Genomic DNA, 142,502 nt, shown 5'->3' on the forward strand with positions numbered 1-142,502 from the left:
AAAACATTTGTTGTTAATATTTATAACGATTTGTACAAAATTGTAAACTATTTTCAAGTTTGTTTTTACTTTTGTTCATCATTGCCTTTCAAAAACTGTCATTGCAGGAACAGGAATAACCCAGACTAAACCCCAAAATAAAAGCAAGGCAACTCTCCTTGCCCCTGCCTATCCTTCTCCCTGCCCTCCTGCCCACTTTCTCTGCAAGAAGATGGAAGGAGACAGTTTTTGAAAGCACCCGGCAGTAATTGGTGAGCACGCCCATCCTGGGAGCCCTCCCATGGCACGGTGTGGGCTCCAGCTCCCCTCCGACTGACACAGGACAGCAGAGTGCCACCCACCAATCACACCTTCCCACCTCTAGAGTAGACAAAGATGGCTCTTTAGGTCATTTTATTTTATTTCTTTGTTGTTTTTCCCTTTTTTTTCTTTTTCCCCCTTTTTTTTTACAAAAATTTCTACATCTAAATCACTTTGCTAGAAACATTATTTTCTTTCCTTTTTTACATTACTTAAAGCAGAATCTGCTTTTGTGAAAAAAGACAAGGATCAAGGTCTTATTTCATGCAGAAAATGCAAATTAAAGATCATAAAAATGGGTGTTGTTTTTTTTTTCATTGTTGCTTTTTTTTTCTTTTTTTTTTTTTTTTGTAACGCTGTACAGGATGCAACGCAGCCACTCAGAGTATGTCAAGATGGTTCACAGCAGTCCCTTTAATAATATATCGACATTGCCATTGATCTCCCTTTCTGTTGTCATTGTTGTTCAGTTAGGTTTTGTTTGAAATTCTGGCCACATAAGATGTCCCCAGTTAGAGAAGACATTGCCGCTTCTTCATCTTTGAAGGGAAGATGGATGAGTGGAGTTTGAGAGGATGATACATTGGCATTAATGGTCTACATTTTCCTGGGAAGGATGCCCCAGACTTAGAGGTCTAATCTTGTTTGCTTTCATACCTCTTGGCATAACAATCCTTTGGGTGAGCACATTGCAAGTGGGCATTTGTCCTTCAGAAACAAGTTTCACTTCTGGAAGGGGATGTGATTTCACACAAGGACACAATATTATGACATGCCAGGCAATGGAAAGAAAAAATACTGTAGACCAGACAATGGTCATGCCACCAAGGTCAAATATACTTGCCAAACGGTGATACTTTTCTGGTAATTCTCAAGGCTCTCCTTTACATTTTTTTTCCATTTTCTTCTCCAGCATCTAGATATTCATCTTCCCAGGTGTTCAAAACTCTTCTCTGTGACGTCTGCTGAACCTTTCTAGGGGGTTTTTCACTAAAGATCATCTCTTTTGGTCTGTCAAGCACATAGGCCCCAGCCCTGTGAATATGTTGGATCCATGCATGGTTTTAAGCGGATGAGCAGTCATCAGAACTGCTCCTCTGCTCAGAAGTGAGCACAGGATTGGGCTTTGCTGGACTGGGGCACGGTGTGGGTTGAGTCCTACCCTGTTCCTCTGCTTTGCCCATTTCTTTTTTGCCTCAGTGCAATTGAAATGGGAGAGGGAAAAGACTGGGGCAACCTCACCCCGCATTCCCAAACATTTTCTTCAACATCACCTAGTCTTGACCTGAAACTCTTTCTGCCCAGTCTCCCCCTTTAAGAGGCCCTGGGACATGTCTCCCCTCTCTCTGCTTCCAAATTTGTAGGGCACGAGGCTGGTGAGATCTTTAATGACCTGGAAGCTGCATTAGCAAAGGACAAATTTCTGTTTAAAGCATCCATAATGGGTCCCCAGGTGTCCATGAGGCAGGTGGTACAATGATCCCCAGAACTTTGGGTCCTCTAGGCCACCACCTTTGGAGAAATAAAGTTAACCATTGCCGCCTACACCAGCACAATCTCTCTCACAAGGTGTGCCTCCTCTTTGGACTCCTGCCTGACATGTCATGATATTGTGTGACAGTTACCGTTGCAGCGAGGAGTCACCGCTGAGCCCCTCCAGTCTCGCTGGGAACGGCCATTTTGCCTCAGCAAGGCTTGGTGCTGCAGCGCCACAGGCCTCACAGCCCTTGGCACAGCCAGGGGGTGGTGGTGTGAAAGGAGAAATCAACCAAATCCACCATCCCCTGTCAGCAAACATAAAAACAACAATTTAAGGACTGAGTGGGGTCAAGTGAGTCCCTCCCAGTGTGGGGCAGGGCATGTGTCAGGGCAGTTCCTTCCTCTGCAGAGACAAGTGGAGGTTAGCCATGGAGAGAAATGCCTCTGCCAGCCTGAGCCAGTGCCTTCCTCATGCTGAAAAGCAGGACAATGACCATCTCAATCCCCACAAGCTATCTGCATGACACCAAAGGCAACCACATTTTCCTTCCTTGCTGGCCTGGCATCTCCCAGACTGTTTGCCCCCAAGTCCTCCCCTCTGGGCTTAGCAGTACCTGGGCTTTCTGTGCAGCTGGGCAGCATGAGCCATATGACAGCCTGCCCAGAGAAGCACACTGAGTCAAAAGACACATTCGGAGGGGTGAGAAAGTCAGGGAAAAGATCTCCACACTCCTGCCTGGATACTCTATTCACAGGATGACCATTGAGGTCCCCAAATAAAACCTGGACCCAGCATTTGAATATGGCAATCAGCCTTTACAGAAGGCAAAACAATACCATCTTCTGTTTAAGACACATTGGAGGAGAAATCATCACCCTCTTCATAAAATACTACTTTCCACTCTGCTATCTCATCCTTTCTAGGGGAAAAGTCTGCTGGTATGAATGCCAGGCTCAGCATGTGCAAATGATAAAATGTGCACCCCTGCATCATAAATGGGGCTACCATCTCTCATCTCTCCATTTTGTCAGACATATTCAGTAATAGTAAGTTCATTCTACCTCTGGCATTGACAAGTTTTGGGTATTTTAGATGGGAGTGGGCAGCCCACAGCCCAGAGCTGAGAACGGATGTGGAATGGCAGGTTCAGTGTCTCTAGATGGGATGATGACAGCATAATCTTCTTGGCTGGAGCAAATTTTTTTTTTTTTTTTTTTCCCCAGGGCTTTCTAGTCTAGAGCACAATGGGGTGCAGAAACTCATGCTCACACATCTCCTTCCTATTTTGTCCTTGTGTACCCACCAGTCCTGCCTGGGCTGCTCAAGGCTGAGTCTGGGTTGTGTGGCCTGCCCCGTACCGATGCACTCTAGCTGGAGTGGCAGCTACAGTGGAGAGAAGCCTTACTGCTGAAGAACGGCCGTTCCTAAGAGGACTGAGACTTCCCTCTGGTCTGACTTCCGTGCAAAGATTTTTCTTTTATCCTCGCTGCAATAATACAAACAATACAACATTTATGGGCTGCAGAAACCACACTTCTGCCCCATGGAGGCAAGACTGTTCTCTGCTTTTCCAAAGCACTAAGCTTCAGATAAAACAGATAAGCAGTTTGTCATTTTTTTTCTTTTTTTTTCACCTTTGACACTCCTCCCAGTCCAGGCAAAGATGGACTATAATACAGAGGTTTACCAATAGGTCTCAGACCCACCACCATTATCATCCATTGCATTTCCCTATCACTCATTTATGCTAACCTGAAACTGCACGGAAACCAGGTGTACCTCAGTCCAAATTCAATCAATGCCCTACACAAATGCCCACTCATTTGTACTTCTGACCTTCTGTACTTCTTCTGCTGAGAAATTTGTCTCTGCAAGGCCAATGGCCACTAAAACAGATAGCTATGCTTAATGCAAGGTCCCTGCTTTGTATTATCTCTTCCAAACCCATCCTTCACCATCTCTTCCCAAACAGCTGGGAACCCACAGGCAAAGGTCTATTGAATTGCAAAGGGTCTTAAGATAAATCTTTCAACTTCAAGGGCTTCCTTGGTAACTCTTCTGAGCAGCTGGGCTTTTCCCAGCTCTTGTCACCCTACACTAAGTCACAAGGCAGAAAGCAGCAGCAGCAACATTTTCTCCAAGACTGTTCAGGCTCATACTGCCTTCACTCCACCTGCATTACTTCATTATGCAAGTGATACCTGATATCATCCTCACCCCTTCGCTACTACATCCCAGGATACAGTAAGGCATAGTGCAGTTTGGCTCTCCAGGAAGAGACCATATGTGCAAGAGATTAGGGTCTAATACACAGCCTCCTCCCATTGGCCTCAGGGATGGTGAGATCAAACACTGAAAAGTTACTTACATACCATCACTTCCACCTCTACTGCCCACCTCTTCTTTACTACACTCGGAGGTGGATCAGGGCACCAGCCGTAAGGTCACCATCCCAGCAGGCTGCACCTCTGTGCAGGCACAGGCACAGGTTTGCCCTCCAACCCCTGTGGGAAAAGTCTGGGGAAATGCGTTATCATACCAGCCTGGAGGACAGTGCTTCTTTATTACACTTGTCACCTTTCAGCTGTTCTTTACTTCTGAATGTACAGAACCATTTTTATTTGGTTTACATCAAGACATTAGAAATAAAACATATATTTTCTTTAAAATAAAAAAGACACCCCGAAACAAAAAAAAGCAAAAAAAAAGAGCAAAAAACAAAAAAAAACAAACAAAATAAAAACCAAGCCCCAACACTATATACATCTTCTCCTTCCCAGTCTCTGCTCCTCTCCCTCCCTCCCTCCCTTCCTCCCTCACTCCCACCCTTCCTCCCTCCCTCCCAGCATCTGCGTTAGGTCCTGCTTCCAACACATAGATTTCACATCTCTTGCCTGACCCATACCCCGACCCAATTTCCATGCCTATTGTAAAGACATCCCACCCTGCTTGGTAAGCCCAGTCTCATTTCCAGCAAAGCATTTGGTAACCTGCATGGCATTTCTTGCCCGGTTCTCCCTTATCTCTGACACCAGGGCAGAGCTTGGCCGCTGTCCCAGCTTGGGATGGCGGTAGCTCTCCTGCATCTCCCAGCCCAGCTCCTGCAACATTGTCCAGATGCAAATGATTGTCCCTGCCTAAAGGGACTGAGCTCTTTCTGACAGCAGAGCACCATGAGTCTCTGGCTCCTTTCCCAGTTCCTGCCCTCACCATCTCCCAGAGTCTGCGGTCCGTGCCCACCAGGGACTGCTGCCATGGCTGGGTTTCCTTGAGTGCTGCCTGCAGCTGCACCCAGCCTGTCTGGCTCACTACACGTCCCCGGTTTCCAGTGCTCTAATCCTTTCAAACCTTTTGTATTGCACATGTATTTTCACTACCTCTCTCCTATTCAGCTCTGCTTCTGCGGTTACAGCTCTCTCTCACCAGCCACCTCTTCCTCATCCCATCCATTCCTTCAGGATTTCAGCAAACACCTTTCCTAAAGCCACTGTCCTTTGGTCTGCAGCTCCAGAGGTTTCGCTTCTGCCTGATACAGCTCAGAGATTTAAAACCCCTTCCCCCTCTCCACAAAAAGGCAAACAAAACCAACTCCCTCCCCCACCCCTTATCTCCTCATACCAGGGCCTCTGGAGCAGATCTGGTCAAACAGACTGGCCCAATCAGTTCCCCGTATGGCTCTGTTTCTGGGAAGTGGATGTGCTGTCCATTGGACAGAGGAAGTGCCAAGCCTTGGCAGGTTCCCTACTTATTTGCAAGACATAAGCTGCTGGCATGGTGTCAGATGTGCATGCAAGAAAGCTGGATGCCAGTTAAGACCTATAGTCCTGTTTGTTTCATGCACTGTGAACTTATCCTATATACACTACGGGCTGGTTTATGCTTGAAGACATGAATATAAAGGTATACATTTTCCTTTTACCTTAGTAACCAAAGCTTTACTTTCACCCATGGAATAGCAGGGGTTTGCTACCAGGGCTCTTATTTTCCTCTTCTGCTCTTTCTCTCTTTCTCTCTTCAGTTCTTAATTCTCAAGGTGAAGGGGGGATAGGAGAGGGACAGGTAGGATTACAGTCCCAAGGTCCTAGTTCCTAAAGGTCCCTGAGTGACAGCACTATACAGTATCAGAAAATGAAGCGATAGAGTTATGTTGGCCATGTATATCCTGAGAGAGATTTCATTTCTGTTTCTCCCCTTCTTTCTCCTCCTCCACATGCCTACCTTAGGCTGCTATGCATGGGAAAGGTGCAGAACGTTCTCCAGACCAGCTCCCTCAGGCAGCCTGGTGCTTCCATCATGCTCATGTTAAAGTCTTTGCCCAAACACCAAGACCCTGCAAGCAGCAGCCCTGTCCCAAGCTGCAAACAAACCGAGCTCCACTCAGAATTGCCTCTTGCACCACTCCAGCAAAAGCCAGAAGCAGCTCCTCTACAGAACAGCGCTCACACTCTTTCCTCCCCACTGCTCTCCCTTCATGAAGCAAAGGTGGACAGCAGCAGGCACATGAGTGCAGAGTGGAAATCTCCTCCAACTTTCCAATAACAAGAGCTTTGTACCCACTGCATTAGAGGCTCCTGCCTTTCCTTTCCTCATGCTTGTGGTGGCTTGAAACCTCTCAGCCTTGTTTGATCAAATCTCATTTTTTTTTATCCACTGTCTCCTTTCTGGATCACTGGACCTTAAAGCAACACACGGGTTTGTTGCCTATCTTAGGGGTGGACACATAGCTATGGAGGGGGAAAATGGAGGTGCCACCTAGGTCCTGGAGGAGGGCATGTCTAAAGGCCTTCAGCATTCTTCCCTCATCCAGGACCACATTTTCTATTACTCATCTGACTTACAGGACTCAGTTGTTCTCCAAGCATCCTGCTCTGTCACCAGAAATTATAAGGCAGTTCCTGAACTGTGAAAAGTCCTGACCGCACACTCTTTGGCAAAGATTATTGTGTAGGACCAAATAGTCCAGATGTCTGGATATACTAAGACTGACTCTATGAAGTAAAACTGGCCTGGCAATGACAGGTCAGAAACATTCAAAGAGAGAAACTAGGATGACTCCTGATAAGAAAGAGAACCCAGCCAACAGAGAACCGAGGCAATAGCAAAGGAGCCTGGCTTCGAATCCCAGCAGGTGAAGAAATCAGCTGAGCAGTGCTTTTTCCCTGGAAAGCTTTTGGATTGTCACTATGAAATTCTGGGCTCAATCTCTGATTGAAGCCTCAAAGAGTAAACACGGACACCCCTGTGCCTGATCTCCAGCTGCTGGAGGCCTTGGGCTATACCTGCATGGCTGGATGGGTCTGTAAGTGGCTGGCAGGAGCCCCCTTCCCTGTAGGGCTCTGCGCCCAAGCAGCAAAGAGCATAGGTGGGCTTTGCTTCACATCTGTGTGCCACTGCTGGCCTTTGGGACCAGCTGAGAGAGCTCTCAGGTGCCTAACTCCTGCCACAGATTTGTCAGGTTTCTACTACAGCTGTCATATTACTGGAGTTCCTGAGTCATCTCCCTCAGCTTCATCATTTCTTACCATGTGGCCATTTGTTCTCCCTCCAGTCTTAACAGGCTTCTTACAACTGCCTCTTTTTTTTTTTTTTCCTTCTGTCGTTCTGACCACCCTTTACACTGCAACCACATATATAAAGGATAAGTGTTTAGATATTTTATTTAATGACCAATCAGCTGGTTAGATTCCCCTTAAAAATGAAACCTGCTGCTAGACAGCCTCCATCTGGCATGCGTATATCCACCTACGTTATACTGTTGATGTCATAAAATACAACTTTATGACTTCCATTAAAAGTTTTAAAAGCCATTTTCAAATTAAACCCCACTTGAAAGTGTAACTTTCTTCTCTGGCCAACCTTTAAATTCCTACATATCAGGCAGACAAAACTACCTGATTCGGCACTAGTTCTATGATCTAGCTCTGTTCACTTTTCACTCTTATTCCTATACAGACCCATGTCAACAATAAACTGCAACCACATTGGGAAAACCCAATTTCAACAGTATCAGTCAAATGTGGAAACCAGCAAGAGACTGTTCTGCAGGCAGCTAGGAATCTAAGCCTGATTTAAGAGTTGTGCTAAAACCTTGGTGAGTCCAGGGAGGCCTGGACTAAATGTGTGCATGCATGAACATGACAAAAGGAGACAGAGATTGGGGATGACTGAGAAGAATGGATGCTCTACACTTATGTTTAGGATTCTACCAGTAGAAAATGCATAAAACACATTACTGATATAAAAATAACAATACTTATTACTCTGATGAGCCCTGATCCTACTTCATCCAAGTCAAGACAAAACTTTCCATGACTTCAGTGTTACTAGGTCAGGTCTATAGTGATTCACATTTTCATGGCACTGTACAGACATAAATTAGTAAATGAGAAACTGTGCATGAGATGCATCTGTCATCTCAAAAACAGGAGTTTCCCTGGTCTCAGAGGATCACTCTGCTCTCCCAAACAGTGGGATCTAAGAAAAAAGGAAGAGAATGCTTGCAGGAAAATAAAGGGATGTTTGGATTCAAGGCCATGTGTTTGTGTCTGTGTGTCTGGCATGTAAAAACCTCTATCAGGTAAGAAAAAGGTTCTCATCATTACTCCAGGAATGGCAGAATGACCCTAAGGTTAAAGTTTTGCACTTGTGAATTTATTATATTCATGGCTTTTATTAACATTATAAGGGAGATTATCAATCATCAGTGATTGCCAAAGTGGCCAATAATTCAGTGATTTTCTGAAAGTCACTGGCTCCTTTGGAAAAAAGTTGACCTTGCCATCCAAGGCCAAGTTACCCTTCTGTACCTTAATAACGTGCGTGTGGATGTAAGCTGCTACAGACTTAGGGGCTTCCACAAGCACTGACAAGCTCAGCATTTTCATTGCAACCTTCAGCCTGCCCAGTTTTTGAAGACCATTGTCTTCCAGAGGGATGATGCTCCACAGAACTCTACTGCATCCTCAGTTGCATCTTTTGCAGGAAGGAACACAGGGTCCTCTTCTCTACACTCCGCATGTTTTAACAGACACAAAGCAAGGCCAGATAGAAGCAGTACACATCAGAGGGTGCCAGCCCACTATTTGCTTCTGAAGTTCTTAGGAAAGGGAATAGTTATCATTTCTGGATTTTTTTCATCCTGAAGCACAACGAGTTAAACAATGTACACCCCTTCCTGCACCTTGCTGTAGGCTATGGTTACTTGGTGGACTGGAGTGTGAAGTCCCTTGTCTGGCAAAAAGAGCAGGTAGAGGGGGGAAATGGCTGAGTTTTCAGAGTCCTGTAACTGCTTTTCTCCCAAAATTCAGTAAGAAAGATGCAGGGTGGAAATGATTAGGAACAAGCCCTCATTTCAGGACTAAATCAGTTTAGATCAGATGCCAGCAGTGGACAATGGCGCCATCCCATTGCTGATCCACAAAGCCCTCTCTCTCCTCAGCAAGTATATTTGCACAATCTACTGTCCCCAGCCCTATTTCTCTAGTACAAGCTGGGATTCCAACCTCCAACCTCACAAAGTTGCAATGAGCAAACAAAACCCTGCTATTCCCCCCAAAACACTGCCAGTTAAATGTCATCTGAGTTCTCTTTCTACAAAAGACATTACAAAACCCCCCTCCCCAGCTCCCCACCCCAGAAAACATGCTTGCACACACACATCCATATCTACATTCACACGCGCACACACACACACAGATGCGCCACACACACCCCCACACCCATTCACACAGGAAAAACATCTTGCAGACTCCTGAAGGTGGAAAAAGGCAACTTGCAAATGTGCCTTTGCTTTTGATAAGCTCCCTCCTCCCACCCCCCTATGCCCCCACATTGCCCCTTCCCTCCCAAATAATTGCCCTGTCCTCCCCCCTTCCCAGCTCTTCCAAAATAAATATTCTTTTTATTTGTTGGTTTAAAAGATTCTTTTAGGCTTGTAAGCAAGAGAGAGGGAGAGAGAAAAAGAAAAGAGAAATCTCATAGCATGAGAATGAAACACCACTATCTCATGAATCCATGAAGGAATAAACATGAAGGGGTTAAGAACAGCGACAGAAGAAAGATTAAAAAAATATAATAATACTGAGAAGAGAAAGATGAAATTCAGTAGTGAAATGGAAGTGAGGATAGCGCATTAGTGAGCACAGCCGAAGATAACCTATCCCCCCCACCAGTTTTTGACTCAATTTCTTTAAATCTCCCTCCCCCCCTATTTAAAACTTTTCTTTTTTTTGTTGTTGTTGTTTTTTCTTTTTTTTTCTTTTTATGTCTTTTTTTCTTTTTTTTCCTTTTTTTTTTCTTTTCATTTTTTTCTTTTTTTTCTTTTTTCTTTTTTACAATGATTTAAGTCCTTCAGCAGGAAACCAAAATCAAGACAAACGCATCCCTCCCTGAAACCAAATCCCCTCCCATATACTCTTCTCTCCCTTATCCCCCCCAACACTCCGTGGTTCTACATGTGCTGAAAAGAGAAGAGTAAGCTTAGAATAAATCTAATGAATCAAAGGAATAAATGATAATGATAGTAAAGAGTAAAACCCAAACCCAAAAGACCACAACACTCCTGTGTTGTCATTGTCTGAGTGTCTGTCCCTATCTCTCTTGGAGGCTGCAGGCATCAATTTACATAGTACAACCAGTAAACAAGGTTGAAGAATCCAAAGGTGATTGGAAAAATGATTCGTGACCACTTGTCAATGGTGCTGACATCTGTCAGGTCTGGGATTTTGAGCTTCAGCTTAGATGACCGCCGGCGGAGACGGCAGTTGGCACGGTTGCGGGCTGCGGCATGGTGGGTCAGCGGGACGTGGCGGTCCAGGGTTGGGTGGTGACCAAATCCATCCCGAGAGGCCAGCTGCTTGCGGAACTGGATTCCTGAGCCTTCAAAGGACATGACAGAGTTTCGAGAGTCGCCGACACTGCTCATCATGTCCGTGGCCAGCAGCTCGTTGTTCATCTCCAGAGTGCTGAGGAGGATGTTACCGTAAGGGTCAACCTAGAACAGGGAAGACAAAGAGAAAGGTAGCAAGGTTGTCCCGTGCACAGTGTGCACATGACTATGCCACCGGGGATGATTTTGAACAGTTTTCTGGGTACCAGCACTGCTGGTTGGATTAACAGTGGGCTCTGAACCTGGACTTCTGCATTTGCAAAGGTTTTCCATCGATGCTGGTTGCCCACAGGCTGGAGCCTGTGCTTGCAGCAAACTTGTGAGTGGGGCAATGTGATTTTGCCAGCAGATTAGGACCAAAAGCCACAGGGGTACTCTGGGCTAGACCTGTCCTTGTAAGAGGATGGTCTTGATGAGATTGGCTTGAGGATGATGACCAAATGATCAAGGAGAAAAAAGTCCCAGTAATCACTGGGAAGATGTCTTTCTATGCATCTGTCTGCAGACTTCAGTGGATCTGTGTTAACAAGACAAGGGAACTGAAGTTTTTCTCTCATGATGAGGAGAAAGGCTGCACCACAGCTCACCCAGGACTGAATGAGCAGTGGAGAGACTGAATTCTCCTGCCACAATGAAAGAAGGGGACAAACCTGCTCTCTCACCCTCTTCTCTTCATAACGGTGGCGCTCATTGTTAGCCTTGCTGATCCGTTCACTCTGTTTCTTCTGCTGCCGGGGGCCTCGCCCAAAGAATATGTAGTTGACAAAAGCATACTCCAGGAGTGCCAGGAACACGAAGACAAAGCAACCCATGAGATAAACATCGATAGCCTTGACATAAGGAATCTTGGGGAGAGTCTCTCGCAGGTGGGTGTTGATGGTAGTCATTGTAAGTACCGTGGTGACCCCTGTAAGGAGAGGGTAGGTGTTCTGTTACCAAGGTGGGGTGGTTTCCTTAAATGCCCATCTCAGTTTCCCCATCCCTCCTCCCAGCTGGACGGAACCTCAGAAAGGTTGGAAGCAGCACAATTGGGAAGAAAATTGCCATTATTCTAAGCCCAGCTGCCTAATGCAGAAAATAAAAATAAAAAACACAACATCAATAGTGGGAGAAAATGTTGAAGCTGAGTATCATCAGAACAATGTGGATCAACATTCTCTGGACCTCAGCTTTCCAAGTGCTCCCTGATTGTCCTTCTTTTACTCACTGTGATAGGAAATACACAGTTTTTCTCTTAGTCTCTCACTCTTCTCCCTGTTTTCTACTTCATGAACTCATTAGGCTTCCCTGGGCACTACTGAATGCCTCAGTATCCTTGACATGAATTTTTAATCTGCTTTGTCTTTCCAGTGCCATGAATATGACAAAGAGAGAAAGGATTCCTACTACATGGCTCTCCTTTTACCTGCCTGATGGGCTTCTGTCCACATCCTTGGCCCTATAAATTCGCACCTTCCTTTCACCAGCTTTACCTCTCACTACTTCAGTTATCTGTACAAACTCCTCTCATGTTTTCCTTTTTAGGCCTAGTTATATTTCCTGCATCTTAAACAAACATAGTCTTCAGTCCACAGAAGACTAAACAGAAGGGATATATGACAACAGTCTTTCAATATCCAGAAGCTTTGCGCAAAAAAAAAAAAAAAAAAAAAAAAAGGGAGGGGGGTGGAATAGAATGTTCTCTGTGTCTACCAAAACTAGACAAATTGTATTGGAGACCTAGGATAGAGGCAAAGAAGAGATTTTTGACTGTATGAAGAGGCAAATCTGGAGGTAAAGTACCCAGAGGTGACTGCAGATTCTCCTTTTTTGGAGCTTTTTTAGGACAAGTTAGATAGAGAGCTGTCAGGAATGTCTTAGTGAGAGCTGTTCCAGTTCTGATCTATGATGTTTTTCTTCTGTCTTCTCCTTTGAATCCAGATGTCAGCAGAAATTCAACAGCTGTGCATCTCGTGTCCACCCTTCTGCTTATACTCTCACTGTGCCAGCAGTCTGGCGTGATCTCTTTTTCTTCTCTCACTGATTATACTCTTGTCATTGCAACTTACCTTTTTAATTTACCATGTTCTTCCTGTCCCCTTCCTGCTCCAGACTTTCCAAACACGTACGGCCAAATCATCTCTTTATGTGTCTTTGTACAAACCACGCTTCCTCTGAGTCTTCACAAACTCTCTCTTCTTCTAGAGCTAATTTAAACCCTCAAATTTCTCTGTAAGACCCAGCCTCTATCTGTGCTTCATTGCTTCTCTGAGTCCTAACCCCCCCCCCCCAGCTGAAATTCTTCTCCCTCCTTGGCTCTCTTATTTCCTCTGAACTTTCTATCGTGTTGCACAGCCCCATTCTCATATGCCAGCCAACCCCCTTTTCTCCTGTTCCTTCTTCAAAATCCTCATCTGCAATCCACCCCCACTTCCCTTCTGTTGCTTAAAAGATCTCTTTTTTTCTTCCTCTCATAGGAAAACATCTCTATTTAGGGGAACATATGCTTAAGAAAAACTTGGACTTTACTGTCCCACATTTGACTTGGTTAAGAAGGTCTTCAGCTACAAGAAAGTGTCTGTATGGGGCCTAAAATATCACAAAAATGTGTAATGCTACTTTATTTTCTTAAACGTTTAGCCATTCACTCACTATACTTACTGCTTTTTGGCCATCCACTCTCAGCAAGTACCATCTAACTAAACTGCTCCCAGCACACCTGTTGGCCAAGAGGTGCCCAGACTTCGCTACTTCAGAAAACAAGTACAAACTAGAGTGAGGGAACTGGTGGGTTCATAGCATGTCACAATCTCACATGTCTGAGAAGCTGTGACCATTTATGCCTTTGTTAGAGTCTGAACTTGCACCTACAGAAATCTATAATGTAAGTTTTACTGACTCAAACTTAGGAGATAATATTTCTGAACAAAAGAAGTCACACTTCAGGATGAAAACTTCCAGTTTGTTCTCAGAAGAAATGTTCTTCGTTTGGGATGACAGCTTGTTTCACTGCTACCTCATCAAGAAAAAAGTATTTTCTTTCTTAGAGCTGCCCTGTCTGATTTCCCTCAAAAAAACACCTTCTTCAATGTAAAATAAAAAGGTACCTACCCAGCGCCACTCGTGCAGCAGAAGCATCATAATTGATCCAGAAGGAGACCCAGGACAGGATAGTGATGAGGATAGATGGCATGTAGGTCTGCAGAATGAAGTAACCAATGTTTCTCTTGATCCGGAAACTCAAGGATAAGCGCAGATATGAACCTGTCAATGAGATATTACAGAGGTGGGCGAGGCTGTATTTATGGTAGGAGCTTGGGTTAGGAATTGAAATTTTATTTGGAAAATGTTCTCAAGAGCCAGTGATAATGAGGAATCTCTCTTTCATTAGGTTTTGCGGACTCATCAGCTTTAGGGAGGGACTCTTCAGAGTCTGCTCAGTTGGCTCAGAATATTAAGAAGAAAGGCAACTCTACGTAAGTTACATTATTGTATCAGACATCATGGGATAATGTCTGTTCAGTACTCAGCAGAAACTGCCATTATGGTACGTTCCAATAAGACATAGGCATACACAGGAGATTTTAACCCTATATCTGGATTCAGTGAGATGATTTTCCTTTGTTTCATGTGCTAGCTTTTCCTCCAAACAACAATGAAGATCTGAATTGTATTTTTCCCATGCTGTTCTAAAAATGGGTTATGGTCAGACTGGGCAAATTCATATGCAAATAGAGTACTGTTAGTTAATCTGTAGGTCTTTTTCTTTTTTTAAGTTCTTGCAACTTCCTCCTAATCTTTTAGTGAACCTAATGGGGACAGTGACAACAATAAGGACTTTTACTGTCCTTCCACTGGAACATGGTCATTTTTACAGGGACAAAGCAGTGCCTCTCATTGAAACAACATCCAGGCCATTCTTCCTTCTCACCTCCTTCCCTAGGCAACACAGCAGCCTGAAATATGAGTATAATTTTGGGTTGGCAGCTAAGCTAACAGGAGAACAACATTCTTTAATGATCAAGGAGGTAGACTGGGAAAAAGGAGGTTATGTTCTCTCACCACTGTGCGCCATTTGCGTAGCTTGAATACGGTACTTCACCAGTCCTTTTTCTGAAGGTCTTATCTGTTTAGACTGCAAACTTCTTTTGGAGAAACACTGCCTCTTGTAGATCTCTAGATTACCACTGCAATGGGACACTGCCCCTGGCATGCCTCTTGAGGTACCATTACAAAATCACCATCTGCCACCACCACAGATGGACTTTGGCTCTGATTTCGTGGCTTTCCAAAAACCATGTAACAGGTGTGTGGCTCGCTGCTTTGGCAGTGAACTCCATGCCAGATCAAAGTGAGGAGAGCAACCAAAATCCAACCCCCTCCGACTTTCCAACTGGCAGTATTTGAATTGTCCCAAGCGTTCCTTCCAGATCTTTTTATTGCAGTGTGCAGATGGGTTTCTTTCATTCCATAGACCACCTGCTTTTCAAGTGAAATATTCTTCTGTTTTCTGCTACACCTACATTGCCTTTGGGAGACAGTTGAAAACCATGTAAAAATAAGGTAAAGGCTGAGAACCTTCTAAGGAGGTTCTGTTTTGAGCTCAGCTGGAGTTTTGATTAAGAAATGAAAACAACTGCATCCAAAAAAATCAAATTTGGTCGGTGTAGGAGATGCTTCTTTTTCAAAGGAACAGGACCCTAAACTAAAGCCTAGATCCTAAGTTAATGCCTCAGCATCTAGATCAGAGGAGCAACCACACTGACCTAGATCAGCAGAGGGTTTATGTGTTTCATCACACCCCTGGGGCAGAAACTTACCGGTGGTGAAGACCACTTCCCTGCTGACCAGCCTCTGCTCGATAATGGTGAACTGGGGCAGTTCTAGCACCTCCATCCCCGTGACAGCAGAATCATTTCCTTGCCAGAAGAAGACAATGTCATCAACCGTGTAACCATCTGCAGAGGTGGAGAAGCACAGAGAGAAAACTAAGCTGACAAGCTGCAGCAGATGACACCCCCATTTTCTCTAAGGTGATCTGGAAGAGGATCCAAAAGAAAGCCCACACCATCAGACAGCAAGCAGAGCTCCTCCCTGCTGACGTACTTTTCTTCAGCTGAGCTTGGCAGTACAGTCCCCCAAAGAAGAGGGAAAAAAAAATTGGTCAGAACTCCCCCTTCTGGCTAGGATTCAGGAAAAAAAACCCGCGGGAAATGGTCCATCGAATCTTGACTTGTGCTACATAATCTCCATGGCTAACACAACAGGCACTTGAGCATCCGAAGCCTCTATCACATGCACCAAACACTGCAATTTGCTTTTTTAAAACTGCCTCCTTTTACCAGAAGGGGGAGATCACACAATACATTCTGATGTGGACTAGGTAAACAGAGCCTCCAAGTATCAAAAATTCCAAGAGATTAAAAAAAATAAAAATTTACAACAGTGATTGAAAAGAAATTTGAGCATCAGAGTACCTCCCTATTTTAAATACTCTCAGTCAAAATTTGGAGTTGGGAAGTGGACAGAGTCTCTGAGATTGGAAACTGCTTCTGCCAGGTGCTGGCTGAAAAGAGCACTAACGAGAGAAGAAAGGAAGGGAAGGCATGAATGCTCATCCCTTATGTTTCAGGGTAATGGATTTGTTCAGAGGTTAACTCAGCTGAGGGTACAGCCTCGTGCTTTGACCCTGAACTATAGATAGCAGGGCTGCATGGGCTGGAAGTGCTGAGGAGCCCACAGGCACAGTCCCAGGAGAAAGACTGCCCAGGTGCTTTGGCCTCACTGGGAGCAAGGCCCAGGGGACAAAATCATGCAGCTCTGCTCCCGTTAGTGCGATGGTCACAGCCCTGCCTATTGCCCTTGTGGGCAAGGAGTCATCTCCACTTGACAATTAACATTGCTTTTGGCAAGCTAGGCTTTGCAGCACCGTGGCTGTTTCTGGACAAGGGGTGGCCTCTTATTCTAAGCAAAGGGTAGAGCTGCACGGGAGCACCTCTGTGCTCAGAGAAGCACCAGCGTATACACAGGCTGTAGTACAGCACTGTGGAAGGCTTTGTCCAGAGCAGAAACTTCACCTGTGCCCACAGACAGCTTTTATTCACCACCTGAGCTGCAGCACGACAGCCAGCCTCAGCCACAAGCCCTGGCAGCAGAGGCAGGTGGCTTGCAGAACCCAGCGAGGCCAACATCCGCTACAGAGAGTGGCCACCAGGGCCAGCACCAGGTTATCAGTGACAGCAGGCGAATGAAGAGCTGCTGAATGCGCCATGGAGGAGGAGGAATTATTCTACCTAACCTCAAGGGCCAAGGGTTCCCCTGGCTCAGATCTGAACCTCTGAGGATGGTGTCACGCTGCAGCTCCTGAGTGGACAAAGCCCTGAGTAACCTGCTCTGATCTCATGGCTGACCCTGCTTCGAGCTGGGGGCTGGACTGGAGATACCCTGAGGTCCCTTCTAAACTGAATTATTTGATGACTCTGTAGTGTCCAAGCCCACGTCCTGTGCTCACTGCGCTTATTCACAGGTGCTAAAAAAGTAATAACAATTTTCCAAACGCTGTGCCAGATCTGCTCCTGGTGAAAATCAGTCAAGCCAGGCCTCCACCTCCTCCCTGACGGCTGCTTCTGCTTCACAGCCATAAAATGTAAAGCACCCAGACTCACAGGCCCACAGGAATTCAGAGGGACCCTTATGTCATCTCCTCTGCTGCAGACATGGGTATCACAGCTTGCTGCCCTGCCTCAGTTACCCCGGCTTTGTGCACAGGACCTGGTGTTTGCATCTGGCTGCAGTGTGTCTCCCAGAGCAAGGCACTAAGTGTGGAAAGCATCACGAAAAAGCAAAGTCCTCACTGCTCCCGGTGCTTGATTCCGGTGGCTCAAACATGCTCGCAGCTAAAAACATTGTGTGTGAGTTTCCACCTGAATTCAGACTCTCCGATGCTGGTGGTCACTCTGTGTTTTTCTGAGGTTACCAAGCTCTTTCCACCCAGCGCTCGCCCTCTGCAGAGGTGCACCCGGCCTGTAAACAAGTCACCTCTCCACCTCCTTTGCAGTAAACAAGCCAGGCTGAGCTATTTAAGTTTCTTACTGCAAAACATCTGCTCCAGCTTGCGAACGGTTTTTAGCATCTTTTCTCAACCTCTTCTGATTTCTCAACTTCCTTTCTAAATTATGGAAACCAAAATTAGACAGAGCCCCTTTCCCAGGCTCACCAGCAACATATTCAGAGGCCAATCGATTCCCTGCTCTGACTCACTGCTCCCCTGGTTTATATAACTGAGGCTCACTCCAGCCTTTTCTGTCAGGGCCCTGCCACGAAGCCTCCAGCAGTGATGCTCAGGGCTGCGAGCCCTCCGTCATTTTCCCCGGCCGATGCTCGGGCAGGTACCGTCCCTCAGTCCCATGCCCAAACCTCCGCATTTAGCTGTGTTCAGATATATGCGGGATGTATTCAGATCGGGATGTATTCAAATGTGCAGCAAGCAAGCCACGCAGACTGCTATCTTCATCATCCACAAATTTAACAGCAGTGACTTCAAATTTACTTCCTGATCAGCAATGAAAATGTCAAATTACAGTAACTAATTTTAGGATATCTCACAGTTAACTAGCTCTATTCCATTTATTCTACGACCTGCTGATATTGGGTACCAATCTTTTCTGTTTTTTTTTTTTTCATGTTATTATGCAATGTGAAATCAAACACGTTTTTTTCCGAGAAGCCATTTTTTAAAGTGATTCTAAAGGGAAGGATTGTTCAGTCTAAAAATAAACGTTCCACTTTGATTTGCAGCTTTAGAAAGGAAAACGAAGTTTCCATTTTAATGTTAAAAAGCAAAAGAACTTTCACAAAGATAAGTCATTTCAACCTGAAATATCATAAAGTATTGATACAATGTCTTCAAATGTCAGATTAATGGCCTGTTTGTTGCCTGCCTCATCGCTTTTTTGCCGAGTCCTGGCACACAGTTAGGAGACGGTTTATGGGGTGAGGGCTGTTTTTGGGACAGGGATTAGTTCAACAGGCAGTGCCAGCCTGGGCTTACCTCCTGCAGGCAAGCGCCACAGGCTGCTGTGGGGAAGGAGACCCCAGCTGCATGCTGCTGCTTTACAAACTCAACACTCCCACACCACAAAAGGGTTATTTTGGTGTTTGTTTTTCTTGTTTGTTTTCAGTGTGTTTTTTAAAGCCAGGCATGAAAGGAGTGTTGTTCCAAAGTTGTGTGGATGTGGAAGCAAACAAAATGGAGCCCTGTGGATTTGCAACGCGCGAGAGTGTGAGAGACAAAGGCTCTTAGGAAGGAAACCATGAGTCTCTTCATCTCTGCGTAGATCTTAGAAATATTGTAAGGAAGCGTAACTTCAACTAACAAATTGGCTTGACATGTCCCATTAAGAACAAAATCGCAACATGGGGAACTGTGGGTAATTCTCTGCCTTCTGTTTTCTTGGTTGTACCGTAAACTATTCTCAAAATACGAAGGAGTGCCAGAAATGACATGCCATTAGTGCCTCCAGGAGGACCTCATTTACATCCCATTACCCACCACGCCAAGCACTGCTATTGCTGCGCATCCCGAGCGGGAGCAGGGCTGCCAGGCGCGGGCAGGGCTGGGGAGGCAGCACTGTGCCTGCCGGCTACCGATGCCGTGGGACCTCTTTTATGAAAAAGGCAATTCTCTGATAATCACCACTGAAGCTGCATCATCATTACTGTGAGATCTGCTGCTCTGGACCGCTCCTGCGGGGATACTGCAGTGCATTTTTATGAGGGAGAGACCAACCTCCCTTCGCCAGCGCGGTCAGGGGAGGCTTTTCATGGGAGTCCAAGGAAAATCCAAGCAGGGAGGGGCTGTGGGGAGCTCTGGTCCCACCTCCCATGAAGAGCAGGCTCAGCCACCAGTGAGGACAGGTTTCCAGGGCTTGCTTAGGTCTAAGGGAGGCTTCCCTACCCTCTCGAAAGTGAGGGTGATTTTAGTGCCCAGTCAGCTGCTAGATCTCTATTTCCCCAGGCATTCACCCACAAGGTCCCCAGGGAATGGAGTTTGGATGAGGGAGCCTGGTCCTGCCCAGGGCACACCCTTGGATGCGGGTTAACACCCGTGGGAGGCAGCCCAGGGGTGGGAAGACTTGGCTGGGGCAGGTTGGCGCGTGGCATCGCGTGGCATACGCACAGCTCTCGATCTCCAGCGTGCAGTTCTGCTGGTCCAGGGGGTACCTCCGCAGGTCCATCATGCAAGCAGCCGTGGTAGTGATCCTGAAAGAAGGGGAAAAAAAATCAGGATATATATATATATATTTTTTTTTTGTTTTACAAAAAAAAGGAGAAGTGAAAGGCAGACGTGAAAGTCAGGCAGCATTTGGGGCCGCTGTTTCCCTGGAAACCAGGGAGAGCCACGGTGGGAGGGCGGGAGGGAGGTGTGCGGGGGGCTGGATGCGGCTCACCCTCAACTGCATGGCTTAAACCCTTCGTGACTCACGTCAGCAAGGCAGTGTCTCTATTAGCGAGGTGGGGAGGGATTTGTGTTCCTCCTCTGTCCCTCCAGGAGAGAGACAAAGAAACTGGGAGTAGGCAGAGCTATGGACAGAGGGGGAGAGATATGTCAGGTTAATAGAGAGAGGCAGAGGACACATGTCCGTAAACTGAAAATGCGTCAATTAAATTGCCCTGCCATGACCTAGGGGGAAGAATGACCATGTTTTTCCCTCGTCCTTCTTCCCAAATTGCCTCAAGGACCCCACTGCAGTCACAGTCCTTCCATTGTACCTACTGCCCTCCCGCTCCTGCACTATGGGCTGGCGGCTCTGCTCACAGATTCACTCTTGTGCGAGTGATTTCGTGATCAAGATTTGCCTGACACATGAATGCATGTGTGCACATCCCCTATAAAAATAAATACGGGGAGAGGAAGAGGGTCGGTGTTGTTTTGGGCGTGTCAGAGCCACTCAGTGCCCACGAAGTGCTCACACGTGTGTGCAAGGAGGGTGTTTGTGTGTTGCAGAGAAGCGTCGCTCTCTGGGATGGGGCATTTTGCAGTTGGGTAGATGAGGGAATGGGTAGGAAGCAGGCACAGAGCAGAACAGCTGCTAATTTACCAGCCCTACAGTTAGCAGGCTGCCCCCATTTCTCAAATATATTGCTCCCCTCACCCTTCAATGCAGTTTTCTTCCTATGCAGCGTGTGTGTGCAGAGTACTGAAGAGAGGGGAGAGATTGGTGCATTCCCCCCCCCCTTTTTTTCAATTAACCATCTGGAAGGCATTAATCAAGCTACACATTTTTTACTATGTAGGCATAACCAGTGAACTGTTAACAAGAAAGCTTTATCTTCTGAGCCCTGTGGCCAGGGAGACAGAGAAAAAGGGAAAAAAAAAAGACAAGAAAGCAGAGAGGATGAGATGGCGAACCAGCAAAAGAGAAAAAGCATCAATGAAAGAAAAAAAGAGAGCAGAAAGGGGAAGGAGGGGCAGGATGGGTGAAGCTGGACAGAAAATTGGAGGGGGTGGTGGCAGAATGGGGGTGCAAGCACCCGTGGGAGAGCACAGCCCGGGGGGTGCCAGGATGGGGGCCAGAGCAGGGCGGGCGAGCGGCCCCGTGGAGCTGCTGGCTCTTTAAGAAATCTCGTGTGCTAAATTTATCTCTCTGCTGTCTGTGAAGACTGTTTGTAGGAGATGAAGCCTTGAGGAGAGCCTTTGCCACTGCCTGCCGTGCTATAAATAGATCCGAAGAGACGGAGGGAATTTATATATATCCTCGCTGGGTCTAGATACAACACTGCAACTGCCCTCTCTCCGAGCAGGGGGCCCAGGCGAGCTCTTAACCCTTTTATCCGTAATGCAGTCGGGGTGGAGGAGAGAGCACGGGGTGGGGGGGGGGGGGGAGAAGGATGACAGGGCAGGAGCCACGTACAAATTATCACCGCGGCGTTGGGACTGCACGCATTGCTTCCACAGCCGCCAGGTTCGGCACCTCGGGGAGGACTGCGGGCAAGCCAACGCCTCTCCCACCCCAGTGCACCTGGGCACGGGGGACAGCCCCAAGCACACCTGGGGGAGCTGAACTTTGCCTGGAGAGCCCGCGGTGGCAGGTGCACGGCCCGTCCCGGCCAGGCGCAGAGGCCAAGGAGTCACGGCCGGGTATGAGTCATCCCCCTGTGCCGCACACGGCCATACTGTGTGCATTATACCGCACCCCTGGGAAACAGCGGCGACAAACGCGCTCTCCGATTTTCCCTAAAGTGTGAGATGCAAAAACGGATTAAATGAAAATTTTCCACCCCATTTGTGGGACCCTGCGGGCTAAAACCTTTCCGCGGTGTCCGTCCCCGAGTTGCAGCCTGGCTGGCTAACGTGGCTGCGCTAAGGACATCCAGGGGAAGCCTGTTCTGGATGGAGAGGGACCCTCCCGCCTCTCGGCAGGATTTGTTCGTCACCTGCAGTGCTGGTTGGAAATGCAGAGCACGACACAGTGAGCTATGGCTACCACACTCCATGCGCCAAATCCCGCTCACGCTAACAGCCAACATAAATCCAGAGCCACTCCAATGATTTTTGCAAGATCACACCAATTTACATCAGCAGAGATTTACATCAGAGCAGGATTTATCCCCGTTGATTCAAAAAGAAGAGAACTTCAGGACAGATAGGACGGAAAGGAGAAAAACGAGATAAAGAGGGCATCAGTCCTTAAAAATCAGATAAGAATTTCTCTTTCCTTCAAATTAAAGGGTGGGCACATCTGCGCTGCACAGCTCAGCATCCAACAGAGATACCCCGGCTGGCTCGAGGCCCTGGGCTCCTGCTGACCTGCCCACGTAACAGTGCTGGGACAGGTGAGGACTGGGACCAAGTAGCATGCAGGTTTTTTTCTTTTTCTTTTTTTCCAGCCTGGACTGCAACCACCTGCTTGTCTGGAGCATTTCAGCTGCAGTGCTGCACCCACAACAAGGGGCACCCAGCAAGGCTATGGGCACCAGCACCGTGGGACCACCTGGGTGTTTGGCTCATGACTAGGTGGGGAGCAGCTGGCCTGAGATGCTGGGTCCTGCCTCTGGGCTTCCTAAGAATTGATAATCCACCCTTCTTGGGATAAAGAACGTGGTGTCACAGAGAGGTAAGGAGGATGTTCAATTATTTATATATTGAACCTCAAAAACCATCCTGTACCCCAACAGCTCTTTGCCATACCCTGCTCATGGGTGACCCACAGCATCACGGCTCTGTTTGCCTGCTCCCAGAAGACAGAACAGTGATGATGGCATGAATGGTGATGGGGGAGACGGGCAGGGCTGAGAGGCAGGAGAGCAGATAGTGCAGGACAGGAGGCCACTGGGGTAAGGGAGCGGAGGAGTGGGATCAGGGGAAGCAAGGGGTGAAGGAGCCTGGGGAAGGAAAGCCAGAGAAGAACAAGAGGTTAAAAGACAGAAAGCAGAGTGGATACTCATTCCGTGCGAAAGGAGATGAGAAGACAGAACAAACCATCGCCCTGTAAACAGCTCTAGACAGAGAGCAGTGCCCGCAGGAGACGCGACCCGAGTGGAGCAGAGCAGGGAGCGCAGGGCCGGAGGGGACGCTGGGGAAGGGTGCCACCTTCCTCGTGGCACTGGCAAGAGGTGCTGGCTCCTGGCCAGGCCACGTCTTCTCCCTCCCTCCCCCTTTCTCTTGCTTCTTTACCCACCCTCCCTCCCCTTTTAAATCCAAAAATGTGTGTGGCGTGAAGTTCCATCTGCTTCAATGGCGATTCACAGAGACGCTGCCCATCGGAGGGGAGAGGCTCGCCTGCCCTTCGCACGACACGCTCGGTGAAGGGGCCAAGCACCCACCATCTCCAGTTCCCCTCTCCTCCCTCCATTTCTGTCACATCTGCAGGCCTCCAAGTCACCCCCCCCTCACATCACAACCTTCTCACTTCCCTCCCCATAGGAAAGACGTGTTTGTGCCCTTGCCCTCATCATTGCTCCTCAGGTCTGCAGGCTTTCAAAGCAGCCAAGTCCTCAGTGCCTTGCTACTCTGCTGCACAGCTGGCAGGCAGTCCATCGAGGGGAGACAGGGCTAGGGAGAAACCACTGTACATTTCCAAAAAGAAAAAGGAGGGACGTGCATTCGTGAGTTGTCAAGCAGCTCTGGCAGGCTGTGTGCTGATGGATATCCCCCTTCTCTGCCAGCACCCAGCAGATCCAAGCAGAAGCTGAGGTAGCCCAGATATCTTACTCTGAAGAGAGTCCTTCAGCCCCAGGGGAGGTAGGGATCACTTCAGGTAGGGCAGCCACAAAGCTCAAAGTCCCACCAGGCAAGTGCTAGGTCTCTGTTGTTACAAGGAGGAAGCGATGCCCACCTGGCACTAGTACCAATAAAGCAGAGGCAGGCACGGAAAAGCAATGCAGCCTCACCCTGCTGCCTGCTCCATGAGCAGCAGCACAGGTCCATCCCACCACAGCTGCAGCTCAGACTCCTACACACCATCAGTCCTCCACAAGTTCTCCGACCTGAACGCCACCAGCCCTTCCATTCCCTTTCCAATCCTCCTCGTCACTGTTTACTTCTTAATGGCTTCTTCTGTCTTATTTAGAATGATTATATAAGTTCAAAGACAGAGCAATGTGGAGCTCCCACCTCTTAAAACCTACCTACCCTGGCTGAATGTCTCCTCTCCATCTCTCTCCTACCCTGTTGCTTGCCTCCCTCCATGGTAGCTGCCCCTTCAGCTCCCCAGGTGTGATCTCCCTGTACCAAACTTCAGCTCTGGAGGCCCTCAGCCACCAGTTCATCCTCTGGATTATCTCCAGTGTGTCAAGAGAACCAAATTCATCAGCTATGAGTGTAAAGGGCAAAATATGACTTCCCCAAAACACCATCTGATTCCTAAAGGAGCAGGTCCAGCCTCTCTAAGGAGGGCTGGGTTGGAGAGAAGCGAAGACATTCACCTTTGAGGGTTTCCTAAAGCAAGCAGGGTCCCTTTCTCCTTGAGCTCATCCTTACAAAATGAACTGCTGCACCGTGTGCATCATAATTACATGCATTCCTGTGAACTAGATGTGCCTGAGACTGGTTTCTGGGGCCAATGTTAAGTGGTACTGGAACAGCGTGTGCCTACACTTACATTCTTGTCTGTTTTGCAGGTATGGAGTAAGTTTCATCATCCAGGGACTAACACAAATATTCAAACACCCTCACAGCAAAAGATTAAAAAAAAAAACAACACAACTTTAAGTTGCTGGTTGAAACTTTTTGGATTTCAGATTGCCTGAGAAGCTGAAGATGCTCCTGTCCCCCAGTGATACTGACTCCCAGAGCTCAATTTGCAGCAATGAGGAGAAAGTACACAAGCAGCTTGAGTTTCACAGGACATGTGCAGACCCCCCCAAGGGATAAGTTAGACTTGTACTGGGATTCTGATAACTGAGAGTAGAAGGCGAGGCAAAATTGCTGTTTTGCTGAATGCGGGAAAAAATGAAATCAAATTTTTACTCTGTACATTCTCAAAGTCAGTCATAAAAATCATGCTGGCAAATGTCACCTTCTGCCTGGCAGTAAGCACAAACTTTGAAGGGCCTGGAGGGATTTATAAACCCGTGGTGGATTTTGCCATTCTTTTAACACGGTCTGATCTTTGCAGACTCCTGGAGGTCATGTTAGAACCAAGAGCAAGGCAAGGATATGGAATATTTTCCCCTTGTGTCTGCTGGCCTAAAACCGACTCCATAAGTCTTGGCACAATCCTGCTAAGGTCACTCTGTTTCCAAAAGCATCTGTGCCTGCATAGGCATCCTTTGATAAACAGCAGTATGCGCTGCACTGAAATTAGATGGGGAGAAAAAAAGCTCTTCTAAACTAGTACTCAGGGTACCAGTAATCGAAATCAACCTGTTTTCCACCCTGGGAAAAAGCACATGTTTTCTGGGGGATAGGAATTGAAGTGTAGACGCAGGCACTTCTGTGTCCAACTAGTGCTTCCAGCTAAGTCCCTCATCCTGTCCCTAGAAGGCCAAAACGCACATGGGGACCTGTCAGGTTCCTAACCGAACTCCCATTTCCCCTCACCCACTGAACAAACCCTTCTCCCACACCCAGACCTCTGTGCTGGAGCTGGGTGGTGTGAGCAGCGCAAGGCTGCAGCACCAGCTTTGGAGCCCAGCTGGGTGGACACGAGCCCAACTGCTTACACCCAGGCTGCCAAAGGAGAGATTCCTGTTGCCTTTGCCTAACCTGCGGAGGGAGCAGGCAGAGCTGCTAGAGGCAGGGTAGAGACTGAATCATCTCTCACATTTCCAGGGAAACCTCTCGTGGGGAGGGAGGGGGAAGCAAAGAGAAAAACTGCAGATTTCTTATCTTCTGGCCTGCGAGATGGAAGGAGAAAATTGCTGCTCAGGGGTCTCAGTGTAGAGAAAACTCCTCAGTTATAACCTGTCAGGTCCCTACTCCATAAAAATCAGAGAACACCCATAGGGAGAGCAAGGACATGGCTGCAAACAGCAGGCTCCGAGCGAGACAGGAGAGAGAGAGCCCTTTCTACCAACTGGAGAACCAATAATCCCAAGCCTGAATTTGAGGAATGTAATACAGACATAGCTCAGTCCTGGTCAAGAGACAGGCTGAAAATAGGAGCTAGGAAGAAGATGAGCTCCAGCAGAGCCCAAACCATGGGGAGGAGGGAGGGCAGCCCCAGAGGCACAATGCAGTAACCTGCTGGTGGGTGAGTGGGTGGGAGGGATGCTGGACGTGCCTCTGCCCACCTGGGCTGCTTCCCTGCATGAGGTGAGCTACAAGTGGTGCTCGAGCTGCTGCCTGGCCCAGGAGCAGGCTCTGTCCCAGGAGTGGATTAATTTTCTGTAGTGCAAAGGCTGACACCCCCCAGGAGCAGCTACACTGCAGGGAGCAGCAGGCTGTTGGGAACTCACCCCCGTGAAAAGCAGAAACCCTGTGCTGCCAAAGCAGATACATCCAGCTTCACTCAGGTTTAAACTGCAAGTGTTGAGATGTCTGATTTATAACAGCTCTCTCCGCCTTGCTTCAAGCACTGAACAGGCATTTACACTGATGGGGATAGCAGGGGTCTACGTTCCCATTGGGCTCAGTGCCCTGCTGTGCCTTGGCTTCTTTGCATCTACACAAACTGCCTCATCTCCAAACCACACCTCACTGCGGTGACTATCATGGGCAGGAATTAAAAAAAAAAAAAAAAAAAGCAAAACACACACACACCCCCACCACTACACCACCTTCGCAGGAGGAGATCCCTCATTCTCCCTGCACAGGATTTAGTCTCCGTCATCAAATTCCTCTGCAGTTTTTCAGTTGCTCAGCTCACATCGCCTGGGCTCCTCGCCAGCCAGGCGCTGCATCTCGCTCGCTGTCCACTCGGCTCCGCGCCTGCTGCCCCGCGCCCCAGCCCTCCGCTGCCCCGCGAGCACAGGGATGCTGAGCTCCTCGAGGCACCTGTTTTGCTGGAATTCAGTTTGGTCCTTAATTGGAACGAAATCAAATAGCTTCGAGGTTTCCCCGAAGGATGTTTTTAAGCCGGTTTCAAATGTGATTTCAAATTACCATATGAGGATTTCAGCATTGTTACAGCTATTTCTATTTTTAGGTCTCTGAAAACATAGGAAAATACTGACGACATCAACATTTGATGAGTGTTAACTTGCTTCAATACCAAAAGGAAACTGCATGGTCTAGAAAAGGAAATACAGATATCAGACCATAATGTATAGCTTGTACGCGTGATAATGTAAAGCTTAGTGAATATTATGGCGGAAGTGGGCTAGACAGTCTCTGGAGGTCCAGAGAAAGGCTTCGGTGTTTCTCCCTGTAACTCTCAAATTCCAGCAGTGGTAGTACAAGCAGCATGAAATAGACAGGGAATTATTGACATAAGTGAAAAATTCCCTGCATAAAATTAGTAGTGAAACATCAACACTTTGAAACGTTTTTTTTTTCTTAAATGAAAAATTTCTCCCTAATTTTTTGTTTAAAATTTGATGAAACCAATGCAGTTTCTGACAAAAAGCTATTAGGAGGAAAAATACATTAAATCCAGCCAGCTCTACACGGCTCTTCCTCACTATCTTATCCACCTCCCTCCCCTACACCAACAACTGACTGCTTTTCATCTTTGTGGGCAGCTCCTTTAAGCCTCCCTTCGCGTTGCAGCCTTTCCTTGTTGCTTTAGCACATTCCTCTGTGTGCCCCAGGTGACCACCTCTCCTGCACTTCACAGGCACCTTGCAAGGTATTTGGGGGCCAGAGGGGTGCGGACACAACCCCACCCCACCACCTTCTGTGTCCTAGAACCCCACTGGCTCTGCTGGGTTTGCATCCTCCCACGGCAGACCACACATCCTCAGCTGCTTGGAGCATCCCCGGGGCTGGGTCTGGGCTCCAGACCCCGGGATTTTGGCCATCTGCTAGCTTGGAAGGGACGGAGCTGGGAAACGCCAGAGCTGGTCCTGCAGGCCAGCGTCACCTCCCCGACGCAGCCCGTGGCTGTTTATGCATTCCTTTCGTCGGAGGTCTGGCAACCGGCTTTTAATCCCAGCCCAGTGTGAATTAATTTTGGAGTAAGCTTTTGTATCGAACGTTTTTCCTAAGATGTAGCTGTATTACATCTGCTGCACTCCCTTCATCCACTAATTCGTTAATTCTATCAAAAACAAGCATATGCTTTTCTGACACGCAACTTCCACAATGGAGCAGAGTGGTAGAATAAAGGGCTTCATTTACTCATGGAAACAAGATATCTGAAGCTTGATCTTGTCCTCAGTGAAGTCAAACGAAATACCCATTGACTTCATGTGAGCTAACTCGGACCTTGTGGTCTGATCTGGGGTTTGAGCCTGATCCTGTTTGAACACTCACTGAAAGCTGGGGCCTGCCAGGGTGTCATCCTCCCCGGTCTCTGACATCAGAGACTGGTGGAAAGAAAAATGACTGTTGTGCCACAAATAGCACGATTGAGTCACTTTGCTACAGGATCAGCTCAAAGGAGGGGGAAGCGACTGGTGAGAAGGTAGCAGGAGAAGGAACAGAGCTGTGGTATCTCGCCGGAGGAAAAACAAATAAGCAGGTAAACAAAGGGGAAAAAAAAAGAGAAAAACGAAAAACACAAAACACAGAAAATGCCTCCTTTGGCCTTCTTCCATCAAGGCAACTCCATTTTAAAGATCCTTCCAAAAATGCAAGAGAAGACAAGACCAAGCTTTATAATAGAGGAAGGACCCACACTTTCCTTACTGCTTGCAGAGCAAGCATGGGTGTATTTGTACCAAGATAAAGGGAGCACAGGTGAATATCCAGACGATTTTCTTACCTGCTTACACCTGCTGTGCATGTGTCTATGTATTTTTGAATATGATCACAATTATTTGCACCTGCAAAACTGCACCTAGCACTTTGCTGTCAGCAAAATCACAGGTGCGGGAGTCAGTCCAGACAGCAAGCCTTAAGGAAAGCACTGTCCATACCACCACAGATAAATCTAGAGGGATTTCAAGCATTCAGGGCACCTGGCTTGTCCCCCAACACCCCAGTGCTTTCAGGGCAGTGAAAACCAGCCATCCTGGCTGGAGGCACAGCCTAGGAACAGCAGTTGCAATTGCTCACTGCTTTGTTTTTGCAGTTGCCTTTTTCTCCAGGGGCAAGAGAGCAGCTTCCAGGAAAACCAGCCAAAAGTTAAAACAACACAGGCGGCTCTTACTATGGCCCTGGAAATAACAGGGGCAAACAGCTGTCATTTTCTTTCTTTTGGCCTGGATGCAATTTTCCTCATCTCACCCAGGCCCTGCCTGGGAGGGAGCTGAGCTCCCCCACCCACACTGCAGGGCCCCGCAAGAGGGCAAGGGCAGGGACGGTGCTGGAGGTGCTCAGACAGCAGCCTTGCCCTGCAAACCCTCCATGGACTTCCACTGCTTGGCAGCTGGATCCACACTGCTCATTGCTGGAGCTGACTAAATGGCAGCTGATAAAAATACACGAGTATTTCTGCTCTGTGTGCTGCGCAGGTGCATGCTAAGGATGCCCACCAGCCTGGGGGAGGCAGCTCTGTGCTCAGGTGGGCTGGCTCAGCAGCCCGAGCCTCACGGCAGTCTGTGTCCCCTCCTTCATGACAGGCTGGAGCATACCCCTGCCTGTCCCTTAGCACAAGTATCCACTGCTTCTTACAGCTTCCCAGAGCTCTGCCATAGGGAAACACTGGGCACAGGCACCTGGCTGCTCTAGCAGGATGATGTCCTGTGCATCCTCCTACTTTGCTGTGCCTACACCCAGCCCCACCATTCCCAAAACAGCCCTGCTACTTAAAAAGGAAGAAATCATCATAAAAAGTCAGTCTTTGCCACAAAACACGAAGCAGCAGAAGAGCTGATACTGTAAATGGGAAGGGTGGGTGTACCCTCTTTGAAAGAGAAAGGTCTTTCCTCCCCCTTTGCTGCACTGGGATGTAAGCCCAGAGCTGCTATCACAATCATTTGTGAATGTGGAGGCAGGTCTAAAAGCCAGCTGTGAATTTTGGTAGTCAAAAAGGAGGAAAAAAAAAACACACAAAAACAGACAAACAAACAAGAAACACACTAGGAGAACAGCTCAAAGAAGACAAATACAGGATTGGGGAAATCATTGCTTAGATTTCACCTACAGCATCCAAAAGTGCATGCTTATCTACAGCTACAAACTTCCCATTTAGCCCCCTTCGTCCTCCCACTTGACATTCCTACCTGCCCTGGCACCTCTACAGATCCAGATAACACAGCAAGGTCAAACTCTGTCACCTCCCCTACACACAAACACACTTTCGAAAATCCTTTGTACTTGCAAATAAATTTATTCCAGACACCATAAAAAGCCTCCTTGCTGAGGACCATTCCCCTGCTAGATATCAACTTTCAAAGCTCAATTATCAAAATTGCTCTGGTGAAGAGACTTTTTTTTTTAATGGTACAAAAATGTCTACGATCTCATACTCAAAAATAACTAAAGTGATTTTACTCAAGTGCTACAGGTATTCAGCATTAGATACCAGAGTAATGAAGTCTCATCTCCATAGGCCAAACTTGCAGAAAATTATAAGCAACTGAAAATGAGTGTTTCAAATGGAAGTGTTATGCAACACAAATGACAGTGACCTGAAACACACAGAACCAACTATTCCCATCTCCAGCATTTGTCTATAGCACTACAGGGAACTTCAGAGGCCTGAAGGAAACAACCACGTCTAGCTTGGAGAAAAAGCAGGTGCTTAAACCTGTGCAACACTTCAGAATCTGTGTAGTCCTTGTGTGTGCTTGAAGAAAATACCAGAATCTCTTTCAAAATGAAGGAAATTTAGACGAGGCGTCATTCACAACCACAACCAATAAGAATTCACCTCAGACTTACCTCAGGCCATATAGGACAGTCCCATCAGGATGGAGCCGGATCATGCGATTCTTCACTGTCACTCCATGCAGAAAGGACTTCTTGTCGTTCAGGAAATAGGTGTCAGGCAGCCACAACTGGTCAGCCACCCGGTTGTCCAGGGTCAGGTTGAGAGGAAGGTCATTGTATGCCAGGCGTTTGTCCCGCCAGCTCTGCTGGAAGTACATGGTGATGGTGTAGTCCTAGGAGAGAAACATGCTAGTGTCACAGCCTGGCCTCAGGGCAGGGACACAAAGCAGTCCAGCCCCTCCTGCCATTCCTGAGACCTTTGGTGGATCTCCACATTTGCTGACACACAAATGCTTGTGTCTGCACCTCCACTAGCTGGAGGGACTATGATTTGTTCTGGGAAAAGGGAAACAATACACTTGGTAAAGTCCACTTTTATTCTGAGCAGAAATTCAGGACATTCCCAAAGGCACATGGAAAATCTCACCTCTAGGCCAAGGATTCAGAGTCAATCCTGGCCAACCATGACAAGCTATTAGCACTTGCCCTGATGTATGAGCTAAGTTGGGAGTTCACTGCAATTCTCAGAGAGGGACATATGTGGAGGAAATCTGTCACCAGTGGAGCATGATCCACTGGGTAAAGGGCAGTTCCTTCACCATCCCCAGCGACCACAATGCCACACGTCTCCTGTTCCTTTCCTGTTCCACAGTATAAAGTTGAAGCTTAAAAGTTCTGCTGAGTCAGGACTTTTCTAAAGGGCAGGGAAAGCTGTTTTGTAGCCTATAGCTGCAGCTTTGCAGAACGAATTCTAGATGCTGCACAGTAACTGCACATCCCGGGGAGACCCAGAGGCCCCAAATCTGCTTTTCTACAAAACCACAGACTGTGTTGTAGCACTGTGCTAGAAGTACAATCATTTCCTCTCAGATAAATGAGTAGTACAGGAAGGGGTCTTGTACACATCAATGAAAAAATCTTCTCACAACAGGTCTTAAATAGGCTAGGAGCCAAGATTTTTTTGGGTAAGACAGCTAACAAGATGTAGATTAGGAAGTGGGCAGGGTAAGCAGTGCTCACAAGTCTTGCTGATAGCAGCCTTACAGAAGCCAGTAACTTTTCACAAGTCCTTAAATAAAAAGCTTTCTGCAAATGCATGCAAATGAACTGCTGGGGCCAGAGACACGTTGTTTCTTCCTAAGCAAATACTTAAAGTGCCAAAGGAATCCTCCTCCTGACCATGCAGGTTTGCACGAGTGGCATTTCTGCTCTGCATTGCCAGCTCTGTGCCAGGTGCTGGCGAGGACTGTGCTCATGCACTAACATCTGGGCTGAGCAGAGAGGCATCCTGCCTGCCCGTCTTCTCCCACTGACTTTACTCAAAGCCAGGTTTGATTAGCACCTCTGAAAACAAGCTCAAATAATCCGACAGTATGGGTATGCCAGCTTTCGGGTATCTAACTATGATTCAGAAATCTAGACCCACATGCATATCTGAAAGGTCATGGAGCGAATCTGTGGTGTAGTCTGGATACAAAAGCTATATCTGTCACCTTCTGTATTATATTGAAAAGAGCAAAAACACAGTGACATGTTTCTGGCCAAGAAAATCTGTTTCTTTGCTTTTTAAAGGATTGCTAAGATCTTGCTTCAGAAGCCTCACAGTCCATCTCTGAGGGGCACCAACATTCTCACTTTGGTCAAGACCCTGCTAAGGAAAATATTCTCTCTGGTTACCCCTCCCAGTGACTTTGGACCTGCACTGCAGTATGAGCAGAGCACCTGAGTTTCTGGAGCCTCTCACCCCCCTTGGTACCCGGCTCTTCTCAGTGAGACAGGCAGCCACCGATGCACCATTTCCATTATATTTATTTACGAGACTTCCATGCTGCCTTGCAAGGCAAGCCTCATGGCCCAGCTGCATGCAGGGCTGTGCTCAGCACTGCAGCTCCCATTCAGCCCTTCACAAAGCTGAGATAGCACCTGAGCCTGCTGAAAAGCTGCTCAGCGTGACCATCCCCATGGGACACCCCTCCACATGCCTCTGTTCACCCTGCTCTGCCCAGCAGCTGAGAGCTGTCAGCCCCAGCTCCCCCTCCCTGCACCTCCTCCATCTCAGGTTTTGCAGAGGCTTTGCTCCCTCTCTCTCCTCCTCCTCGCTGCATGATGCATCCACAAAGCAGAGGTGAGAGCAACATGTGGAGCAGCAGGCACTCACACTCCAGAGCTGCTTCCCTGCAAGGAGAGAGGACAGCTCTCTCAGAGGCTAGGAAAAGCCCCAGAGAACAAGAGGAGCTTACCTGGGGACCTCACATGCGAAAGTGACAGTGCGTCCTACCAGCTACTAAGGACAGGGCTGTAAGAGTACATCTCAGACAAGAGGAAGAGACTGATAACTACAGTATTTCCTGAAACCCAGCAGAGACCCCAAAACAAAAAAGATGTAAGAGGACTCAACAGTAAGCAGCTGAAATGTTGGCACAAGAGAGGTGTGAATGGAGGAAGGTGTTTCCTGTAGAACCCCAAAGACAATAAGCACAGTGATACATCAGCATACAGGACACACATTATGCCCAAAGTAATACTCTTACAAGTGTGCTTGTGCTCATTTTGGAGACAGCGGTACTGTGTCGGACCAAAACTCATTGCGCATTAGCGTCCTGTCTCCAGTACCAGTCAAGAGAACAGAAGGGAGAAATATAAGAAAAACGGGGTATTTGTGTTATGATACTTTATTCTCCAGCTGTTTCAGGCTTAATGATCTCCTGAGCCAGAGCTGATACCTTCTTAATTGAAGATACTCAGTTTCTCTTCTGAGAGTTTGTCTCATCTCAGAATCTTTGGCACCTGCAGCCTTGTGGTAGGTAGCAAATCCTACAGTTTAGCTCTCCACTGTATTTACATCACTTAAAAATAGGTACAGATCAGACTTACTCTTAACTGATTCCCTGTAGTGGTTGTATTAAGTCAGTAAGTAATCATAACCCTGTGCTACTTAAGCTTACAGAGTCCCACACTTTTAGATAGTTGAGGGTTACTGAGCAGTATACAAATAAGTAAATACTCAAAAATAACATAAAGGCTCTAACAGAAGCAGGGAGCAGCAAAGGGGAAATAATTTTTACACAGGTTAAAAACAAAACAGCTGTATGATGACAGTATCTGACTTTCTGCAGTGGGTTGCTATATAAGAACGGATTGAGGGCAAGGTAATGGAAAAAACTTTCAAGAGAGCCTGTGGAAAAAGCACGAGGTCAGGTACTTAGCAGTACTTTGAAAGGTCTAGGTGTAACGTGGAAAACACAGTCCTCCGAGTCATAAAAAGGGAGGGACTAACAGGAAAGGAGAACCACCCAAGGATGGAGATCCTGCTGCATGGCAGAAGCTCCAGCTTCCAACAGAAAGTCACCTAAAGCATCCCTCCTGAGCAGGCTGCTTCTTAAACCCTCAGCACAGCTTCTAGGAGATGTGGGTCACTGGCAGGTTGGGGCAGATTGGTTTTCTGTCCTGTGACCTCTACAGTCCCCGGTACTAAATTTGACCAGAGGCAGAAGTCTGCACCCCCTGTTAGAGGCTACAGTGGACTCAGAGGCCTAGAAATGGCATGGAATACTATGTGTGAAAGGACCAAATCTTTGCTCAGAACACAGTATTTCCAGTAATATGAATGTCTTCTGTGCCTAGTCCATTTTTGTGTACGACAAATGGCTGGTAGCTTTCTGGGGGGAGCTTTGAAAATGAAGGTGACTACTGCAGGCTGCTAGCATTTCACCAAGCTCTGAAAGGTACTGGAAACAATGAGGGGGATAAAGGAGGCTTTACAGCTTACCTCTAGTGCTAGCCATGCCACTTAACTTTGTCCCCCATTTCCCCTCCACCCCTGAGTTTGATAAATCACCTCCTTTTGGAGAAGTGACCAAATAAAAGTCCTACCCCATATAAGAAAATGACATATGGTCTCCTTGTCCAAGATCATAAAAGAACATTAGGAAAGCCAAGATGCTCCAGAAAGAGGGAGAAAAATGAAACATCTGACTTAGTAAAAACCAAGCTGCCACTGCCAGAGACTAATGAACAGTTTGTTGGCTTCGACTTCTTTGATGATTAAACACCAGCTCCTGTTCCCGTCATTCTTGGGAGAGAAATTAAAGGACAAAGCAGTCCTCGAGTATGTTTCATTTTAAGAAGGTGTTAGGGGAAATAAGAATTATTTTTAAGGGGAGCATTAAACAATGTGCCTGCAATCCGTTGCAAGGAATCAGAGCTGTGTAAAACGTACAGGAGAATACGGGAAGGACAGAGCAAGATGTCCACACTCCTTACTTAGCAAACTTGTTTTAGAAAGCTACTTTGCCCTCCTAATGGATTGTCCATTTTCATGTAGATAAGACAAATCAATGGGTTCTAGACCTTAACAAGCACCAGTTAATCTGACAAACACACGATAGCAATCTTTCCAGCTCCAAGACAGCACAAAGTCTGCTTTAGATCCTCACCTTTGCCTAGGGCAGGAGGCAGCAGCTCTTGTACTTACTGTGCTTTTCATAGGGAGAGTATTCTGCCAACATTCTGCTTTTATTCTGCTTTTAATTTATCTTCTGGTGCAAGCCAGTGCCTGATTTACAAGTCTGAAGTTCTGCTTGACAACTGTTATACATAAAGCGACAATTATTTTAGATGCTGACCTTCTCCTTATGCTTCAGCTTAGCAGGTGAAAAAACCAGAATCTCCTTCCACATCCCTTAATTTCGAATAACCAATTGTCCACCTGACCTGGGGAGCAGGAAAACCACCTTGCACCTACAATCTGTCCATAAGGCAAGGGGACAAATGTGTTTGCTTCTAGGATATGCTGTGCCCTCCTGTGCAGCAGGTCTTTGTGCTCTTGAACTCATTTTCTTTAGGACCTCAGAAGAACTTTGCATGGAGATGTTTCTCTTCACTGATCTGATCTACTTTTGTAGTAATTTGCATGTGTTTAATTGCTGAATGCATGTCCAGAAACTGGGACATATCAGCTGTATCCTCCACAACTAGGGGTGTGAAAGTGAAGTGTTATCTTGTTGCCCTATTTCTCTCCTGCCATGCCCCATCTCTACAGCACCTGGACCGGTGCTGGTCCCACAGCTGTCAGACAGGACATACCTAGCTGGGTCCTTTGCCCAAAGGGGGTTGGCCTGCCCGTGACGAGGTTTTCAGACCCCTGAGCCTGTGTACCAAAGCCCCATCTGAGCACAGAATAACACCGTATATTATCTGCTTAACAGCCCCATTCGAGCTGGATGCAGAGGTTGAGAGGAGAAAGTCAGGAGACTACAGCATAGCACCTGCTGTGAGAACAAACAAACCCAGCAACCTCATTCAATGGCACAGGCAGCAACCCCAAAGTCACCACCTGCAGCATGCTATCTTCCTTGGATAAGACCTTAAAATCATTGCCAGGCAGTTTCTATTCTTAAGCCCAAGAATCTGTGAGCTATTGCATATTATTTCTGCTGGTCTGGTCTCCTTGCTCAGTTCCACATGAGCTAGTGGCTGGGCAAAACCCAGAGCCTGTTCTACCCCCAGAAGCAGGATGGTTTGGCCTTCCCATTTCTGAGTCACCAGCCAGCTTTCACTCCAAACCTCATCATAACTTGAGAAGTTGTCCTCTTTCACAGTGAGGAGTCACCGAATGAGAGGTGGTCAGATTCATGCTTGGTGCCTATACCTTCCCATGCCAAACCAGCACAGAAGGACATGCTTTGTCCAGATGGCTAAGGCCAGAGAAGCAAGGTTGTACATTGAAAGTTCAGTAAAATCTGATGCATGAGTTTGACTAATTTTCAGGCAGAAAATTGGAAGGATGTTGCTTGCACAATCAAAATTACATTGATAGATGGTCTGGAAACTGGTAAGGACTCCTTGTAGTACGTGGAAGAGCTAAAAGCAGATAAGATGCTCACTTAAACCAGGAGGGAGCTCAGACAAGTCCCTGCCTGAGCAATTTCTTCCAGGAAAGAGACAAACTAGAGAGGTAACTGGCTCAGGATACTGGAGGGAGGGCAGCAAGCTGCTGTTTGTCTGCACTATTGTAGTATGCTATATATTTACTGTCTGCACACCCACAACAAACCATGGAACTGTGCTGGTGCCTGTATCCTGTCCCTTCTCCCATCTCCCACCCAGCTCCCCCCAGCCCATCTTTTTGTGCTTACCAGGCACTACCCTTTCTGCCTTACAGCATCTGTTTCCAGTGCCCTGCTGCATACACATATGTGCATATCTAATATACAGCCATTAAAGCTCAAAAATATGTTTTTAATAATCATTGTATTTAATTAAACACGCAACAACTAGCCTATTAAGCTAAATTAAATTTGAGTGAGACGTTTAAACAGTGACTAGTGAAGATATCAGTTTCTAAAGCCCTCAAAAGGCTGGGGGAAGAAAACTGGATTATGCCAAGTGAAAAGTGATTCTGGAAGACCAGTGATGCTCCCTAAACCCTTTCAAAGGCCTCTGCACGTACCTTCAGAGAATTTTGTAGTGACTTTCTTACATCTTGCCTGCTGAGAAATGCTCACTTCAAGTGGTCAACATGTGATAGGCTTTCTAGAAGCAGCAACATGGTAACAGAAAAATGCGATTTCACTAGAATGTTCCCAGAACTCACCTTTATTTTATTTTTATTTTTTAAAGTGAAACATCCTCTTCACTATCTTGCCAATGGTTTTGCTGAACACCAGTCTAGTCACAGCCTACTCCAGACAGGAGAGGTCCTGCAGCCCTTCACATAGACACTGACTGCCCAAGACTATAGGAAGTGAGGCTGGAGGAATGGGGAGGAGAAAGGGAGACTTCAAAATCCTTTAAGGGGCTTAGAAGCCCACTGGGATTAGGTACTCTAAAATAACACCTCTGTGCATCTGCTTCAGCTCAATGTTAATTTGGTAAAGAGCACAATGTTAATTTGGCACAGAGTGGCTTGACCAAAAGGTTAGAAGATGGTGTTAGTTTCCTTTAAAAAGCCCAAGAGTTTGATCACGTAAAAAAGGATAACCACAAGTAAGCAGGTAAGATGGTGTGGAAATGGTACAGGAAATAGAGAACCCCAGCAGTCCTGGGTTAGTCTGCCTTTGGTTGAGCCAGGGTAAAACTGAGGGAAGCAGAGTGCCACCAGCAGCAGCACTGCACACATTTTGGCCTATGCCATCATTCTTCACTTTAGCTATTCGGGTCTTGGCTGCGGGAACATAAACCTGATGGACGGGTGCAGTGCAGCTAACTGACAATAGCATTCAAAATACAGCTGTATGAAACAGTCCTGATCCTGCTGAACAAGTCAAGTTTATTACAGGACGCACAAGTTAAAGAACAGATTTCAGCAGGCTGTGGAGGTCCACAAGCAAGCAGACTTTGATTTCACGGCCAACTGGATGGCGAAGAACAAGCTGCAGTCCTTGTCCATGCTGAGTGAGTGCTCTCTGCAGTACCAGGACCAACAGTCCTGGAGCCAAGGAGCTCTATTTGCAGAGCTGGCTGAAAGTTATTGGCAGGGAGCCCATGTGAGCTCGGTAAATAAAGTATCCAGATAATAAAAATACCCGAAGGCACTGTTTAATTTTTCTGAGGGTTCTGATACAGCCAGCAATATTGAGAGGGAACAAATCTTGCAGACAGGAACAGGAGCACAGGGCAAAGCCAGCCTTCCAGAAGAGAGGAAGACAACAAGACACCTCGTAGGTCTGGTGGCTCACAGCCTCTGCAGCTACATACCTGACACTCATTTACAGAGGGGAACAGCTAAAGAGGGTCAGCGCTCAGGAGCTAGATTGGGCTTCAGGAAAACCAGGATCAGGTTGCAGCTGGTGTGTTATAAACCCTCAAGTCTGCTTGAACCTCAGTCGAAAACTCTTGAAGGATAAAAGGGTCAGTACTTTGTGTATCCATGACCTAGGAACGCAAAGGTTTTATCAGGGAGGTAAAAGCCACAAGTTGCCTTCCCAGACAGTTACACTGAAGTTAAAGGAGATCTTCTGGTAATAGGTTGCTGCAGTGAAAGAGGGAGATGAAGTCCAACCTGCAAGCTGTGAACATGCTTTGGGTTTGCTTCCCTCTTCACTAGAGCCTCACGTGAAGCACCTTACAGAGAGGGGGTGAGGGATGCATCACAGAACCATACAATCATAGAACAGCCTAGGTTGGAAGGGACATGAAAGCCCACCCAGTTCCAACCCCCTGCCACCCACTGGATCAGGTTGCCCAGGGCCTCGTCCAACCTGGAATAAAAGTGTATACCCCAGCCTGGTGACCCATTGCACCCAGGAGGCAGCCAGCTGCACATGCCCTGCACACAGTGATGTGGAAGGGAGCAGGGGCTGGAGGATCCTGTCTTTTACTTCTTCCTCTGCCATTTTTCTGTCTGGAGCTGTCCTGAGTCTGCTTGTGCCAGGCCAGCAGGGACTGCCCACATTTCATCCCACATGCATGCGCTGACTCCTTCCCCAGAATGATCCCTTTCATTTGACTAGAGGGCCTTTCTGGGTCTCCAAACAGCTCAGCAGATCCTCTCCCTTTCACCATCCTTTTTCCTTGAATGTTCATTTTTCTCTGTAGCCTAGCAACTCAGCACAGACTCAGAATATTAACAACTCCTGTCCCCACACAAAATCTTCTCCAGAGGCCCGAAAATTTTGATAGCAGAAAGGCTGACAGGGGTTGGAGCAAGCAGGAGAGATGTAGGGAGCACGCAGGGAGCCTCTACCAGCATTCAGAAACAGCAAAGCTATTCAGCTGCCGTATCTGCCACCTTCACTCAACATGTACATAGCATAGAGCTATATATAGCCCCATTTATTTACATATTCAAATAGCAACACGACACGCACACACTTGTATTCCAATCTAGGTTCTATATTGAGGTGCTGGCACTCTTGCGCACGTACACTATTGCTGCACGCTTTAAATGTATATATGACAAGATGTCAGCAGGTCAGATCCTCAAGGTCTAATTCAGTTTTCAATCAAACTAGACAAAGCTCTCACTTGTGGGAAGATACTTTAGCATTCTGCAGTAATCCTCTCCAATGCTGCAGCACTGCTATTGAAACAGGTGGCCATTTGGAAGACTGCTCTCAAATACATGCAGCTTTTGAATATATATATATAAATATATATAAAGGCTGTGGGAGTTCCGCCTGTGTAAAAACCTGAATAAAAACCTAAGCAGGAAAAAAAAAGTCATTTTTATCCTGGACAAAGTTTTCTGCAGTAACAATTCTAACTACTACAAGAATGCTGGAGTGCAAACCGAAGTGGTTCATACCACCACCATACACTGACATGTTCAGATCTAAAGATAACTTGGCTGATACAGGAACAGATGGAGCACTGCAATACATAGCACTGTTCAGCTGAAAGCGTGCTGCAAGCCATATAGCCATGGATTCTCATCCTCTCCAATATGACTTCTTTCCTGCTGTGGGGTGGAGTCATCTACAACATGCAGAGTGAACTTAAGTCTCTTTAGTGAAAGCACAGAAGTATTCTCACTGGGGAAATCACCTAGCGAGCCAGGCATTTGAACTCTCTCAGTACTGGAAGCAGGGTTGACTCAGACCTCCTGAGGCTCGAACTTGTGATACTGGAGCACTTGCAGAGCTGCTCCTTAGGGAAAACATCATGGAAAGATGTGAAGGGGGATGCTTATTTAAATAAGCACGTAAACGCTTATTCTCAATAAGCATTGCCACCACATTTTAATAGTGCTGAAAAACCCAGGGTTTAGGCTAAGAATCAGCCAGTCCATCCAACGGCTTGCCCATAGCCAAGCATTTCCAGTTATGCAGATAAAAGGCTTCCTGCAAACCCTCCCATTAAGCTATCCTGTGAATACTACAGGATTTCTAGGAGGAAATCAGCATGGTAGAATAGAAAGCCTCAGGGGTAAAGAGTCATACTCTAGTCCAGCAGTTCCTAGTCTGTCTTCAGCTGAGAGCTTGTTTCAGCAAGGTTTCCACAGCTCATTATCAACTGATCTATGTCCATGTCAAAACTGTACAATCCAACCAACAAAAATATTTCATTCAAGGACATCATTAAGAACCAAGACAACAGAACAAACATAGGGGACCCCTCTGTAGGGCAAGCTCTAAAGCTGTCCCTTCTCACACGGAGCCACCTCCCCGCAGGACTGCTGCTTTACCTGACTGCCCTCTGCTACACACCAAGTCTGAGACCTCCATCTCAGAAGAAACTGCTGGCTCTTTGTGAAGATCCTGGCTTTCTGCTGGCCACTGCATTTGAAGAGGCTGTGTGGTGATCTTTGGGTTGTTACTTAGCAACTTGACTCTAAGATGTAGTGAATTTACTGGGCTGCCTCTGCAGTTAGCCAACATCAAGACCAAGGACACAGGGAGAATTTTGTCACTGAAATAGGATAATCTCCAAAATATTATGGAAGACGCAAGATTTTTCCCTTCTACAAGTTGCCAGATACGCAGTAAATATTGACATATGAGTCACACTGACCTATTTTCTAGTTTAAGCCAGGCCAATCTCTTCATAACCAATTTCAGGACCTATAAATGTGGAGTACTTTGGACTCCTTCACAGCAGTTTGCTTTTTTCTCAGCTGTTTTGTACAAGAACCCCACACTCTTGTGGAAGGACTATCCCTGTCTTTGGGGCAGAAAGGGGACCACTGCTTGTTTGAATTTCAGTGCCCATTCCCACATCCCATCACACAGCACAGCTCCCCTGAGGTCTGTTGCTTTACTTGTCCTCACGTACTACCTTAGTCTAAGGGGTCTTTTCAGCACAATCAGTGGGATTTCTGTTAAAATATAATGTGGTGTGAACAGATATGCAGTCTAAAAAGCCAATATGTGTATCGGTGCTGAGCCCCAACAGTCTGTTATGTACAGAACTGCCACTGTTTGATTTTCCAAGCAGCCACCCAGTGCATTACAGAGCTGCACTCAAGGACTTGAGGTAACAATAGCTGCATGACCTAAGTAGTACTGAAGCCATCATTGGCAGCAGAAGGCACAGACCATTGCCAGCTCTGAAGAAACCTATCTCAGCCACATGCTTGCAATATCTCAGCTTAACTCACAGCACACAGAAGCCCCCAGCATGTGAAGAAAAGCACTTAATTCCTATCTGTCCATGCCAGCACAAAATCTAGGAATCTCACTGTAAATCAGAGCTGTACCATTCTCATTATGCCACAGTACGAGAGCAAGGCCCTTCTTCAGCACCAAGGCACCGCTGCATCCTCTGCTACTTGCAGTGCTACCACCCCAGGAGCCCACAGCAATCCTACAGCCCCTGCAGTACTATGACAGCACACCACCCATTAAGCTCAGCACCAAAGGTGTCTCAACTTCCAAATATTTTGGAAGTCTTCAATATTCAGCAACCTTACATACAGCGTACACACACATGCTTACTTTAGAGACTGCAGTGTCATGGGCCTGGAGATACCTGAGGCTACAGGGAAACAGTTACAGCACTTGAGCGTCCTGTCATGCTTGTATTTCATAACATATAACTGCAGAAGCCTCTAATTGTAGGATGTAAATGCTTTAACCTTTGTTTTAAGACCTTTTGATATCCCGAAACATAGAACAGACTGACTAGAAAATATCTGTATATCATTTTTCCATTGAAAAAAGATGTTAACAAAGAATTTTTAGTTAAATAAAAACTGTCAATATATTTGAAGAGAATACATGATAGTATAACGTAGGTAGCAGAAACCTCTCCTTAAAAAAAAAAAATCTTGTTGTTAAAAACTCAAGACATCCATATCAATGGAAAATCCTTTTCAGAAACATATTGCAGCAAAAGTGTTTCCTGCCTGCTATTACAGACATAGAGGGTCTACCTGAAATGGATCAAAGGCCAAGAGCTGTGTCCATGAGCAAGCATCCTAAGAAGCTGCTGTGTAGTGCAAAGACTCTCATACTAAGTCTGTCCATCCACACTGACTTCTTTCACCAGCTATGCCTACCAGACAGCAGACATCCATGTATTAGTGTACATTGGTTATACTGAATTGAGATTCACCTAGGCAGTGCGTATTCATACTCCAGCAAAAACAGAACAGCAATGCCTCATCAGGACAGATTCCTTTACAAAGACTATTTCAAACATTCCTGATGGAGAGAAAATTTGACATAGTGAAGAGTGGTGCCCCAGTGATGATGGTATAACAGGTTTTAGAATGATCTTTCCTGCTCAAGAACATCTTTACACACCCAATCCACCCTCTTTTGGGTTAAAAGGCGATTTAAAACACCTGGAGCTCAGATTTCCTGGGACATAGTTTACATCTCTGCTGAACAGGGATAACTCATTTTCTTAACAAGACAACTCTGTTTTCAAACAAGCTTTGGGAAGTTGGGAAATAGCAGACATGACTCCTCCTGTACCCCCCAAGTGACCAAGTACAGCACACCAGCATGAGCGCAGTCACTCCCACGAGACGGCAACGTGGAAAGAGGTGATGATACAGGAGTAGGATGTAATGAAGCAAAACACCAGGGTTCGCTTTGCCAAGTATGCTGCACCAAACGCTAACCCGTCTGCACTGCAGACTATCCCCCAGCAAAAGGTATCACCCATCCTGCAGGTATCGTTCATTCAGCATGTTGTATATTGCAGCAGACATTTCTATTTGGAAGCCTTGTTTCTCACACTAGCCCTCTACAATAATTCTCTTGTAACTTTTCAACTTGTCACCAGGTTTATAAAACTTTAAAGCTAGTGCTATAACAAACTGAAACAATGTTATTGCAGATGTAGGAGAGCATCTTGGGATGAATAAATTATAGGAGCCACAAAGAAATCACGACGACTAAGGCTGCGTGCTCCAAGCTGTTTATGGCATGCAGAAACACAGGGGGGAGCAGGTTTAGGACTGCACAGATCATAGGGCAGGAAAATTGAAGCGTTATGAAGGGTAACCATCTCTTATTTTAAATGCATAAAAAACTTCTGGTTGTTTTCTTTATTGAAATAGTTCATTAATGCTTGAAGGGAGTCTGAGCAGTCTGGTACTGGAAAAATATGTCCTCAAGGATTAGAGAGACAAGGCTGCAGCTGGAAGCAGCAGCCTCTACACCCACTGCAGTCCACCCTGAGCAGGCCAGTCTTCAGCTGTCCATTTTTCAATGGGCATACAGGGGAAGACTTCCAGCTCCTTCTGAAGCAGTTGGGACTAGATACCATCTGAGCTGGATCCAGCAAAGCAGGTTGTTTGAACCAGAGCACCAAGCAGATAGTGAGTTAAGACAGCATAAAGGCCTGGACATAGCTGTGAGTACCACTATATACCACCAAGCATCCGTAAATAGCTGCACATTGTTGCACACTTACAACAACTCAACCACCTGTAGCAAAATGGCATTTGCCAGATAATTCACCCAGCCTACTTCCTTAGAGGAGAACTGGGAGATACCATCCTTCCGTTCTTAGCCTATCATCTGGGCTACAGAACGTCACTGTGACGATATTTCTCCTTTCAGTCTGCCTTTAAATCCTCAGCTTGCAAATTTGTACAGGATCTGAAAAGTCTCCAGCTAGGCCTTTCGTCTTCATGGAGCAGCACTTCCCAGAGGGTCTGCCAGTCAAACGTGCCCTCCCCAATACCTGTTTGGCCTGGCCCCTGGCATTCTTTCCCAGGCATTTCAATTGATGTCACTGATCTTGGCTCAGCAAATAATCCTGCTAATCACTGACAAGAACAGAGGCTGCAGCTCAGCGTTGCTTAGCAGGGCTAAGAGGGGTACACAGCAATAAAACATTACTTGAGCAAGTGAGCTTGGAAATATGGCTGACCACACAGGCAGCAGCTGCAACAAACAAGGTGCCTTTTTTGTTAAATAAAAGCAGTGTCTTTGGTTCCTCATCATTAGGAGATCATTACAGTACACCTGGGAACCTCCTTTAACCCAGCACAACTCCATCTGCACAATACCATGGCATGGCACTAGGGCATGGCCCTCAAGGCAGTGGAGAGGCATTGCCTTTATAACAGCAAGGCACCAGGAGACACTGAGCTCGTACAGGCAATTGCAATGCATTCCGTGTATCAGTGTCTGGGAACCTCCAGTATAAAGACATAGCTGCGTTGCCTTAGCAGAGAGCCCTGTAGCCTCCGGGACTGAAATGTCACCACATCATTTCGGCAGTACAGTTCCCATGGGAGTGAAGGCAAAGAGAGCTGCTTAGATCTTGGATGGAGCTGTATTCCTCCACAGCACCGCATCCAGCTGGACTCCCATGGAAAACAACTTTTTGAATCATGCAGTGGCAAGTCCCTGGCATTACTTGTTCCCCACCATCACGCAGCCGGTAGGTGCCAGGAAGCCCAGCGATGGGAGAGGTGGGGGCTCTCCTCAGCCTGCCCAGCCCCAGGGCCATTGTTCCAGAAAGGATGTCTGAGGATTAATTAATTATCCTACAAGGGGCAGTAAGTAATAACACTCCTTGTGGAACAATAGAAGCTATTTGGTTGCCGTGACAACCCAGCTCCACTTGTGTGCCTTTAATTTATTCATTGCACAGTCCCTTCCCCAGTCACACACAATGCCAAAAAATGTCTTGTTTTTCTTGCCCGTAACCATGTCCAGAGCAGGGGTAAGACAGCCCTTTCCCCGGGGCATCTGTCACACAAAAGAACAATGCACATAAATCTCTTCAGCCTGGAAACTTGCATCACACAAGAACTCTTCTGCTCCCTGTTTGTTCTTTAAGATGATTCTGATTTTTTTAACCCCTTTTGAAGATGCCTCACCATGATGCCCATAGATCTTGATCTTGAGTAGCCTCCCAAACATACACAGGACAGATGGCTGGGAGATTGTGCTTGTCAACTTGTACAGAAGGCCAGGAGGGATGAGAAAAGCATAGAAGCGAGATGCCTTAGCAGCATCAACAGGAGCATGGCATAAACTCGCATAGTACCTAGTGCCCAGCTTGAGCATAATATCATGACTACCAAAACAGTGTCCATCAATAGTGCTGCCTGAATTCTGTAAGACCCAGAGCAACACGTGGGTGAAGGTCCATGTTGGGAAACATTCTCCTCTGCATCCCACAGTGATGTGGATTTCTCCCCGGCCCCAAACATCCTTTTGCCCCAGGAATTTGGGGTAGACGAAAACAAGGTGTTCACCAGAAAGGGGAGAACATTGCTTTCATAAGGAAAGGGTTGAAAGCATTGCTAAGAGAATGGCTACTAGCCTAGGACATAACCTGCCTGACATTAACAGGTATATGGCAAATAGCTTGGGCAGCCATTATTAGCCCACACACATCACTTGGAACTTCATTCTCAACCTGCCTCTGCAGCATCTAGCTCTCTTCTCAGGTCTGTAGAGGAAGATCAGGGCAATTATAGCAGGTAAATAGTCAAATCCCTCACTCCCTCCAGCGATGTCTCTGCAAGCTAGGGTCTTAGACTATGCTCTCAGACCCCAAATTGTTCATCCTGGCTCTAGCAAGGAGGGTGACAGCTCGTTCACCACATCAGAAAATTGAGATCCAACTTGAGACTGGGGGAGGAGGTGACTTAGAGATGAGCTTTGTCCTGACAGGCAAGATAGATGGAATTGGGTTAGGCCATCTGTCTCTTCTAAGTTGAGCCTAACCTCAAGCACAGCTACCCAATGCAATGGGGCCACAGGTCCACACCTGAATTTCTATACAGATGTACTGCCCAGTGTCACTGTTAACACTGAAGTGTAACATGCATACAGATGATGTTAAAGGTTGGGTTAATGGAGAGAGTCTGCAATTTGCTGTATATTCCATAGCTTAGAATAAGAAGAAACAGCAAATGTTTGGTAGTGGTTTAACCCATAGGTCAGCACTGCTCATCTTAATTCTCCCAGTAAGGCCCAGACTTTTGTTTGATCCCCACTTTCCAAGCCTCTTCTGTATAAGAAAATGCAAAAGAAACTGTTCTTTATGAAAACCTGAAGACTTGTGGTTATCCCTTCAGCTTGAGTTGTATCAACAGATACATTCAGAATTTTCGAGCAGCTTGGGAAAACAAATTGACAAGTCAGATGATTGTCTTGTCTCCCCTTCTACCTCAATGTGACAGCAAAATAGCTGGTGGGACAGAGAAACAGGTCAGGAGAGTACAGAACTGGATAAATAGGACAGGAGCATTGGGAGACCAAGGTTTTAATTGACTTGATGAGCAAGAGCTCTAAACTGGCCTAGGATTCTCCTACTGGGTCTGGAACTGAGGAAAGGGACAGCTGCTCCCAATGGTCCCCATCAGCCTTCCTCTCTTACCCCGCCTCCCGGAAAGCAAAGGAACTTGGAAGAAAAGCCTTTGGGCAGGAGAGAGGAAGGCATGGCTAGGTGACAGATCAGTGCAATGCATGTCCTCTGCTGGGTGCTGAGGGCTTCTGAGAGATAACACAAGCCCAGATGTGGATCCCATCCATAACCAAAATCCTTAGCAATGGTTGGGGGTAAAATCTGTGATCTGAGCAGAGAACATTTTTCTTCAGTGGTATGAAAAGCTCCAGCCTATCAATGACACCCCAAACAAGCAAATCACCATTAGATTCCTTCCTTTCCAGTACAGATCTGGAAAATGCCAGCTTACCACCAGCAAGCATACAAAGCCACTGCCTGTTTTTCAACTTGGCAATCACAGGCTTACTGTAAAACCATCACTGCCTTTGTGTCACATGAAAAATATAAGAACCTACTTTAAGAAATAAGCACTAATATTTTGGAGAGGTCTGTGCAACTAGCACAGAAAGGTAAGGGATGAGAATCTGCCCTGCATGTGATGCAACTAGCTCCAGAGAGCCCAGCTGAGATCCTCCGTCCCTAACACCAGACAGATGACACCAGAGATGCTCCTGTGAGCTAGTGGAGACACTCACTAACCGTAATAGAACTTCAACTTTGGAAGCAAACTGCAGTCTTTCAATCACATTACAAATACTGACAGCAAAGGTAGGAGCATACCAGAGAGGTCGATCAAGCCAACCTTGTCTAGCAAAGCTAGAATTTCATTTTTTTTTCTTTTAGCCTGGAGCTGGGCTGTGGTGCCAATTGACAGGCAGTCCCAGGGACAAAGGTCAATCAGTGGGCAGAAAGAGGAAGGCTCAGACTGAAACCAGTATGCCCAGAAAAATTTGGAAAACTCATTTAGTACAGCCCAATGATGTTTAACTTCTCATCACAATGTATATGGAGAAATCATCCTTGAATTCCTTATGCTTTAGTGAGGAAGAACTGTCTTAAATCAGAGCTCCCATCATCCCTCAGAATCCTGTGTCCAAATCAGAAGGAAAAAACACTTATTCAGTACCAGACAAGTGCCACTCTTCCTCCAAAAACTTCCCAGATGCAGGGAAGACCTGCAGAAGGAGCTTAAGGAAGCAGGGGTGGCTATTCTTTTTTAGAAGGGTACCCTAAGATCTCAGGTGACTCCAAGGAACCATTGTCTCGGGTGTGCATCTCAACCAGAAAAGGAAGACTAGTTTATTAGGCTTTTTTTTTTTTAATCCCTCCCAGACTCACCATGTTGACTTCAGAGATCTGGTCAATGCTGGAGATATGGATGCTCATTCCCACTGTGACAGGGTTACCTGAAACACAAATGGACTGGATTAGAACCATATTCAAGCTCTCCTCTCGTATGCTATTACAGCATTGACTAGAAATGCTACGATATGATTTGAAACACCCTCACATTCCCCAAGTCTCAAGAATTTCAATGTCACATGCGCCCAAATGACGAGAGAGGAATAGATTTCTCTAACTCCCAGCTTTATAGACTCACCCCTAGGGGTAGTGCAGACTAAGCTTGATTCTTTAATTCCTGGAAGTTAATTACCCCCTAGTTATATAATTATCTCTGGTTATTCCAAATAATGCCTTCAGAGACATCAGAAAGCTCCCAGAGGACTTGCATAAGGTGTTGCTGATTGACCATACAAAGAATACAGCAATCAAGCCCATGTAACACATGGGCAGGAAAGATACTCCAAATCATTCCTCCATCACCCTGCCAACTCTGCAGCACACTGTTTGAAAAGCCCAACTGAGTTTTAATACCCAAGATACCAGACAAGTACAGGAACCAGACCCATGAAGTGAGAAAGCAGCATTTGCACGGTGGATTTTCAGAGCACAGCTGGGATTAGAGAACAAATTCCCCATTTCACCGCTGGTATCAGGACATCCTACCCCACATCCTGTTGCCCACAGCCACTGGGCTCTGACAGATATCTGTACACAACTTTTCTGGGAAATGCAGATATTTCCTTACCCAGTGACCAAGCTACTCTCACACTGCAGTAAACGCCACTCACTGCAGCATGCAAGATGAGCTTGTGAAGAGATACCACCCGAGGGCAGTCACAGCCAGACCTATTGCCCTCTTGTCCAAGCGCAGCAAGAGCTGAGTTACCACTTCCCACAGACCCGTAGACTCAGGGCAGAAGAATATTTCAGCCAATACTTCCAGATGTGTGAGCCTCCTAGCTGGATTGACTTATACCCAGCTCAACCTCAGCCCCCTAACAAGCAGCTCTCACAGGCTGGCAACAGGACAACCCCTTCAGTGAGATTTAAATTGTGTAAAACTATTTGCAGAGATACACAGCGACTACTAAAAAAAATCAGCAAAAGACCTCCTGCAGCTTGAGATGGCGTTTCTGAACACCACACATCGCCAGTTCACCCCACAGCTCCAAAGCCAAAACACAAACAACCCCACCACAACTAAAGTCCCTATTCCCACACGTGCCAGGGGGAAAATGATTCCTTGCGATGCAGTAGTAGAGAGGGAATGGCAAACAGCAATGCCACTCAAGTTATTAACTCTTCCATGGACTGATTAGTAGATCTAAGTGCTGAAATATTTACAGATAATCATGAAATGGCTTAGAAAGTAATTAGGAGATTGGGGGAGAGGGGAGAACCACACAACTGGAAATGAAGTGATTTTTTAATTACGTGTTACCAGAAGTAGGGAAGTAGTGTCATTAGGGCTGCCTTGTGATTGGGTGCACTGTTAACCGAGACCCTCTGCTGCAAATTAAGCAGCATTATCCTTTAATAGAATATGAACAACACCGAAAACATCAGAATCAACAACTGTAATTAGGCCCTGCTATGCAAATCCCCTTAAAGAGGCAGTGCTCTTCTCCAGCACCTCTGGCTCATTGTCAGTGGTGCCAGAGAGGGGTGCTCAGGAGACTTCGCAGAGCCTTCAAAAATCCCCATACAGGGCAGGTTATTGGCCATCTATTTGCTGTATTCCTCTGCTCATCTGTGACAAAGGAACCAGGTGGGAAAGTAACCACAAGTCTCTTCAGGAGAGCCGATCATCTTGCATCCTCCCTTGTGCCAGAAGCTGACAGTGGCACCAGTAAAGCTCTTCAGGAAGTCTCACTTCTGGTAGTTTGTCTTCTTTTCTGAAGCCAGGGCCTTGTTGTGATGGAAGCCATTGCAGGAGGAAGTAGTTACCACCACCCTGAGGACCTTAGAGACTAATTGGCTACAGGAGAAAAGAAGGGCAAAGTCAGGGCTGCCACAGAGCTGGGGAAAAGCCCACTCCTGAGCCCTTCTGCCATGCAATGTTTCCTTCATGAGCTGCCCTACCGCCTGCTTTATTTCCAGTTTGTCAACACTGGTCATTGTGGTACTGTGGTTGGTGTCCCTTCCTCAGTGTAAGGAATTAGTGTCTCTTCCCCCCTGCTGTGCAAGAGACCCACTGAAACTACTGGACTGGGTGGCAATAACAGGGGAGCACTGACAGTGGTGATATACAAATATTTGTCAAATTCGGAGTCTATCCAATCTAATCTATCTGTCTAGACATTTGTGCTGTGTTCATCACCATGGTATCTGAGCGCCTGAGGTCATGCAGTGACTCAGTGTCAGAGCCGTGGATAAGATCCAGACCTCCCAGCTCCAAGACAAGTGCTGGAGCAGAGATCGACCACACAGCTCCCCATCAGTCCGGGCTCACCTGCCCCCTGCTCCCCCCCACACTCAGCAATATACTCAATGGCCTCTCTGGACACTGCCAACACCTCTGCGCCCCCATCTATCACAGCAAGTGGGAGGCTCTACCACCTGCTTGCAGCCCTCAAATGTGGATCTGTCAACCCACAGGCACAAGCATGAGATTGTCATTCAGCACTCTAGAGATGAAGGTGTGCAAAAGTCTTGCCTTTACTGGATTTACTCTTAGCTTGATTGCAGGAAAGCAATTTCACCTTCTCCATCCCTGCTGTGAAGATGGACTTGCAGTCTGTCTCCTCAGAAGAGGGATGCATGCGCATGTACATACACAGCCAGCAGAAACAATCTTGCCCTACCTCTTTCCACAGACCATAGAAAAACTAGATCAATTGGTGTCCAACATTCAGGCTGTAAGTAGTACACAAAATAAACAAAGGACATCAATTCTGCCAATGTTAATAGCTTCAGGCAAGAGGGATACAAAAAGTAGGGTATTTAAAATACAGGATAACGTCATCTGTGAATTTGTCCCAGAAGGCAGAACTCTGCATTTGTGGATCTGAAAAGATGCAAAAGAAATCCTGATATTAAAGATATATGTCTTTATCTGTGCCTTACCAATGCACACAAACTAGACCTTTTCCCCTCTTAAAGAAAATGTTTATGTGTAGAAAAGTTTTGTAGGCAAGTCCACAAGCAAGGGAGCATGAGAAATTCTGCCACTTCCACCAGTGAACAGCACCATCACACATCTCTGCTTCTCATCACCACTGGAAAAGTCACCAACATTTTGTCCTCAAAACAGTTTGACGTCTGAAAAATGTACTCAGGGGAAGTTGGAAGGGAAGCAGACAAAGGAGTTATAATAAAATCATCCCTGTTTCTGCAAGTGATACTTGTCACATACAAAAACATCCAAGGTAGAGAGCAAGTTGTGCTAATCTGCAATATTTTTTCCAGCAACTACTTATTACTTTCACATTTTATTTTATAATGCGTTAAAGCCCCAGAACCTAGAGTTGCTACAGAAGCCATCCTTGTAGCACAACTGCAGAGGAACGGTCATGTTTCCAAGGCTGGGTCTGCCTGCACTACAGCCAGAGGTGATGGCAACCTGGATCAAGACGTCTCTTGCAGATCTCAGCTTGGTAGTTCAGCTGCAGGAAGAAGCAAAGACTACAGCACAAAATTCTGTGTAATAGGTCTCCAGACACTCCATGCTTACTTGCACAACTGGTCTGCATTAAAGTCCATGCTGCCCTCTCTTCACTCCCAACCCAGAAAGTTAAACTAGAGTGAGCTTGGGTTTCTCTGCCATCAGATTTCCAACTGCAATACACACACAGACAACAAGGCTCAAAAACAGTGGGCAGATAAGCAGAACTTACATTATATTATCACCTACTAAAGCCACTCATTTTTATGAACTACAGCCAATGCTTTGAGGAGCCTGGCTCATGCGTTTCTGAGCACGTGAACTTGGCAATGCTGGCACAGCAAAAGCTTGCAGTTGCTAAGGGACAGGCATCAGCCTAAAGCCTACTCTTTAGCCCAAAATGCAGGAACAAAGGGCTGACAAGGATTTTGGGAGGTCACACAGACCATAGCCTTCATGGGAGCAGACTAAAGACTGAAGACCACCAATACCAGAAATTCCCTAGCTCTCCTGGACAATCTCCTCCTGCATTCCACTGCACTCAAAGCTTTTCTTGAATATCCAAACTAAACCTTCTCTGCAGTGCAACTGTAGTTGATTTTTGTCTCATCATTCCCCCAATGATAGTGAGAGAATAAATCGATCATCCTTCTTTGACAATAGCTTTTATGTACAGAGAAACCATGGCATCCTTCTCCCTCCCCCACTAATACTGTCTTTCCTAGATTAAATGCACCTGAGTTCCTCAACCTCTCCTCAGAGGTCATGTTTTCTAAAGCTATAACAATTAGTGCTGTTCTCCACTGGCCTTTTGCCAATTTGTCTACATCTCTATTTTAAAGCATGGTAGCCAGAAACCAGACACTGAAGCAAAGATGAAATGTCACCAGCGGAGAAATAAAAAACCTCCAATGTATGTTCTCCTAAAACCACTTTGGTGTATTCATGCCCAGAAACCTCTCCAAATCCACTACACCCATTCTGAGACCTACTTACTTTGTGCAGGAGGTTAGAGATATCAGTGGGGCAGCCCCACTCTCACCATTTGAGTGCAACACATGCAGAAAGGAGGAGTGCAGCACTGTCTTTTGGCTAAGAGTGAAGCTCATTCAACACAGCTCTATGCATGAACCCCAGTGTTCCCTGCTTGGAGCCTACCCATGGCATTGCTGCCCTCCAAGATCCCTGCAACACCATCAAAACTGCTTTAAAGTCTTCTGGTGAATAAACAAAACCAGTCAGAGAAGATGAATTTTAACCCGCTAAATCTGCGTATAGAGCATGGCTGTGCCTCACCCTACAATGGGGCACAATGCCAATGCGTGTTCCTCTTCCTCAGCTCTCCAAAAACCAGAGGAGAGCTGTGGCACTAGAGCCCAGAAACAGCAAGTCCCAGGCAAGGTTGCCCTGCATTGGCTAGTAGAAATGTTTCTGCAAAAACAGGGCAGAACAGGCAGACATGGAGAGGGCAAGGTTTCCTGGTACATATCAGCTACGGGACTGCAGTGTCTTACTTACATTTTCACTGATTCCCCTCCCCTTCCCCTAGTCACCATCCCCATCCACCCCCCATTAAGATATTCTGGGGCTTGCCAAAGGCAAGACCAGCACACAGACTAATTTCACTCCCAGGACTTTTTCATTCAGTGCTATTCCTGCTTTCCTGCAGGAGGCAGAACTGTTCAGTACCTACTTGCTCTTTCTGCAGAAAAAGGTTGGCCCGAGCCACTGCCCCTGCTTTGTTCACAACACTGAACCTTAGGGCAGCCTGGCTTTGTTTACAACTTAAAACCACGGCCCACATCACTGCTACGTGCAGCAAAGAGTTGGTTATACAAGGGCTGACAGACACAGTTAGGAGGCAAGGACTGCCAGGTATCAGAGGTGCACGACGGGCCACATTCAGCTTGCCAGCAGAGGGGCTGCTGCAGGGATGCAGCCATACAGCCTCCTAAGAAATCCCACCGCCCTTCCCAAAACATATGCTCTCAGATAGCTTTCAGCTCACAGACTAATTATTCCGGGGCCATAGTTTCTTTCAAATCTTCACAGAAGATAACTCTGAGCCCAGCTTACTGTCTGGACACTCCTTCACTGTGGAGGAGCCCACACCTATCGCCCAGCACCATGGGAATGAAAATGCTCCTGTTTTTTCACAACAGAAGAACACTAAGAGGAGTTTGCAAATTGCTATCTGCATAATGGCTGTGCTCATAGATCTCAAGAAAGACCAAGGCTCTGCTACAGCACTTAATAGGAGAATTTCTAAAAGATGACATCCCAGCAGGCAACACAAGTCAAATCATGAAGTTTCCAATAATAACTTCTCCATTCTTTCCCTTTTAGCTTAGGTACAGCATTAAGCACAAGCTCAGTAAGCATTAACACTGCTGGATGAGCAAGAAGAGTTGACCATGTATCATGAGAGCAGAAATGTTTTGGGAGCAGCTTTCATCCAGCATCTCTGATTTGTGGTGACATCTGGAAGTGCCAAGTTCAGCAGGGTCTCTTAAGCACCTACGTAAACTTTTCCAACATAATCTAGGTTTAAATACCCATTAAACACCCTCCAAACCTTTTTCTTCCTCTATTTTATTCTCATTTCTATGACTCACTGCTGACCTCTTCCCTCACCTGCAGCCGATGGCTGTGCAGTAAGCTTGCCAGCCTCAGCACAACAGCCAGAGCTGTCGCACACATCCATCAGAGCTCGCTCCCCCACTACCCCTACCAAGTCACTCCATGACATCTGCTGGATTTACAAGAGCAAACGGGGGTTTTAGCCACTGTTGTACATTACTAGAGATGGTCTCATGGCAAATCAACAACTACTACACTGCCTTCAGGTCCGTGGGGGAACATGGGGGCTGAGGGACCTCTTGCTGCTAAGGAATCTCCTTACTTCATGTGAAGAATGTGTTTTTGAGCTAAAAGACAGGGAGGGCCCTGATCTCCAGAATACATAGGTCTGGCCATGCCTGCTGCTTCCCCACGGATTCACTCTTCAGCAGGGGCAGAGGGATATCCACCACCACTGATTCATGGAGACTGCAGCTGGTCTCCAGGTAGGTCTGGCAGAAAACAGCTTCTTCCTGACAGGTTTGCTGCCTTTTGCCATGCTTCCTTAGGGACATAGCTTGGCACATTTTAAGCCACTGAGCCTCTAACACTGAACAAGATTGTGCCTAACCTTGCCAGGCCTGTCATCCATCCACATCAGGCCAGACACAGGGTAACCCTGTGTGAGGAGGCTAATGAGGATTTCCAGCCTGCACCAGTCTGCTCTGTGGGCAGCCTGGTTTTTCACCTCACCCAGTCAGATGGCTGAACTTGCACTACTCATTGAACAAGAGGGAATACTAGGGACTTCCCAAGAGAAATGGGAAGGTAGAACAAGCTCTCGCCAAGACAGTGACGTCATGGATGGCACACAAGTTTGATAGAACAGCTAAGGGATAATCAAGCTACATATTTTTCTGAGTCATACTATCTCCTGGCCCTTGCAACTCACGAGCCAGGACGGCTAGACTAGAATATTTCTTGAGCAGATCTTCAGAATATCCAAACACTGAAGAAATCAAGGACTTTGGTAAGAAACAGGCTTATCTCTAAGAAAGCAATCAAGCTGACTCTTCAGCAGAGCCAAGAGATGCAGCATATGCAGAGCAGGCGGAACTGACCACTCAAGTACTATCCCGTGATGCCCTCTGCAAACATAGGGCTAACATTGATAATAACAGCCACAGTTTCACCATGATGTCAAGTGAAGCTGTCCCTGTAGATGTGAGTAAAGAGGAAGATTTTCTCAAGCAAGCTGTACCTGCTTGGGAACCAGCGCTGAGGGATCCTTCTGGAGGAACAATGCTCTCCCAGTGCAGATGTAACACTCGTTCTGCAACTGTTCCAGGGAAAGCAGAGAGCTAAGGAGCACAATCTGCAAGGCACAGTGGATTACCTAATCTATCTCATGGGTATTTTTAATGGATTAGTAGGTATTAGAGTGGGATATTGCAAATATCCCATGGAAATTTGGAAGTGAGAGACAACAATCACCTGGCTGCAAAAACAGTGTAAAGGTTGTCCCAGAGGTATTGAAGGATTACAGAGGAAGCTAAATCAAGGTTGATTTTAAAAGATTGCTGGTAGACAGCTACCCAAGCTGAATAAAAACAAGATCTTAATGTACAAGCCTAAAAATGAAACAAGAAAGTAGACACCAACCCTTACAACATCTGTACTACTGGTGGGCTCAGTTCAGCAAAGCACTTGTACACGCACAGGGCTTTCAGTATGAAGAAAAATCCCTGACTTCCCAGAGTTCTTGGTAGAACAGACTGTAGGTCAGTATTCAGGAGACAGATTTTTAAAGCTATTTCACCCTCAGTAATGAAGATAGCCTTCCAAAGCCTTCTGTAGGCTTATCTTTTGCCTGGGTGATATACATTTGTTAAGGTTACAACAAATTGAAGGCAAAAGAAACTGGATATTTGTTCTCATTTACAGACAAACACAGCTGTATCACCTTACCTAGTCTGATAGTTATTAGCCTGGCATCAGCAGTCGGTCCTGAGCAATCAACTCTTAAAGAACAACCTTACTAAAGCCACCAATTTCTAAATACCACCAATTTCCATGCCCTGATACAGGCAACACCCAGCCCAGACCACAGCAAGTTTACTTTGCAGGGCTGCCACCACCATTGGTTTCTTTGTTGGAGCAGGGTTGTTGCAGAAGGTAGACCCACATCCAGCAGTCAAGAGATGAGGGCAACACCCTGGTGCACCATGTTGCTAGAGCAAGGATCAGTCACCTACCCTTCCCTTCTGTGGGCATTCCTCCATATGTCCTCCAGGACACACACACAGAGACCAGCTCCCTGGCTTTGCAGTCTACAGAGCAAATATTTTGTTTGGATATTTTTGCTTTTATACCCTTTCCTGCAGAGCTGGGTCTGGGAAAAACAGAGGCTCTAAGTGCCCCAGATTCCTTCAGCTCTCAATCCCCACCAAAACTGGTAGCAGGAGTACAACAGGGCTTCCCAAGCAAGCATACATGGTAGACCAACAGCAGATCAACCCAAGTCAGGCATTTTTCCTCCAGCAGCAACGTAAACCATCAGACCCACGCTGACTAGCCACCCCCACAGTTCTCCACCTGAGAAGGCTCCATCCTACCTTCACCAGGATCCTGGCAGGCATCTCTCCTCCAAGTCCCACCAGTGCAGCAGCAGGGCACAGCTCTGCCCACCCAGGGAATCTATGAAGAACTCAGGAGGAACCCATCCCTTCTGCTTTTACTCAGGCCCTCAGTGCTCAGGTTTTCCACATCTCCTCATTGCCACTTGTGTTCCCAGAGCCACCTGACCCCAGCTCAGGCAGGCTGGGAAGCCTTTTACACCCTGCTGCTGCCATTTCCTAGCCCACTGCCAGTTACTTGACTTTGTAGAACATGCAGACAGGGGCAGTAGTAGAAAGAATTGCACACAGGCATTAAATATTTTAGACCCCACAAGAGTGTGCATCCTCTGGGTTCAAGCCCAGTGCTAGGATGCCTGCAGCTGCCCAGCAGGTGAGAATTCAAAAAAAAAAAAAAAAAAAAGAAAAAATAGAAAAACCACAGAAGCAGCCACTGTTACCCTCCTGCCCCCAGCAAGCAGTCCCCAGGCCCAAAGGTGGTACTATATGTGGGGCACCCCACCCCACATCGGCCTATTGGGTGAGGCTTCCTGATGGCACAAAGGTGAGGCCATTTTGCTCTTCTTCCTCCATACCAGCTGATAACTGGTGAAGCCTATCCCACATTGCCCACCAGTCTGCCTCCCACCTCATCTTCTCATCTGAGGGCTCAGGGCACAGATGTGTCCTGACCCACCTCTTCAGCACTGGGTTTTTCTGGCATGTAACTCATAAATATCTGCTACGTGGAGGAGGCTCTCTTTTGTGATACCCTGGAAATATCATCCCCCAAACAACTGCAGACCAAGGCTGTACTTGAGTATGTGACCTCTCTGGGAAAACACTTTCATACGTTACCAAATCCTGAGCCATCTAATCCCCTTAGCTGAAAATGAGCCGAACCAAATTAATTTAAATGGGTTAACACAAGCTTCTCTGTTCATATCCAATCCATTACTCTGTCTTGGAAGTATTTGTAAGAACAACAACAATATATCTAGACTTATCATTTTTATCAAAGCGACAACAAGAAGGTGTTTTCCTTTTTCCCCTGTTTTCAATTTTTAATGAGGTAGTCACATGTCCTCATCACTGCTTGCGGACATGTCTTTAAAGGATACCACTATCTCTAATTCCTGGGTTGAATCCAGTTGAAAGAAACACAATGGCCAGGTCAGGACACATCAAACTTGTGCAAATAGTGAAATCAGGGCTGGGACATCCCAGGGCAGCAGTGGCCAGCCCTGCTGTGGCCACCCTGCCATACCTCCCACGAGGTGATTTCCTGCTGTTGCTGGACATGGTCCTTCATCCCCCAACAAAGCACAAAGTTGATGGCTGAGGTCCCCATGGGAGAGATGGCCATTCCTTTATTGTTACCTCTGTCAAGTCCTTAGTGGATATATAGCTTTTATCAGTGTCCACCTTGCCCTTCCCAATTGGCACTGCTATTAGGACTTTTGCTGATGCTGCCTTCGGATGCCTCCCACCAGCACCTCTCTGTATCACACACCTGCTGCTTCCCGTACCCCTACCTTCCCAAGCATGTGGCTCATCTCAGCAGCAGAGCTTTGGGGTCATGTAGTGCCCAAGGCTTATGCTCAGTGACAGTCAGGACAATTTACAGTGCAAGTATTGCCAGTGAAAAAAGCAGTGAGTCAGGTCTGAAAATATCATGACATTCACATTAAAATCATGAGCCTGAGTTAGAAATCATGAGAAACAAAGCACACACAAACAAGCCTCCCCCTTTCCAAATGTTATATATGGGATTATACGTTTTCATCTCCCAGTTTCTTAATTTCTTGGATGTGTTTTGTTCAGGTTCTGCTTTTTCTCCAGTGTCAAGACAGAAAAAATCTCACTAAATTCAGTGATGACTGAAAATTGCAAGACCATTGTAGGAAGAAGAATTCAAATTTGTACGTTGGTCACTTCTGAAAGACTGACCCTCAGGCTGGTGTTTCCATCAGGTAGCAATCAGTTTGCAAAAATGCCCTGGAAATTCAGCAGGACTAGTTCCCAGGCTACCTTTTACCCCAGCACCTCTTGTTAAGAGGTACAACTAACTGCAATTTGTTCACCAAAATAATTGCTTTCACTCAGGATGCACGGATGAGCGAATCTTGCAGAGCTTTTACATATATATTCATCTCCAGCAATTCATCAACATAATAATCACGCATTATTAACTTGAGTACTCATCAATTTTTTTTTTCTCTAGCTTCAAATACTAGCAAGGAGCTAGTGTGCAATAGAGAAGAAAAACATGTAGAGGAACTTGTGATGAATGTTCTATTTTTGCTATGAAAGGAGAATAAGAAGAGAAAATCAGATCATAGCCTACCCTCTCCCTCTCTTCCAAAAATTTCCTGCCAAGCTGAGACCCTTCCCCAGAGGCCGGCAGGCTGGGCTCTCCTGCAGACCTGCCACACAGCCTTTCTGCCTAGCAGAGCTTCCTCTCCCCATTTGGAGGAGGTTTCCTTCCTTACCTAACACTGTTCCAGCAGTGAGATCCCACGCATAAATAACCTGGGTGGCCTCCGGTCATGGAGTGAAGCCTCTGATGTTACACCCAGAGCTTTAGGAGCTGTAATGAAGAGTCTCCGGTGTGCATTCCTTGCTGAACTGCTCAGACCCACAGTGCCTCCCCGGAAACTGGCCTTTCGCAAAACACAGCTTCCCCCAGTCTGAAGGAGTCTTCTACTGCGGTCTCACTAGTGCAAAGCTGCCTAAAGAAAGCCCTGCAGCAAGAAATGGGCACTTGTACCCATTCCCTCCGGGGATTTCACAGGCTACTGCAGTCAAAGGAAAGGTCATGGTTTGGTGACCAAGCAGCGGACCAGAGGACTGACAGCCCTCAGGTGTGTTCTTGTGAATAAATAGCAATAGCAGGAAGCAGAACCTCCCAATTCTATCCCTTGCTCTGCCACGGGTTTTTCTGTGTCATTCCCAACAGGCTGCCAACTCCTGGTGTCCACTAGATGTAAAATGGAGCTAGCAGAAGTCCATCAGCCCACAGGTTGTGTGGAGGATCTGTTAGTCAATATTTGTACAGCACAGAAGCCTCGCCGCTCTCACACAGAACCCATAATACTACCTGAGAACAAATTATATTCATGCATAATCATAATCACATCCAGCTCAGCCCCGATTCAAGAATCCTTTTTGGCTGGTGATGATGTCCAGAGCAGAGAGAGCACAGCTTGATTTCCAGAGCCCGGGTTGAGCTGGCAGAGCTGGCAGGTAGAAATATCTTGTTTTGACTGGTAAACTGAGCAAATTTGACATGGAAACCACTGAGGGAGAATAAATATGGAACAACGAGATGTAATTTTTACAGAGGCTCTTTTCCAACCATAACAGTACTTCGAGCCATCCCAGACTTGAACTAAGAGGTCCTGAGGTCTGGGGAGGGAAATTCAAGCCCTGGTAGGTTTGGCTGAGGCTCACCCCTGTCACAAGCACAGACATCTGTAAGTGCACAATTACTTAACAGCACTATTCCTGCAGGAGTACAAAGGGCGGAAGAAACAGAAAGGAACAGAAAGGGAAGGGAGGGAAGATCAGAGAAGAAAAAGAGTTTTTAGCTCTGACACAGAACCAAGAATAAATGCCCAAATCAGAAGAATAGCCTATAGGAATTGCATGATCAGTGTTCTCCAAACCAGGCTGAAATTCATACCCTGCTCAAAGCAAACAGCAGTGCTCCTACAGCCTGGGAGGAAGGGCTGGCTGAGCAGAGCTTTGTTGCTTTCCATTTAATGGGAACAGGATCAATTACTGGATCAACAGAATACCTGTTTATCTGACAGATCTATTCATGCTATAGGGCTGCACCATCCAGCATTTCTCCCTCTCTCACGTATATGATGTGAATTCCTTTAATGGGCTTTATGCCATCATTAAGCACTTCATTTGTCTTGCCCGTGTTTCTAGTGATGTTTTAACAAGTGCATGATATTTCACATGAAATATCAAGATATAAATAGACACTTAACAAACCCCACCAAGGGCTATCTGCAAGAATGAATCTTAGAGTCTTCCACACCAAATGCTGTCACTATGGCTGAAGAACCGTGTTACATCAGCTCAGCCTGACACTTTAATAGCCTCCTGCCTTTTTTTTTCTTTGAACCAGACATAGGTGAGAAAACTGACATGCACACATAGTCTGTGTTTCATGTAAGAGTAAAGCTACAGCTTATCCCTGGTCTTTTACATTTCATGCTCTATGGGTTAAAAATATTTTTCTGCCTAGCTGGGATATTGGGAGTCTTAGGAAATGAACAATGCAGATATGTAAAGCTGCTCTGATGAACAGCTCTAGGGCTGTGGGAATATATTTTGAGTAATCAAAAAGACTTGTACTAATGGGTTTTGCACTCTTTTCACATTTTGCCTGCAGTGACAGTCCCTAGAAGGCAAGTTTACTGGCAGAATAGACTCAGAAATGTTTGAATGTTCTGTAGATATTAATCAGGGAGAAAGATGTGCCCAGGTGAGATGGCAAGCATCCTCCAGTCTGGCTATAAACAACAGCCTGCTTTTGATCAGTTAATTAATTAAGAATTATTGGATTTTTTCTGCTAATCAATAACTTGAATACATTTTATTTTAGTAATAAAAAAATCTGAGACTAAGCAAAGAGGCAAAATTCACGGAATAAATGCTTTGCAAAAACGATGTTGACATCTTTCTTTTAGGGAGAGAGATCTCAGAGCCCTACACCAGCCACAGTGCACTGCTGAGGATCAGCTCCAGCAGCACTGAAAGTGGCTGTGTCAGGGGTGGGAAGGTAGGGAAAGGGGGAAAAGGAAGGAGGAAGGCAACTGAATGCAATAATCCTATGTGTGATTCGTCATAGACAAGAGAATCAACAGCTCCTGTTGCTGTGAAAACATAGTGGCTTTATGGATGACAGCAGGGCTCCATGTCCTTCACTGGTTACCAAACCCAGAAAACACCACTTGGTGCTACCGAGCACTGATCTAGGGCAGGCATACAGATTGCTCAGACACCCAAATCCAATTTTACTCTGTGCTGAGAGCTGGGGGAACCCACCTTCACTGCTCTCTTTGTCATGCCACCCAGAGCTTCCAGTCTCCGAAGGAAGAAAATAAGGATCTTGTTGGGGCCACAGAAGGACACATAAATATGCTCAACATGCAACAAGAAGTCTGCAAGCTCTGTCACACTGGAGGAAGGGACTGCTCTAATATTCTAAAGTATTACTGCAACCCCCCAAAAAAAAACAAAGGGGATGAAACTTAGGTAGAATGATGCCCGCTGCTGAATGGATCTTATTGAGGCAGTTTTTAATTAAACAATCCACAGGATCCTTGTTCATTCCTCTTCCTCGTTCAACAGAGGATGGATTTACTCTGAGGATGACGCAGGATTATATACCAGAGGACAGCGTTGTCAGTGGGGTCCCTGCCTGATTTGCTGAAGAACCTGATAGCCATGCAGCGAGTGAGGGGGAGGCCTCCAGGAAAGGCAAGGAGCTGTTTGTGTAGCTGGGTCCTGTTCTCCAAGACCGGATGGGTCCCAGAGGGGAAGTGTAAACACATTCACGCCTGCTCAGTCCTAGGCTTTGCACCAGACTTGCAGATCACTCCACTTTTTTGTTGGCTCAACCTGTCCTAATCATCTTCTGTGACCACCTCAGCTAGTCCCCACCGTCATGCTCCCAGCCTGGGCTGGTTTTAAATGAGGGGAACATGAAGGAGCGGCTCCATGTATAAAAGGCATCTCTTGGGTCCTCTGGAGAGGTGTGCAGGAGGAAGATGTTGCTGGATCTCACCTCCGGATGCACCCTCACAAGGGGACCAAACACAGAGGCAGGCAGCAACCTCAGTTCTGGCTTTTCTAAAGTCCTGAGACTTTACAGCCTCAAAGTCCTTATCACAGTATGTATTTCCTATAAAAAGAGCAAAGTGAAAAAAATAGAAACCCCATCATGTGGCAATGTGTTAACATCCACATATGTCCCAAGAAGGACTGGATCCTTTCATTTCCTGCCACTTCAGCTAATGAAGTAAGACACAACAGCAGGAGGTTGTCATCTTCCTTCTGGATTAGCCCTAGAGAAGATGTGACCCATGGTCTGGAGCCAGAAGTCATGTAAATGGGGGAGGCAGTGGGGGCTGCGCAGCTGTAGCCAATTTCACTGACCAAGAGCACCCTTTGCTTAGCACCCTTTGCTTAGGAAGGAGAGTGGGGCTACTGGTGGCCCTCATGGCTTAGCCACCTTTGCTTTGGCCCTGGGTGGCACAGGGGTTTGCTGACGTCTCCAGACAGCTCCTGCTTCTCCTTCCTCAATTTATGCCTTTTTCCCTTCTGATTTAATTCACCACTCTGCTTTCAGACACAGAGCTGGGTACAGGGAGGGAAGGGGGATATTTCCTGCTGTAGCCAGGCTTTTGTGATGGGGTGGAGGTGGTGGGGCCAAGATGCTGGTGCCAGCTGGGTTGGTGGTGGTGCTGGGCACCTGGCTGTGCACGCACCGGGCCAGCCCTGCTGGGGGGGCTGCCAGCTTCACCCCCCAACATTTTGAAGGAGGAAAAAAAAACCAGCATGTATGTGCCTTGGCTTGTTCTCAGAAATGTCTGAATCATTTTGCCTAAAATTTCCCCCTTCCCCTCAGAAAAGTCAAAGCAAGCTAGCTACATGGAAAAAAAAAAAAAGCAACAAAACAAAACAAAGAAAAAAACCACACAAGCTCAGTGGCCAAGCTGTATACGCAGTGGAAAACAGGGACCTTTTCAGGGAGCCTTAGCGATAAGAGCCAGCAACACTGCCAGCCTTGACTACGTAAGACACTGAATACCCTTCCCGTACAGCACCAGTAAGACCAGTTGTTTCCCAGGCACGAAGGGCTGGTGGGCCAGGGCTCGGGCCCCTGCCGCCTCCTGCCGCAGTTGTGCCAGCCAACACAGCCGTTCTGCTGCCAGCCCCGCTGGTTTCCGAGCCCTGAACCACCGACGGTGCTTCACTGCAACACTTTATGCATCAGCAATCATTTATTTTTACAATTCTGGGCTTCAAGGGACATCGTTACGCAGAGAGTGGCTAAGGATTTCACCGCCAAGTCCGCTGAACTTGGGGCTGGGACCACGAGAGGGTGCAGGAGTGCTGGAGCAGAGAGGGGTGAGAGCAGGAGGAGCAAAGCAGGGAGGGCGAGGTATTGCAGCTAAGGAGGGGTTCGTGTCTCAGAGGAGAGTGGTGATACTGGGCCAGAGTGATGAAAACTGGAAAGCCAGGTCCCTGCTGCAGAGCAGGCGAGGAGCAGAACACAGGTTCATTTTGATCCCAGACCCCCACCAAGCTCTAATTCTCAATAGGGGAGTTTGAATAAAAACTGGAGGCTGCTGGACCCACAGGCATGGAAACACAGGAATTGCAGTGTAATCCTGAAGGTTTCCCCATCATTCCCTTTTTACCACACATTTTCAGGCGCTGTGCACGTCACCCAGGAGAAACACTAGGAACCCTATAATTTCTAGGTGGGCTGGGGGCAAGGAGCAGAGAATATTCTCCCCTTACTTTTTTGGCTAAGAAGATCAGTAAATGAGGCTGGGAAGCCATGCAGGGTCCCCTTTCCATCAGCTCCTGGGAAAGACACAGAGACAAGATCTGCTTGAAACTCTTGCAAAGTTTTGGGCTGGAGATGGTGCACCAACAGAGAGCAGCTGAGTCACTGAGCTCAAGAGGGATCTTCCTGCCATTCCTTCATTGCCTTCTCTACCCTGGGGCAAGACAGTCTTCATTTACTTTCTCTTTTTTTTTTCTTTTTTTTCTTCTTTTTTTTTTCTTTTTTCTTTTCTTTTTTTTTTTATTTTTTTCCCTCCTATGGAACTAACGCTTCTGGAAGTGAGTGCTTAAGAGCATTTACAAGAACCAGGGTGCTGCTCTGAAAGCTCCCTCTCCCTCTCTCCCCCACCCGTAGCTCTGCAATGCTTCCCAGACCTGATCTGCAGCATCTGCTGCTCATCCAGTGCTAAATCGTGAGCACCCTGCTTGCTGCACCGTGGCCTGGCTTGCAACCTACCCACTGCAAGGTGGCAATGCCCTCTGTGCTGCCCATCCCTCAGGCCAGCTGGATCCCACCCGCCTGCGCTTTGGCGTCCCAGTGAGGCAGGCTCCCCGGCTCCACAGCTCATCCTGCCAAAAAACCTCGCTCCCCACCACTGCCACATTCTTGCAGTACCAGGGCAGAGATTTCTCTCTTCAGCAGGCTGGGATGGTTGGCTGGGTCTTTCTCCTACCCTGCAGATCCCCCCTGTGAACTGGGTATCCCAGTGCCCCACCACAATCCTGCCCTGCCCCTGAAAACTGGGTGCTGTGGTCACTGTATATCTCACCCTGCCAGCGTCCTACATCTCCCCGGCCTGGTGTGATCCTCTGGGATCTGGGGGACAGTGACTGGGAGGTAAGAGGGGACGGTCCAGGGCTCCGTGGGCCGGAAGGATTTATCACCTGTGCCCCAAAGACTCAAGTACCTGCTGGTCCCACAGCATCCACTTCAACAGCACCCCCTCCACTCCACTTCTCCTGGCTTGGGATTCCCTTGGGCTGCCTCTGCTGATGCAGGAGGGCTTTCTGGAGGAGGTGCTCCCAGATTTTTCCGTCACCGCTACACAGCTCCAACTTCCCCCCTTTCTCCTATGTTTCCCCCTTTTCAGCTCAGCTCCCAGGCCCCTGAGAGCCAACCTGCTCAGTGCCCTGATGGGTTACCTGGGGGTGGGGGAGAGGGGAGACGAGCGAGTGGCTGACGCTTCTCAGCCACTCAGCTCGGCCCAGAGCTAACGAGGCATCTCAAAATTAAAAAGTGAACTGCAATCCCCAGCAGGCCTGTCCTCCTTTTGGCATTAGTCGGAGTTCTCTTTCTCTCTCTCAAAAAAAAAAAAAAAAAAAAAAAAAAAAGAGGACTGGGGAACTGTGAGTTGCATTTTGAGCTGTTGAAGCACCACATCCCGGGGGCAGTGGGGGTGCTGGGATGAGGAGGGCCCTTGGGTGGAGACAGCAGGACAAGAAGGTGCTGTTGGAAATCCTTTCTTCCCCAGGGAGAGGAGGGGAGCAGCATTCTTTGCTTTGAGGCCAGTGGGCTGATTTCTGCACCTGTCTGCCTCAAATCTGAGCCTGTCACTGCAGGTGGCCCAGGGTCAAATCCTGGTTGTGGAGAAGGCAATGGATCCAGGGTGTGAGAGTGAAAGAGGAGAGCGTGTTCCTTAGTGCCAGCAGGGGAGAGGAGCCGCTTTGCTCCACCCTGCCCACTCCTGCAGGCAGCTGCCTGTCCAGCCAGAGACCTCAGTCACTGGGCCCAGCCCTGAGACAGCCCCATGCTGCTTCTCCAGGGCACATGGCTCCAAGCAGGACCTGCCACCCTTCCAGGATATTGTCTCAGCCGTTTACAGATGATCCTAACTGGTCTTTCCAGGGTGAGGTCCCAAATGGGTGAAGTGATCACCTTCCCAAGCGGAGATGGCTTACATCCATCTTGCCCAGCAGCCAGGGCATGGGGCAGTGTCTTGGAGAACGGCCTGGTCTCCTGGGACCGGAAGCCACAAGGGGATGGATGAGTCCTGGTGTGATCCCTCTGGGTTGACCCTGGCAATGGATTTGGCCCCAAATCTCAGGGAACTGGTGAGCTCTGGGGACAGTGATGGTGCGAGGAGACCTCTACTCTTTTTCCATGTGTGCAATGCAAACGATCTCCAGCGTTCAGACCCACATCTCAGCCCATCCTTGCCTTGTTTGTAAATGCTGCAGGGGCAATTTTTGTACACAGAAGCTCATCCTCAAGGGCACAGGGCCAGACATGCTCAGAGCTAGGGTGTCCCTGCACACTGAGCACCAGCAGCACGATTGTGGGTGCTGCCAGCCGGGACTTTGCACTCCTGAGCAGAGGGAAGGCCAAGAGAGGATGAAAGGCAAGGGTGAGATGCATACAGGGAAAGAGAGCTACTGCTGTCTTTCTCTTTCTCTGCTCGTCTGAGGAGAATGCAGTTTGTACTTTGGGTATTCACGGTAAAATCATATAAGCTGAGATGGTTTCCCCAAACCATCCATTTTACAGCCGGAAATGTGATGAATGCCCAGCCCGTGCATTGCACAGACCCGGCAGCATGGCCAGCACCTGGGCTGACGGATGGGGCGATGTGTCCCGGGGTGAGCTGGCTGTCCCAGGGGCATGGGCAGGGTGTGCAGGCTGTGAGCCGGGACCCCTACGGCTCCCCACAGCACCCCCAGCGCCCCTCTGCTCCTTGCCCCTGTGGAGCCAGGTCACCTGCTGTTTTACTGGATCAAAATCATCTTGGAGGCTTACGAGGTGGTTTTCCTTGCAGTTTTTATGTCATCTCTGCAGTTCTCCCCCTCATAAAATGCGACTGCACCAATTCTCGTGATTGGGGCTGGTCAGCTAAGAAAGCATTTCATGTCTCCCGGACAGACCCTTTAAATCAAATCCAGCCATATCCCACATTCAAAGAAGGCAAAGAGGGGGGAATCCATTTTTCCTGCAAGCCCCCCCAAAGCTGCACCCCATGCACTGAGGTGACCACCCAGCTGCCCCTTAGAGGGATGAGCATCACCCGCACCCCACAGCCCCCACGAGGCCAGGGCCAGCAGCACCTCACACTGCCCTCCTGGCACCGGGGTGACTTCAAAACCTGATGGAATCAGTGGGGATATTCCCCTGCCCCCAGCTGCAAGGAGCTTTGGATCAGGTCATTTGGGATAAAATTCCTTCCTTGCCCACCGTTGGCATCTCTTCCCCTCGAAAGCCCACGAATGAAATCCCTTCCCAGCAGCTGCCTGGAGAACACCTGGCAGTGGCTCCTGTCCTCCTGCAGGCTGAAGCTCCCCCAGTTCCACACTCATCCTCCTGAGCAGGAACTGGCATTGCCCAGAAAAACACAAAAACAGCCAAACACGGCAGGTGAAGCCAGAAGTGCTCCAAATCCCCCCACTACGTGGCCGGTGGTGGGCTCTCCACTGCCTGCTTGTCTCCAATAATGGACCTTAGCAGTACCTGGCAGGATGACGATACCCAAGGATTATTTCGTATCTTATCTCCACCAGAGTGGCAAATAACAGGCCTTCCCATTCTCCTTTCTGTTCACAGGGCACAAGAGAGGAATTGCAGGTCTCTCCATCTCCTACAGAGTAGCAGTGAGGACACCAGCTCCTCAGGGATTATTTTATCCCATACCATTATTGAGGGGTGCAGCCTGGCAGACTGACTGACAGCCCTGCCAGTGGACACCCCAACCTTCTGCAGGGAAAATAGCCAAAAATTCTGGAACTGGGAGCAGCAGAAGTGGTGGAAGTGTAACCTGTGGTCCTTGATGGAGGTGATATCAGAGCAGAGAAAATCCAGAGCATTTGTCCCAGCAAGAAGTCCCCAGAAACATCCCACCATGGACAATCCCCCATCTGTGTACAGGATCTGTGAATTTGGAGTAGGATTCCTTTTCTTTTTTTTTTTCCCCCCCACATTTCTGCTCTCCAGTGGCTCTCAGCAAGGTTGAACCTGGCCCAAGCGAGTTTGGCTGACCCAAGCACTACGGAGCTCAGCACCCAGCATGGGAGCTGGAGGACCAAGGCAGGTACTGGGGCACCAGGGAGCCAGGGATGGGAAAGAGCAGGGTGGGAGGAGAGGGGTGATGGAGAGGAGAAGAAAAACCAGGAGGCAAGAAGGCAAGGTGAGACAGGAGGGAGCACGCTGCAGGTCGGTCACCATACCTCCAAAGTCAGGCCTGAGGCGGACGTCATAGCCCTTTAGCAGTTTGTCCACGATCTCTTTCACCACAGAAATATTCCCAGTGGAGGGGCTGAAATAAAGAAGGACAGAGAGGTTGCTCGTCATCCTGTGCGCTCCCAGCCCCGTGGGTGGAGGTCCCAGCCAGGCAGCACCACCGCAGCACCCCTCACGTCCCACAGCATCCCCCAGGACCCCTTGCATGTCCCGCACCCCTCAGCACCACACACCCCGCACTGCCTCCTGGTGCGTGTCTGTGTCCCGGCCACCCCACAGGACCCCTGCGTGGGCACTGCTCGCCCTGTGCTGCTGGCCACCAGCCCACCTCGCTGGGCACTTTCTCCTCATTTCACCCAACACAGCGTGGAGCCGTCACGCACTGAGGTCCCTGCCGCACACCTGCCCCCAGCACGCAGCCTGCACTGTCACATCCCCGTGCAAGCGCTGCTGTCTTGCACACCCAGCTGTGCCTTCGTGTTCCTGAGGCACAGGAAAAAGCAACGCTCCTATGGCCGTAGCACACAGACAGTCTTTGGCATGTGAACATTCATTTTCTGCCACTCAGCATCACCATGGCTTCTTAGCAACGCGACTCGAGAGGCAGAGAAGGGAAGGAGAGTCCATCTTTCGCTGTGTGCCAGGGCCCGGCTCCTGTCCCTCCCAGCCCTCTGACAGCCGGGCAGGGGTTGCTGCCCTCCCTAGCGCTGCTCCAGCCCCTCCAGCGAGAAGGGGGCTCTCTCTAAATGCAGCCCACGAGCCAATGCAAAGCCGAAGGTGGGAAACCGGAATGCAGAGGATGCTAAAAATATTGAAGCTATTCAATGCTGCGGGGTATATAGGTTGTCTCAACTGAAACCCAGCCCCTGTGCCAACCTCCATCCCCTGTTTTGCATAAGAATAAGGGCCCTGCCGGTGACAAGCGCTGCTCTTTGCAGTCACCCACCAAAACAGCATGTCTCCCTGTCAACACTGCCTCCCACATCCATCCAAGGCAAAAGCAAGGTGCACCGTAGCACTACCTCTGCCAGCCAGCCCTGCACCTCTCCGGACAGACACCGGGGTTTGTGCTGACATGTCCGTGCATCCACACACAGACAGGTCTGCACCCTCTGCTGACTCTGCAGGGAACCTGCGTGGGCACGCAAACATGCAGACACAGGAAAGCACTGAACGCCAGGGCTGCAGCTGTGGCAGATGTGCTCGAGCATGTGTGCATGTGCGTGACCACCTCCAAGTCTGCGTGGAGGGGATTACAGGTGCAGAACCTGCTCTGTCGGGTTAGGTCAGGATGTCCACGCTGGGGTGTGGATGTGATTTGTGCAGGTACACGTAAACAGGCGTTTGTGGGTGCCAGAGGCTGGGCTGCCGGGTGGCCAGGCTGTCCGTACAGGTGTGGGTGGAGGCAATGGGACCGCCAGGGAGTCTGGGCATGCGTTAAGGTTCTGGATGCCCAGGCTGTGGATGTGCAGGGGTTTCTCAGCTGAGTCGTGATGTATGGATGTGAGATGGCATACCTCTCAGGCCCAGCTTCACGCGTGGACAAACCGCTCAGCACTTGTGCTGGGGTTGTGCTTGAGCTGCCCTCATGACTGGGCACCTTACAAAGAGATAGCGCTTGATTGCATCGTTTTGTTCACTGAAAAAAGGCTAGAGAGGTACACACAGGTGGACATTTTCACAACACAGTGCCTGTACTTGCAAGGTCTGTCTGCACCTGTGGATTTCTATGTAGGTATGTGAGTTTTTGCATTGTGTTTTTGTGTATACACTCACTGTGGATTGATAGTGTGCACCAGCATTTACTCATCTCTAGATAGTCACTCCTGGGTACACATTTCCATATTCATAGATTTCCATATTCAGTATTTCTCAGGGGGGTTTAGACACTTCTCTTCAGCCCCTCACAGGCCCCTCACAGGCCACAAGCTCAGAAGCCGTGTTGCCTCCTTCACAGAGGCAAAGAAATCGAGGCAGAGACAGCAAGCAACGTGCCAGGGGCCCTGCAGAAAGGGGCAGAGTGGGAAGAGGGAGGCAGGGGTCCTTCTTCCTCCTCAGATACCAGCTGGCCCCGTGAGGGTATCAGCTGGCATCGTGTTTATGGGCAAGGTCTCATGTCTCTCAGTGATCTTTTTGATCCAAAAAGCCACTTCCCTCCCACTGGACAGGCAAGTTGTGCATTTGCCCAGCTGTGGGTGAGCAGCTGCATGCAAGTGCTATTCCTGGCAAATGTGGGTCTGCATCCGCTGAGGGAGCACGTACATCCAGCCTGTGAACTGAATTTTTGAATACTGTGTCCCTGGCTGTGTGGGCGTGCATGTGCTTTACATACACACGTACATTTGCAGCCAAACAGCAACATACATGCACACCGTGCTGCTGGCAGGGGTGTGTGGGAGTAGCTGGAGGCATGTGCACATGGCAGAGTGGTTTGTCCCCAGGATGTGCAGAGATGTACATTGGGACTACAGGGGACTCTCGGTCCAGGATACAAGCAGATATAAACGCACATGCAGGGACATGTCTGAACACAGACTACTGATGTGGGCATTGCTCTTTACACGACTGCTTGGACACCGCCTCTAAGCATTCCTGTGTGTGTGTCCGTACCCAGCAGAACCATGCCCAAATGGTGTGGAGAAGGTGGCCATGACTGCGCATGTGCGTGTTTATAACTATGGGAACATAAATCCTTGCATATACAGATCTGCAAGCCTGGGCAGGGACCTGCATATGTGCCTCGGGAGCGCACCGCTCAGCATGCGTGGCTGGGCAAGGCAATGCCCCAGCTCCCACCCCAGCAGACTTCGTGCACACAGGTACAAAGGCACCTGCCCACACGCGTGAGAAGGGAGGGTGAGGAGTAGGCAGCGCTGCTCTGGCGTGTGAAGGCGGCAGGTAATTGCCTGTGCCGATGCAAACAGGTGTGCTCTGTGCACCTTGTCCAGGCTGGATGGGTGCCTACGCCTCCGGCCGCTGGGATTGCTCGGAGAGCTCAAGGCATGCAGCAGGAACAGCTGCAGCTCGAGTACGCAGGGAATTAGTGCGAGCATTTGCATGGCTACACACAGAGCAGGTAAACTGTGCTGTGCTGTCGGCGTGTCGTGATACACATGCGTGTGCACCCCAACAGGCACCGATTAATGTGCGCATGCAGGGATGTATCTGAGTGGCTTGCCCCCCCCCCCCCCGGATGATTATGTGGCATGCCATAAATCTGAGTGTAGTCACAGACGTAGGCATTGCCTCCTGTGCACCGCAGAGCCGGGGCTCTGGTAAAGGCACAGCACGCTTGGAAGTGAGTGTGGCTGCGTGTGGACCGTGTGTGTGCACACAGGCATGGCCAAGGCAGCCCTGTGCCCGGCTGCGTATGCACACAGCTCAGTGCCGTGCACTCTCTCGGCTTCCATGGACACCATGTTCCCCAGCAAAACAGCTCCTTTTGCCATTTTCCCCCAGGTCAAGCACGGAGGGGGGGGACGTGCTGCAAGTGGGCTGTGAGGTGGGCTCTGTCTGCAGCGAGCCTGCTCCACATCTCATGTATGAGCATCCCTCCTCCCCCTAAAATGTCACGGATCGGGAAATAACAGCAGCAGGCAGCAGGGGAAGCGATTTGGGGAAAGGACCCCCTCCCCTTTCCCACACGCAGATCGATGGAGAACCCCCCCCCCAAACAAAACAAACAAATCCTGTGTCAGCCCCCCTGTCCCTGCGGGCTGGGATCGCAAACCTTACCTTTGCGCACAGCAGGCGAGACAAAGAGCTGCTAAAGCAGAGACAATTCCACTCAATCTGTCTGCCTGAAATGTCCACATTTCCACAAAGACGAAGGATGAAAAAAAAATCTTTGGAGGGGAGGGGAAAGAAGGATGGATCTCCTGAAATCCCCCTCCAAGAAAAGGGGGGGAGGGAAAAAAAGAAACCAACCCCCCCCAGTTAGTGATTTCCTAGAGAAAGAGAATAATGAGAAAAACTAAAAAATGTGGGGGAAAAATATCCCCCCCCCCTCCTTCAGTGCCAGTCAAAGAATTCGTTTCTTCTTCCTTTCAGCATCCTCTCAACAAGAGACATCCTCTGGCAATGGAGAAAATCCCAAGAGAAAGAAAAATAAAATGCCCCAAAATGGGCTTAGCAAAATGTGAAATTGAATCTCACAGGTACGCAGAAGAAGAAGAAAAAAAAAAAGGAAAAAAAAAAAAAAAAGAAAAAGAACTCAACGTCCCCTGAGCACTCCACTCGGATTATTTTTCCTCCTGCTCTTTTGCCATCCGGTTCTGCAGATGTTGCATGGCTCCTGCTACCCACCTTCAGAGAAGAGGAGGAGGAGAAAGAGAGTGGTGTGTGTGTGTGTGTGTGTGCGCGCGAGGGGGGAGCTGTGAGTTATCTAGCAACACAATTTTATTCTGGATTTTACCTACCTGCTCCCCCCTCCCTCTTTATTTTCCAGGGGGGAAGGGGAGGCAAGGCAACCCCACCGCGCTGTTGTTTTATTTTACGGAAAGCTGGGGCTCATCGCTTGGATGGGTTGGGGCTTTTCTGAAAGGGTTAAAAAAAAAGGGGGGGGGGAAGGGAAAATCAAACGCAACCCGGTAAATGAAGAAATGCATATATGCATGTGTAGAAAATAAATAAATCCCTGTCTGCGGGAAGGGCTGCTCTGCGAGGGAGGACTGGATCTCTCCCTAGTGCTGTTGCCGCAGCTCCTGTGGAGTTTTGCTGCTCATTGCAAAGTCACAAGAGGAGGGGAGGAGAGAGGGAGTTTGGGGATGGGGAGGGGGACTCTCCGGGCAAATTGGGATCCTGACGTCATGGCTGACAACATTAACCCCTGCTGGCTTGCAGAGGGGAATTTGTGCTCTTTCCTGGGGAGGTGGGAGCAGGGGAGAGACTGGGAGAGAAAGGTGGGAGCATTTTGGCAGGCAGGGGGATGCTCCTGGACAAGAGTGGCTGAGCTGCAGGAGCTGCTGGGTGCTGGGGTTGTCTGAAATGGTGTGATCAGCAAAGGCTGGGCTTGTTCCTTCAGCCACAGACATAAAGGAGAAGGTGATTTACTGAAAGTCCCTCCACGCCCCAGGGCAGAGGGGCCTGGTGGACTCCTGGGGAGCTTGGAAAGATCTAATGAAGCTTCTGGTGGGGTTGGGAGTTTCTCCAGGCCAGGGAAGCCCAACTCAGCAGGGATACTCAGCTTTCCCCAGGGAGTGCTGCATTACAGGCACAACAAAGTTTGGGAAAAGGGAGCCTAAACTTCCAGAAATGCTGCTGAGGCTCAGTTTCAGGTGCTATGGTTTTTCCCCCTGAAATGGTAACCGTTATTGAAATCTTCATGGTCAATCTCCTGTGTATCAGCTTCTGATTTTTATCTTAAAAAAAGTAATATAATTAAGGAGCTCTGCATCTCTAGATCAGGCATGTGGTGATGGATTTCCATGGAGGAATTTTTCCTGGGAAGAGACCCAGCAGCACTATGAGCACAGAGCAGAAGCTGCAGCCCTACGAGGAACCACGTGAGCTCTCCTGTCTGGAGGTCTGGGCAGCTGGGAACGGACCCTCAGAGAAGGGGGCTCCCCTCCTCCTGTACCCTGCCGACACCGGCTGACACCTGTGTGTGGAAGCTCCCCAAGCCCTCTGGGCCAAGAGGGCAGAGCAGATGTGTGGCTACAGCTGGGCAGGATGAGGCTTGAAAGCCCCTGATGGTGGAAAATGAGCCCTGCTCATCTCCCATCATACCTGTGGCTGGAGGGGTTCACCTTTGCTAAGGGGCTCTTCCAAAGCAATAGGAAAATTGCCGCAGAATTTTCTTGCAGATATTTTCCTGCAGAAAAAGAACCAGCCCAGCAGATCTGAGCTGTACTTGGCCAGGCTCAGCTCCAAGCCCCAGATCAGACAATTCCACCATTTCCACATGGCAGACTGTCTCCTTTTTGGTTGCTCGTGGCTCATCCGGAGTGCCCGGCCTCGTGCTGCAGGACACAGCCAGCCCTGGCACAGATACATGGGGATGCTGTCGTGTTCCCCCACATGCACATGTGCCCCTGGGAGCCCTGAGCCTGACACGAGCAGCCCCAGCTCCCCTCGCTGCCAGCCCTGCACAGTGTGGCATTAACCTCACCGACTGCTGCTGCAGCGCACAGATCTCCTGGCAGCAGCGTGTTTCTGAAACACTTATTCTGAATTAAGCTGCTGGGTACCAGAGAGAAGCTCCTGGGGGAGCCGAGCAGCATTTGCCTCTCTCTGGGCACCAGAGGCCCCATATAGCCCCCCCGGGCCGCTCCCCTCCTTCCCTCTGTGGCCTGTTAGCACTGCTCCATCCCACCAGCTGTGATTGCATGTTACTGGCAAAAAGGTAAGTGGAAAGCAAATGTCAGAGGCATACATGAAGAGGAAAATTATGCTCACAAATGGTGACATTTGTGCTTGCAAGTTCACCCAGTCGGGAGCAGAAACCGTGTCACATGAATTATCTGACCACTCAGCCACAACGTGAAACTTTGGGAAGCCAATTGCTTAGCAGCAAATGCATTCAAAGAAACCATTGTGTGCTCTTGAATAATCTACCTGAAGCCATGTTCACGAATAAATGACTGCTCTGGAATTAGTCACCCATCTCTGCTGAGTCTCATTAAGGCTGATGCGCATTTGATACGTGAAGATGCTCACTGAGATGTTTGTTTCTCTCCCTCCAGAAGACTGGCAGCCTCAATCCGCCCCCCAAAACCCCAAGGGCTGCATCTCCCTCCCCTTCTTCTCTCCAGAGAGAGCCCAGCAGTGTTTCTTTTTTCTGAAGTTCATATTCTGAGTCCAAATAGAGACAGGAGAGGCTGCTGGAGATGACATGCTGTGGCTGTAATCATCCCAAAGAAGCCATGGAGGATTTTGTTCATGGCCTTTTGCTGTCCTCCACTATTAAATCACCCATGTGAACTCCCCCCCTACTTGTTGCTCTGCTGCAAGCTCCACACCATGACCTCCCTTCTCATCCTGTGGCCACCCCTGGCTCCAAGTCACAGGGTCACAGGCAGTGTGACAGTGTTGTGCCAAAAGCCTCTACAGATCATGGCAGATCAGGGCTTCTGGTCTATAGCCACCATAGCGCAGTTTGCCTCCCACCCCCCTTTTTTTATATTTTTATTTTTTTTATTTTTTCTTTGGTGTTTAACTGTCCAGCACTTGCTGCATGTCCATGTGCCCCCTCCATCTTTGGGTTTGTGCCATGGGAGAGAGAAATCAGTGCTGCCCTGAGGGGCTGCACAAGTAGTGCAGCAAGGCGGTGCAGTTCCTTTTGCAGTTCCAGGTCTTGGGTTCCCAGCAGGAAAGGTTTTTCCTCAAGCCATCCCACTGGACAAAGGCTCCACCAGCAATTACAGTGCCACGTAATCACCCTCAGGCATTGGCCCTGGAAGAGAAGACCACAAGTCACTACCCCCATGTAATGATGTGGTAGACATCAACCAGCAACTGCTCAGACAGCTGGGACCATCATTTTTGGCAACCCTGTGCCCTTTAAATCACAAATCCCTCCCTAACATATCAGCCCCGTGAGCCGCTGTGCCTGGACACACCATGTGCTAGAAGCTGTATATATCCAAAGAAATATCCCAAAGGCATAGTCTATAGTCAGGGTTCTCCATCTTTGCTGAGTTAAAGATCTTTCATCACTTTGCAAGATAGTGCAGAATTCTCTGGAGTGAGCGGAAATGTTCGCTATTTTTAGGAGCTGTGAATGGGTGAACTGGTGAGCAGAGCTTTGCACGCAGCCGCGCATCTTGCCTGTGCTCAAATCTCTTTAGCCAGAGGATGGAAAGTGTGGCAGGAAGGATTCTCAACAGAGATGGGTTCACGCACCACCTCCCATTTCAGCCGTCTTTTATTACAAGTCTGCAGACCCTGTCTGGTTTGAGCTTTCTTTCATCTGAAAAACGGTACGGCCTAGAGAAGGCCCTTCGATTATGAGTGTGGAAGTGCTGTGACAGCTGTGGCTATTGAGAAGCTTTAGCTCCTGGATCTACAGTGAAAGAACAGCTCTCTGCATGGTGGTGTCCCCATGCCACAAACTCACAAGCCATGCGGACAGCCCGTAGAGTGGCAGTGCCACTACTCCAGGCCTGTGGCACAGGGACAACCTGCTCGAGATGTACCTGCATCTGCCGTGTAAGCTGGTGACAAGGGAGACGAGTGAGCTGGGTCCACAGGGCAGCCTAAGGGGCTGGGGCACCCAGGGAGGCCTGAGTTTGTTCCTACATGTGTGCCAGGGGAAGTAGAGCTCAGACCCTCAGTCCTCTCACAAATGCATGCATGGCTTTATGTCCTCTGTCTACTGGCTTCTGTGTGGGCATCGGGGGCAGCTCCTCGGCCACGTGAGCCTGCCTGGTGCTGCTTACTGCAGCGACGTGTCCTCAGCTTATCCCACCTGCACATCCCACCTCAGGGCTGTGAACCCCTGGTCTGTGGAAAAGGTTTCCTCGGGTTGGAGCTTAGCACATCAAAGGCCCCGAGTTTAATTTCCATGACTGCGATTCAGAACAGCAGCGGTGCCCTTTGGGAGTGGCATTTCCGATCATGTTACCACTGGCAGTACGAAGGGCCCAAGGCAAGGACAAGGAGCTCCAGCCCCTGCAGACCATTAAGAAGTGACAAAAAATGCCTCCCCGCTCCTTATTGCTAATGGTGGGGATCTGCTCTGACACGGAGCGTGTCTGTTGGGCATTCCCCAGTTTCAGAGGCTGTGGCACTCCTCAGTGCTGGGGATGTTCCCTCCCATCTGCATCAGCAGACCAGCCTCCTTCACAGCCAGACCTCCTGGGTGCAGTTCTGCAGCCAGCAAAAAGTGCTGCAAGTTGCAATGAAGTGGGCTGCAAGGATCTAAAAAAAATATTCCTAAACACCACACGGAGGGGTGGGTGGCTTCAGCCTCCATACAGGTCTCGTGCTTTGAGGTCCTCTCAGCACCACCACCCAGGAGGCAGGAGGAGCCCAAAATTGGCGTCTGGGATCCACTGGCCACAGGGACAGGGATTTTCCAGAGCAAACCTTGCAGGTGCTACCTGAAGCTGTCTTCTCCCAAAGCTTTGCCACTTTCACTTCCTACATTGAGGAGCTGCAGCAAACAATAAAAGAAATTGTGCCTGCAGGCTGCAGGGGACCCAATTCCCCCATTAGCATGATGCTGGTCAAGCCCCCATCTACACAGGCACATAGGAGTGAGCAAGATTTCATCTGTATTTATCCCAAAGCTCCTGACGGTTTCTTCCATGGGCAGCAACCCAGTGGTTGTAGACAGAGGGGCTCCCTCCCATGCCTTTCCTACTCGGGTGGACCCAAGCTGTATTTGCTCTGGACACAACAAAGATGACCTGTGGTGCCATGGGGTGGAGGGCAATAAAAAGTGGCAATGTCATGGGAGGACCGCACAGACATGTTACTGAAGGGAGTGTCCCAAAGGCTGAGAGCTCCAGGGTGAGAAGCAAACGCATGAAGTCCCCCCGCTGGAAGGTGAAGGACACTGGCGTTGCACACATCGAGGTGCCTATTGGGGCTTTCTACTCAGAGCAGAGACAAAAGAGAGAACATGAAATTGCTGTCAAGTTTTCCAAGACCGAGTGCAGAAGGAACAACCCTACTCCTTTGCTTATCATAAATTCCTGGTTTTATTTTTCGAGTGGGAAATCGAGGCAGATACGTGCTTCCTCTACAACTGCTCCTGTCTGGGACAGGGAATTTGTAAAACGTTCTCACCGGGCACATGATGTGTTCTCCTCGTTAACTCCGTATTTTCTGTGAGCTAATATTCATGTGTGCTCTCCCACGGTGTTCAGCCACTGCGGAGGTTGCAAGGGGCTTTGGCTGACAGCTCTAAAACAGGTGGCCAAGAGCTGAGTGACTTTTACGACCTGAGAAGGATGATAATTGTGCCAAAATTTGCTCTCAGGAGTGTTATATTGCTGTCATGAAATGCAATTTGTACATTATAGGATAGAAGACAGTGTGACATGTGTCTTGCTCCTGAAATAGGTCTGACAGTCCATCAGCCTGCTGACAGCTCGTAAGCTCTGGTCATGCCTCAACTTCTGAAGTCGTTTGAGCATTCACTCTGTAGACATGAAAACAAAACTCCTGTGTAAGCGTGCAAAGCCCCAAATTTGTGTGTTATGTATGCCAATGCCAGGGAAGAGAAAACAACTGAGATGAGTTCTGTGTTCCTTCTTATGCTGGTGAGAAGCTGCCTTGACCTGAACTGAATTACTCTGGATTTGCACCAGTGTAATGGCAAACACAGCACCAGTCCCCCAGTTTGGCAGAAGCCTTCCTGCCAATCCCTTCTGAATGCAGAGTGGGAAGAAGATGTCAAGCATGGGCACACAACGCAGGGAAGGGACAAGGAAATGGTCCCAGCTGTGCCAGAAGTTACAGGTGCCCCTTCTTTGCCCTCACCCCAGCCCCCCTGCCCCAGGCAGAGCAGTGCTCAGGCACAGCCAGCAGCCAACATGTCCGTGAGGTTCCTCTCTGGAGGAGCAGGAGGAAAATCCCCCGTATAGACATTTTGTTTTGGAGGTTGGGAGTGAGATCTGCGTGATGCTGTGTTGCCTGGTAACAGGCTGGGAGGGATGGAGCACAGGGCAAGCCTTCTGCAGGGCTGTGCCGAGAGGAGCACCTCCGGCTCCACGCACGTGGCACAGGGAAGGGGAGCGCGCCCCTGCAGAGAGGGATGTGTCTTGGAGCAAAGGCAGACACAGAAACGTGGCAAGGAGCATGAGGGAGAGAAATTCCAATGAAGAAGGAGGAAAAGAGAGAAGCCAGAGAAGGGGAGGTGGAAGAAGGATCCAGGGAAGGCACCTAGGCACTGGCTGAGCTGCAAGGGCTCATGGCTGTCACCTTACAGGGAGAGCTCTGGTCTCTCTTTGCCCCAAGGAACTGCAGGAAAATGCACATTTCCTCTGAATCGGATTTCTTCTCCAAGGAATTCATATACTCCTGATGCCCTCACAGTCCCTGGAGACCTCACCCAAGTTTCAAGGTTGATTGTGCTGATTTGGGCTGAGGGACATTTTTTCTGAGCAATGAGCATCCACACAAGGCTTCACTGGGTATAACACTACCTCTCTGGCCAGTCCCAAAAGGATCCCAGCCCCAGTCGGGCTGTCCTAAGGGACGATGCTCAGGCTGACAGGTCTGGCTCACTCAGCACAGAAGTTGTGAGTCTATCCTTCATTTTCTTTACTTTAATTGTTTGGAAATTAAAATTGGAAGAAAAAAAAAAGAGAGAAAATAATGTAAGACATGGGCAAACAGACAAGAAGAGCAACTGCTTTCCATCCACAAGAAATGCTCCTGGACTGGGTAACCCCACTCAAAGCCACAGGTCTTGCTGCACCTCAGGCTTGAAATTCCCCCCCTTGGAGCATGGCACCACAAGTCCTGGCTGCGGACCTCTGCCACAGGCATCCCAAAGAAATGTTTGGGGTTGTTGTTTTGTCCTGTGCATGAGGTTTCCCCACCTCTTTCTGCTTGCATTTCAGCACACTTTCAGCACTGAACCCCACACAAGACTGTCCCTGCACAAAATATGTTGCATAAAAGATGTCAGCTGTCCCTTTGGCCATTCTTTTGCTTCCCTTTTTGCTTTTTTAGAGTAAGCACGCCATCTCACAGTGTCCTCAGGAGGAGGCATCCATCCATGTTTCCTCTGGGACACATAAAACAAGGTATCTTGTTCGCACTCACACAGTGATGCAGTAGCAGGGTTGCAACAGACTGTGGTTTCCCCATGCTCTGCTCTACAGTCTTAATAATTAAGATAAACCTTTTAGCTTGTTTCTTTCCATCCTAATGCTTTTCCATCCAGCCTGACTGAAAACAGCATTACAACAGGACGGCTGCCTGGCAGGAAATTCCAAGTTCAGGACTCGATTTATCCCAACTTGGAAAGAAAAGCAACAACTTTTCCTAACTACTGCTACTTCTAAGATGTTTGGAATAAGTTTTGTTTTATCTGTACCTTTCTTGTAATTTCTAATATCATGCAATACTAAATTTAAACTGATAAGGACTGAAACTGTTCTGTTATCAGAACAAAATGTGTTATAATCTTCTATCATGAGCATCAAGGAAAAAGATCAGTCTTTCTCTGTGGATCATTTCCATCTTGTATCACAAGAGTTTCCTGAGAAAATGAACCAATTGTTTTCCCTTTACAAATTAGGGTTGAGCACGGAGCTCAAGAGCTAAGGGGGAGCTTTCCTCTGGGCCGAAGCTGGCACTCACAGGATGAAGCAGTTGGGAGACCAGGATGTGTGCTGGTCACGCTGAGCCTGCCTGTGCCAGCTGTGTCACTAAACATGCCTGTCCTTGCCATAATGTGAGCTTTGTTCAGGAAAGAACTTTTCTTTTTTTTTTTTTTTTTTAAATAGTGATAGCCAGAAAACTTGTCTGAAGAAGAAGGTTACAGCATGTTCCCCATGCAGAGCAGAGAGGAGCTGTGAATGTTCTCCCAGCCTTCCTCATGCCGGGTCACTCTCCTCTCACTCCACTGCCCTTTTCGCAGGCAGAAAAGTCTTTTCTCAGGAAGAGCTATCTATAATTGAAGCAATAGCAGAAACATCTGATTTTCCACCAGCCAACACCTCCTGCTGCAGCTAGCACCAGCCTAAAGTGAGTGCATAACACTTTAGTAGCATGTTACATTTGTTTTATGCTGGTGCCAGCTGCTGCAGAAAGTAGTAGAAAGTGAGTTGAAGTTAGCACAAGAGCTCTTGGAAAGCTATTGACCAAAATTGAGGCTGTGTCTCATACGTATTGTGAACCAAGGCATGGGTAGAGGTGTACAAGCTTTCTCAATGTATGCCCATAATTTGTACACCAAGGTGCTACAAATTATTTCTATTCAGATTCCAAATTGAAGCTTTCTCTGCTCACCAAATCCGTTGAGGGGAAATGTTTAAACCTAAAGGAAGTCCACAGGGAAAATGAACTTTTCCAAGGAAACTGCAGGGAAGCAGGAGAACAAAGCGACTGGAAAGGGAGCTGTAATGTGTTCCTGCAATGCAGTTTAAGTACAAAACTCCTCTGGGATGGAAAAGCACTTTTCTTTATGAATGGGAATAGCAGTGGCCACAGCACTCAGCACCCCTGCGGGATGTGCAGGTAGGGGCTCGCAGGCAGGAGCAGCCCAGGTGAGCAGGGCCCCAGGCTGTCTTGGGCTGTGCTGGGCTGTGCTGGGACCCAGCAAGACTTGGCTGGGTGGGCAGTGGGTGCCCACACCAGGGGCTGGCTGGTCTAGATCCCATAGGCGATGTGTGATCCTGAGCTCCTAGTTCGTGGAAACTTCACCTTACTCTTTTATTTCTTTAGAGTTTCTGGCCCTCATTTGTAAAGTAAAAGGCTGTAGGAGGTGGCCTGATGCTAGGCTCAGAAATCCTAGCAAGCACAAAGAGAACAGACACGGTGTGGTCACACGTCTGTCTGGTTGTGATTTTCTAAAGCCAGCAGCTGGCCATGTTGGTTTTGCAGATATCAGTGATGCATTCTGTTTTGTTTCTTTTACTGAATAAAAGCAAATCCCACTGCTGCCTCCCCTGGGACCGCCAGCAGAAGCGTATTGCAAAGCCTAAGTGACCCACAGCTCAAGCTGGACCCAGACCTTCATCTCTTCCCTTCATCATCAACACACGATCCCTCCAGCAATGTCTGCCCAGTTCTGCAGAGAAACCTGAACCAACAAGCCAGTGATTCCCAGAGATTCAGTCATAGAAACACCGGCTGCAAGGGGGTTCTGGAGATCACCTAGTCCAATCCAACCTCCCCTCACCTTGCAAGCCATCCATGCCTTGTGACCACCAGGCAAAACAAGGGGCACTCCTGATGCCAGGGGATTCCTCTTTTCCCAGTCTCAGGCGAGTGCTGGTTAGCAGTGTGCTCTTGCATTTTCTTCCATTACGAGCCCTGTGCCCCTTCCCCAGATGGCCACAAGGATATTTTTACCTCCAGAAAGGACAGCCTGGTGTGTGCTGGACCAGGCAGCAGATCTACTGCTTCCCTCTCCCCAGATCCCACCGGCACCCTGGGCAGGCTGTTGTCTCCTGGCGGCAGCACTCAGATCTAAAGCTGTAGTTCTCCCGCTGGCATCTTCGCCCTGGTGGAAAGAAGCAAAGATCATCAAACTTTCTTTTCTTTATTTCCTGGCCAGCCCTGTAGGACATCTCCCAAGGAAGCTGGTGCTTTAAACACGCTCTAAAAGAAACCATGCTGGCAGCAGGCCGGGCAGTCGGGCTCTGCTGCCCTGATCTGCGGGCTCCCTCCAGCGCTGCTACCCCCTACAGCAGTGACAAGGGCAGGGAGGTGGTGAGGCATTGCGGGGACTGAGGAGCGGTTTGCTTTGTTATATCTATATTGCAGCGGAAGCACGGGGGTCAGGAGAAGGCTGCTTATCACACCAAGGTGTCCTGATTAAGTCAAGCGCTGATGATGACACCTTAAAGGGGTTGATGAGGGATAAATCATTGCCTGGCGCTGGAAGCTCTGGGGAAAAATAACCCCAAAATGCCCTGGTTAGGGGTCAGCACCAGTCGGGCACATGCACATCCCTCCCACCCTGCAGCCCCCAGAAAAGCGGAGCATTCCCTTTGCTACCCGGGGATGTCAGCCCGTGTCGGCATGGCAACGCGGGATGCTGCGGCGGGGATGGCCGGGCAGGAGTTCGCAACTGGCAGAACTGGGAAGTGTTTGGGAGATTAAAAAAAAAAAAACAGCCGCACACACTCTCCCTCTCTCACTCACTCACTCCACCTTGTGCTGCCAAGTTGAATAACGATGTTATTGTGGTGGGAGAAAAACAGCATAATCTGTGTCCAAGCTGTCGGGGAGAGGGGAGAGAGAGGGTTTAACCACTTTCTTCTTGATATCCCCCCACTTTACACCAGCACTTTGTGTGCTGCTCTTTCCTGAACCACAACAGCATAAAGCAAGAAGTGACAAGAGGAAAAGTCATCTGGGACAGTGAAAAATGCACAACTGTCAGGACACAGCTGCCTCTGGAGAGTTTTGCTTCAATGTGGCAGCTGTGCCAGGGTCCTGAGTGCCCTAACCAGCCCCATCTGGGACACCCCCCACCCATTCACACCCACCCATGGCCATGGCTCCATTTAAGCTCAGGCTCCTGCACCTCCTCCTTCTTTTGGACCGTGCTGTAGCTGCTTTTAGATCTACCTTTCAGAGGGCCTTCAGGTGTGCTTTGTAACCTTGTCTCTGGCTGGATATCCTGGACCTGAGTTACTGCTTTCTGTGGGACCCTGCTCTGCTCACCCTGTTTAGGTATGGTGGGGCTGCACCCTGGCTGGTAAGGGTTCTGCTTGTGCTGTGGTCACTTTTGGTTTCTGACTTGCCCCTTTTCATGAAGCACTTCTGCTCTTGCTGCTTGCTTGGTGGGAGCAGCCCTCTGAGGACCCTTCTGTAGTTCCTATCCCCAAAGAAAGGCAGGTACCTGGTGTCCTCCTGGGAAGGAGACATTAGTTGAGTCCCCTTCACTGCATTTTTTTCTTGCATTACTTCATAGTTGAACAGAGCCTTCAGTAGGGTTGGGCAGAGCAGGGGCCTGCTCCTAAGCAAACCTTAAGGTAATATATGAAGATATTTTCCTCAAAAATAGAAGCTAGAAGAAAAGTGAGCGTCCTGAGGTCACTCAGGAAGTCTATGTTACAGAAGATCAGTGGTTATCTGATAAGATGCAGCTGGAACTTAAGGTAGGGTTTTAGGCCATAAAATTCTTGCAGTCTGTTATGATGGGGCATTATTTTGAATATGTGGTTGGGTAGTCATAGCCCCTTTTCATAAATGTGGGAAGCTATAAGAACTGGTCTGTGTGAAGCACAAAGCATGGGTCTTGCATCTCCTGGGCAGCTTTGCTTGCCACTTCTGCACATGCTTGATAGTTTTGTGAGGCCACTTGGTGTCTGGGTGTTGTCTTTCCTGTGGACAGACAGGATCGCAGCATGGCTGTGGGGTGGGGAGCATCTCAGTGTCAGCAGGCAGAGATGTTGTCTCTGACCAGGGACTGAGCTTTTGAATCCCTTTCTTAGCACCCTGCTGGCACAGGCCCCTTCCCCCTGCATCCTGCAGACAGGCTGAGCACACCCCTCAGTGGCTTTCCTTGAGGACAGGTCCCTTGGATTTGTGTGAGTGCCCAGCCCTAGCATGGAGCATCCTGCCTGGCAGGGGAGGGAATCCTGCTCCTCTGCATGGGAGGAGGGAGGCTGCTGTTTTTCTATACCTCCACCATGTATGCAGGGAAAAAAATCCACTCCAGTAGCTTGTCACTGTGCCAGGACCGATAGCAGGTGGCAGAGGGAATCCCCTTGCAGGGGAAAGCACGGCTGAGCCTAGCCTGCTCCTGACAGGGAACCTCTACAGAGCCCCTGTGAGCAGCATCCTACCCACCCCTCCTCTCTGGAGGAGCCTTTTGAGCTTCCACTCTTCTGTTCTTTTCCATCTCCCCCAGCACAGCCACCTCCCTCTCCTGCATTTCTTCTGCCTCACTCCACACTGCTCTGCAGCTTTCTCTGCTCAAAATAATTTCTGCTCAGGGAATTCCTCTCCCTCCCTCTCCGCTCTCCTGCAGTATTTCTCCCTGGCCTTTGCCCTGGGATATGTAGCTGCGCATTAGCACAAACATCATCTCTCACTGGTGATCTGGAGCAGACAAGACGACTTTAAAGCCCAGTGAAAAAACCCTCTTGCAAAAACAGGACATAGGAGAGGAAGGCTTTGCTCTCCAGGTGGGATGTTTGCTAAGGAATTATTCTAAGCATTGTTCATCTTAGGAAAGTTCTGTGTTCACCTGGGGCAATCCCAGTCTGAGCAGGACCAAATGTGATCCTGGGAGCAGCAGCCCTGGCCACTGCTGCCAGCATCCATCTCCTCTCCAGTCACAGGGAGGTGCAAGCCCCCAGCAGCATGCCCACCTGTGGTAGGGTAGGGAGCCCCTGGATCCACCCCACAAACTGCAGTAAATCTGCAGTCAATCACCTGCTGACCACAATCGGAGATCTTACTTGATTGTAATGTGGTGCTATGTGTTTTTTGTGGGAGGTGTCAGGCTGTATTTGGTTTCTTTGTGGTGGGTCTGTGGAGTATGGAGGAGGAGACCTGGCCCTGGATGAGGGACCCCATGTCAGCAGTGCAAATAGATACCCTCGGAGGCAGGTGTCTGCACTGCAGAGCTTGATTTTAGCCTTTGCTCTAGCTAGGTGCTGGTTCTTGCTTCTGCTTTTTATTTTAGACTTCCTTCTGCAGTGAATTAAGTTCTGTGGTTCCTCTGCAAAGTGTTGATGGGATCTGAGCTATTATTGCCCTATAGCAAATGTATTATGTCTGAGCTAGACCCAAACTTTGACCGAGCCCTAAAGGTAGAATTGCTATAGTGTTGTGTATGCACAGCAGCAGCTGCTGATCAGAAATTTGAGGTGAGAGAAGGAAGCTGTATGTATAGCCTTTCTTTTAAAATACTCCAACAGTCTAACCTAAGTATCTGATGGGGTTAGAGAAGCTATTTTTAGCAAAATGCTTCAGGTGAGTTGAAACCTTCCCCTTTGTGTCTTCAAAGCACTACTTTCAGCCTGGAGAAACAAGGCTAATATGCATCTTGCTTTTCAGTTCTCCTGGCAGCGAGTCTGCTGTCTGAGATGCTGCTGAAAATTTGAGCATGGTGTTCTAGCTACAGGCTGTGTTGCTTTGTGTCATGATGCTAGGTACTAAAATGAAGAGGAAATTATCATGGATATAAGAAAGCTGGCAAACCCTGTATGTGGCCTTTCCTTGAAAACAGGCTGGGATGTGCTAGCAGCTGTTCCTTGGGGTTTCTATGGAGAGTGACCTGGATTAGTCTGACATATTGCAGAGCAAGGGGATACTGAAGCTGTAGTTGCTGTGGAGGTGTGGGCTGTGGCAGGGGAGCAAGGAGGGCAGTAGCCTTTCCTTGTGGTGTGCCCCCACTCACCCTAGGAAAAAACATGGGGCTGAGGGTGCCATCCACCAAGCTGGTGCTCCTGGCTGAGGAGGGAAGCTGGGTTTGTAGAGGGCCATGATCTTAAAAATGCAGTGGGTAACTGAGAATTATTGAGTTATATCTAAAAGATACTTCCCCCAGGTGACTGGCAGAGCCAGCTCCCTAGGGAGAGCAGTCCTGTCTAACCCAGTTTTATACCATGCATTTAAGGCAATGAATCTCCTTGCTTTCCCAAAGATCCTCACTTAAAACAAGCTCTCTTGGCACATCCCTGGGTCAGATGTAATGTATCTCTACAAAAAGTCTTGCTGCCATGCCTTTATTGGGCTGCTCTTAAGCCTAGCACAGATAAGAGCTGTTATGCAGTTTGCATTCAGTTAGTAAATATTAATGCTGACTCTTAAAGTAAGTGTCTTCCTATGTTGTTGGTAGTTAGTCTGGTAAAAGGAATTGCTTAGCAGCTCAACTCTTGTTAAGGGTGCAAGGCCTGAGCTCCTGGAGTTTGAGGCCAGAGGTGATTAGGTGAGTTCTATTTACTGGGTCCTTAAATTTCAGATTAACACTCATCAGCTGAGCCCAATAACTTCAGGTGGATGAAGGTAGAGTATGTTTGGCAAGGACAGTTGTTAGAAGGACAGTTTTGATTTGGAGACCTCTTGTAAACACAAACTCTCATGCAATCAGATAAATAAGGAATGCAGTTGCAGTGAATGTAACACTTAATTATCCTTGCCATTAAAAATGCTGGCTTTGATTTTTTTCCTTGTCTAATTTCAAACTATGAAGGCTAGTTTTTATGGTAGAAATGAGGCAAGCAAGTATTGTTTCTCCATGGGGAACTAGAGGGACAAACTAACCCAGTTTACTGCTAAATTTAGAGGGCTTTGTATTTGAAGTTTAGCTTTAAATAATGGTGAGTACCTGTGGTCTAGCACAGGTGCAAGGTGTGGGAGCAGCTTAGCTGGGAGAGCAGGTCTGTAACTCATGGAGTGTTTATTTGGCACTTAAGCTCTCCTCACTGGTAGCTGATAAGGATGTCCTGTGTTGGACTTGAAGTCCAAGGGATTACAAATGATCCTGTGGGAGACCTAGGGTGAATGCCAAGTAGTCTGTGCTGTCAGAGTGATGGGATATTACAAATGCAGCTTATCCTCACTCTGACTGTCTGGGGCATGGTGGGTCAGGTAAGCATAAAGGGGCTGAGGAAATCTGTAGCTAAAGCTCTAACCAGAAGGCAGGTGCTAACTGTCAAGGCTGCCACAGAAGCAGGCCCTGACCTATAGCAATCCTGGGGCCTCTCTGCAGTGTCCTTGCCCTACCTGGGCTTGTTCTGTGCAGCCAGAGTCTCTCAGGGGCTATGAAGTAAGGCTGCAGGAAACTGTCCTGTCTGTTAGCAGGGCAGCTCTGCCTGCTGGGGTGCAGCAAAGCTCCCTGGGCCATTGGGCTCTGCTAAAGCTTTTCTGAACCAAGCACTGGGCTTGCTCTATGAACACTAGGGCATCTCTTCTGTATGGTATTAATAAATGTATGTTCACTCAAGGCTTTGCTGCTGTGTTGCCTCACAAATATGACCACTGCATTCAAGCAGAGGCAATGTACTTCCCTTCATGTCTTGTGCCGGCTTTTGGGTTTGAAAGGTCACCTAAAATGAAGCTTCTACTCATCTTGTACTGTCTGTTCTGTTTAAGGGAAAGTTGGGGTGTTGTATGCCTGATGTCTTCCTTTGAGTCATTAATTTGAATCTTCAATCTTTCTGGACAGTTCAAGCCAAAGTCATGAAACTGAAAGCACTGGTGGTTGCACTAGTTAGGTGTGTTCTGACCTAATTATGCTTTGTCAGTGGTGCAAATTGGGCAAAAAAGCCTCTAGTTCAACAGCTGGGTGTTCTTATTCTAAGATAAGGTTCCTGGCTCAGCAGGGTCATAGGAGACCCCTTCCCCAAGCACTGTTTCCCTGCAGCAGGGTTGTGCTGTGCGTGGCTGAGGGACAGAGGCCTTGGCAGTTGCCTGGAGGAGGTACAGGCTCAATCAACTTGAAGAATAGGGGGTTTATCTCACTAGAGAATCAAAACAAAACCCACTTTTGCTGTATATTACCAGTGTGCCTAGATCAAATATCTTGTTTATGGTAGGGCACTAAGAGGGAAAAACTTGGGTATTGATGGAATTTGTGGTTTCTGCTCTTAAGGGCCTTGCATGTTCATGGTGTGTCTCTGGGAGATGAGGGCAGGAGTTCATGTAGCACTTTGGGGATGTGGAAGCGATTTTTGTGGAACTGGAGAGCAATGTAGACTAAGACTGGGAAATGGGGTCAGAAAAGGCTTTCCTTTAACAGACCAGCTTCTGCTTTCTTCCCTCCCTCCTACTCAACTGAGCACAGTAACAAAGACCAAAATCTGTCTCTCTTCAGCTAAAGAATTTGATTTGCTGTTCAACAGGACACTGAGGTGAACACAGACCTACAATTCTTTCCCTAAATTCCTGACCCTTGTCTGAAGGGGTTTTCATGGCAAGTTCAGTGCAAGGCTGCCAGGGCTGCTTGCTTAGCCCGTCTTTGCAATCCACCTGCCTCTGCAGGAACTGCTGTTACTCAGACCAATCAAATTGTAGTGAACAAAAAAGCTGGGCTTGTCTGAGATGTTGTGACATTTTCCATGGAAATATATATAATGAAGGCAATTTATGCACCTCTATCATACCTGGTAATGTATATACACATTTAACACAGGAGAAATTGCCAGCTCCGTGGGGACTGAGGGCTATGTTTGGCAAAGTAACCACTCTGCCATCAAATGAAGAGATCAGCTCTGCTTGCTGGAGCCAGCTATCCTCTGTTATATTTAACCCAGCAGTTTTCACACTGAGAGTAAGTACTCTTTATATCTCATTTCTGTGCTGGGTGCCTTGTTGCACTGCAGCTGTGACAGAGGTGATACATTCTCCATTAACACCTTCACAGGCTGCTTAGCACATCTGATGCTCCTGGAGAGTGGGGGAGAGGGAGATAACAAAGCAGCTGTGGAACTTGGAGCGTCTGGTCCTGACTTACAACCAAACTCTCTTCCCTTCCCTGGCTGGCTTTCTGACCTCCTTTCAGCTGTGCAGGTAATGTAACAGCAAAAAGTTGAGTTCACTCTTGGACTTGAAGAGACTAAGAAACTGGGGAGGAAGTGAGACATCCCTGGGTAAGAAATCTGGCAGCACTCTGAGGAAGTGCTGCCCTACCCCTTGGCTTCAGCCAAGCAGTTGATCATCTCTCAACCCACCTAGTTCACTTTGGGAGTGACCTTGTGTAAACCAAGAGCAAAGAAGCAAGCTGAGCAGCAAGCTCTTGCTTATGCAGTTGCTTCCATCTCCTGCACTAAGTGCTGCTCAGCTGACATGGTGCCCTGTGCATGGCAGGGCTGGAGACAGTGCTGCTCCTCTGGGGAGTGTCTGGCTCTGCTCAGGGGCTACTTTCCTGAGAGTAGAAAGGCAAGAGGGGTGTGATGCCTTGTCTTGGAGGAGGGTTTTTTCCAGGCCCAGAGCAGGAAAAGGCAAGAAGTGAAGACAGGGAGATGCTGAATCCACCTCGCAACCCTAGAGGTGTGCTATCCCCTCAGGTATGCTGCTGTAGCAGCATAGGCAAAGGGGATCTCAAATATGCTAGTTATTTCTCTGTGCACTGGGGGAAGATGTAGTGTCTCAAGTCTTCATTTGACATTAATCAACACCCCCTTCTCATGGAGAGAGCAGAAGTGGAAGCTGACAGGGAATTATGAGCAGACCTGGGGTGTGGAGAGGCCCAAGACTTCCACATGCCTCCTGCCTGTCTCAGTCCTGTGGGATATCTGGAATGAGCAGCTTGGTTTACAGGTGTGTATGGTGAGATCAGTCCTTTATAGGAGCAAGCTTGTAGCATCAGTCCCCTAAAAAAGGGGAGGAAGACAGGCATTCTCTTATAGCAACATGTTTAATATATTAGGAAGTCTGACAGCCAAAAGCATGGACTTTGCATGCTTTCCACACTCTAAGCTACATTAGAGTGGCAGTGGCTTTGAGCAGAGTCTTTTAGAGCTTGTTGGAGTGGGGCAAAAGGAGTGAGTAGGGAATAAACATGCCATCTATACAGCGATGACAATGTGTGCATACTGAGGTCTGGGAAGGAGTGTGAATGCAGATGTGGAGGAGGCAAAGTAGCAAGGTCTAGAAGCCCTGGTAAATGGGGTGCTGCCCAGATGCATGTTGCAAACAACAGCACGTGTCCTGGCTGACAAAGAATTGCTATCTGAGAAATGGGATTTGGGGCATGGGGTGGAAATAGGGGGATGGGAAGGAGGGAATGCTGGTAGTTTCATTTCAGGTTAATGAAAATATGATTAACAGTTGTAATTAACTGAAATGGTGGCCAGTTCTCTGCCCCCTCCTGATGATTTATGAGGTGCAGAGGCTGCCTATGTCTGTGGTTTCTGCTTATGGCAGCACTTTACAGCATGTCAAACTTTCTGCCTTAAATCCCCTTCAGGCATAAGTTACTGTGGCTCTAGCTGCTGAGGTGTGTGTGGAGCTCCCCTGCATCCCTGGGCTTATTGTCCCTGCTCTCAGCCTTGTTGGGAGGCTTGACAGCAGGGATAGAGGCTCTGCAAGTGCTGAGGGGAGAACTGAGATGGGATATCAATCTGACAGCTGCTCAACAGGAAGGCTGAGAGAAATGCAGCCTTGGCCTTGGATCACTGGGGGCTGAGCTGATGTGACATCTGAGTGAGGTGGTATTTCCCAGCCACAAGGAGGTGCCTTTCAATCTCGTATGCCCTGGAACTGTGAAAATTGACAAGCCACAAATCAGAAGAGCTTGGGGTGTGCTCATGGGCTGGAGCTGATGTCTCAGGCTCCCTTTGTGGGCTGGTCTGGCTGAGTGTAAGCAGCTGCCTCCTCAGCAGATCTTATAGGCCCTCTGCTTCATTTTCCCAGTGCTAAGGTTGTACTGCCTGATGGGGAGGATGTGTGATCCAGCACATGTAAGTATCACCTCACCAGACACCAAGTGCTGAACTGATGCTGCTGCTTCTGCTCAATTACACTGCCTCTCCTTTCAGTGGCACACTTGTTACCACTGCAAAGTGCCAAGAGATCCTAACTGTCCCTGTGCCATGTCCAGGCAATGGCTAACAGACAGTATGGAATAAGAATAAAAAAAAAACAAGGAGCTGGACTTACCAATTCAATCATCTAGGTGGTCTTGTACAAATGTGAGATCCTTACTTAGGGGAAAAGGAAACAGAAAAGCACTGTATGACCTAATATGAATAGAGCAAACACACAGTGGCAGGGAGACAACTTCCTTTGGCTTATTTCAGTATGAGTATAGCATTCTTCCCTACAATGAAGACAGATGGCACTTCTGGTGCGTGTGCCCAAGGCAGATCAGAAAGTGATCCTCTGTCCCATCTGACTGCTCCAAAGAAAGTAATAGCTAATTGTTAAGGATGTGTTTTTGGCTGTGGAGAGCAGGTGAGCTATATATTGTTAGTCTGATTGCATATGCATGATCTAAAAAAGAAGTGACTATCCATTTCTCAAAGGATACCTGATGAGCATTAAAAATACAATTGCAAGAATAATCAGGTCAGACTTCAAACAAATGCAGGGAAGCAAATCTGTTGAAGAAATAGATGCCCTGTTATGCCATTTTCTGAGTAGTTCTTAAAAGCTGATCTTCCTCTTGGAGATCAAACTAAGGTTCTTCAACAGAGGGATTGAACCCAGTGGTTTTACCTACAAGCTGTGAGTAGTAATTAAAGTCCTAATATGAAAGAAAAGCAAAACCAATGGTCTTATGCAAACTCTGGAGAGGTCCTGATAATGAGGAGCACAGCAGGAGCAGGCTTTCAGAGAGGCACTCTGTGGCTTATGGTAGGCACAGACAAAGGTTAGGGCCAGAGTGGGATGGAAGAACTACCCATGTGCTGGGCTGGGGGGGTGATCAGCAGTTCTGCTGGCTTTAGCATTTTTGCTGCTGGGTTGATTTACAGGCTGGGGTCTGCCCTGTCTGGGTTAGTGGAGCTTGTAAGTTAAACACTGACTGTCCCTGAAAAATGCTAACAAGCTACCAGTTAGCTGATCAAGATCAGCTTTAAAAAAGTCTGGATACAAAAATAGCATCTTATGGTCATTTTACCTATAGAGGGATGGTTGCATGCATCACTGGTGTGTGAATGTTTGAATAAGCTTCACTTTAAAATGGAAGTTAATCCAGGAAAGCAGAGGTCTCCCACAGACATTTCCAGTTACCAGAAACGCACTGTCTGACCTGAATGGCTGTGGCACATGTCTGCAGGTGATGCTATTATTGTTCTACAGTTTTTCTTTGCTTTGGAGCAAGTGACTGTTGCCAAGATATTCTGGGAAGCATGTATGAAGAGCTGCCAGAGGAACTATGTAAAAAAAAAAAAAAGAGGGGTGTGTGTGGGGAGGTATTCTTAGAGAAAAGCTGGACTGTCCATTTAACTGGAGAACCAGGGCTTTGCAGGATTCTGGAGAGCAAGCAGTTCTCAGACAAGTCTCATTCCTGTTAGGCAATGATTTCCAGGGAACAACCTGTCTGCTTGCTCTTTGGTCACTTCACTGCAGGAATGCATAAATAAAAATAAAACGAGCTGTGCCTTTGTACACCCAGATCACTGCTGCTTTTGCTCTACAGTGCTCCTCTGGTAACCTGCTATCACCAGGAGAGTTGTCAAGGTTTCTGTTAAACAAGTGCCTTGCTCTGAGCACTGGATGGGTGTTTTGTGGCCTGGCTGATGTGTGGTTCTCTGAGCTCCGCCACTTGCGGGGCGGATAGGGGGGACGAAGGTCTTCCTGCTGGATGCTGCCTCGGGAGTCTGTTCTGGTGTGGGGCAGGATGTTTCCTCCTGCCTACGCGGGCTCGCCGCTCTCCTTCTGAAAGTGTCCGGTGGACGTCGCCTTTCCCCGGCCCTGCCGCAGCCGCGCACTTCCCCGCCGTGGCTGGCAGGGGGCAGCAGAAGCCGCGGAACGGCGGCGGAGCCCGAAGGGGCCGGGGCGGGGCGGGCAGGACCGCGCCCCCTGCGCTCTGCCCCGCAGCAGCAGCACCGCCCGCCCGGCCCGGCTGTGGGGGCGCTTTGTTGGGCGGGGGCGGGCAGAAGGTTGCTGGCAGGGCCTGCTGCGGAGGGCCCGGCTGTTTGCCGATCTCCTCCGCTGTTCTCATCCTTTGTCCCTACGGGCTTCTTCCACGTGCAGGCCTGCGGGCGGGTGCTGTTGATACCAGTGATGCCCCTTGCCCCGATCTCTGTGCTTGTTTAGACGGTTGGTGCTGTCTGCAGGGGGTGTTCTGCTGGTGCAGAAAGGGGCAAGAGTGTGGCCTGGAGTAAATGCTGTCCTGTCCCATGTTAGGAACTGGCTTCATAGTGGTGTCTTTCCCTAGCGGGGCAGTGGCCTGGCTGGCTCATTGAGGCTGTTACTGCAGTGGCTTCTGATACAGCTGTAATTTAGGGGCTTTCCTTGCATGAGAAGCAACTTCCCCTCTCCAGCCTTGTGTAGGGACAGAGGGGAAGAGGCTGTTTTTCTGCAAAACAAACTTGCTAAACCCTGTCAGCCTGTGCTGTGATATCCAGGAGAAGCTCTGCTGCTCCCTTGCAGGTGACAGTGTGGCTTTCTGGTCATGGGCTACTCTGGGACCAGGGCATAGTCCTGTCTCTAAGAATAGGGGTGAAGGGCTGTGGGTAGAGCCTAAGTGAAGGAAGGAAGAGAGCAGAAGGCAGGTAAACGGGGAAAACCCAGTGCTGTGGTGAAGAGAAACATGGAGCAGCCCCCCTGAGCTCCCCTTGGTGTGCTGCTCCCTCCCCACAAGCCATCAGGGGCCCTGGGACACTGCTTCTTAGCTGAGGGTGGTACAAAGAGGTTGGCCTGTTCTTGGCTCTGAACAGAGCTTTTCCTCTCCAGAGTAGTTGACTCCAGCCTTGCATTGATTTCCATTTGAGTCAGACACTACTTAAAAGCCCCAGAGGGAGCTTGCACAGCGTCTGTATCTGCAGTTTCCAGAGAGCATCTTGCCAAGTATCTCAGTGCCTCAATAGCTGAGGGAATCCCTCAGTAGCCTTCTTGTGGATGCCTCTCTCTAGGTCTCCTGAAACAAGGCACTCTGGTGCCAGTCACTTCCAAAGGATGGCAGTCCTGCTTGGAAAAAGGCCATGATCAGCACACCCCAAAGCCGTTCCAGCTGTCTTTCCTTCCGTTTTTGTTTTAGGAAGGCTGTTCTCATGTAGGCTACACTCTCATGATATCTTAGTAGCTTTTATCAGCGTTTAATCCCCCTGTGAAACACCTTGGGCAGTTGGTGTTGCTCTTTAGCCCTGTCCTCCTGGCCAGGACCAGGGCTGGAGCTGTTCTTTGCAGTGTAGCCATCAGTGTGTAGCACTGCCTGGTTCCTGGGACTCTGAGTTTTCTGTGAGGTGGTGAAGACAGATTTACTGTCTCTGTATATCACAGGGCTTCATTTTCCAAGGTTTTACAGATTTAATTGATATTGGCCCAGGTTAAAAATATTTTTAGCAGCAAGTACTAAACCCTCTTCTTTAAGAGAACGCCTTAGCAAAAGAGTTGAAGCTGTTTTAAATGAGTGGCTTCTTAATGAGAAATAGGTTGCTTTCTTCGAATTTTCTCATCCATTTTCACCTGACAAAACTTTTTTATTCTGATTTATTTATTTATTTATTCTCATTGGCAGTCTGATCAAGCCTTTCAACTTTCTTGGTGATGGGAAACACCACATCACTTTTGGTAAAGTGAGAGTGGGGAAAGGGAATAAGGCAGTAGCTGCTCAGAAAATATTCTGACTTCTTTGTGGCTCAGGTGGAGACAGAATGATGAAAAAGAAGAAAATTGTTTCCTCTGAAAAATGTTTTACTGCTGTTGTAGCTGGGAGACAGCTTAAACTAGAAATGTAAGACCTTAAAAAAAAAATCTTTTTTTGGGAAGCTTTCATTTTATATTTCTAAAGTCATTGAGGTGTCAGTTTTTCAAAAGGGTAGAAGATCCCACAGAATCTAGTGTAGTGTGAAGAAGCTGCCAGCAACACATCCTTTTAACTCTGGTTCTTGGTAGCAGGGCAGTGTTGAAGCCCATTGCAGCTGATGTGCAGTGAGGTCTGTTTGGCTCCTGGCAGTGACTCCTCAGCTACGTTGCTCCTTTGCAGAGCATCTCACCCTCCCAGCCCTTTCTCAATGCCCTTCCAAGGGATTAGGACCACCATTGTGTGCAAATTTGTTGTTAGACAGCTGTAGGTTGTGCTGCAGTTTTATAAACGTGAATGAGGAGGAGGCTATCAGCTTCCATGGAATGAACTTTATTTAGAAGACACACCACTAGAAGAGGAAGTGGAATCATGGGCAAGATCCTCTGAATCTAGGAAATAATCTTTCTGGCCCAACTTTTCCTTAACTTCATTTTTAACCTTCTCTTTAGCAAGCCTTCTGTACTTTGCATGCTGATGTTACTGAGAAGTTCAGGGTGCGAATCCTAATCTTTGGGAGTTGAAACCACCTTCTTTTTACCTTACCCCTCACCCCATAGCATGCATATATAACAAAATAGCCCAATTACCTGACCTCCCCGTAGGTCTTCTCTGAAGCACCTCTGCCTCACTGAGTACACAGGATTCCCAGTACGTGTGTTCAATGTGGTTAAGTCTTTTCTTTCACCTGTTATAAGATCTGCTTCTTTGCCTATTCAGGTGCTGTGCAGTAGTACTCATCCCTGTTGCATCACACATGGTACTGAACTTAATTTCACACTGCTACTACTAGAAGTCAGGTTATTTTTTTTACATTTGAAAACTGACATGCAGAACTTAGAGCAAAAAAAGTGAATGCTTTTGGCTGTCAAACAGAAGATATGTTGGGCCATGACTTTGGAATACTTAAGGTTCTCTGCAGTGAAGCTTCTCCTGACTTACGGTAGTGACTGCCCAGCACATCTGTAAGGCAGACCCAGGAGATCTTGTGCCTCTGGGAACCAAAGAGCACAGTAACTGTATTTGAGTGGCTCCCCTGGTGCTCTACAATGGGCAACGGCAGAACCTGTTCCTGTAATGTCCCTTCACTAGATGAGCATCTACTATATTTTCTGCAGCTTTGTGGCTATCTGCTATTTATACCTCATTATCTGCATCAAATAACAGTTCCATGTAAACAGGACCTGCTGTACTTCATTGTGCTAATTCAGTCTGGGATAGATGCATCTGGCTGAAAGAGCTGGAGGTCCGGTAGTGAAGTAAATAGGATTACATAAGAGCAGCAAATTATGGACAGTTTAATTATGTCTGTATGAGGGCAGCAGGGCTGCTCTGAATTCTGGTAATCCTGATTGAGTGCTTGACTCTGCGCCTTTGTGGGTATTGTTTCTGGAGAGACTTCACAGACTGTTGGCGTCAGGCACCAGTGGCCACAGCAGTTCATGGAATCTGATCTCTTCCCTTCATGCTCTGGCTGCTTTTTATAGTCTAGGGTCTTATGTCTTCTTGTCCAGCATTTTTTCCATGTATTCTTGTCACAGTTGTTCCTAGCTCCCCACCCCTGACTTCATGAGTAGAGCTGTTGGCCTACTTGACCTCCCTCTTGTTCCCTTTAATCTGGAATTCCTCCTAGGCATGTTCAGGATGTGCTTAAGCCTTTGTTTTTTATAGGGGACTCAGGAATGTTCCTTGGGGAATGAGTGGAGTCCAGTTCTTTGCAGCAACGTGGGAAGTGTTTGTCCTTCACTTTTTCATTTCTACTAATGCAGATGTTGACCAATGCTCCATCAGCAATAAGGATGTGCAAGACAGATATGGACCTTAATACCATGGGATTACTTTTCCTGTGGATAGATGCTTGGGCTGGCTCAGCATCAGAGCTATGGAGCATGCATATGAGCAAGAAGTGGGAGAGGAATGCAAAAGGAGGTAGGAAGGTGGCATTAACTTTCACGGCTTTCTAAAAGGGCAATTTGGTCAAAGTGGGCAACAGTTTCCCATGTTATTTTGGACGGTGCTTCCATCATTCTCTCCTAATTGTAATGAAGCAAAAAAAAAAAAAGGGGGGGGGGGACAAAAAACCCAACACACAAGTAAACAAACAAAAAAACTACCAACCAACCAAAACAAACAAACAAACAACAACAACAACAAACACACCTTGGGATCCTATATTACTACAGGGGTGTGTGAAAGCTCTTTCTGACAGGGAGCTGCTTAGGCTTTGGGAAGAAGGTGAAGATGAGCAAGGGGCTTCTGGAGGCTATTAGAGTGAAGTCAGGTTGAACCCGCCTCCTCCCCAGCGTCTCCTAAGTGTCTTTTCCTTTGCTGATGGGTTGTTCTACTTTCTTGTCACATGATTTTATTTTTTTTCTTGAAGCCTTTCCTAGTCTGTTATGGGCAACCCTTTCAGATCCTCATCAGAATTAATGTGCTGCTAATTTCCTCTTCCAGATCAGTAATTATGATATTTCATAAGGCTAGATCTAGTCATGATTTGTGCATTACCTCCTCTCAATATTTCCTGGTTCTCAGTGTGCTGTTACATTACAGCTTATAGTGATGCAATAGCACGTCTTTCCATGTGAGGAAGTCCTTACCAATCTGATCAGAATTGCTTTCTTTTCAAGTAGAGAACAAAAAGATATTGGACCTAGACAAGGAGGCCTTTGCTTGTACTGCTAAACAGCAGGTGGAGAAAAACTGCTGTAGTGATTACTCTTCCCACTGCAGCTTCTGGCATCTTCAGATCTGCAGTCCACTGAGCAAGATCTGATGGGCTTCTGGAAAAATGCAAACCTGCTCCTTATGTGTAAGCTGATTGTGGGCTCTTAGAATTTAGGGTAGCTTTCTTTCCTGCCTTTCTAATAATCTCTGCATCTGCAAATTATCAGGTTTTCATCAAAATCTTGGTGTTTCGTATGTGGAGAAATTTCTGCTTATGAAAGAATGTCCTACTGAAAACCTCTGGGTGGAGACCTTTCAGGCTTCTTCCAGAACACGTGCCCTCCTAAACACCACCTCCATGTCCTGCCTCCAGACGACTGAAGTTATCTGGGGGCTGTGTATCTAATGCCTAATGCTTCCCACTGATCACTTACCCATTTGTATAAGAAATGTAACAAAGTAGCCTGATTAACTAGGATTGAGGGAATTAAGCCTGTGTTTGTGGAGATAACGATCAATGAGGTCTCTTAGCAGACTTGTTACTCTGGGCTTCCTTTGATTGGCATATCAGCAGCTACACACCATAAATTACCTTGATGGATTCCCCTGTGCATCTGAATTTAAAAGAGATGAGGCAGAAGGTTATTTTAGTTAATATTCTGGTGTGTGATTTTTCCAGGTGCCGTGCAGCTTCTGTCTTGATTCATAACCTCTGTTCTTCCAAATCTAAAGTCCTGTCCATGCTAATAGCACTACAGGCCATCCTTGAACCTGCCCCCTGGCTTTCTGTAGCTCCCATATTGCTTGACAAAGATCTTTCCTTAAACTGTGTATGCTCATGATGCCTTGGGGTAGTAAGAGCTGAGACTGAGGTGGTTTAATTACCGACACGATCTCTTGGCAGGACCTAGCAGGTTCTCCCAGGTGACAGGCTGGGGCTGCTGGCATGGATCCTGGAGAGAATTAGCTAAAGAGGTGTTCCTGGATGCCTGTGGGTCCACAGCAGAAATTTTGGTACTCCCCACTGCAGCCCATTAGCAGCAAAGTGAGAGGCTGCATGCCTTGGATTAGAAAACACTTGAGGATGTCATTTACTCAGGCAGATTTCCCAGCTGACTGAGCATTCCTATTCCACTAATTACAAATCAAGAGGGTGTTGTGTGCAGTGGCTCCCAGACAAGAGGAGCTTTCATCCTTAATGGGGGCAGGTTGGGAAAAGCAGAATGGATCCTGCTAATTCTGTTATCCTCTCCCATTCTATGCAATCAGTTGAAACAAAATAAAGCTTGCTCTGGTAAATCCTGAGAAATTTGGTGCTCAGATGCTGCAGCTGGCTCCTAACAGCTGGGATCCAAGTCAGCACTGTCGATGAAGTGTATCAGAACTGGGGACAGCTCAGAGCCAGGACTCTTGCTCAAGCTAGCAGCTTTTTTTTTTTTTAAAGTCATCTGAATAGCAAAGGACCCGGGACTAGGGGGCGTATGAAGGAAATGACTGCCCTAGATCTTTGGTAGGTGTTTGACCAAGCCAATACAGGACTGCTTTGTTCTTTTTCCAGCTCTTGTGGGAGGGAGAAGACTTAAAACTTACTCTTTCAAATTTCCCAGAATTGAAGGGTGAAGTGTGGGGCTGAGTGGAAGCAGTGACCCACATCACAGTCCCACCGAACTCAGGGCTTCCCTCTGTAGGGTGAGGCAACCTGATCTCAGTACTGCTGCTTTGGGGCAGTTAGGGCATCCCATTTCTCATATCAAGTGTCCTTTGAATCCCTGGGCCCATGTGTTCCTAATTGGCTCAGGCTGACAGGCATTTCCAGAGGCTCTGCATCCCACTGCCAGACAGCTGAGAGCAGCAGCACAACATCTGCCTGCCTCAGTGCCCTGTGGCTCTTCCTCCTGTGCATAGCTGCTTTGCTCTGCCGTGTCTTCCTGTCATCAAATGCACAACTCCTTTTGCTGCTTGTCTCTGATCTGTTCGCACTAAAAACCCTCCCGAAGGAGACAGGCCCTGGGAGAGCACTGCCTGTTGGTGGTACATTTGGGAGAGCCACAGGCAGCTGGGTACTCCAAAACCCTGTGCCAGGAGGAGTCCCAGCTGCCTGCCCCAGGACTTGCAGCCTGATGCTGTCTGCTGCTGGTGTGGCAGATCGGTAGGGGGTCAGGGTGAAGTGGATCCCAGAGGGCTGTTTTGCAGCTCATCAGGCTTTTCTAAGCCTTGGTGTTGCCCCAGTTCTGCTGGGCAACTGGTGTAGTTTTTTCCATCATGTATATACGCGAAGGTGTTTCTGAGAGTGGGTTTTCACTGTCAGTGGTGATGTAGTTAGGGACAGAGGAGACTTGAACTGGCAGCCAAGCCAGTGCTCCTGCACGCTTCCACCCCTGGCACCAGCAGTGCAGGTGGTGTAGGCGTGAGAAGCTGCGTGAGTGACAGGGAGACAGCCCTTGAGCATGCTTTGACTGTTCCTTTTTTGGTTGCTTCTGGCTCAACATCGGCTTCCCATGTGGCTGCCTCCAGGAGGCAGAGATTGGAATGTCCTGTCTCCTGCAGCCACCACTCACCTTAATATCATGAAGAGCTCTTATTACCTGGGTCTCTGCTGTTTTGTTTCAGCTAATTAGCACTGATGAGATCCACTCGGTGCTAGGCGGTCTCCCGTCCCTCGGCTTCCTGCAGTCCTTGTAAAGTTTACCAAACATAGCAAGATATTAATCCTTTCAGGGACCATAGCACAGGCAATGTGGTGACATTTAGAGCCCTTGTTAAAATAGCAGATTCAGCTGATGTCTTTAGGAAACTTCTGTTCTCCTGCTGACAGGCTTTACCTACAACCATATCGTGTGGCTAACTATCTTGCTTGATGGAGAGGATCCTAAAATTGCTGTTTCAATGAAAGTACAGCCAGTCTCCAAATGCAGTAAGTTCTGGTGTACACAGAGTTCGTACTTCCCTTGGAATTTATTGCTGTAGTGGCCTTTGCACCCAAAGCCCAGCCATGTCTTTCAGCCAGGAGCTTTGCTGTTTGGTGTCCAGCTGTGAAGTAGCTTATTTCTATCAAGCTGTAATGAGACCAAGATTTCCTTCAAAGGAGAGGCTCAAGCTGACATACAAGGCTGAGGAAGGTACCTATGAAGGGAAGGGGGGACCTGGAATAATATTCTATATAATATGAACATAGGGCATTTTCCAAAGACCTCATCTGATGCTATCAACTCCTGCAATTTGGTGTGAATCTCCTGTTGTTTGGCCCTGTTTCAAGCTCCAGGTTTTTCCTTCATACCACTCTCCGAGTTTTTTGAAACAAAAAAAAATGAGTTCGGTTTTGTAGGTGCAGAGAGAAACAGGAATCCAGAAGGATCCAGATGAGAAAAACAAAAAAGCCAGCCCCTCCCTAAAGCTAGCCTTCTCGTAGAGATGATTTAGACGAGCATTTAGGTACCTAAAATGCTTAAGTAATTTGGATTTCACAAGCATGCGCGGTGTTAGAAATAGAAATGCTGAAGCATCTAAAACCTCATGACTCCACAGGGGGATTTTTGAACTGATGCTGCTATTGTAACTGCAAAAGAGATGAAAGTCTGTGACTAGGTCTCTCTCCAGGTTTAGTTTTGCCCTTGCCAAGGGACTGCAGGACAAATACAGTCTCTTTCAGGCCCATTAGTTTTTATGAATTTGTTCCACTGCCAGCTTATAGTTCTTGAAATTCAAGACTGTGAGCTGCCCCTGCTAAAAGAGCTCTGATACTTCTCCATGGACTCGGGTCTGCCTTATGGAGACACGGATGGGCACACTTTGTCACAGAAACAAGACTCCAGCTCTTTTGCTCTGCCAGCGTCTGCTAGGACACAGACGTGGAGTTCAACAACGTCCTATAAAGTTTTTTGGGGTCTTTGGTTTGTTGGGTGGATATATGAGCTGAGCATCTATATAAACTGAAGATATATGGCCCTCCCAATGGCCACTTCTGGATGTCTGGCCACTTCTAGGCATGTCTGATCTTGGGTAAAACCCCAGATCTTATCTAAAGCAGCAAGGATTGTGATGCTGTGTATAAGCATTGTGTTGCACCTCAAGCATCTCTTGGGACTATGGAAAAGTGAGGGGAAAAACAACCATCTTTTTGCTAAACCTACCTATTTTGTCATGGATTATCTTTAATCTCAAGTGAATCGCTTGAAAACTCTGCCCTGGCCCATTGCCCTCCTTTTTCCCACCAGCAGTGCTGCAATGCACCAACATCTACAGATGATGCTTCCTTTCTTGTCTGCTTTGCCAGTTTTCTGTAAACTAAACTCCTGGTGGTGGAAACTGCCTTCATGTTTATTTCCAAGATTTATGCCCAACATCAGGTGCTTGAGATGTATGGGTGAAGTCACAGACTGCATAACATATAATGTGGGGTCTAGAGATAGCTGTCTCATTTCCTAAGGTCTGATATTTAGGGTTGGAGAGTTTCAGCAGCAGGGATGTGTTTTCTCTGTTTGAGAGGATGGAAAGAGCAGTGTGTCCTGCAATCCCTTCTTAGGGCCACAGGGAACAAGTGTGTGGGAAAGTCTGCTTCTTGCAGGGACAAGCAAATTCCTACCTGCCACCTACTCCCAACTGCCGAGCACAAACGAGATGTCAGCCAGTGGGTTTGCTGGAAAAGTGGTACCCTAAGGGCAGTGCTGATGAGAGCATGCTTTGAAGGGGATCCTCCACTTTGCACAGTGCTGAGGGAAAGGCTGCTTTTGCTCTGTTTCTGGAGCCCAGGGTGACCATAGCATTTCAGGTGGCTTTTTGTCCCCTTCAGGGGCTTTACCCTGGATATGGGGAGTTCTGTGCCTGTGCTGGTGTGGAAGAGGGAGGAGGCTTTCTTACACTGAGGGAAGGAGATGCTGCCTTTCTGCCTCAGCCCAGTGCTGCGCCTGCTTCTTAGGGACTGGCCGGTGGTGCAGCCCTTCCTGCATGCTGTAAGAACTGGACCTCAGTTTTGCATGACTGCACCTGATCCTAACTCAAGGCTCTTCCTCCTGTCCGAAGGAGGATGGGTACCAGATCGGTGCTGGTTTGCATGGGAGGTTCCAGTTTGCTTGCAAGCTGGGAAAGCCACCATCTTCTTGGTGCTGCTTTGTCTCACGGCTAGACTCTGCCTGAGGGCTGCAAACGTGGTGCAGAGCAGCTCTGCCGTGCCCGCTGCCTGCGTGGGGCAGCCCCGGCGGGGAGGCTGGGAGGGCAGCAGCGGGGCTGGGCAGCATGCGGGGTGAGTGGTGACCCCCGTCCCCAACCGAGGATGCAGGCGGGTGGCTGATTTATGGCTGTGGTGAGATAGGGGTCTCTCGGAGTTAAGCTGTAGGCGAGTTGCCATGGAGACAAGCTAATAAAGCACCAGGCAGCAGCTGGCTCTGATGGCGGCCCTGCTACGGGTGCAAGGAGCGGGCGAGCGGGTGGGTGGGGAGAAGGGACAGCTGATTTGGTGGGGATGGAGGCGAGTACCAGGAGAGCAGGACAGGAGGAGGGTTTTTGAGAGGGCCCTGGGTGCTTTGAGAGGGAAGGAGGCGAAAGGAGAAAGATCCTCCATCCTCCAGCCCTTTGGGGAGGGGGATTTCAACATAGTGCTCCTTAGGGGTGTGTGGGACCAGCAGCCTTCGGTGGAGGAGCTGGCCCCATGTGCAGCTCGGGCACTCTTTGTTCTGGCCTCCTGCCTGCATCAGCAGCCTGCTCCCTTAGTGCCTGTGGGCTGGGTGCTTCCCCAGCAGCACGAGTGGGCCTCAAAGTGGCTGGGAACATCAGCTTGTAGAGGCTGCCTGGTGCACGACTGGCCCACAGGACTCGTAGCTGTGCTCAGGGTTGGGTTATGTGTGGGGTTACGCGTGGAGCCGTGTGTCACTGGGCCGTGCCTCCATCACACACTGCTGCTTCTGCCTCACAGCGCTGGGGAACATCACCCGTTCCCTGGATCAGCCGCCTGCCCTGGCTGCTGCAGTGTGACTGTTCCCCTGGGTGCTGGGTCTGCACGTGAACTGGGATCAATGGGGATGGCACGGGCTTGGCTCCAAAGAGCTGGGTGTACCAGAGCCGTGCCACATGTCCCGAATCCCTTGCTCCAGCCTGCACCTACAGAAAGGCCTGTCCGGTCTAAAAGCTTCACTGGGCTGGCGATGATTAAATCTGCAGCTCCATTCAGTTCAAGGGCACTGTAGCATGGACCTAAAACTAAGCACACTTTTATTCTGGCTGGTTGAGCAAGGTGGTAGGAGGAAAAGGCTTAGCTAATTATTAGCAAGATATTCCCAGGCTGTTGTACTTCCATTTTGAGAGATTACTCTTCAGTAATACGGTGACAGCCTTAAAGTTTAACCTTGATCACTTTAAGAAGGGTTTTGCCTCAAAGCAGTCTCCTCCTGGAGTGTGCCAGAGTTCAGGTAGGCGCTCCAACAAGTAAAGGAGGGTTTGGGGGTGTGTATAATATTTTAAGGAAATAAATAAATAAACCAAAACCTGATGATGGAAGCATGCATTAAAAGATGACTGCTTACAGGTTTCACAGGATGTTTTTATAACTCTTACTTTGATGGATGTTCCCCACAGAGACTCATGCTCTCAGGGCAGGGCTACATTTCTTCCAAACAGGGTGAAGATCAAGACAATTCTGGCTAGCTAAGGCCAGCTATTGATAAGGCTGCTTTCCCTTTGCCTCCCAGAAAAGGTCTCCTATAGCCGGAGTTCCTAAGCTAGCCTAATGACTTCTTCCCTGTCCAGGGCCTCCCGTGATGTCCCTGCAGGCCTAGCTGGCAGGAAGGACTGGCCAGCCCGTATCGCTGCAGCCAAACCAGAAGGGGCATAGGTCGTGCAAAGCTCTGGAGCCTGCCCAGGAGGGGTGATGGCTGGGATTTGGCTGGTGGAGATTTTGATTATTGCTGTTTGGCTGGCTAGAAGTAGGCCTTGCTGTGGAGCACAAGTGCTTGCTCTGCCAAGGATCTGCGTGAGCCAATATGGCCTGAATCCAGCACATCTCGGGGAGTAGGGAGGGTTGCAGTGTGCCTATCCACTGACCTTCTAATTTAGGGTGCTTTTAGGTATGGTACCTCTTGCTCTGCTGGCAGCAGCTCACTGTTCGTATGGCTACAGCCCTGTAATTTTTTAGCTTGTACTTTTGCCTGACCCAGTCGCAGCCACTTCTCCCTGCCTTCACAAGGAGAACTTGCTGCGTGGTATGGCTCCAAGGGGAGGGACTTCACTTGATTTTGGACTGATAGAAAAAAAAAAAAACACAACAAACCACACTTTCAATAAAGGGTCTTATGCCCAAGACTATTTCAGGCTGCTGGCAGTGTCAGAGGAGACCTGAGTAAGCTGAGAAAGCATGTCAGTGTGGTGTGAGCTATGGTGTTCCCGGGGAAGTCTGTATTGCTGTTGGTTATGGATGAACAGGCCTCAAGAGAACCATGGTTTCCATTGCCTGTGACTATTGTTAGCACTACTTAAACCTGTAAATCTTGGAATGTTCTTCAATATGAGCCATTTAAAATCCTGAGTCACTTGTCTCCGGATATGCTTGTCTCGCTGATTCTGTTTCATGCCTGTTCTCCTACCCAAGGCAGCTCATGCCAGCAGCTGAGTCAGTTTGGAAAGGAGGGAGAGCGAGTATTAGGGCCTCCTCTGCTCTGATCCCCCAGGGAATCAATGTTCTTGAGTTAGCCAGGTCCTCTGCATGGTCCTACTTCTGGGCATGGTTATCTCAGCAATGTTCTCCAATGGAGCCAGTGGGAAGGTGGTTGACCAGATCCTTGGGGTTTTTAGTTAAAGGATTGGTTGTGCCTTGGGTCTTCCTCTGAGCTCTCCCCTATTCCCTTGCCAACGCTTGTTTGCAAGCCTATAAATCAGAAACAGAAGGAGATGTGCCTTCAAAAAAACCTTGAAGTAAACAGAAACTTGGTGTGAATAAGTATGGCCAACTTGTGTTGCTCCCTGGGCTCTTCCTTCGCTGAGTGTGCTTTGAGTAGCAGATTAGACTGGATGATCTCTTGAGATCTCTTCTGATGTGAATTTTCTTATGATCCTATGATTTGCCACAATAGTGGAGAACAGCAAAAGCGCCTCTGCTGGCATGTATGCGTAGCTCACTCTTCTCTTGAGTGATACTTTAGATTATTGTAAGAGGACTCCAATGCAGAAAAAGATTTTTTAAAATGGGAACAGCCCCACACCATGCACTGGTTGCTGTCATTCATGCAGAAGTAGTCTAAGGACAATGAAATGTTAGCTGTCTGCATGGGATCTCAAAAGCACAGGTCCCTGCAGCTCAGACAAAATATCTATCAGATCAGAAAATAACTTGGAGGCCTATTTGCTTCAAAATTGTCTGCTGCTATTGGCTACGGCTGGGTGTGGTGTTGAGGGCTGGAGAAACTTGGTTGCTTATGGTTTGTGGTAGCTGGAAGGCCCTGTAAGAGATCCAAGTGTTGCAATAACACTAAGGGCTCTCCATCCTATTGTCCGTGAGGTGTCAGGCTTGATTGTGGGGGCATTGTGCTGGTGCAACCTCAAGTCCTTGGGCAAGATTTTGGTCTTCAGATGTGTGTTGTGAGGCTTGTCAAATCTTGTTTATGGCCCCTACCTAGTAGAGGAAAGCTGAACTCTAATGGCATTCGAACTGCTGCTGACAGATGTATAGATAAATACAGGGATATATGGACTAGCAAAAACTGCTCAGATCACAGGGAACTGAATCTTTGCTTTGAAGGAGGCTGTTTTCTTCCTGCTGTTCAGGAAGCCTATGAATACTTTTGTGAATACTGCTATCTCACTGAAGTTGGGATGGCTGTGGTCTTTAGGAATAGGGTAAAAGAGTGATTGTGTCTAACTTCTGGGTAGCAAGGGCTGGGTCACTTTCTGATACAGAAATGCAGAGAACTGACACCTAGACTGGATTTGATTGTTCTCATGCCCTTTTTCAGGGCTCTTGCTGTGAAGGATGTTTGCATGTTACTTTCAGTATTCAAAAATAAGCGTTAGAGGTATTTCTGAGGTTGTCAGTGGTGCTTGCAGTTATGAACCTTTATCTCATCCTAGCCCCTCCGCGCTGGGTGGAAGTTATATACCAGTCACAGCTGCGGCTGAGTCCTGCAGAGTGCTTCACAAGGAGAGCTCTGCAGGGACAATATATTTTGAGTGCGCCTTACTACTGTCAGCTCTCGTCTGACCAGCTTCAGTCGTGGGGCTCCGCAAAGCCTCCCGAGCCCAGCCAGCCCTGGCCAGTGCGTCTTGTACCGAGCCTCCTCGGGGACTCCCGCACTGCCACCCTATCCTTGTTTTTTTTCCTTTCTTTCTTTCTTTTTTTTTTTCTGCCTACTCTTTGCGGCATTTTAACCTCTCTTCCTCCTCCTCCTCCCTTCCTCTGCGTTTGTTTTCCTCTGCACGCTGTTTTATTGCGATACAAACCTCCGCAATTCCAAGTTGTGCTCCGAACTTCCCTGCCCCGCCGGCAGACCGGGGGTTTTGGCCGGGCCTGGCAGCGAAGAGGCGTTTTGGCAGGGTTTGGGGTGCGGTGCCCTTTGGGGTGCGGTGCCCTTTGGGGTGCCGGCCCCCTCCTCGCAGAGCGGCAGCGCCTTGGGGAGCTCCCACCCTTCAACAGGTAGACGCTGCGAGCAGCCAGCAGTGCTCGGCTCATCCTCCGGTGCAGAAAGGATGGCGGGGGCCGGGGCCGTGCCGGGCCTCGACCGAGGGCTCTGGGGCACCGCTCGGGGCGGGGAGGGCGGCAGGGTTGGGCTGGGGTGGGGGGGATCTGCCGCCCGCGCCGCGGGGTGGGCAGCTCGGCACAAAGCGGGTGGTTAAACCCTCCTCCGGGGCGCGGAGAGGAGGAGGAGGAGGAGGAGGAGGAAGGCGGGGGGATGCTGCTTCCCTCCCTCCCTCTCTCCGTCTCTCCCTCCCTCGCCGCGGCCGGAGGAGCGCGCAGGCGGCGGCTGGCAGCCCCGGCCCGGGGGGCTCGGGGGTGCGGAGCGGTGCGGAGCCGTGCGGGCTCCGTCCCCCCCCGCGCTGGGGCAGCCGGCGGCGGTGAGTGCGTGCGGGGCGCGGCGGCTTCCCCCCCCCCCCCTAAAAAAAACCGGGGCTCCCCCCTTTAGCTGGGTGGCCACCCCCCGGCAGGCATCGGGATGCTGGCGGCGGTGTGCGGACCCCCCCAGCTGGGGGGGGACCCCCGGAGCTGCACCCTCCTCCCCATCGGCTTTTGGTTTGGGGGGGGGGGGGGGGGGGGGGGAGAGCGATGGGGGGGGGTGGGGGGTCGGAGCCGCGCTGCTCCCGCAGCGACTCCGGAGCGAGCCGAGCCGAGCCGTGCCCGGCAGCCGCCTGGGGAGAGGGGTAAGAGGCAGCGGGGGGAACGTCTGCCAAAGGACGGTGCCGAGCCCGGTTCCGAGAGCCGGACGGCAGATGTAGGGGGAGGGCTGATCGGGGAGGACGGCGTAGTAAAGCAAAGTCAAATTTCCCCCTGAATCCTGCAGCCAGGCCTAATGGGTACTGATGCTGACTTGGGGTGGGGAAGGAAGCCGGGAGGGCGAAAGGAGTTTTGTGGGGCTGCGGTCTCTAAGGCTGGTATGGGAGGAAAGGGGAAAGAGCTCCAGATCCTTCCCCCTCCCCCCCGAGTTACTGGGACTGAGATACGGATCATTTAAAGGGAGTAGCGTAATGCAATTAAGCATCAGACAGTCCCCACTGCAACGTTTATCCATTGTTCTTCGCTTTGCCTTCTGCCAGAATGATTCTAGTCTGGATGAGGGAAGCATAATTGAGCAAATAGTTCATTTCCCTGGCCAATTGCATCCGTAGTCTCTCTCCTGAATCTGCTGGCTGCCTGCATACACAGCAGCATCCTCAGGCAGAACGGGGGATCCGGGACCCTCTGGTGAGACTGCCGCTGTCGTGGGCCAGCTGGCGAGAGCAGCTCTTATCCCTGCTCACCTGAGGTGTTCTGACAGTGGCAGCAGGGCACGCTTGTTCCCTCACCTCTTGATCCTTGGGGGAGGTGTGAAGAAGAAAAATAACAGGTGGTGAGGCAGGTCCAGCCTACAACTAGGAGATGCTGCATGTGGCTCAGGCAAGTCATCTGTTTTCTCTAGTCTTTCTTAACTTTCTCTTTACCCTGGCGGATGAAGGACCTCTGGCTGTTTTGAGGCGAAGCTGTTGTTCTGGTGGAGTTTGTCTGCCTGTCCTTCAGCCCGGGTCTGTGGTGGCTGGGTGCCCTGCAACGCGTGCGCACACAAGTGCAGCGGCAGGGGAACGCAAACGCTCTGCTCCTGCTCTTTTTTCCAGAGATGCAAGCAGCTGGAGCAGTTGTGGCTGCACCTGGGCCCCGTGGCACATGCTTGGCTGGGGGCTGCATCATTTTCCCTAGAACCTCCTCCCAGTTCACAGCAGAGCTCTGTGTTAGGGGTACGCACACATGCATTTGCTGCACCGCTGCGAGACCTGCTCAACACTGGGAGGCTGCTGCCTTTCCTTGCTTCTGGAGCTTTATCACTCAGCATCATGCAGCTTTCCTCCTTCTGTTCTCTCCTCTCCTTTCTTCTTTGTCTGGAGACTGCCACCTGTCCCACTTCGCTGTCAGCTTCCCCTTCGCCTTTTTCTGCTTAATCCGTTCTTTCACCTCCGTTTCTTTTTCTTGAAGTAGACCTCGTCCTCTTCACTTTGCTCCCTCTCAACACTAGAGAAGAAGCCCAGCTCCTCATCTCAGCAGGAGCATTCCTGCCAACTGTTTACAAAAAGTAGCACAATACCCAGGCTGAATGCTGACATAATTGCATACCCAGCCAGAGAGTGTAGTAAATAATCCTGCCCTTTCAAGCTTTTGCCCAGTGATGAGTCTTTTGCCATCTCCTTCACCCCTGGGCTAAATGTATTATACTTGGCTTGCTTTTACTTATATGCTGGAAACACGAAGTCAGCACAGTTAGCGCACGTATGGTATCGAAGTAGACACACAGTGATGTCTTGCACTGTATATACTTTGCACGCGTGCATTGTGTGTGTGTGAATGTGCATCACACAGCTCTGCTCCTGGGTTCAGCCTTTGACAATAGTGCTTGGCAAGCAGGAGCTCAGGGAGGAACGACAGAGCCATGGTTGTCCTTCCATTGGGGAAGGAGAGATGGCTGGGGGGTGAAGGTCAAGAGCACCAGCAAAAAGCAAAGGGTTTGGCTGGCTCTTTGCTTTGGATAGGGTGCTAGCTAGTTCTCCAGGGGTTTGTGTACATACAACACGATTGCTGACTGTGGATATTGTCAGCGTGGTTGTATTTCCAGTAGTGCTCGGGAGCCGGAGTCTGTCTGCAGTTGCTCTGATTGTGAGTCAGTCTGTCTGCGGTTGCAGTAGCCGTGAATCAGTGTCTGCCTGTAATTACGTGGGTGAATCAGTGTTGGCTTGTTACACTTGTGAGTGCAAGCGGTTTCCTGTAGCGGTTGTGGGTGTGAGTCACTCTACAGTCCCTCTGGATGTGTTTTCAAGCAGAGAGCTGCAATACTGGGATTAGTTTTGTTTTGAGAAATTGTCAAGTGGCTTCTCATTTTGAAAAAAAATTAAAGCTGGGCTGAGAGTTGGGCATGGAGCTTGCTCAACATCACCAACCTTCTGCAGGAGAGACCCAGTTTAAGGTTTGCTTTCAAAATTTCCGTGTTGATTTGAACCTTTACATTTCCTTCCCTTGTGCCTCTGGATTTGCGTCCTCTTAAACTGGTGTCTCCTGCAGAGCTGCAGACAATGCGTTTGGTAACCATCACGTGTGCCTTGTACCTGGTGTGGCAGATTGATGGGAAGGTGATTTATGGCTTGTGCAGGGTGTGTGTATAGGACTGCTCAATGTGCACCTCTCGGGTGCATTTTCACATCTGAGTCAGACTGGTTCCTCTGCCACAAGCTGCCTGCTGTGTGCCAGCACTGGCTCTCTAAGATGGCAAACAGCAAGTTTGATTCAGGTAGGCAGGGGCACTGCTGCCTTGTTCTTGTTCCCACATTCTTATAAATGCTGTGGTAGCTTTTGGTCTTCTGGCAGTATCTATTTAGCACAAAGAGCTGAACTGAGAGCCAAGTTGGAGAAACGCAGGCTATCTCAGTCGCTGGAAGCAGCGTCCAGGCTGACAAACCGAGCCTTCCCCTGCACTAGCTGGTGCAGGTAGAGCGTGCTGCTAGCGGGGCTGGACTGCTTCCAGTACAGGTTGGCTTGGTGTCTGCACTGTGCAGCACATGTGTGCATCCCAGCGAGCTCATCTCGCAACAAAGGGATGTGAAGAACCTGTAGGGCCAGGGTCTTGTGAAACACCACAGTGTTATTCTACCGTTTCCAGGCTCCAAGACAAAATATGTCTGCTCATTGCTAACCCTGCACCCAAAAAAAAGAGAGTTTTATTAAAAGGGATCCTCCTATTTAGCTGAAATGATTGAGAACTGAAGCAAACCCACCCCAGCAGGGACACAGGGCAGCATGTGCATCATCTGCATTTTTTCTGCTGCACCGAGTGCTTGCTGGCTGCCCATCGCTGCAGAGGGCTCGGAGCTGTACCCAGAGCAGTGCTGGAAGAGGCACGGCAGCGACAATCTCAAGGCTGGTGTGTCTGCAGAGGATCAGGGACAGCACAGCCTGTGCAGGTTGGATGCTCCTGGAGTCCGTAAAGAATGTCAGAAGACCTCTCCTGAATACCCAGGACCTGGTCTGTGAAGGCTACAGTGCAATGAGGGAGGCAGCAGCTTTAAGGAGCTGCTTGTGCTGTGCAAGTGCACCTGATCTGGGGGGGTAAGTCTGCAGGTGCTGAGGTCGCATACAGTGCTATGCTTAGCTGTGCAGGTGGGCGGATGGTTTGGCACCAATTGAGGCTAAATCACCCCCTTCCTCCTGTGCTTGTATCCGAGCATTCGGACTGTGGCTGCCTCTGCTTCCCAGCTGGCTTCCCAGCACCAGCTCTTCTTTGCTCACATGCCCCTGAGATACCTGATTTGGCAAAGATGCCGAGCAGCTGCAGGTCCTGGGGGCCGGGGGGGAGCTGTAAGTGTTCAGCACTCCTCTGGCTGATGCCACTGCTATGGGTGTGTGGCATGTGGGCACGCCAGCAGTGATGCTGCAGGCATGCTGCCTCTTGGTGTGTAACGGGGGCAGATGTGTCCTCTGGGCTGCTGCTTCACAAGTGTCACCTGCGTGATGAGACTATTGCTAAGTGAATCAAATTGCTCCCTTGACTGTGCGTGTTTCAAGGAGGCAGTAATTTGGGAGAGATACTAATGTGACTCTCTTAAATGTACCCATGTGGGTTTTTGGGACCCTTCTCTCTATTTACTTTCCTTTGCCTGCATTCTCCTTCTTTGAGCTGTACTCCCAGGTTGTGGGTTTTTTTTTTTTTTGCAAGCTTTACCTCTTTCTCCACCTCCAGAGTTTTCTTTTCCTTGTCAGCACTAAGCCTGTGCTAATCACTCTTTCCTAGGAAGGCATTTCAGAATATTTAATGGCTCCTACAGTAAAGATTGCTGAAAAGATCAGACCTGGTATGCAAAGTCAGGAGATTCTCAATGTTAACACTACCAGGGGACCTTGCTGATCCAAAAGGTACCAGCACATTTTTTGTTCCCAAACCCACCTCAGGAGGAACAGCAGCTGGAGTATGTTGGGGAGAGGGAAGCTTTTCCAGTTCTTCTTTCCAAAACTGCACAGCCAGGAGGAAAGCTGTGTTTCCTGGGAGTGTTGTTTCGCTGTGGTGCTCTGGAGATTGGACAGACAGCATGTGCTGGAGAGGAGTGGGTATATTTACAATGCCTTTAGGTATCTGGTTGTAAAGAAACCTGCCAAAATCCAGAGTGTACTGAATTGTAAACTTTGTGTTGCTTAATCCCAGCTGCAAAATGTTAGCAGGGCTCCTTAGAAAATCTGCATTTGATTCAGCTGGGGAGGTTACCAGCAACTGCAGAATTAGTGATGAATGCATTTGCTAAGTGTGCCATTAAGAAATGAGCCATGGGCAGATGGAATAAGGAAGTGTAGAGCTGCTTTGAGCACACGCCATCTTTATAGAGGTGATGCTGGGAGCTGCAGTGCCATGGGGACCTTACTGGGGTCTGGCTGAGCTGTATGCACATAGGGAGCTTTGAAAGAGCCCCAGAACCGTATGCCTTATGGAAAGGAGTGAAAACCTCGCCTGCAGAGGCTTCCTTGCATCCTCCAGAGATGGTGCTTTTCTAGTAATGGGGTCATGAGCAACAGTGCTGGGAGGGAACTGCTCCTTCTGTGGCTGCCCTAGCGCTGCCTGGCCAGCCCTGGCTCTGTCTCAGTGCTACCAGGGTTCATCAGCAATGGTTAGGGACCCTGTGTTAGTCAGGAATGTCGGTCGTGATCCTCAGGACCGGGTGGGTCTGTTTTACAATCATCTAAGTGTAACAGACAAAGAGCAAGGAAAATGCAGCAGAGCCTCTTCTCTCCAACTCCGCCAGGCAAATATGGAACAAGAACCAAAGGAAAGAGGTAGAAAGCAGTGCCAAGCTATTTTTTTTATGCTGCATAGTCCTTCGGGAGTCCATAAGAGCATCCATAGCAAAACAGCCATGTCTGGCAAAGTAGTCACTCAGAAAAGTGGTGAAAACAGAATTTGTCCCAATGCAGGTGTGCAGAATTGGTCCTGATGCTTAAAATGAGACCGGAGTGTGCATTTAACTTCTTTTCAGGCAGCCCTGTTATTCTTGGCTCGCATCTTCAAAAGAAATATCCCAAATACAAAATTAGCTATTCATCTTTACATAATAATGAAGGAAAACTGCATGAACAAGGTCTGGTGGAAACATGGCTGTCTTGAGCTTCTTGGCTCAGACACTAAGAAGTGGCTTTTGTCACTGTTCCTGGCCTGATCTCTTTCTGAATTACCTCGCTGCCTCATTTTCTGGTCTTCTTTTCTTTAGCTGCTCTGTCCCAGACTTGGTGTGTGATCTTCCCAGCCTGTGGTCTCACCAAAAGTGAGTTGCTGCAGAATCAGGAGGCACTGCTGTGAAATTGGAGGGTCCTGGTTCATGTAGATATTACTGGTCAAAAACTGCTGGCAGTGCGAATCCTGCCAAAACAAACCATTAATTTAAATCCTCATTTGAATGGGCAAGTGTTGATTTCAATAAGTCTTTTCAGCGGTGGTGTGGGGAAGGGAGGGGGAAGCCAGCAGTGGATTTCTGCTTTTGGCTAGTGCTTGAAGCTGTCTCAGAAAGAAGTGTTTAAATCCTATTGTATAACATGCAAGTTTAAGAAAATTGAAATGAAATCTGTTGGGGAGCTGCTAATTTAAGGACTTCTGGATTTGCCTCGTAAGAAACATCAACATTTTAGCTGTCCTTGTTCTGATTTGGAACACGTTTCCCCAAACTGTTGGAATTTCCCACAGAGCAGACGTTCAATCCCTAATTTGTGCTTCATCAGCAAATACTTGGATCCCAAGACTGTCCCTCCCAGCCTGCTCTGTCTGTATGGGATGTCTGCTGGGGGATCCTGTGTCTGCACACCCCTGCTATTCAGTACCTCTCACAGCTCAGCTGTCCCCTTCACCCTCAGGCGCCTCGGCTGCTGCTCTGGGAGCCCATGGTCGTACCTGGCCGCTGCGGCACTGACCGGCCTGTGCCAGGCAGAGGTGTCGTGTCGGGTGGGCGTCACAACAAGCTGTATTTATACAGGCTGCTGCTCCAAGGTGCGTCAACATAAAGGGGTATATAAAAGGGGAAAGGCGGTTAAATGTGTAATAACATCACAATAAAAGGAAAACTGAGCATTAATGAAAAACCTGAGCATGCTATGCGTGGTATGGTTGAACACTCCCACTGCTTGGGCCTCAATACCCAAACTTTATAATAGTTTCTGGTGGTGTCATTAGCAGAATTAAATGAGGGCCTAACTGTCCAGAAAGACATTTGGGGAAAAAATGGGTCTTAAGATTCATTTCTGCTGTACACGTGTCTCCAAGCAGCATGGGCTGAGGGAGCTGCTGCAAGGGGACATAGTGGTTGGGTGTATGGGGTGAGGAGGGGGAAGAAATGGGTGTAAAAAGAGGTGTTGGAAGTGAAACTGTGCAGTGACTGGAAGGTGTCAAAGCCCCTGGAGAGCTCTGTGTATGGACGCCCCCGGCTCTGACCCCACACAAGGTTCTCCAGGGCCAGTAGTGCTGCACGCAGTGCTGCTGGTCCCTGTGGGGCCTTTGGGACTTCAAATAGGAGACCCCAGAAATACCAAATTCTGGGTAACAGGCATGAACCGCTGGGAAAAATGGAATTAACTTGATCGTTTTCCTGCCAATAAATAACATCTTTCCTCTTTTCTCCTTCCCCTCTGTGCCCAGGTTGTGAAGACCCGGTGGCTGTGTGTCGAGGCCATGGCGCCAAGGCTCCCGGGAACGGGGTCTCTCTCTCTCACAGGCCTTGGAGTCCTGGTCCTGCTTTTTGCTCTCCCTGCTGACGCTGGGTAAGGTGGTGAGAGCCAAGGCCCTTGGCTAAGGCTGCGGTCCCCTTGCTATGCTTGAATATATCTGAGCTGGTGCCTGCATGAAGCAGTCCAGGGTAAAAGACTAAGAAGTCTGTTTCTTTGGGTGCCCAGGTATAAATGCAGAGCCTTGTCCCTGGTTCCTCCAAGACCTCCTGGCTTTGGACACTGCCACCAGCCTTTCCTCCCGGCCTCTAGGAGTGGATGAAAGGCTGTGATGAAGATGAAGGCTGTGACAGGCCCAGCAACCCTCCTCCTGCACTGCCTGAGTCTCTGCTGGGGCCTGGGGAGCCTGGAGACCCCTTGGAGGAAGTGTGGCAGGTCTCTCCCTGGCACAGCTAAGGGAGAGAGATGCAAATAATATGTGGCTTCTATAAAAGAATTAGAAAATTATCTTTAGAGTGCTCAGTACAGACACAAATGTCTGCTGAGTACAAGTCTAACAGCATTCGAGGACTTTCATGCAGGAACAAATGTCCTGGTTCTGTGCTCTACCCGTGCCCCCTCTGCATGCAGCTGTTTGCCCAGCTGCAGGCTCTTACCACTTCAACTGCTTGCACCCAATTTTGCGTAAACAAATGCATCCCACGTATGCCTGGATTTGCAGGCGCTGACCTTGGTATCATGGTGCTGGCCACAGGAGGACAGCTGCAGTTCCTCCCTGCCTCCCCCTTCCCTCCTGCTGACCGTTTGCTTCCAATCGTCTGATGGCTGCTGCTGCTCCCTTGTCACCTGCCATCCCTCCTGCAGGAGGATTCATTTCCTAAATCACATACGAGGGGCTCCTTCTTCAGACACTAACCTGCCAACGTGGCAGCCAGCTCTCCAGAGAGCATGTGCACAGGGATGAGTGGTGAGGCAATGACTTTTCCTCAAGCCTCTCCTAATTAAATTTGCTGTAAAACTGTCTTCTCTGCCTTAAGGCTTTTAATTGGTTTTAAACCATGAGCCACACACCTCTGCGCAGCTCCTCTGAGTTTTTCAGTGGGGCTGGCGGCTCTGCCCTGCCGGAGCCCTTCGATCTTTTCCCTGCCTGCACCGTGCTCCCACGGTGCCTCCCAAGCTGATCCCACGCTGCTCACATTGAAGTCAAAACCTCAAATGTCAGGCTAAGCTAAAGTGGCTTTGAAATTTGTAAACTCACTTTTCCCATCGCTGCTGAGCCTCTGCCAGGAGTTCCTTCACAAAAATCTGTCCTCTCCCTCTTTATATTATGGGTAATTTTTAAAGATAGCTTATAAAATGTTAATGAATGAGCTTTCATGAGCATGCTAGCTATTCATAAGTTATAGATGGTTATATACCCATCAGCACACACTGGTACAGATTGCTTTTAACTGTGACATCTAGTGAAAGCTGACACAATTGATACCTCACTAATTACTGTAGACGTTTGTTAAATTCCTTAAAATTCTCCTTATCTTCAGGGAGTGCAGATCCTTCAAATCTGCTTTATGCTCAAGTTCAGGTGCAAAGCCAAAACCGTGTTCTGTTTCAAGTGAGCCTAAAAAGGCTGCGATGCAGTTCATAATAGCAGGGGTGTTTTGATGTTTCAGAACTGATTTGGTTGCACTGGGGCTGGGGGATGTTTCCCCACCCTGCTCCATGCTTATAGGAGCTGCAGTTCAAGCACTTCATGCCTGCTTCTGGAGGCTGAGCTTCCTGGCTTGGCCACTTCTCAGCACGAGAACAGACAATGGTTTGCCAAAAATTATAGGCCGAGAAGCCTCAGGAGAAGTGGGATCTGATCCCCAGAGAAATAAACCTCAAACACTTGGAAAGCAATTTCCTACAGTGTTTGGTCATTGACTGATTAATGTCAAAATTGCCCCCAGATGAAATATTTCAATTAGTGACAACGTGCTGAATAACATTAATTCAGTCTGACTCTAAAAATACCCACACCCTTCCCTGCTCCATTTTTTATTTTTTTTTGTTGAAAACATTTTTTTTAGTCCCTTATCTTACTGAAGCTGGGTTTTCTGTTAGGAGAACATTTTGACAGAGAACTCCAAGCCAGCTTTGCTTCTTGTCACCCTCTCAGCCCTTCCCAGAGTATTTACAAATGGACCCAGAGTGTCAGGGGTGGCTGGTCTAACCAGATGGGATGCTGCAGGATTAAGCTCTGAACTGGTTCACTGACATTCTCACCCCCACCCCCTTTTTTTTCTCTCCATAATTACTTCTCAGTCCCTGCTTTTTCCTGCTTAAACCCGTGGCAGCACCCCACAAGCTGCCAGGGGATGCTGAGGCAGCCTCGTGGGCTGGAGTGAGCTCTGTGCTCTGGGGCTGTTCGTGCCTCCCAAACAGAAAAATGGGGAGCAAAATCTATACCCAGGGGTTGGCTGGGCTTCTTCCATTGTTATGTGTGTTTCTGCCATTTATTTTTTTTTTAATTAATCAGTGTCTGTTTTATTCCCTTTTCCATCTTCCCTGCAATCTCTGCATCTCTATAGATTTTTCTTCTTTCGGTTTTCTGTTGCTTAATTTTCTACCTTTCCATTAGTTTTAGTCCCAAAAGCTAGTTCTGCTGGGAAAAGCTGTGCTTGGAGCCACAGCACTGATACCCTGTGCTGTCCAAAATCTCTTTTAGAAGCAGCTGTTTTCGCTAGGCTCCATGGGCTCCTTTTCTGTTGATTGAGAGGGAGACACAAAATGCAAATTTACTATTTGAGCCCTTTGGGCTTGCAAAATTGCATTGGATATTTTGTTTGGTGATATGAGTTTTGTTTGAGAAATTTGCTGCTTATTTTATTCCACCTGGGGCAGAAAATGCCCCAAGGAAATCATTTTATCTGGGGCTCCCGGGCTTCTTGGGCTGAGTGGGGTGATAGGAACATGAGAACTCATTTGATTTTATAAACAGGGAAAGTTCAACAGACTGCAGAAATGGTTCACAGTTTTAATGATGGGCTCAGCCTCCCATCCTGCTTTACCGATTGCAATTTTTCTGCCTCCCTTCCCTCTTCCCAGGAGCAGAATACTTGGAAGTGGGCTGATAGGGTAAATAACTGGCACCTCTTACTCTGCCTCCTAAAAGCAGAAACCAGGACTCAATTAACCCTGAGGTTTTGGAGCCTCTGCTCCTACAACATCCTTCTTAGGGGCAGGCAAAAGACGCCAGGGCAAGGCAGGACTCCTCACCAGCTCCCACTGTGAAGGCTGCAGAGGCTGGGCAGGTTGGTTTGAGGAGCCCAGCAGAGGGTCCTGTGCACATAGCCCTATCAACAGATGTGCTGCATCCCGCAATTCTGGGCCTATTGCAGTGCAGGCTGGAGAATAGATAAGCGTCTTTTCATTTCTATAAGTGCTCGGAGAAATATAAAGAACGTTTCTCTTCTGATCGTGCCTTTTTTCTCTCCTCTTTTTTTCCCCAAATGCACCAGGCTTTCTCAGAAGCATGTTTCCGACGTCATTGATGACAGCAAAGATAACATCACCATTTTCACCCGCATCCTGGACAGGCTGCTGGATGGCTACGACAACCGCCTCAGGCCTGGACTCGGAGGTCAGTTGGGTGGAGCGATGCCGTGCTCCGCAGCCGCGTAGCTTCAGGACAGAGGGGCTGCCCAGATGGCTTGAACAGGTCTGCCCCTGTTGGGAGGAGGGTCTGGTTCAGTGCTAGAGCCAGTCTGCTGCTGGTTTCCCTGATTTTGGTCTGTGCTATCTCATTGGTGTTTTGTGAGAAGAGCGGTGCAAGTCTCCATGCATGTTGTGGCCTTCTATGACGTTACATTGATAGGCCTGTAGATGGAGCAAATAGGATTTTACTTATTTCCACTAATTTAATAGACATTGTGATGGTCTAAATTATGACACCACTAGTCTCTAGAACCTTTGACCTGTGTTGGTATTACGTTTTAGTCGGTGGGCTTTGCTGCACAGCCTCTCTTGATGTCCTTTCAGCTGTTTCTTATGTAGCCACTCTCTAGGGAGCTCTTCTGTGTGCTGTGCTTTGGAAAGCAAAAACATTGGTAGTCAGCTTCTCATGCTCCCTTCCAGTGCTTATGGCACGCACCTAGCATAGCATACGGAGGGAGAAGCTACAGGGAGATGTTGCTCCTGGTGCATTGCTGGACTGCGATTCCCACACAGAGCTGGACTTGCAATGTGTTTGCCATTCCCTGAAGGCCAGGCTGCCAAGGGAGGTTGGGAATGAGCTTTCCCTCTCCCTTGCATACTGATGGGGGCTCTGGTGATGTGGTAATAGACTGGAATTGCACCTCCTGCCCAATCCCCTCTCCTGTCCTTGCCTTGTCCCTCTGCTCACATCTCTCCAGGAGGGCTATGGCCCCAAGCAGCAACCATGCAAAGTCTGGGGAAGAAGGGTTTTTCCAGTGAGCATCCTCACCTCTGACAGGCTGCCATGCTGCAGAGCCTGGCAGGGAAAGGGTTACTGCGTCTGCATAGGCCATCCATCAGCTTTATTGCTTTTGTTGCTTGTTTCTTTCCCCCAGAATTAACTGCGGTCCCACTAATAGCTTTGCTTCCTCAAGTCTCCCCGATGGCTGTATTGATTTAGCTGAAACGAGTTCTGAGAGGGGACTGAGGGGGCATTTATGTTCACTGTAGGCTTGGTTGCAGACAACCCTGTGCAAAGTATTAACAAGAGGACTCCCAGGAGCCCCCTTGCTGGGAAAGTTAAAACCTTTCTTGGAATATCTCTGCTCTGTTGCTTTAGATCCTTTAATAATGTGCTTAACATAATAAATTGCCTTTGCCTGAACCAGACATTGCATGCTCAAAGACTGCTTTCACCTCTGATTTCCCCTCCCGGAGCACTCTGGCAGACCTAGGTGGGAAGTTTTGACAAAGGTTACAGGCCTGGGGGCTCTGGTGGCCAGAGAGGCAGAAACCATCCTGTTGCAGGCTTAGGGGTCAATCGGCTGTTCCGGGGTGATTGGTAGCATGAGGTGAGTTTCTGTTGTCCAAGGTTACGTAAAAACTGGGAAAGGGACTGCTTTGCTCCAAATTGGCACGACTAACTTTGTGCTGCTGTGTGGTTCAGTGACTTGCACGGTTCCTTGGCTTGCCTGTGAGATAGCAGGGGCAGCCCGTGTAGACCCAGCACTGGGCTCTTGCTGTTTCCCTTGGGAATATCTTCCATTTGCTTTTCTTCATGAGGACGTCAGGAGAAAGCATCTTTTAACACCACAGAGTCTTGCTTTGGCATTTGAAGAGGGCATATATGGTGGGATTGTGCCGGGGACAGGCTAATGGAAGGATGGACTGGCCTAAATAGTGGGTAACAGGGCGGCAGGACGTGCAGGCTCACTTCTTGGCCCCATTTTCCCTGCTTTCTGTCACAGACATCCCTCTGAAAACCCTTGGTCAGGTTACAAGCAGGGTGTGGGGCTGGGTGTGCCCAGACACCTGCCCCCGCACCCAGCAGAGCCTCTTCCATGCGCGCCGGGAACTGAGCAATGTTTGTTTAGGCTTTGGGAGCAGTCTGTGTAAGCAACAGAGTGTTGATGTGGTGACTTCTCCCCTCAAGATAGCCTCTTTGTATTTATTTTCCTATCCCCTCTGTTCTCACCATCTGCTGCCACCCACTCTAATAGCTGCCATGCCAGCGCTCCCCTGCCTACCGGGATGCCGCCGGCACGGAGCGCAGCGCAGCGGCGCTGAGCCTGCCTGGGAGCACCCGGGGCTGCAGGAGGGTGTCCCTGGGCCTCCCTGCTGCGCCTGGCCCCGGGATAGGGCTCAGGGCATCCTCTCGAGCCAGCAGTCCTCACAGTGTTGATGGCACACTGAGGTTTGTGAGCACGCACCGAGCCAGGTTAGAAGAAGAGGGATGGTTTTCTGGGTGAGGGAGAAGGTGTCTGCCCCTCCTCCTGCTGGACAACCCCATAGCAGTGGGGACGCAATCACTTGTGTCACCAAGAAGTCTTTTAGGGCTGGTAGAAAGTTTCTTCCCTGTTTCTGCCTGGTGGCTTGCTCGGATCAGGGCCGAGTCCTCTGCTGAGTTTGGCCCCACGACCACTGAACTACAGCCTGGGTTTTGGAAAGGGGCAGCTTTATAAACAGGTCACGTTATGGGGCTTGGAGAGGAAGGAACTTTCAGCAGATAACCTGTCTTTCCCCCGAGAAAACAGAGTGCAGATGGGCTATTAAGTCAGAAGGGGAACAGACAAGGACCCTGAGGGGATGCAGACATCTGCTGTCACGGCCAACCTTGCAGGAGAAGAAAATCTCCTGCTGAGAGAGTTTCTGTGGGCAGCCTTGGCCTCCCCTCCTGGTCCGGATCTGTGCATCCACGTGGATCCTCTCCTGGCCCCACGGGGCTGTGGCGAGGGGCATCTATTTGTAGCCCACAAATTCTCTTTGCTGCTGGGGCTCCCTGCAGAGCCGGCGTGCAGAGAGGTCTCTGCTTTGAACCCGGAGCTCGCCTTGCTTGTGAGGGTTGGAGGCAGGAGATGTGGCCAGGAGAAATAGGTAGAACTGGCAGACAAAGAGAGGCATCCTATAGCTGAAAAGAAAGGGTGCTCAGGGAGTGGGATGTGGGTGATGGGGCACTGTGTGACCCTCTGAGAATGATGCACAGAAAATCCTGTATGCTCCCATGCTGCTTTCTGCGAGGAGCGATCGATGTGCAGCCCTTACACAGCCAGATGGATGCCTGGCACCATGACCTGAGAGGGGATGTAGTGCCTGTGGTTGGGTGGTTTGGGGTTCAGCGATGGTCCCTGTGCAGCTCTTACCTCCTGCGGCCTTATTTCCTAACCAGGGGAGTTTGGGTACACAGTGTCACAAGCCAAACACACCTATCTTGTGCGCGTCTAGCTCTTTGCAAAGCAGGGTAGGGATTTCTCCTGTCTCAGCCAGAGGATCTCTGCTTTGGAGAGGGTGTCAGTGTCTGCAGTGTTTGGTGTGAGGCTGAGGTCCTGAGAGCATCTGGAGCAGCGCTGGACAAAATCTCCCTACTGGGTGGCCAGGGAAGCCTCGACTCCAGAAAGCCATTGGCCTTTTCCACGGGCTGCCAAGGAGGAAAAGGTTTTGCCACATGGAGAAAGTAGGTTGGTCATTTTCTTTGAAAAGATGGGCTTTAAACTTTCTAGATGAGCCAGTTTCTTTGACTGCAACTAAATGGCAATTTGTAGCAGCTGGGCTGCTACTGATGATTGTTGTTCCTCCTGGATGCAGCATCACCTGCAGCATAACTCACAGCATTTGCCTGAAGAAGCTTCTACATCTCTCTGGAGTCTCCAAATGGCTGGCCTGGTCCTGTTGGAGGAGCACTGACTGGACAAGCATCCTGCTGCTCTGTGTCCCTGTGCTGTGACAAGGGTTAGGAGCCTTCTGAAGAGCATGGGGTTTACCAGCAAACACAGGCAACTGGATTAAAGCAACTCACCTGCAAGGAGAATGAGGCATGTGGCCCCCTTGGTCTCTTCTCTCTTGGGGAAAGGCATGGCACCCCTTCCGTGGCCTCAGGGTTGGCAGTGAGTGGGTCCCCAGGCAGAGGGGAAGCCCCACTTTGTGCCTTCACAGCTGGGCGTACCAGGGTGAGAGAGCAGCCTGGGCTCGTGGCTGCCTCTTTTTCCTTTTCCTCATCTCTACCGGGCTGCTTTTCATGGCTTGGTGTAGGCATTTCCCTGCCCTCGCTGGGCTCAGCACAGACACACGTTGGCTAAGGTAGGTTTTGGGCTCTGCCAGTAGGACTCAGACCAGGGCTGCCCACCACGGGCCTCTGGTGCCTTTTATCTGGGTTTGCTTCATCAGCTCTGCCCTGCGAGCGGTTTTGATCTGTAGCCACCTGTTAATATTTATCCTGCTGATGTATTCCCTTTATTCTTCTGTAACTGAAGTGCACTGCAACTTTTTTCCTGTTTTCTTTCCATGGTGTGGTGTCTTTTCCTGTTTTGATGATGGTGTAGTTTGCATGATGGCCTCTGAGCAAGCAAGACACATCTGGATCCCTGTTTTGCCACCTGTGTTTCCGTGTTTCAGGTGCTGACAGCCGAAAGGTTTTGGTCTTGGGTTGAGAGTGGTTCCCTCTAGGATGAGAGACACCCAAGAGATGTTTGGTGCTCGGTGTGTTGCACCCTCACACCTCTGTTATTTCGTCCTGACATGCAGGTAGGGGCTTATCAGCTGTGTGACCATCAAGGTGGAGGGGCTGAGACAGAATAGGAAAATTACCAAGCTGCTTCTTGTTGCCACAGAGCTGATCCCCAGTAACCAGGGCCCTCCAGCTCCTCTGCTCACCAGGATGCTGTCTTTTCACCTGGGTTGTGAAGCTACCTACGGTTTGCATTATAAACATTTTCCTGATCTGCTGTTTGTACAACAGAAACATCAGATGACAAACCCAGTGGCCCTTTGTGTTTCGTTGTGATTTCCAGGATTTCAGGACTGTGTTTACCCTGCTTTTCTCTCCGAGTGTTCCACCTCTCTGAACTTCTCATCTTTTCTCTCTGATCTGACTTCTTGCTTTGCACTGATTACTCCAGGGAGGATTTTGACTCTTTCTTAGAGAAAATCCATGTCTTATCTCAGATTTTTGTCTTTGGCTGAGATTCCTTGATGAGTTTTAATTTGAAGCCGAGGCACAGCCTGAACAGCGATTTCTTCTATTTGCCTTTCTGGGCAACGGGGACCCTGCTCTGTCTTGTCGAACTTCTGAAGTTAAGATCTATGAACAAATACAAAAAAAAAAAAAAAGTTGTCTTCCCCTCAAGTGCAGTTCTCTGAAGGCAGATTTGCCGTGGATTTGCGCAGCCCCTGATGCTCTCCTTTCTCATGTAGAAATCCCTGGTGCTGCTGCTTAAATCCACAGAGCAGAGGGAGAGGGAGCTCCGCGCGTAAAGGCATGTACACATCAGAGGGCGAGTGAGGAGTACGGGCTTGACAGCTACGCCTAAGGGTGAAAGTCTTCTCTTAAATAAGTTATGAATTTGCTTAGGGCAACAAGCTTGTATCAGAGCTTCAGGGATATCACAAACACTCCGGAGGGGTCAGAAATCCGTTGTGAAAAGATTAATCGTTTCTAGCGTGAAATGGCACCTGGGCTTCAGGTCAGCGCCGTGTCCCTCAGGGCCATCAGAGCCACGGCCAGGCGGAGGGGACAAACACGGCATCAGGTCCCTGAAGGAGCTGTGCAGCCGAAGCTGAGCACCGTGGTGAAGCTGTCCTTGGGCTCCTGGGTTCTCCAGAGGGGAAATAACCAAGTCCTCGGGCTGCAGGGACTGGGGAGGGAAAGGTGTTTATCGTGCTGCTTTGGATGCCTCTCTTTAGGTAGTACCTTAACTTGCTGTGTGTTTCCAATGAGGAGTCTGTCCTACTAACTCCTCCATATATTCATGTATGTGGGTAAGAAGAAAGGTTTTCACGAAGGGTGAGAATTTTAATGGGAGAACGGATCCATATGGAGGACTTCTAATGCCAGAAATTTGTACTGGAGTAACTCAGACCTTCAGTCCTACATCAGGCACCTGCACCGAGCCAGTGCCAGCGTCAGGCAGCTCATCCCTGCCCTGAGGGAAGCCGGTGGGTATGTGCTGGAGACAGGATGATGCTATTTGTTTGTAATGACTCTGGAAGGCGTGAGCTGACGTTTAAGCATGTTGAACATGTGTTAGATGTCTCTAAGAACATTAGTAGATGGTGTTATAGATGGCCATAAACTGCCTGCAAGGATGTCTTTATTGATCTGTTGGACTATGGCAGCGAGTCATTTATTAGAATTTCCATCCATTTAGTCAAATGTAAAGGATTTATAATGTGTCTTTAATTCAGAGTGTGAAATAAGGTTTTTTTTTTTTTTTTTTTTTTTAGGTATTACTGAGTTTAAAAACAACTTTAATTGTTTTATTCAGGGAAGCTGGTGGAGAAACAACTGGTCAAATATTGAGAAAACAGCAGGTATTTTACTCATTGAGCTACAAAATAAAGTGTCTGCAGCCATTCGTGCACCTGTACAGAGGCGCTGATAGCGTCTGTTGGAGGATGTTTTGTCATTGATGGTGTTGGTGGATTTTGGACTGGTTCCATCTGGAGGGAGAGATCAAATCACTTCTATGTGGGCCCTCTGTGGCGGGGGGATTAACGCTGCTGATTCAGACCAGTTTGTGGTAATGCTGTTTCATTTATTTAAAGGTTATTGTTGGATTAAATACAAGTATTGGAGCAGTCGTGAGGCTCTGGAAGATGCAGGGGGCTTTGGGGAGCGCGTTGCTGTTAAGGCTGTGCAGGCTGAACGGTACAGGGTCCCTTGGCTAAACACTGCTAAAAGTCAGTGAAATTCTCACCTTGTTGAGGGTAAATGGCAAGCCTTACAGAATCTGGTGGGGCCAAGAATGTAATGATTTGTCTATGCATACTAACCTGTAGTTTACTGTAAAAGCGTGTCTCTGAAAGACATACAGTTAATATTCATTTTTTTAAAAAAGCGTGTTTTGTGGAGTACTGGGAATTACAAGCATAGAGTATAGCCTGGAGAGTTTTCAATCTACATTTGCACTGTGAGAAAGGGACAGCCTGTTCACTTTACCTTTTGGGAGAACATAATTCAGACCAAAACGATGAGAACAACAGGCTTGGAAAAAACAAGTGTGTTTTTTTTTTTTTTTTTTTTTCCCCAAGCCTACTGGAAGATCCTATTTCTGACAAAGTTCAGACTGAATCAGTGGATGGGATGATTCATGACTGGAGGAAAATAAATTGAGAATTCAGCAGACACTATTTCAAACCTGTAAAAGTCATTTCAGGTGCCTCTTTTCTAGAGGATCAGTTGCAATTCTGATACAAGAAACTTGTCAAGGAAAGGAGCTAATGACCATAAAGAAAAGACACTGCAATTTGCAAAGGGGAAGGAGGCAAAGGCTTTGCACAAGGCTTACTGTGCCCATCTGAACTCTTGTCAAGGAAGTTATTTGTATCCATACAGACCAGATAAGGTTTTTGCAGTCCTGAATTCCTACTTACTTGCAGACACGTTGCCTGTAGAGCTGTGAATGTCACTTTGGCCAGATAAAGCCCCTGTCATGCAAAAAATGAAGGTGCAAACTTCTCTTTCCACAAGTTGCCCTTCCTGTAAAGGGACTGTGCATATGTGTGAATTGAATTACAGGTGTTTGTTTGAAAGATTAGAGCCCTTCCCGTTGGACAGATTCACCTGTTCTTACGCTGAGAATTTGGAAAGGTCTCTTCCTAGGAAAGGCTTCTGTCTGCTTGTAGAAGGGTTAAAGAACGAAAGCATGAAACCTTGTCTCTTCTTTCCTCGTTGATCTCGCTGTCATTATGAGAGAGGCTTTCTGATGGCTTCCCTTTGTCATGTAACACTAATACCATTAAGTCCACTTTGGCAAAGAAAGGTAAGTATAATTAATGTGCAAATCAGGAAAGTAGATGTGATTTCTATACGAATGAGATGGGCCTGAACTGCAGAAGGCACTGCCTGGGCATGGCCGTAGTGCAGGTGGGACCAAGGGTTTGCAGGTGCCTGTGACTCTGTGTGGAGTGAGTTGCTTGAGCCAGGTGAAGGTATTTTAAGCCTCTGCCTCCAACTGTTCCTTTTTTTTTTTTTGTGAGCTGCAGCTCTACCAGAATTATTATTTTGATGCACGATGCATTAAAAAGGGAAAGAATAAAACCCCTGAACCCTATCCTGACTGATTTGTTCCCAGAAAGATGTTTAATTTTGTATGTATAATTGAAAGGGGCTAAATATAGCTGTATTAATATTTATGGGCCTTCTGTTGGAGTCAATACAAGAGTTGCTGTTCAAGGCAATTAAGCTTTACCTTTTCACATCCAGGATTTCAGTGTTCAGAGATGACATTAGTTGTGTGACCTGCATCCAAGAGAGAATAAACTAAAAGCATGCCATTATCTGTTGAATATGATACCCTATATTTAATGCTGTTTGCTGACAGGCAGTTTGTCTCCAGCAAGGATGATCTCCCAGAAGAAGGACTGCTGCTTTAACAGGGGAGAAATCAGAGAGATCGGAGGGCTCGGAGGTTTGCAGGAGAGCTGTCTATGTAGCAGATGTGGTTTTGGAGGAACTAAGTGACTAGATTATCTCATGGGACTAAGTGAGTAGACTGTCTCATGCCCACCTCTGCCCCAGCAGTAGCTGCTGGGATGAGGGAAAGGGGTTGTGGTGGTTCTTTATGCGCTGTGTTCATCTTTGTGTCATCTCCAACCTGGGGCTGGGCCATAGGAAACACGACTGTCGCTAGCTTGTGAGGATGTGTACAGGGCAGGGAATGCTCTCTGCACCATTTCTTCGTCCTAGGCTTTCTGTGCACATCTCTGGGGCTAGTCACAATCTTCATGTCATTAAAGCCCAGGGAAAGCAAATCCTGTCCAGAGATCTGAGCTGCTGTAGGGAACGTGTGCGCAGGGAATTAGGTTGAGGCTGTAACGATGAAAACAAGTCAGTTTGTGTTAATAACAAAGGCAAAATGATGATGCATTTGATTTCTAAAGCACTGCCTTTCAAGAGAAGGGTATTGCTAGGATAACATGACAGGAGTCCTGGCAGCGCTTGAATTGCCCTGCATTGCCGCTTTTTGGAAGCCGCAGCTCCTCGCTGCTCCAGTTAACAATGAAGCTGTTAGATGCTGTAAAATCTCTTGCTGATAAGGGCTGTCTGAATCCTGCCTTTCTACTAAATTTGATCAACGTGTCAGACTTTACTTTCTTCCGTCTGGACACTAATAGCTGCCTTTGAGGAGGAGAACTGCAGAGCGGAGCCTTGGTCACTGCTGCTGTCCCGGCTCTGCAGGCAGCAAGGGCCCACTCGAGGGCTGATGTTCCCCTCAGAGGCTGCAGAAGGGAGATCCTCTCTGTAAGGGTGAGCCTGGTGCTCAGCTCTTCTCCTGGGACTCACGTCCCATGCATTTTGAAGCTTTGTGTGGGTGTATTTCGGTCCTTTCACTGGTCTGTTAGATATTTTGGTTGCTAGAAGCTCCTTAACCTCCTTCAATAAGCATGAGCAAAGAGAATTTCCCATGGTGTCCATTTATTTGCTTTTGGAGCACACGAGGTGCTTAAACAGGGAGGGAAAAGCAGAAATCAGATGGTGCACATACGGAGGTTGCAATGGTGGCCACGCGCTCTTAGGGGCTGAAAGTGAGGTTTGAACTCCAGGTGGACATCTGAATTCTGCTGTGGTGCTGGGGTTGCAGTGAGCCCAGCAGACTCATATTTCCAATTACAGATGACAGCATCCTTGCCAAAAGGTATTGGCCAGAGAGCAAGGGATTGTTCCTTGGTGTGCTTGAGAGTGAGCCAGCGCAGGGCTGTGTCCCACCTCGCTTTATTCCTGAGCGTCCTGACCAAGGGCAAGCCAAGCTGTATAGAAAGGAACAAGGAAATTGCACAAGTTAAATTAAAAAAACTCATTTAGCTAAAGCAGCACAAGCCCCTATGAATATTTATCCGGTGTTATGGAAGCATGTGGACTCCCACCTACTTTATTAAATTGATTTCCAATAAAAACGCCAGTGGAACGCGTTTGATTAATGGCTGGTGGGATGTTACAATTAACATGAAGTCTGGAGTCAGCAAGAAGTGTACCCTGGGCCTGTGTGTCCCTTTTGGAAGCGGGGCTAAGAAAAAGTAGAAACTTCTCAGAGGGACGACAGGGCTGTTTACCTGCGTGGTGTCTGCGATGGGGTGAACAGGAGGTGCAGCTTCGGTGCTCTTTGGCTTGTGCACAGCTTCATCGAGGGCCAACGTCTTGACCTTGAAGCTGTTGCTCCCAGTTCTCTGCCTTATTCTGTGCTTTCCATGCATCTCCATGCAGGCTGCACCTGAGAATCAGGCAGAGCAGCAAGCTTTAGTTATCACGTAGGGTTTGAGTGAGACTCCCTGGGCCTTTGCATTTAAACATGCCTGGGATTAGCTCCATCAGCCTCCGGATCCGCTTGGCTCCCAGCAATTAGCTTGCTTGGATTTGTCTCCTGAAGGAAGGCAATTTGAAGCCGCGACGTTACAGCTCTATTAGGGAGTGCTAGCATGGCTTCCAGCCGGGGCTGGCGCTGCCTCTCTCTGATCTGGTGGGAGAGGTTCAACATGACACGAGGGAGGTACCCAGGCAGCGGCACTGCCACCAGCTCCTCTCCCCTCTCCTATCCCTACCGCAGCGGGACAGGGATACCCCAGAGGCCCTGCAGGTACCTCCAGTGTGCGTGGAACTGGGCAGGCGCCCCAGCAGGGAGCTGGGCTGAGCCTGGGCGGGGGGAGCAAAGGGAACAAGGAATTGAGGGAGAGGAGGAAAAAAAGGCAAAACAGTAGCTTCTAACTAATATTTATGTGACAGAAAAAAAGGGAGAGTTCTGGCTGAAGACAGAGGCTGAGAAAAGGCAGCTTGGCAGCCAGCATATTCTGGAGACAGCTTCTCCTCTGTAGGCTGTGAATCGCCTAAGAAACGTGTCAGTAAAGCACACTTGTACGCTCTGTCTCTAATAAATATATATTTGAGAGACATTTCTTCAAAACTTCTGCTAGGAGATGTCTAATTCCGAAGGGATGGGATGAAAGATGACATCTAAATGGAAGCAGGGAGTTGCCATGGGAACTGGAACGCTTTGAGTGCATGTCGCTGAAACAAGAAAACATTCCCCCCAGCAAAGGAAATTAAAAATCACATCTGGAGGTATCTGCCCTCTGCTCATCTCCGATGGGAGTGTCAGAGTACGGCGCAGCATGTCGTAATTCATGTAGTGGGTAGGACAGAGAACTTGCTATTTATTGCCCTGTGTAAGTGGTAAATGAAAAGCCTCCCTGTCCGTGGGACAAACAATGCTATTAGCTGAAAACTGCTGTGGAGTGAAAGATTTAGAGTCATCATGGAACTTACTGCAAGAAGGTTTTCTTCATGTGGGGATGAAGCAGCAGCCTGAGCACACAAATGAGCCTGCTGTGGAGCACCTCACAGCTCCTGGCATGGGCAGCACTGGGAGGCAGTGGACTGGGCTCCAGCATCATGGAAAAAGCTCTACTGAGCAGCGCAAAGCAGTGCGAATTAGAGATTGTTTGCACTGCATATCGGCATTGCTGCAAACTGAATGAGCAGTGACCATGCAGCCAAGTGACCCATGCATCACGGCGGGGAGACAGCTCGGTGGAAGCCTTGGCTGCGTGCACAGCCCAGCTTTCCAAATGGCACAGAAAGCATCGGGGCGCGCGCAGACAGGAGCGCGCTGTCTGCCATTGCCCTGGGGGTGGTGATGGATGCCAGTGGTGTCACCAGAGGCACGCCGCTGCAGGAGCTGATAAAGTTCTCCTGCTGATGGACACGCCAGGCAGGAGCTAGCGGGAGAGATAAGGGAACCAGTGTGCAAATTACTGTGTTGCTTCCTGCTAGGGTTTTCTTGTATCTTCATCTCACTACCTGGCATTGGCCTCAGGGGACAGGCTTGAGAATTAAATGGACTTTTGCTCTCAGCTGTACAGCAAGCCCCAGGAGCTGCCTTTATTTTTATTTTTTTTAACTTCTTTTTGCATGCGACTGTCCATCATGCAGCCTGGCAGTCCTCAGCCTTCAGAGCAGTCTGGGACACAATACAGCCAGAGGCATGGGAAGGCAGCTCTGAGGCTGAGAGACAGGGAAACTGAGGCACAGCAGAGCTGCACTGCGCTCTCAGTGCAGGTTGGCGCTGATGAGGTTGGAGCTCAGGGCTCAGCCTGCAATCCACATGCTCTAGTGGGCTTGTTTATTCTTCCTGACTCTGCAACGACATAAAATTAATGTAATGCAGCAAGTCTCTCTGATTTTTCTTGCATTTCCCCGCTTGTTTTCCAGTGTTTCAGTCTTTCCAGTTGTTTTCTGTGTATCAATGATTATCAGGTTAGAAATAGCAGTTCTGTATTGCACCCTAGTGTTATCTTTTCTCCCGGAGATCTGCCTTGAGCTCTGATGAATTACAGAGCTCTGTAATTGCTTTACAAAGCGAAGGATTTTGCTGGCAATGATCTGTAGCTTTTGCAGCTCCTATTCAAGCATGTGAGTGGCCTGTTGGGACTTCAGAGGTGATAGTTTGTGTTAAAGAAAGACTTACTGAGACTGAGTTGGGAAGGGAGTGTGTGATAACGTGCCAGGGCTGGTCTGCACGCTCCCTGATGGAGGAACCCGAGCCGTGTCTGCACGGGGGTTGCCTTCCCCAAGCGCCTCTGGCTTTGCCGTCATGGGCAGACATCAATACTGAGTGTGCTTAATTATGTATGCTAATTTATATTCACACATCCTCTCGTCGTATTTATAATATATAACAAACATGTTTACGTAGCATCTCCTCCATTACCACAGGGTCTCAAAGAGCTGTAGCTCTCAAAGCACGCTCGCACGTACGTATTCTTCCTCTGTCTTTACAGCATCTGAGGGTGTCCTAAGTCCTTAAAATAGTAACTACAGTAGCTTTGTTCATTTTTTTTTTCATTTCTGTCTGTAGCAAAAATAGCTCAACTAATTTGCAGTCTCTGTTTGTAGTCTGGATGTGTGAGAACGAGGGGTGTGTGTGAAGCCTCCATGACTGCACATCCTCACGCAGTTGCTGCTTCTGACTCTCTTGTCTCCTCTGCCTGGACTTTGTTTTATCAATAGCTTGCACCACATACTGCTTTTAGCCTCTGGATGTGTATTTAATGTCACTCACTTAACGCAGTAATAAGAATATGTGCATGTCTGCATGGAGCAATGAGGGAAAGCTAAATTAAATTACCTGAGCTGTAAGCATGGTTTTGTTGAGTCTTGTGGTAGATTTTTTTTTTTTTTCTCCTGGGCTCCTAATGGGGCAAGGCTTATGTCTTTCTTTCTGCCTTTTGTATTCTAAAAGCTCTTGAGCTGGTTTCCTGATCTGAACAAAGGCTGACTGAAAAGTAGACATCAAAGATTTTAAGTCCCTGCAAGATTTGTGAAATTATGCAGGTGAGTGGGAAAAGATCTAAAGTAGAGAGAGGGTTGCTGGATGAGATCAACTGGTGTTAGGCATCAGGAAAAAACAGGCAGGAGAAGCTGATCTGCAGGCAAGCAGGGTTTCTTGGTCCCACTGCTGGTAGAGCTGCATCGCTCCTAGGCTGGTTGGAGCCTCTGTCTCTTTGGACAGGCTGTTGGAGCCTCTCCAAACTCTGCAGCCAACATTGCACAGGTATAGAGAGAGCTCAGAGCCACGAGCATTTGGAGACCACTTGGTGATTTCTGTCCCAAAGACTGAGCTGATCCTCCCCACATAACCTGAGGAGCTCGTGCCCCAGGTGGCAGCAGGAGTTGCAGGGAATGAGACAACCACCTAGGCACGGCGGTGTCATTAATCCCAGACAAGCCATGCTCAGGGGATGACTGGGTCACTTCTTGGTCCATGTCTAGCTCCTGCAGAGGACACTAGGTGCAGCTGGGTCACAAAGCTGCATACACCGTGTGCTGTGTGTGATAGGCCATAAATTTCTTCGTTGCATCAGCTCTCCTCTGGCCCTGCTAAGCATGAGAGCCAGGGCAGCAGGCTGTCTCCTTGAGGGATGTGATAGGCATCGTTTCACTTCATCTGGCCTGAAAAACTGAATGCTTGTAATTGCAGGCCGTGCTGGTCTCTCACGGTGTGTGAGTGGCTTCATTGTTGTCTGTCTCTTGAGAGATTCCCTGAAATTCTTCTTAACTTCTTGCCCCTTTTGTGCTGAAATATCTAAGCTGGGGGGTAGAAAGGGGAGAGCACTGCTGGCAGTGGCACCACGTGCAGATCTGTGCTTACAGATGCAGTGGTTTGTCTCGAGCCCGGCTGGAGGACATGCAGTTGCCATCACACCCAGGCACAATTAGTCACCGCAACTCAGGGAGCAGCATCTTTGCAAGGGGCTGTGCAGTAACTGCTGGTGGTCCCGGGGGATTTGAGCAGCAGCTGTGGGTGATAAGCCATCCCTGTGAGAAGATGCCTTGGCACCCCAGGATGGAGGGACGGGCCTGATGTTTTCAAGGAGAGCAGCAATAGCCTTGTTTTCTCTACAATTGTGGTGCCTTTTTGATCACAAGGCTTCAGAAGTCCCTGGGAGCATAACAGAGGGGGGTCAGATCTGTTATGCAGGCTGAGTTATCTCAGCTTTGTGAGACGGGGAGACCACTTCTGAAAACAAGCAAATAGCTGAGCAAAACCGCATTAAATAAATAGTTCATGACATATAGGCAGAGCTAGATACGGATCTGATCCAAAGGTCTCATTGGCAATCCCCAGCAGGCTCTTACTCACCCCTGCTTTTGCTGAGATAAGGCATTTGTTTCAGACATTTATATTGTTTCTTTCCTTGCTCTGTGGTTTATTCTTCAGGGTACGAATTTCCCCATGCTCGGTCCTTGGCTGACCCACTCTGCAGTGGACGAGCATCCCGTTACCTTTAACCCCATGTCCACTTGCTCTTTGCAGGTGGGAGCATGAGGCTAAGGCCAGCCTTGACCAGCAGGACCCTGCTCACCCTCATCTCCTTCCCTGCTCACTAGAGAGAGGCAGATGCCACCAGAGGGTGTCAGGTCTGGGTGGCCTCACCTACCTTCAGGATTACCCTCCCTCCATAGACAACATGGAGTCAACAGGGTCTTTGTTGTCTCTTGATGTTGTCTCTTCCACCCAAGTGAGATTTCCTGCAGGTTGGATGGTGTTTCAGGTAGCTCAGGGAATTAAACTTGATGCTGCTGTTAGCTCTGTCTGGTCGGCAAAGGACGGGCCAGCTGCCAGCCCTGCTGGTGACACTCTTGGCTGTGATGGCTGCTGTTCTGCATGGGCTGTGCATGCTGTGTGCTGTGCTACTGAGCACCTTGCTGATTTCAGACGGCTCAAATCTATTGAACGTCTCTTGTGATGTTCTTCTAAGAGATGATAAACCTGCCCCGTCCCCTCCATGTCCCTCTGTGACCCATTGCTGGCTCTGGCCAGCGCTGGTGTCTGCTGTGCTCTGCAGGCAGTGGGAGGGAGCCCCCTGGGACCTGCCCTGGGCTGAGGCTAAAACTGAAAGGAAATTAAATCCCTACAGTGGGAGACTGAGAAAATGAAGACTGAGACACCCAAAAAACTTGCGTGCAGCTGCAAAAATTAGCTAGTGTGGCAAGTGCCTGGGGGAAGGCAGGTGGTGGGGGCTGGTTGTACGAACTCCTCTTCTGTGTTTCCCTTCTGGGGGATGTTGTGGTGGCTCTGATGCCCCATCCTGTCCCACATGCTCACTCTGGGTTACCTGATGTGGGACAGCTGTGCTGCATCCCTTCTCCCTGCATGGTGATGCTGCCCTTGCCACAGGCTGGTGGGAGTCCTTCCTGGAGGATTTTGTGTGTTTGAGGGGACGCTGCACAGACACTTGGAGGAGGATTACTGAATAAGGGACCTCATCAAGCTGAGAAAGTCTTGAGCTGAGGATAAATGCAGCCTAGGAGAGAATTAAGGGGCATTGCCAGCTTGTCGCTATGCTTTTCAGTCTGCGGCAGTTCGTAGGAGCCTGGTGCAGAAACATCTGCATCCAGGAACTGCTCTGGAGCAGATTTAGGGTTCATACCCCTGGGTGCTGCAGAGCAGGGGCAGCACCATCCTCCTCTCTAGCCCCATCTGTGCCATCATGCTCAGAAACAGGGCTACAGCCAGGCTCGCAGCCTCCGCAGCCCTGTGGAGATCCCCGTCCCCTCGCTCACCCAGCTCAGCTGCGAGACAGGGCTGGGAGCCTCCCCTACGTCAGCGCCGCAGCCAGGAATCCCCGGCACAGAGCCGCAGCAGCTTTGCTTTGCCCCTGTTTCAGCAGCACGCAGCAGCAGGGAACCTCCAGCGCTCCTGCAAGCCTGCGGCACAGCCTCTGGGAAGCCCCGGCTGGGAAAACATGACCGCGTTCGGCACATCCGCAAACCTCAAGAGCTGAAACACAACCGACCGAGTCGATTATATTCCGGCCCAGAATCTTAAATAAACAGCGCTTGATGAGTGCAGCGGGATGTTTAATAAGAGCTTTCTCGGTCTCCCCCTGCCCCGTGCCCCCCTGCCTCCTGTAATCACTTGTCGAGGCAGCCCTGCAATCGACAGCCGGGCTGGGAGAGGCGGCGTGATTTGTATTCCAGCTCTGCCGCTGCTTCCAAGAAGAGAGTAAAAATAGCACTCAGTCATTTTGTAAATAATAACGATCTCCTTGCAGCCCTAGGGAGTCATGAGCACTTAAAAGGGGGATTGCAGGAAGGCGGGTGTCTGCCTCACCATTTGCAGAGGACTGCAGGGAGCCAGCGCTAGCAGAAGGGGACAGGGGGACTCTGGGCAGCAGCAGGGGATGGGGGGGAGTGTGCTGTGAAATGGGAACCCTGAAGCACCCCGGCAGCAGCCTGAACATGAAAGGGAGGCAACCCACCCTGCTGGCGTGGGGTGGCAGAGTCCAGCCCTCTGTGCAGTGCTAGTAAGGATATTTATTGCCTGCATAAGCAGCTAGATGCGGCGTAGAAAATTCCTGGAGAAGGAGAGGAGCAGCTTTTAAGGAGCAGGCAGGTGTAGGGAATGCCATGGTAACACTGTGGGAAGGGATGTTGCAGCTTTTGTTTTACATTTGCATTGCAGATCTGTCTGGCAGTGCGGGATTTCTGCGGCAGGAGCAAAGCGCGGTGCTTGGCAGGCAGGGACCAGGCTTTGTGCCCTGTGAGCGAAGGGGCAGCTCCAAGGGACCTACAGAACCTTGCTCCTGCTCGCACGCTTTTGGAAACCCAGGTGTGCTGAGGTTTGGGAGTAAGCTGAGCCTACAAGTGGGCAAAAGCACAGACGAGGGAACCAGCCTTGAACAAATGGCTTGGGAACAGGATACACCACTCGGTATCTAAACTCTGCCAATGTTCAAATACTGAACCTGAAAATCCCTCATTCTGGTTTCATATCTGCTTCAAGGCATTTTCTTTCATTCCCAGTCCCCTGGTGGCAGCAGCAGGGCCATCGTGCTGCCTGGCCATCGGGCTTGAGGGTGCGAGTGCCAAGAGGCAGGGCGAGCCCTGTGCTGGGCAGTGGTGCAGCCCCCGGGGTTCTGGTCTGTGCTCTGCTCCAGCTTCCCACCTGAGCCAATCCTCTCCTTTTTTTTTTTTGTTTTTTTTTGTTTGTTTGTTTCCCCAGCTATAAAATAGGGCTGGCAGCCTCCACCTGCCTCCCAGCGGACTTGAAGGCTCAATTCACCATGCATATAAAAAACTTCAAGCGGTAAGGAACGGCAGTGCTAGGAAAGGAAAAACACCACTTAATGTTCTGCAACAGGCCTGGGGAAAGCACCTGACTACAGCACAGCCCTTAGTTATCACATCTTTGGTGGGAATCAGAAAAAGCAGCCAGGCTGGGGATTAGGGTGTCCCTGAACTGAGGCAGGTGATGCTCTTCTCTCTGCTGCCGCAAAATAAGTGAGGTTTCCCTCTGTTCAAACCGAGGGGGGAACACATGAGGGCAAGGAGGGGAGGCTGGCTGAGCAGCTCCCCATCAGTGCAGCAGAAGGCGCCACCATCATGGGCTGAGGTGCTCAGAGCAGTGTGGGAGCTCCCGGGTTGCAGCACCAAGCAGGAAGGGGAGCTCTGAGCTGTTCTGTTCTGCTGGTGTTTTACTGATCTCAGGATTTCCCTGCTCTGTTGAAATCCCTGCTTGCTCAGGGATGATTTAATTTCAGAAATCCCTCTGGATCCTGGCCAGTCCCTGCCCTGCTTTAGGAGCACATATTAATGGGGAAATTCTGTGCGGATTTTGCCACAAAGTGTGCAGGCAGCCCAATTTTCCCAAGTGCTGGAGCAGATCGATAATCGAGCCACCCCGGCTTGTCCCAGTGCTGGAGCCGCACTGCAGCCATGTGGGGCTGCCGCCAGGTTCAAATGACCTGCCCCAAGGCAGCAAGGCTGTGTGGCCTGGAAATGGGGGTCCTCAGCAAGCCCGTGCTGCCTGGATGAGGAGGGGAGAAGTTAGGATGGAATTTATTCTACAGGGTGGGTGACAAGGTGTTCCTCTGGCTATGGCTCCTTCGCTGGGCACCTGGAGCACTCCCATGGAGCTCAGACCTCTCTCTTTCATCCTGCTGGGCAGGAGAACATCCGTGAGATAGTCTGGGTGAGCAGTCTGTCTGTTTGTCAGTCCCAGGTCATGGTTTTTTTAATACAAGATCTTAATAAATATCATCTTGGATTGCGTTTGCCAGATTGATGGGGTGGGAAATGGTCCGTGGGCTCTGTGACAGCCAGGTTACAGTACGATACAGACATCATGATCATATGTAAAGGTGCCCCAAACTGCTCCTGCCTTTTCACCTCCTTGTTGCCTCCCAAATCCCTTCCCCAGAGCTTGGATCCCGAGGGTCCCTTCATAGAGTGGGGGTCCTTTCACCCCTCTGCCCAGCTCAGTTCCCCTTGGCTGCATGGGCAGCCGTGGGTCTGCTCTGAGACCAATGACTACAAATCATTTATTGTGGACAAGCTGAATGCTAGGAAGGGAGGAAGGGAGAGGAGAGAGATTGTTTTCTCTAAAATATAATTAGTTTTCTCGCTGCATGTGTTAAAGAGTCTTGCTTCGCTAGAGTTTTCTTCTGTGTATCTCATTTGGGGACTTGCTTGGTGGGAGATGGAGAGAATACCCTGAGTGTTGAAGTCTCACAGAAGTAGCTCGTTTTGCTCAGGATGCTGTCTCGTTGGTTTCTGACTGTTTCAGAAAGTGTACCACATACGTATTTCTCTTTAACCTTCTTTTTATCACATCAAGACAAGATCAAGGGTTACTTATATAGCACAGCAATATCAGCCACAGGCTGAATCAGATGCTTTCCAGCCATAATAACTAAGGACATGTATATGTATATTTTAGCCATTAAGGAGAAAACTCTGCCAGAATGCATTATCTTATTTTTGGATACAAAACTTTGAAGCATAAGACTAAGCTTCGTAATACCACAAAATAACTGTCAGGGGATGGAAGGATTTCCATAACTGAGTTGAGCAATGGGCTATCCAGGCTACCTGTGAACTGCTGCAGTGGCCAGAATGGGATACTACAGGTAAAACGTGAGCTCTTACTCGTGGCTCTAATTTGATTATTCAGAAAGCAGCTCCAAGCCAGCTAATGCCATACAAAAGGAGCACAATTGCACGATCTATCCCTAAAGCAATGGGGATTTATGGTAACACAGTGCTAAGCTCATCTCGTTCGTCATTTTTCAGCATAACCCGGTGGGCAGAGGGCGCAGAGCTGTGAATCTGGAAAATGACCCACTCTCTGTGCCTTGATTTCCCTGCAAACAGAGAGATTTTCTTTGGGAAAAACACCGAGATTGTAATGAAGGAAGCCAGAACGAGAGCCGTGTGTGATGTTTTGGCCGTGTTCTGGGCAGCACTTTGGTCCGTCTCTACCTGAAGGCATATGAGTAAGATTGCCCTGAGTTTTAGTGCTCTGGGCAGGAACTGGGACTTGGGGCTCTTGCTGGGCAGTGTCTGGAGGTCAGCACCCACAGGGGCAGTGCGTGTCGGCATGTGGGTGTTTGTGTGATGCACGGGAGCAGCAGCTTTGCAAGAGCAGCTGCTCATCAGGAAAACAAGCGCGATGGGAGTAAAAGGCAATCAGAATATTGATTCTTTTTATGTACAGATAAGCCTGGAGCTGTAACAAAAACAGGGTTTCCTAAAACCGGTAGAACATTGCTAGGCTATTTATCAGGCTGGGATACACAAAGGGATTGCAGATTAAAAGGAGTTTCAGAACATCAGGGCTTACCTCTACACTGAAAATGTGTGGATCTGCACCACGTTATGTATTGCATAGCTGTATGCATTTTGCAAATACACATCGTCTGGCTGCGTGGGACATACTCATCCTTGGTGTAAAAGTGGAAAAGAGCAGAGCTGCTCAGAAATGAATTTGCCCAATTACAAGTGATAAAATCAGCCCTTGTTCAGGGTACAGCAGAAAGTGCGATGCCAGCTCACCAAGGGCTTTGCCAGGGTGGCATTTGCCATGAAAGTGCATCACGTCAAAACCTTTCCTGGATAAATGAATTCTGTTCTCTAATTGCTTTTAAAATTACTCCCCCCCCCCCTTTTTTTTTTTCATTGCAGACAGTGTAACTGAAGTCAAGACAGACATTTACGTGACGAGTTTTGGCCCCGTCTCGGACACAGACATGGTAAGTGCTGCTGGCTGGTTGCCTCGCAGGGCATGGATGGTTTGTCCCATCAGAGGTTGATAATGGCAAATGCAAACTGGAAGAGTTGATGTCTACTGTTGTTGCACTACTGAAGAGCACTGCAAGGGTCTTTTTGTCTCCTGTAAGTACAGCTTTCTTCAGCCTGACGGTGTGTGAAGGAAGGAAGGCGTTCCCTGCGAAGAAGGGAGGATGACAGAACCTGGCTTGTTTTGGTGGCAATGCCAGGAGAGAACAGGTTCCACCAAGAAATGGTCCTTAGTGCTTGAACCAGAAAGGAGGCAAAACAGAAAAAACAAAAAGAGCGAATTGATTGCAGTATTTTGATATGTTCGGGAAAAATTATTAATGAAAAGGCCTGAGGTCTGAATCTAGGCTTGTATTCCCACAACAGTTTGTCTTCTAATTAAAACAGGACTGTGGAGCATAATTAATAGTGAGCTTTCTCCACAGTGTTTCTTGCAGCTCTTACTCCACACGCGCCCGGTCGCTCAGGGAGGAGCTGGCTGTTGGTGGCTGCCCAACATTTTGGGGCTGGCCCACGAGGACGGTCACAGGCTTGGTGCTGAGCCCCTTCTGCACGCTGGTCCCAGAGGGACTTGGTGCTGGGACGGCCCGGGTGGGCGGTGGGCAGCACTGGGCTCGGGGGGAGCCCACCGCAGGAGGAGGCGCAGACAGTGCTCTCACCAGCTGGGGCAAGTAGAAGCAATGTCCTGCAGCTCTTGCAGCCCCTTGGAAGCCGGGAGGGTTTCATTTTCTGTGCCCACAAGGTTGTGAACCTGGGGCTTCCCTCACCAACTGTCCGGTGCTAGGAAGTGGAGGAGCTAGTGGAGCATTAAATCTCGTTGCGGTGCTAGCCCCACCACACAGTCTCAAATGGCTTTGGAAAGAGCACTCCTTCCAGGGTGAGAAGTTAATGTCAGTGTAGCCGAGAGTATTAATCTCATCTGAGTTCTCTCTCTATCTCGCTTGCTTTCCTACTGCAGCGGAGACCCATAATATATTCAGCAATCTCAGCCCTTGGGGACGATCTGATAATTACTTCCAAGGTGGAGCATATTTGATTAAGGGAGCGTGTATAATGAACTGTGAAGAAGAAATATGAGGTATTGGAATGAGGAAGGTATTCTCTGCAATGTGATTTGACAAAATGAATTTAAAATTAGGAAGACAGTTAAAGAATAATAAATTATTTCCCCCTTGCATGCTTTAGTTCCGTGTATTTTGCAAATGCATAGCGAATGTGTTTTAGCGTGCCATTCCGGTGTTAAATGCACTCGGATGTGTGAGAGAGAAACCCCATCTCCTAGGGAAGCGTGGGGAGAGCCTGCTCCTCTGCGGTGGTTCCTTTCATCTCGGCGTGGGGAAGTCCCTCCCTCCCTGCTGGCATCTGCCTGCTGATCTGGCTCCCGTCCCTCCCACAGCCCTTCCTCACCTCGATGGAGAGCTGCTCCTGTGCATCCTGATGCAGGCAGAGGCTGTGATGATGATGATGATGGAGCAGAGGCAGGTAAAGCTGCCGTGCAGCACGGAGGAGAGCAGCCGCTTTACAGAGCACAGAGGAGGACATGAGCACCTTCTCCCTGAGATGCTCCAAGGGCCTTCTAGTCTCAGTTTGGTTAGGAAAGAGCCTGATGGGACCTGACATGTGCCTGAATCTGCAGTACTGAGCTCTTGCAGTTTTGTCTTAGTCTCCAGGAAATAAAAATTGATAAATCCCGGGAGCTTTAAGCTTTGATGGGTGGACTCAGGAGAAGGACTCAGTCCTCGTGTTTTCAGTCACTTCTAGTAGGTGGAGGAGAGCACGGCCTAGAACTAAGTGTGTTCCTTGGAAGGGGTGACCTGGAAATGTTGCTGTTATGGAAAGAAGGATAGAAAAGAGGGGAAAAATCTGTATGTGGTTTCTCTTTTCTTTAGGAACCTTTCCTTAGCTTAAAAGAAGACCTACAGGACCTGGGAATGTATCAGAAAAGTATTTTTTTTTTTTAAGTAGGAACAGAGGGTTCTGAATAAGATAGCTTTTCTCCTGATCAGGGCTTTTCCCAAAGCTACCTCCTGGGACTAGACACAGGCTCATTCCTTTGGGTTTATTTTTTTACTGAGCTTAAAACCACTAAAGGATAATCGCCTTCTGTGAAGGGACAGAATATCCTCACAGGGCAGAGCCCGTGGGACAACAGGGTCTTTTC

General features: G+C 48.6%; 2 protein-coding genes across 4 annotated transcripts in view; one reads left to right on the forward strand and one right to left on the reverse strand.

Moving 5' to 3' along the window:
- Positions 1-10,394: 10,394 nt before the first annotated feature.
- On the reverse strand, positions 10,395-72,909 carry GABRQ (gamma-aminobutyric acid type A receptor subunit theta). 2 transcript variants are annotated; one of them, XM_035541651.1, is made up of 9 exons: positions 72,830-72,909; positions 69,082-69,170; positions 48,550-48,617; positions 31,018-31,238; positions 19,825-19,907; positions 15,467-15,604; positions 13,758-13,910; positions 11,330-11,574; positions 10,395-10,772 (listed from the first exon to the last, which is right to left on the reverse strand). In XM_035541651.1, the coding sequence occupies exons 1-9, from the start codon at positions 72,907-72,909 to the stop codon at positions 10,395-10,397; spliced, it is 1,455 nt and encodes a 484-aa protein (XP_035397544.1). The 2 variants fall into 2 exon arrangements, with proteins under 2 accessions (XP_035397544.1, XP_035397543.1); XM_035541650.1 differs by having other exon boundaries at positions 11,318-11,574.
- A 35,767-nt stretch (positions 72,910-108,676) lies between these two features.
- Positions 108,677-142,502, forward strand: part of GABRA3 (gamma-aminobutyric acid type A receptor subunit alpha3) — a 59,900-nt gene continuing 26,074 nt past the window's right edge. Inside the window, exons 1-4 of one of the 2 annotated variants that reach the window (XM_035541470.2) lie at positions 108,677-108,791; positions 116,075-116,196; positions 119,601-119,722; positions 140,228-140,295. In XM_035541470.2, the coding sequence (XP_035397363.1) occupies positions 116,108-116,196; positions 119,601-119,722; positions 140,228-140,295 (279 nt within the window). In that variant the 5' untranslated portion in view covers positions 108,677-108,791; positions 116,075-116,107. Of the gene's footprint in view, positions 108,792-115,301; positions 115,430-116,074; positions 116,197-119,600; positions 119,723-140,227; positions 140,296-142,502 lie in introns of those variants that run through there. The other variant, XM_035541471.2, reaches the window with a different exon arrangement.

Source organism: Cygnus atratus, chromosome 13, assembly GCF_013377495.2.
Source record: "Cygnus atratus isolate AKBS03 ecotype Queensland, Australia chromosome 13, CAtr_DNAZoo_HiC_assembly, whole genome shotgun sequence".
NCBI lineage: Eukaryota > Metazoa > Chordata > Aves > Anseriformes > Anatidae > Cygnus > Cygnus atratus.

What these genes read in the sequence shown, in the direction of transcription:
- GABRQ (XM_035541650.1), bottom strand. Translation starts at nt 72,909, where the DNA reads ATGTGGACATTTCAGGCAGACAGATTGAGTGGAATTGTCTCTGCTTTA. An exon ending in CCTCAGGCCTGACTTTGGAG is followed by an intron (nt 48,618 to 69,081) that starts GTATGGTGACCG and finishes TTTGTGTTTCAG; the next exon opens with GTAACCCTGTCACAGTGGGA. An exon ending in TGCTGCACGAGTGGCGCTGG is followed by an intron (nt 11,575 to 13,757) that starts GTAGGTACCTTT and finishes CTCTCCTTACAG; the next exon opens with GGGTCACCACGGTACTTACA.